Source organism: Momordica charantia (assembly GCF_013281855.1).
Source record: "Momordica charantia cultivar OHB3-1 chromosome 11 unlocalized genomic scaffold, Mcharantia_2.0 BLBB01000011.1, whole genome shotgun sequence".
Classification (NCBI taxonomy): Eukaryota; Viridiplantae; Streptophyta; class Magnoliopsida; order Cucurbitales; family Cucurbitaceae; genus Momordica; species Momordica charantia.
Genome location: NW_028275159.1, coordinates 6142410 through 6280092, shown reverse-complemented (window position 1 = coordinate 6280092; position 137683 = coordinate 6142410). Strand labels below are relative to the sequence as shown.

General features: G+C 33.2%; 18 protein-coding genes and 2 long non-coding RNA genes across 36 annotated transcripts; 10 read left to right on the top strand and 10 right to left on the bottom strand.

Moving 5' to 3' along the window:
- The first annotated feature begins 2012 nt into the window (after positions 1-2012).
- Positions 2013-7554, top strand: LOC148208049 (uncharacterized). Of its 3 annotated transcripts, XR_015788700.1 has the most exons (5): positions 2013-2261; positions 2342-2519; positions 5275-5453; positions 6546-6826; positions 7379-7554. It is a non-coding gene; the product is annotated as an uncharacterized LOC148208049 (long non-coding RNA). The 3 variants fall into 3 exon arrangements; XR_015788701.1 differs by lacking the exon at positions 2342-2519; XR_015788699.1 differs by having other exon boundaries at positions 2342-5453.
- Positions 7555-16195: 8641 nt separating this feature from the next.
- Positions 16196-20551, bottom strand: LOC111006578 (WD repeat-containing protein 26 homolog). Of its 3 annotated transcripts, none has more exons than XM_022278602.2 (5): positions 20203-20551; positions 18629-19460; positions 18091-18192; positions 17015-17644; positions 16196-16564 (listed from the first exon to the last, which is right to left on the bottom strand). In XM_022278602.2, the coding sequence occupies exons 2-5, from the start codon at positions 19427-19429 to the stop codon at positions 16346-16348; spliced, it is 1752 nt and encodes a 583-aa protein (XP_022134294.1). In that variant the 5' UTR covers positions 19430-19460; positions 20203-20551; the 3' UTR covers positions 16196-16345. The 3 variants fall into 3 exon arrangements, with proteins under 3 accessions (XP_022134294.1, XP_022134279.1, XP_022134287.1); XM_022278587.2 differs by having other exon boundaries at positions 20239-20551; XM_022278595.2 differs by having other exon boundaries at positions 18629-19456; positions 20239-20551.
- Positions 20552-21711: 1160 nt separating this feature from the next.
- LOC111007079 (WD repeat-containing protein 26 homolog) lies at positions 21712-25914 on the bottom strand. Its single transcript, XM_022279269.2, has 5 exons — positions 25543-25914; positions 24140-24967; positions 23604-23705; positions 22590-23219; positions 21712-22147 (listed from the first exon to the last, which is right to left on the bottom strand). The coding sequence occupies exons 2-5, from the start codon at positions 24938-24940 to the stop codon at positions 21914-21916; spliced, it is 1767 nt and encodes a 588-aa protein (XP_022134961.1). The 5' UTR covers positions 24941-24967; positions 25543-25914; the 3' UTR covers positions 21712-21913.
- Positions 25915-28363: 2449 nt separating this feature from the next.
- Positions 28364-28966, top strand: LOC111007298 (uncharacterized). Its single transcript, XM_022279614.1, has one exon. The coding sequence runs from the start codon at positions 28364-28366 to the stop codon at positions 28964-28966; it is 603 nt and encodes a 200-aa protein (XP_022135306.1).
- Positions 28967-30252: 1286 nt separating this feature from the next.
- Positions 30253-36650, top strand: LOC111011776 (uncharacterized). Of its 3 annotated transcripts, none has more exons than XM_088119958.1 (10): positions 30253-30560; positions 33007-33224; positions 33420-33508; positions 33592-33727; positions 34402-34476; positions 34600-34721; positions 34897-34972; positions 35088-35147; positions 35600-35775; positions 36014-36650. In XM_088119958.1, exons 2-9 carry the CDS (start codon positions 33111-33113, stop codon positions 35726-35728), a joined length of 801 nt encoding a protein of 266 aa, XP_087976084.1. In that variant the 5' UTR covers positions 30253-30560; positions 33007-33110; the 3' UTR covers positions 35729-35775; positions 36014-36650. The 3 variants fall into 3 exon arrangements, with proteins under 3 accessions (XP_087976084.1, XP_022141369.1, XP_022141361.1); XM_022285677.2 differs by lacking the exon at positions 36014-36650 and adding an exon at positions 30724-30781 and having other exon boundaries at positions 35600-36010; XM_022285669.2 differs by lacking the exon at positions 36014-36650 and having other exon boundaries at positions 30254-30560; positions 35600-36010.
- On the bottom strand, positions 36018-41449 carry LOC111011791 (uncharacterized). The gene is made up of 5 exons (XM_022285689.2): positions 40892-41449; positions 40635-40711; positions 39568-39695; positions 37973-38054; positions 36018-36596 (listed from the first exon to the last, which is right to left on the bottom strand). The coding sequence occupies exons 1-5, from the start codon at positions 41064-41066 to the stop codon at positions 36303-36305; spliced, it is 756 nt and encodes a 251-aa protein (XP_022141381.1). The 5' UTR covers positions 41067-41449; the 3' UTR covers positions 36018-36302.
- A 14853-nt stretch (positions 41450-56302) lies between these two features.
- On the top strand, positions 56303-61369 carry NAC042 (NAC domain containing protein 42). Its single transcript, XM_022279682.2, has 3 exons — positions 56303-56618; positions 57621-57970; positions 60820-61369. The coding sequence occupies exons 1-3, from the start codon at positions 56399-56401 to the stop codon at positions 61261-61263; spliced, it is 1014 nt and encodes a 337-aa protein (XP_022135374.1). The 5' UTR covers positions 56303-56398; the 3' UTR covers positions 61264-61369.
- Positions 61370-64792: 3423 nt separating this feature from the next.
- Positions 64793-69186, top strand: PDS1 (4-hydroxyphenylpyruvate dioxygenase). 3 transcript variants are annotated; one of them, XM_088119676.1, is made up of 3 exons: positions 64793-66014; positions 66790-67011; positions 68906-69186. In XM_088119676.1, the coding sequence occupies exons 1-2, from the start codon at positions 64831-64833 to the stop codon at positions 66974-66976; spliced, it is 1371 nt and encodes a 456-aa protein (XP_087975802.1). In that variant the 5' UTR covers positions 64793-64830; the 3' UTR covers positions 66977-67011; positions 68906-69186. The 3 variants fall into 3 exon arrangements, with proteins under 3 accessions (XP_087975802.1, XP_087975801.1, XP_022133142.2); XM_088119675.1 differs by lacking the exon at positions 68906-69186 and adding an exon at positions 67263-67482; XM_022277450.2 differs by lacking the exon at positions 68906-69186 and having other exon boundaries at positions 66790-67125.
- Positions 67793-75410, bottom strand: LOC111007377 (NOL1/NOP2/sun family protein). Its single transcript, XM_022279731.2, has 13 exons — positions 75255-75410; positions 75056-75177; positions 73845-74238; positions 73200-73347; positions 72558-72695; positions 72160-72222; positions 71828-71949; positions 71087-71288; positions 70339-70508; positions 70137-70237; positions 69407-69488; positions 68899-68960; positions 67793-68181 (listed from the first exon to the last, which is right to left on the bottom strand). Exons 1-13 carry the CDS (start codon positions 75327-75329, stop codon positions 68037-68039), a joined length of 1824 nt encoding a protein of 607 aa, XP_022135423.1. The 5' UTR covers positions 75330-75410; the 3' UTR covers positions 67793-68036.
- Positions 75411-83848: 8438 nt separating this feature from the next.
- LOC148208048 (aspartyl protease family protein 2-like) lies at positions 83849-85964 on the top strand. Its single transcript, XM_088119664.1, has one exon. The coding sequence runs from the start codon at positions 84122-84124 to the stop codon at positions 85796-85798; it is 1677 nt and encodes a 558-aa protein (XP_087975790.1). The 5' UTR covers positions 83849-84121; the 3' UTR covers positions 85799-85964.
- A 1770-nt stretch (positions 85965-87734) lies between these two features.
- LOC111007387 (large ribosomal subunit protein eL20) lies at positions 87735-90035 on the top strand. Its single transcript, XM_022279743.2, has 4 exons — positions 87735-87878; positions 88085-88200; positions 88779-88842; positions 89497-90035. The coding sequence occupies exons 1-4, from the start codon at positions 87864-87866 to the stop codon at positions 89836-89838; spliced, it is 537 nt and encodes a 178-aa protein (XP_022135435.2). The 5' UTR covers positions 87735-87863; the 3' UTR covers positions 89839-90035.
- A 481-nt stretch (positions 90036-90516) lies between these two features.
- LOC111012459 (ATP-dependent caseinolytic (Clp) protease/crotonase family protein) lies at positions 90517-95443 on the top strand. The gene is made up of 17 exons (XM_022286622.2): positions 90517-90883; positions 91014-91097; positions 91260-91307; positions 91483-91566; positions 91677-91745; positions 92561-92624; positions 92795-92868; positions 92961-93044; positions 93159-93243; positions 93517-93602; positions 93998-94119; positions 94219-94279; positions 94355-94453; positions 94632-94733; positions 94836-94877; positions 94983-95089; positions 95209-95443. The coding sequence occupies exons 1-17, from the start codon at positions 90827-90829 to the stop codon at positions 95258-95260; spliced, it is 1320 nt and encodes a 439-aa protein (XP_022142314.1). The 5' UTR covers positions 90517-90826; the 3' UTR covers positions 95261-95443.
- Positions 95444-95970: 527 nt separating this feature from the next.
- On the bottom strand, positions 95971-104825 carry VCL1 (vacuoleless1 (VCL1)). Of its 2 annotated transcripts, none has more exons than XM_022279342.2 (15): positions 103902-104825; positions 103208-103498; positions 102401-102540; positions 101802-101907; positions 101624-101716; positions 100751-100840; positions 100547-100660; positions 99886-99993; positions 99667-99740; positions 98654-98708; positions 97512-97693; positions 97285-97414; positions 97041-97143; positions 96530-96627; positions 95971-96312 (listed from the first exon to the last, which is right to left on the bottom strand). In XM_022279342.2, the coding sequence occupies exons 1-15, from the start codon at positions 104685-104687 to the stop codon at positions 96148-96150; spliced, it is 2535 nt and encodes an 844-aa protein (XP_022135034.1). In that variant the 5' UTR covers positions 104688-104825; the 3' UTR covers positions 95971-96147. The 2 variants fall into 2 exon arrangements, with proteins under 2 accessions (XP_022135034.1, XP_022135042.1); XM_022279350.2 differs by having other exon boundaries at positions 99667-99734.
- Positions 104826-109159: 4334 nt separating this feature from the next.
- On the bottom strand, positions 109160-110720 carry LOC148208047 (uncharacterized). The gene is made up of 2 exons (XR_015788929.1): positions 109931-110720; positions 109160-109845 (listed from the first exon to the last, which is right to left on the bottom strand). It is a non-coding gene; the product is annotated as an uncharacterized LOC148208047 (long non-coding RNA).
- On the top strand, positions 109604-112337 carry LOC111008331 (cytochrome b561 domain-containing protein At4g18260). The gene is made up of 5 exons (XM_022280999.2): positions 109604-109759; positions 109915-110076; positions 110718-110866; positions 111715-112028; positions 112122-112337. The coding sequence occupies exons 1-4, from the start codon at positions 109604-109606 to the stop codon at positions 112022-112024; spliced, it is 777 nt and encodes a 258-aa protein (XP_022136691.1). The 3' UTR covers positions 112025-112028; positions 112122-112337.
- On the bottom strand, positions 111153-114538 carry LOC111008346 (myosin-G heavy chain-like protein). 3 transcript variants are annotated; one of them, XM_022281045.2, is made up of 4 exons: positions 114184-114538; positions 113113-113187; positions 112872-112984; positions 111153-111489 (listed from the first exon to the last, which is right to left on the bottom strand). In XM_022281045.2, exons 1-4 carry the CDS (start codon positions 114374-114376, stop codon positions 111466-111468), a joined length of 405 nt encoding a protein of 134 aa, XP_022136737.1. In that variant the 5' UTR covers positions 114377-114538; the 3' UTR covers positions 111153-111465. The 3 variants fall into 3 exon arrangements, with proteins under 3 accessions (XP_022136737.1, XP_087976063.1, XP_022136702.1); XM_088119937.1 differs by lacking the exon at positions 111153-111489 and adding an exon at positions 112636-112768 and having other exon boundaries at positions 114184-114537; XM_022281010.2 differs by lacking the exon at positions 111153-111489 and having other exon boundaries at positions 112636-112984; positions 114184-114536.
- A 1916-nt stretch (positions 114539-116454) lies between these two features.
- Positions 116455-118660, top strand: LOC111005145 (alpha/beta-Hydrolases superfamily protein). The gene is made up of 2 exons (XM_022276553.2): positions 116455-116765; positions 117462-118660. Exons 1-2 carry the CDS (start codon positions 116626-116628, stop codon positions 118504-118506), a joined length of 1185 nt encoding a protein of 394 aa, XP_022132245.1. The 5' UTR covers positions 116455-116625; the 3' UTR covers positions 118507-118660.
- Positions 118661-119174: 514 nt separating this feature from the next.
- On the bottom strand, positions 119175-123755 carry LOC111005137 (2-oxoglutarate (2OG) and Fe(II)-dependent oxygenase superfamily protein). 2 transcript variants are annotated; one of them, XR_002600719.2, is made up of 5 exons: positions 123414-123755; positions 121752-122849; positions 120804-121175; positions 120151-120500; positions 119175-119709 (listed from the first exon to the last, which is right to left on the bottom strand). XR_002600719.2 is itself a non-coding variant. In XM_022276535.2 (4 exons), coding segments are annotated over exons 2-4 (1422 nt in total). In that variant the 5' UTR covers positions 122800-122849; positions 123414-123751; the 3' UTR covers positions 119175-119707. The 2 variants fall into 2 exon arrangements, 1 of the variants encoding a protein (XP_022132227.1); XM_022276535.2 differs by lacking the exon at positions 120151-120500 and having other exon boundaries at positions 123414-123751.
- A 796-nt stretch (positions 123756-124551) lies between these two features.
- LOC111007818 (arginine/serine-rich protein-like protein) lies at positions 124552-130746 on the bottom strand. Of its 4 annotated transcripts, none has more exons than XM_022280348.1 (13): positions 130521-130746; positions 130410-130451; positions 130077-130145; positions 129214-129302; positions 128360-128421; positions 128213-128293; positions 127951-128116; positions 127621-127852; positions 127445-127510; positions 126516-126632; positions 125747-125816; positions 125620-125651; positions 124552-124888 (listed from the first exon to the last, which is right to left on the bottom strand). In XM_022280348.1, exons 1-13 carry the CDS (start codon positions 130643-130645, stop codon positions 124825-124827), a joined length of 1215 nt encoding a protein of 404 aa, XP_022136040.1. In that variant the 5' UTR covers positions 130646-130746; the 3' UTR covers positions 124552-124824. The 4 variants fall into 4 exon arrangements, with proteins under 4 accessions (XP_022136040.1, XP_022136048.1, XP_022136021.1 ...); XM_022280356.1 differs by having other exon boundaries at positions 130527-130746; XM_022280329.2 differs by having other exon boundaries at positions 130410-130745.
- Positions 130747-131784: 1038 nt separating this feature from the next.
- Positions 131785-137387, bottom strand: LOC111007860 (Trypsin family protein). 2 transcript variants are annotated; one of them, XM_022280397.2, is made up of 6 exons: positions 137099-137387; positions 135599-136105; positions 135327-135470; positions 134074-134314; positions 133276-133776; positions 131785-132524 (listed from the first exon to the last, which is right to left on the bottom strand). In XM_022280397.2, the coding sequence occupies exons 2-6, from the start codon at positions 136091-136093 to the stop codon at positions 132100-132102; spliced, it is 1806 nt and encodes a 601-aa protein (XP_022136089.1). In that variant the 5' UTR covers positions 136094-136105; positions 137099-137387; the 3' UTR covers positions 131785-132099. The 2 variants fall into 2 exon arrangements, with proteins under 2 accessions (XP_022136089.1, XP_022136083.1); XM_022280391.2 differs by having other exon boundaries at positions 131785-132527; positions 137099-137383.
- Between the last annotated feature and the right edge of the window lie 296 nt (positions 137388-137683).

Below are 137683 nucleotides of genomic sequence, written 5' to 3'. Positions count from 1 at the left end.
TATTGTTTAATTTGTTATCCATATATGAATTAATTATTAAATTAATTCCAATAATCTCCCACTACTCAGGATTTCCTTTTATTTTGCCCTTTCTTTTTCAAACCATTAAAAGTGTCTTACTAGTTACTAAATACTAAATAGCCTTTGAAATAAAGAAATAATATTCAAAATTAAGAAAACAATGCTGCAACCTTTCCATAGGGAGAAAATCCTAGACAACTTTTTGGAGAGACATTGCTGCTTTCTCTTACTTCGACATAATTCAAAAAGTATATATAAAATATTTATGATTCGGGAGAAAAACTTTATTATAAAAAGTTCTCTATCCTACCCCTTTTATTGTTGGTCATTAAAGCAACGTAAGAATAGTGTGGACCTTATTGAATAAAATAATATATTACTTAATGATGTGTCAAAATGTGAATGGAAGGAGTAGGTACTACTGTAGTACTAGAAAGTTTCCCATGATATCAATTTTTGTCTAATTTATTTGCTAAAGTATTAGAATTGAAATATTATATATATATATATATATAAAGTTGGAAAGTAATTAAATTTTGCCCCATCTTATGAAAATTTATAGCTCGTCTATCTATCATTGCTCAATGCACACTAATCATGTAATATGTAAGCAAAGGTTAAGAGTTCAAGGGCTCCAATTTTCAATCCTTTGTTGAATTATAGTTAAAAATTCTATTGGAGTCTGATTTCAAGTTGATCAATTGTATGGAAGAATAAAATTTTGGGTAATTATACATTAAATTTTGAAATACAAAACCCCCAAAACTCTTAGTATAATCATTTGAACGATTACTACTAGAAAATTGGGTTTTCGTGACGCTCATGAATAGTAAAATACTGTTCAAAATAAAAATATGTGTCACGAAAGGTAAAAAATGCATTTTTGGACGAAAAAAACAGAGATTTCCAAATATTTGACCTTTCGTGATGTTTTTTAACCGTCACAAAACGGTGGTCAAAAAGTTGGTTTTTCATGACAATTAAAAAACGTCACGAAAGATTGATGCGCGTTTTTGGCGGGAAATGACGGAGTGTTCCGAATTTTTGACTTTTTGTGACGTTTTTCTAACCGTCACGAAATGATCGTCAAAAAGTTGGTTTTTCGTGACGTTTAAAAACTGTCACGAAAGGTTGAGGTGCGTTTTTGGTGGGAAATGACGGAGTGTTCCGAATTTTTTACTTTTCGTGACGTTTTTCTAACTGTCACGAAATGGTAGTCAAAAAGTTGGTTTTTCGTGACGTTTAAAAAATATAGTGAAAAATAGATTAAAAAAAATAATTAATTAACTTAAAATATTTGAAGCTAATTTGATGGAATATATTTTTTTAGGCATTGTTAGAATTTAAGTTAACAAAACTTAAAAACCTAAAATTTAGGTGGTAGAAATTCTCTAAATTTTGAATCCCATTAAAAATAAATATTATTTTTGTATTTCTATTTCATTTTAAAAGAAAACATATTTAGGAATGAGTCAATTTCCATTATTTTATATTATTTTTTCACCCTAAATGTAACGACTCGTGTTTGCGTTAGTTTGCTTTTAAGATTTAATTTGTGTTTTTGGATTTTCCCGTCGGATTTTCCCCTAAGCCGATAATTTAAATCTTTTGATTTTCTAAATTTAGGGTTCTATTTTTGGGTAAGTTAGGATTTAATTAGAATTTAAGTTTAATTTTATTGGACCAAGATAAATTAAGTTAGCGAATTTTAATCAAGATAATTTTACAAAGAGAATTTCATAGATTTTTTTTTCTTCCATCGAAAAAGATTTAATTAATGCTTATAATTTCAATACGAAGGATTGAAATTTGAAATTACAAATCTTGGAAAAATGAAAATACAAATTATTTTTTTCAAATTTAATTACAAAGTATAGAAAAAGAATAGAGAAAAAGAAGTAAATTAACTTAAAGATTTTGGTAAATACGTGGGGATGGTGCTTTAAAAATAATCCCCAAATTCATTTCTCTCTCTCATTCATTCCCACCCCCCAAATCGATTTTTCATAGCCATCGCCCAAGCACAGTCACTCCTCGCCGTTCGTCTGTTCGTAGCCCTACACTGTTGCCGCCATCCATCGTCCACCGTCCATGGCTGCTGCTTTTCGCCCTCCACCATTCTTCCTCATTCGCGCCCACCCTCCAAATCAACTTTCCTCTCCCTATTATCGTCATTCCTGGTTCGTTGTTCGCCATCCGCCGTCTGTGGCTGCCGCTCCTTGCCGTCAGTCGCTCGTGAAGTAAATATTTTCTTTAAACATTGTTCATCCTCCTTTCGTACTTGAAACCGGATTGGTTAATTTCTTATGCTTCTCTCTAGGGTTTGAGTGAGAAATAGGAAGGGGAAATTTTGTTGGATTTGAAATTACATATACGTGGGGTAGGGGATTCGGAGGAAGTCCAGTTGTTTCACTAGTTTGTAGACTCCGACTCTCTCCTTCTCTGGCTCACCGATGGACCCGGTTGCTCTGCTTTTTCTAAACTTGCGTTTGAAATTGGTAATTATTCATTTCATCATAAATATTTTATTTGATTGTTTGGTGCTTTGTCCCATTGCATTTAGTTTCTATTTAGTTTCATCAACAAATTTCTATCTCCATTTGACTCTTTCGTGCTTTGCCCCATTAATTGATTGACAATTTTGATTGCAATGATCTTTGTATTGCATGTATTTAAAGGTCTATATTTAAAAAAGAGTTATACAATGCTACCCAACTCTTCAGATTTTGACACAACTCTCGAGATTTTGATATAGGGGAGTTGAGACTCTAAAGAGGGAGAGACAAAAACTTTTTCTTTTTTTAAACACATTTGAAAATCTCCAAAATGGCAATTAGTAGGCAAGTTTTGTCCTTGAGAAGATTAGTTTTTAACTTCTTCATGGTATCTCATCCATTGTTAGACTAACTTTTATGGTTCAAAATAATCCTTTGTGTACCTGCTTCACAAAATGGAAACAAGTGCACAAAAAGGTAATTGATGTGGACTTTTGATTCATCATGTTAAAGTCTTTTACTTTGAAGATTTAATTGATGACTATAATTTAGTAATTATGAAACATATTTGCATTGGTTTGAGACCGTAAACTGTAATTTATTGGTGAGCCTATTAATTGTATGCATAGTGTAGGTGTGATAGTTAGTTTTTCACTGCTAACTTGGAATCTAGAGATACCCATATTTTTAACTATTATACAAATCTTCCTATTTAAACTCTTCCTATTTCTTCCAGCTTGCTTAATTAATTTTATTTTATTTTCTTTCCTAAATAAGAAGTTCGGTGGTTAATTAAAGACTTGAGAAGCTGTCGAGATGTGTCCCTATTTAAATTCATAGTTAATTTTGTGTGAGAAAATTCAAAAAAATTGTGCAGCTTTGGATAATAATGCAATGGTTCTTGAGAAGATCTCAAGCCTGGAAATTTTAACCAAGTTCACATGTGCTTCAATTTTTTAAGAACGTACGAATTCTTTTTATTAACATGGTTTTCATTAAACTGGATTAATCACTATTCCTAATTTTTTTTTAATGTTACAGAAAATAACTTGTGACTTGTTTGAGGTTTGTTTTTAAGTTATTTTGATCAATCTTGAGCTGAATCTTCTTCACTTCGTGGTGCATTCCGGCTTTCATTGTTGCTTGTATTTAAGGTACGTTGTGAACTAATTTGTATTGGTTGTTGATTTGATTAATTGTTGCTATAAATATGAAATATTCAATGAAACCTAACTTCTTTATGGTTGGTGCGTCGATAAGTGACTTATTAGTTTATTTGTTATATAAGTAAAGTTGTTACGTTAGTGTGTTGGATTTAATTAGTTGTTCTTTTGTTATGAGTATGATGCCTTTTTGGAATTGTAGAAAGTTTTGCCTTAAATTTCGTTTCGATATGATTGATTGATCTTAAAAACTATGCTTGTTTTTTAGTATGATTTTAGTTTGATTTTTATTATAATTATTGCTATATTTTCTTTTCGGGTTTTTCTAATTTGGCTACTATGAAACTTTTCCAAGTATAATAGAATTCATAAAGAAGAGACATGAAGCTTTTAGCTAGGTTTATTTTGAGAAATACTTATTTGTTTCTTGTTTTTATTTATCTTTTGCTTGCTTGTTTCGTGTAGCTGTTCAATAGTTCTTCAAATTATTTCCATACGTTTTTTAATGATTTCATGTGAAACGTGATTTTTGATCACCTTGTTCTATATGTTGGAAGAAGAGGTTTGTGTGTCTTCTTTGTTCTTCCTCATTTCTTTCCCTTTTTCATTCCCTCAGTTGTGGGAGTTAGGCTAAAAGGCATATGCATGTTTCTATTTTATATTGTAATTTTGAGTTAATGGTTTGAGAGTAATTTAAACATATCGGGATTTTTATGTGGGATTAAAACTTGAGAACTATATATATGTCACTCCGTAATGTATGTATATATATATCCATGCCATGTATTTCTTATTTTGGTTAACACTTAGCATAAAAATATGACAATTGTATCCATACCCTCTCTTTGCATTTTGCTCTTTCACTCATTTGTGATATGTCACGGATCCCTCTGGCTTCTTTTTACTTTTTTTTTCCAACTCTACTTTCCCTTTTCTTTTTCCATAACATTGCCTTTTCTTTTTCCATAACATTGCCTTTTAATGAAACACTTCTTCTGGTTTAAGAATTTTAGATGATGATGATTGTTTTATATAGTAATTGCTTCTCTATTGTGATTTCAGCATCATATTTGAACTAAAAAACTCTTGTATGCTCTAACTTATCTTAAATTAATTGTTGTCATAAATATATAGCATAAAATGATGTTGGCTAATGATCAGTGAGAATTGGAAAGTTTTATTACTTGAAATTTGTGTTGGTTTTGTGTTTGTTGAACTAATAATAATGGTTGACTCTTGTTCTGCTTGATTTGCAATGCCTCAGACTTTTGAATTAAGAAAATGCAGACACCCTTATTCAATTATAGATCGAAAAATGGTTGACGCCAACATTAAAGGTTTGGAGAGACACAGTTAGCTTAGTACAAGGAGCAAATATAAATTCTATTCAAGTAACATGGGAATATGGTAATTTGTAAATTTAGTGAAAGCTTTGTTCGTTTTCAGGGAAGCAAAGCTCATAAATTTGAAAGCAATGTGTTTTCTAGCACAAGATTTGAATTTAGTGAAAGCTTTGTTCATATTGGAGGCACCTACTTTGCGTTTTTTCCCTTTACTTTTCTATATAACTTAACTTGATGTCTGTTGTTTTGCAGCTTGGTGTCTTTCTGAACTAGAGAGTTTTGGACCTTAAAGTTTTCCAGCTTTGGACTCGTCGTCTAGTTGTATCGGCTAGTCTTCTTAGAATCTTTGGTCGTGAAGTTGTTGAGCTTCCTATAGTTGCCACTGGTAGAAAACATCAGGGCTGACCACCGTGCTTTTCGTCAATCTTTGGGTACTATCCCTTTCTATCTTTCCTTAATTAACCATATAGGGTTTGACATTTAGTTTATGTTGGTACATTTATGAAAGTATTTTGTTGTGTTGGGAGATATGGTAAAATTGTTTAATGATGTAGAAACTTGTTGGCTATCCTAAGTTTGTCAGTGGATTTGAGAATGAACTGTTGCATGGTTGTTGTGTGGAGAGTGTATCATGAGTTTGTAAGAACGATGTATATAACCTTGTTGGCTATGCTAAGTATGTTAGTGAGTTTTAGTTGGGATCTGCTTCTGCTAGAAACCGAAATCGTTCGATGTTGCGATTTCTTTGTTTGAGTTTAAAGCGTGCTATATTGACATTTTTTTACTTCTTTTCTTGATTAATGATGCGGTCTTGGTAATAAACGTTTGGAATTTAATATTTACAAGTTGTGTTTTTTATGCTACGCACGTCTTATTGATCTTCTGTCGTCAACATTTTAGTAGTGAAATGGATAAGTCATAGATGAAGAAAAATAGATTGTCCAAAGAGTATGAAGTGGGAGTTCAAACATTCATTGAATTTGGGTTGAGTCATGTCAATGGTTCTAATTCCATCCGATGTCCTTGTTTGAAGTGTGGGAATCTGATGGTGATGATATATATCAATACTTTTTGTTTAATTTATATAGACAGATGCATCTAAAACTGATACGAATTTATGCACTATTATAAAGGCTTTAAGTGAACGGAATAGAGAATTGCGGGGAATGCATGTGTACAACCACAGGTTGTCACGAAAGGGGTACGCGAATCTATCAGAAGAATTGGAGTGGGCCGAGTTTGTTGGGTCCTACCTTACTTTTTCATAAGATGTGTATTTACTTTTTTTGGCCGACCATGAACTCATGTTGCATATAATATTCTTTTTTGCTTGCACATTGTTGGATTTCATGGTTGATGTATTAGTAGCAACACTTTTGTCTCGCTTATTTTTTGGAATGCTGGCCACCTTATACTTTCATGACGAAGAGAAAAACTTTGGTGTGAGTTGTTAACTATATCACTGTTTATTCATTTGAAGGTGTAGTACTTAGAGTAATCTGAATATTTAAATTTTCTGGTAGGACTACTTCGTCAGACACACTACTTTGACGTATCTATTTTGTCAGACAATAAATTTTTGGTTGGCTTCGTAGCTCAACGCATATGCGGTACTGTATTATTTAAAACTTTGTTTGGATGTTATTGTTTATGTCAAGTTTTTTAGAAAGCTCATTTTCCTAAGTTGCTTATTATTGGTTTATATGACATGAGCAATCTTCGCACTAGAAATGCTTGTCGAACTGCGTTCGGGTGAGCTGAAGCATGTTGTGCCCGTTTCATTCAAAGTTCCATTATAACAAAAGTAAGCTATTTTAAGCTTTTCGTCATCATTCATACTATAGCATTTGAATATTAAATACTTATGAATCGAACTTGTTATATGCTGGGACTATAGCTATATTATTGAGTACGTTTACAAGAAATACTGAATATTGATTATAGACGAGGAATGTATGTTTACAATCTCTCTGCTATATTAGCTAGTTTGTGTTATATTGTTTAAGTTTATTTTGTGCTATGCTGCTGAAGGATATAGAATAAGTGTTCGGTTATTTTTGTTATTGTAACCTCTTCAGTTATGTTGGAACTTTGTTTGATCATTTTGTTGGTTATCATATCATATTGATACTTTCCTTACAGGATGATTGTACTGATATTTTGTGCTATATAATTTAAGGATGTAGAAAAAGTGTAGGCATGTCGTTTATTTGAATCGCGCTTCTTCTGTTTGGTCGTTATGTTGGTTGTTTTATTATATTATCGAATAAGTTGATAAGGAAGACTATGAATGTTGATGAGTAGGTTGGTTTTTGTTTAATCATTTATCTAACTTGGGTATTGTTTTTTTCATTAGGTCTTTCTTAACCCAAAGATGTCGACAATTAGAAATGCAACTAATTGGTGGCTGAGCATCGTTGTTGGGGTTGGTGTGTAAAGAACAAGTTTAATTCTGTAATTATGTAATTTGTGTTTGAGAATACTAATACATTCTAAATTAATATATTAGCTTCCTTGTTCATGTTTAATATATTTCAACTTTGTTATGGTAAATTAATATATTTGCGTGTTCGAACGACAATTTAACAATATGATATTTATACTCCTCGACATCTACAATCAAAATTAAATACGTATTCAGTGACCCTCTTTTTATCGTCACAAAATGAAATCATTAGTGACGTTTTTAAATCGTCACCAAAATATTTTTTAGGACGATTATCAAACGTCACGATATTCACTTTTCGTGACGTGTAAACACCGTCACGAAATACAATTTTCGTGACGGTGCTTCACGTGACCTCTCCTACCCTTTTTAAGGTCTTTCCGTGACATTCTATAATCGTCACGAAATCATTTTACATGACGATTTATGAACGTCGTGGAAGTCCATGTCTTTCGTGACGCTAATTAACCGTCACGTGTGCTAATTTTGGTGACGTTTTTTAAACGTCTCGTATACCTTTCGTGATGGACGTATACGTGACGCCAATAAAAACGTCACGAAAGATTTTTGTGACTCCAAAAAAACGTCACGGTAGACCGAATTTCTAGTAGTGGATATTAACACATGTCTCTAACTAAGAGGTCATGAATTCTCGATTCCCTATTTTCTATTGTTCTACTTACAAAAATCATTGGCAAAGATACATACAATATAGATTTAAATTTCTTTATATATTAGATAAAAAAAATTGCAAAACTTTTCTAATTACATTTCTAAACTTGGAATGGTGCATTTCTTTAGTATCTGTCGGTAAGCTAATTTCCACTGACATGATAATCTAGTCAACAAAATTTCGATCACATATATTTTGGAATAAGTTGAACAAATTACAAAGGAATGAAATTAACAAATGCAATTACAACATCCTCGGAAAAAATACAGTTACAACTTAACTAGATTTGAGATGGGATTATAACTAATTAAGATATAATTGTTAGTTTTGTGGAATTCATTAAACTACCTGCCAAATCACATTATTTCATCTAAATATTTTATCCAATAAAAGCGTCGTCACATTGGCATTCAATTAATACAAAATGCAAATATTTAATTAAATATGAGTTTCCTTTTTGTGTTTAATTGAAGAGTGTAAACTTGGACAGTTTTATCGAATTGGAAATACCCAATGTTAATATCATATCAATAGTCATGGAATTCCATCTTATAATCAATCGACAATGAGATGAGTAGTTTATAATGTCTATTATAAATCCTTCTAAAGTCCATTTTCTTTTCAACGTGAGATTCTTAACCAGATATGAAGAACAATTACTCTATCAAACAACTTTTTAGGGATCGTGTGTATTTTTTTTAACCAATACTCATTTAAGAAAAAGAGGAACGTCCACATTAAACAAAATTCATTCAAGTTTCATATATTTTTATGTTTATCGAGGGCCGATTTGTGATTAGATTATAACTTATTTTAATCTTTACTAAATAGGTAAAAAAAGAAATGAATCAACTCAATTTATTTTCGTCTAAGGTTAATATACACACACCTTTTATTATATACTTTGGGTTCTCACAAAAGCATACATACATATAGAAACTAAATCCTAGCTAGTTATTGAAAAGGACGTATTTAAATATTCATTTTATGGTCAATAAATTAACTAATCATTGACGTTTGATTTTTGGTGCTTTTTTAATCAGGAAATTATAAAATTGATTAATGCTTTCCTTAAAGCCATGCATGCAAACCCTTCTCTCATGGAAGAATACTACTCTTTTAAGTGACTCTCTTCATGAGTTTTTTTGGTTTAATCTTCATTTCCCAATGTTTCTTAACCAAATTTTTTAAAGAAAGAAAGGAAACAGTACTGTTTTTTTTTTTTAATCCTTGAATTTTCTTAAATTTTGGAATAGGATTCTGAAAACATTATTTAAAGTAGATTTCCCAATTAAAGAAAATCTTTAACTAGATATCTTTTTTTGTTGTAGACAGAAACTAAGTCTTAATTCTTACTTTGACAGAAAACTAATCCCTTTGAGATCAGAGAGAGTCAATAATATGGAAATTTTCAAATTACCACAAATTATGAAGAGAGAGAGGAGAGAATTCTTGAAAGTAAGAGATATAGAGAGATTCGATTGATTAGGAAATCTTTTATTCAGAATTATTCATTGAACTGAAATTAGTTCTAAATTATAACCAGTAAGAGATCGAGAAAAATTATGGAAGTTTCTACACACTATACTTCAAAGTAGTAGTAGTAAACAAAAGGGTATATTAAACCCTAAGAGAGAGAAAGGGTTACACAAAAGTAGCCTTTAAAACTACCAATTCCCTAACATCTCTTCTTAATACCTAACTTTGTAGTATTATATATATGTGTGTATTAGGGTTATGCCCTAAACCCAAACTCAAATAATGCAGCAGTTACGCCGCGGGCGCAACGTCGACTCCATCATCGTCATCGTCGTCATCGTCTCCTCCATTTTCCCAGTAAATCGAACAGCGGACCGCTCGTCCGTCGCTACCGGAGCAGAAGCCGCCGGGGGAGCCAGAAGCAGCCATTTTTAGGGCAACCACCATTTTGCAAGAGAAAGAAGGAGAGGACAAACAAAAATTGGAGATGACTGAGGAATTAAGAAGAGAGGGAGAGAAGGAGGTATTTATAGGGTTTTTTTTTTTTTTTTTAGATATGTTGAAGGGCAGATAGATTCTAATTGTGGGTGGTGGAGAAGTGTATCTTTTTTTTATTTAATTTTTTTTTTAATTTTGAAGAGAGAGAGAGATAGAGGAATTGGAATTGAGGTGAGTGGTGAGTATTCTTTCTGTCGAAGAAGACAGAGGATTGAGGAGTGCATATGGAGGGTGGCTGTATTACACAATTCTACACGTGGAATCGGCAGTCCATGCACACTCCTTGCCCCTACTGTCTCGTGTGCCTCTTTTTAGTTTTTACACCTTGGATACACACACACATATATATATATTTTGTTTTTCATATCAAAGAAAAATAAAATAAAATAAAAGTTGATACTCCGCGTTTCTACTTTGTTATCTCTGTGTCAATTTTTTTGTCTCTCTACTTTCAAATATCTCTCGTTTCGTTTTTGTATTTATACGGTGGTTAAATCTCTTACGAGTGTTATCTTTTATAGATAATGTAATTAGTGAAAGTTTGATCTCCAACCTGTATATTCGTTGAATTCAAAGAAAATTTATAAATGGAAAATTGTATTAATTTAGTTGAAAATTTTACTTAGATTTGTGGGTATTTTAGATATATATACGTTACATGTATGTAATGGTTAACCAAAGTGACATGGAATTACTAATTTCTAATGGTTAATTTCCATCTAAATTAACAACATTTTACTTGGGAGAATTTGTGGAGTAGCATTCAGTTTTTGTTAGATTTTTAAAACGTGGCCGTTTTGTGTATTGTATATTCAAATTCTTGATTGACTAATACATCTGAAGCTGTCAATTAAATGTCAATATATTGAAGGTCAATTAAGGATGGGGCCAACATGAAGGAGGGGCCAAATTGTCCCTCCCTTAATTTGCCGCAACCCAAAAAAATGTTTATAAATTAAATATTCGAGTTCTTTTAATTTTCTCTCAGATTTTAAAAAAATTAAAAACCATCTATATATATATATATATATATATTAGTGTGAAAAATTCGGTCTCATTCTTCAAAAAAATTTCTAGCTCCACCCCTGATTCAGATGAAGGATTTTAAATTTGACTAATTTTTAGGCAGTCTTCATAGTTTAATATGATATTCTTTTTCCATTCTAATTCTACATTTTAGTATAAGATCAAGTCTCCTTGTGCACAAGAAAATGCAATAAAACCCGACCTGGTCAAGGTCGAATTCGGAAGCTAACTGACTTTACGCGCTGCAGTGTGACCAGTACAAGAAGACAAACTCTCCGACGCTCAAGTCAGTAATTAGTAACTCAGACTCAATCGTAAGTTCGGGGAGGAATTCGATACCTGGTGTGGAAATGGTGCATTCTATTTATAGATTTTGGCCTTTGACAGACTTTCCGACCAGCGGTTATTTATGTCGGATGACAGGTCGGCCTTCGAGTGGGTTTTACCTTTGATAAAGGTAAAATGAAGAAGAAAATGGCTAAGTGATCTACCTCGACAGGTTCAAAATGGACCTGTTCCAAGATCGCCACCCACGTTGGGGATCGATTGTGATTTTCCTTCCCAAACAAAGTCAATCAGTCAATGACTTTATTCATTGACGACAAGAACATGACTTGGTATATATGATTAATATTTTAAAAAAATAAATTTGTAATAGTACATAGAAAGGGAAAATATATAGATGAAAAGTATAATTTAACAAATCTAAAAGTCAATCTTCTACTCATTTTGATCAATTAAATATATGTTCTCTCACTGACGTTTGTCGTTATTTACCATATGACAATCTTAATTAGTTCAAAATGTAGCACTGAAGTTGCTAAAAGTACAAAAATAGGTCAAAGAATGGAAGCACATCTTCCACCTTCTATGATCCATTCAACCTGCCTTAACTTCAAGATGAGAGATAGGCCTTTAGTAAGGGAATATCACACGGAAAGCTAGATTAGGTCTTATCGTCTCCGACTGATTTTACAGACCTTAGTTCCTTAAGGAGATTACTTTAACACAGCTTGAGGCTTAAGAAAAGATGGCCAACGTTGTAACATCTTAGCCAGAGAAGAATAAGAGAGGAGTTATATTCAAGGAAGTCATGGACTGGAATCAGAGATTAGATGGATGGACATCCAAAACGAAGACGAGAAAGAGGAAGCAAACAAGGTTAGCTTAAAGAATCTATCTCCTACTAAAAAAATTTGTAAATTAAAAGGAAAAAGAAAAGGTTGTTTTCACAAAACTATTTCTCTAACAAAAGTGATTTGGTCAGTGGATGTATTAGTTAAATGGTAATAGCATATTTTAGATGTAAGACTGAATATAGCTTAAGTGGTTCAGACATCTATCTCTCATCAAAACGTCATGGTTTGAACCTCCACCTTCACATGTTGTACTTAAAAAAAATATATTTTGGATGACATTCAAAAAAAGTTTTTTCTTTTAAAGAATTTTTTGTTAAGCAAGTTTGAAAATTTATTATTTTAGAGCGTGTTTAATAATAATATAGCTTCTTAAGTAGTTTTAGATAACTGAAAATATATTTTTAAAATATTTATAATGTTTGATAATACATAAAAATATTTCTTAAAAAGTCAATTAGCTAATTAAAAACTTTGAAGAAATACTTGAAGGACTTTAACTTATTATACTCTTTGTTTCCATTAGTTTCGAGCCAACTAAATTATTTAGGCGGCAAACGCAAGCCACAAATTATTAAACTCAAAAATAAAACTATTATTAGCTTATAACTAAAATTTTAATTAATACGTTTTTAAATGTAGATTATAAAAGTTAGTAAGCTCACAGGATATTTATTGTTAATTATCAAACAAGATTTTAGAAACTTATTAAAACTATATACATATATATAATTGAACCATATATATTAAAACTATATGTAGTATTATATATTCAAGCCTTTTCAAATATTTCCATGCATACATGTTATTTTCTTTTCACAAACATAAAATATCTTAAAAATATGCTTTCCCACCCAACTCTTTTCTCTGTCTTCTCTTTTTACTCTCTCTCTCTACCTTTGTCACACAAAAAAATATTCTTTCCTTTATTTTTATTTTTAATTATTTTTTGTGTGTGTGAGATATTAAATATTATTTTGGCAAGAATTATTTTTACTCAAAAGATTATACAATGTTAAAAATAATTATAAAAAACTTTGCTTAGCTTCTAACTATATATCAATTATCACATGTTCAAGATCAATAGTAAATAATAATAATCATCTGAGTCCCACTTCAATAAAGAAAGGTTCGAGTTTGAAGATGATCACTATTAAATTGGATTTTTTAATTGAATAAATGTCAATTGATTTTTAAAATTGGATAAAGTGAAGTGGATATATGTTTAACATTCAAAATGCCAACTCATACAAAATAATATTTTTATATATCATATTTCCATTCGATTTAGTCTTTATTTTTTTTTTAAGTCAATCCATTTAATCAATTGTTGAGTAGAGATACATAATTGAAATTTCTCTATGCATTAAGAACAATAAAACTAAGACTTTCTAATAACAAAATTGAATAATTAATTGTATAACCTTTAATAACCCAATGATGCATATATATTTAGTTCAATAACTTAAAATATTAATTTTCAATGCATTATTTACTCACCTTTTATCCATATTCCAATGTCCAAAACCAAATATTTAAAATTAAAAAAAAGGGGCCTAAAAACATTAATTTTTACCCAAAAAGAATTTGAGAAGCAAAATGATGAAAATTCCCAAGTGGCACCAATAAATTAAAGAGCCTAAAAAACCAGCTTATCTCCTCATCAAAACTTTGATTTCCCATTACCCTATTGCCCCACACCAATATCCAAATTCGATTTCAATCCCCATTTTCCACACTCAAAAAATAAATTAATCTGAGTAAAAGAAAGGGAAGGCCGACAATGGCTTCCCATCCACAGCATCTCTAGGTCCTCCTTCTCCTTTATACCACAAAATCTCGACCAGGAGGTCGGTCCAACTCGTCTATCGAGCGCAGCAAAATCAGGCTCTCGAAGACGACAACGAGAGCGGGGTTGAAGGCAGGAATCAGGATCACTCGCCGCCTGGTCCTCATCGTGCTTGTTGGTGCTCCTACTTTTGACTCCAAAGCGTCTCCCACCTATGCAATCTAAGGAGAAGTTGTTATTGCTTTTCACTCCAAACGGCTCTACTTGATAATGATCTTGTCATTTGGGTTTTCGTAAATTTTTATTTAATTTTTAAAACAAAAATGTTACGAGACAAGAGAGTTTAGTATTTACGATACGATATATTTGCAACAAAATAGGGAGGCCAAGTTCTAATATAAGAAAGACAACTTTGATTGAAACACCATGTGAGTGTTAGTGTACTCTCCCCATTCCCCAACTGACAAAAAATCCATCAAATCATCAATAACTATGGATCCGGTGGAGAATTTATTTCTCAGTATCTTAGTACATTTTTACCCATCTTTTTTTACTTGACAAAGTTGAGAAAATTTAGCAAGCCCATTTGAAAATTTTTTTATTTTTTATTTTCTATTTTAAAAAACTATGCTTGATTTCTATAATTATTTTTCTATGTTTTTCACCATTTTTATAAATATGTTTGAATTCTTAACCAAATTTCAAAAACAAAAATGTTTTTATAAACTACCTTTTTTTTTTAATTTGACTAGGATTTTAAAAATATTTTAATACTTGGCAGGTGGTTTTTTGCTTGGAAAACAAGCCCCACTTTGGCAAAACTTCTTCGTAGGTTCAGAAGACTCTTTGAAAGCTACTACACCGAACACTTGAGTTAAATTACAATTTTAGTCATGAATTTGAAAGCTACCCATTCATTCTCAAGGGTACTTCTGTACATTTACTTGCATATTTCAACTAGATTCAGACTAAGTTTGAAGCAATGAATTTAGTCATCTTCATTGTTTGTTGATTTCTCCATGATTTAACACATGAAATGAAATCACGCAAAAGCAGGTACAGGACCCTCCGATACCATATTTAAAAAATGTTCAATTATACCAAACAAGTCTACCGATTGTTTCAATAATACTCCTAAACTTTAAAAAGTGGCGTTTCAAAAAGTTTCAAAACTATCCTAGGTATTAGCTGCTCAAACGAAATACCACATTGGCTGTTAAAAATTAAAATCTTTAAGCAAACTTAATGCAACTACATCAAAAATCAAGATTTCTAATGTGAACGGTCGTTTTCTTCGAACTAATTCATTCATAGGGGGCGGCGTATTCTTTGAAGAAAAGAGACTTTAAGAAAGTAGTTCAGGTAGCTCAAATAGATGAGCTTTTAGAGAGCAACCGTAATTACAAGCTTAGCTAGCACCATACCCAACAAATGTACCACGAAAAGGGCCAAGCTAACAACGGCTTATAACACGTAGAAATGAGAGAAAATGTGGAAGATCCGGACGAAACTATATAAAATATTTCTGGATAATGCCCTAATCCCAACATATTTTTTTAGAAATATTTTACACTATTTTGTCCAAAATTTCCACTTAAGCTGCTAATGGCAAAGAGTAATTTTGAAACGTCAAAGATATTAATGCAACTTTATAAAGTTTAGGAGTGTTATTGAAATAATGGCAAAAGCTCAGGGATATTTTATATAATTTAATCTAAAAAAATCAAAAGCCAACAATTTGAAGAACAATAAAAAATATTCAAAATGCTTCAAAGAAATTCATTGTAGGGTAAGGAAAGATTCCTTTCAGATCCCAACCATTTAAGATAGAGAGACAGGAAAAAGGAATCTGGGAAATTTCAAGCTACCAACAGATGATATGTTTGATAATACCAAAGACAATCAAATTTCACACAAGAATATGAGGCGAATATCTTCAGAATCAGCATATTCCACAACTCACCGCAACAACAATAGATCATAGTTGCCAAAGCAAAGGATTTTCGGTCGGTATCGCATCTCGAACACCGACGCACGCATGAAGAAAAATAAACACTATTCTAGATGTCTAAACCCCCTCACATATGTGATGCATGAAGTAGACGGAAAAAAAGAACCAAGAGCCGTTGAAATAACTTATTCATTTTAGAAATAAACTTCATAATTCACATTTAACATGAATCTTAACTTAGAAGAGTGATTGTATGTATTTACAGGAGCAACAGTCAGAGAGGGAAGAAAAGAATAATAACCCGGGACAGCGGTAAGCCTTCTCTTTAAGTTCCACCGTTGCAATAATGGACGACGCCGTTGCTGTATGCATTCTTGCGTTTTACATTTAGTCCTTTTAAGCCCCATATTCTAATCGTACGGTCATCGCTAGCCGATGCGAGCATGTGCGGGTTTGTAGGGTTCCAGCTCACACAATTAACCGAACCAGAGTGACCAGGCAACGCTTCTATAAGCTCCCTGGATTCTCTGTGCCATATGTATACCTACAGATAGCAAGGAAGAACTATCAATTAGGGCTTACAAAAGGGTACACATACAGTTACGGAAAGAAGAAAATCAAGATCCTGAAGCAGATTAGTGTGCTCATTTTAACTAAGTCGCCAAATTGTCCACCGTTCAACTAGCATCGCTCCTTCGAACATTAATGCAGACTTCTCCCTTCTAAGCAGCTACCCAGATTTATGCATCTCAAAGATATTTCTTTTGCAACACACAATAAATCTTTTATCATTGACAGAGAATGTTGTCCATCACCAAAAAGCATCAAAGCTTCCCCAAGCCCAAAGGAGTTGGTGGCCGTGTCGGTATGCGACACTGACGTGCAGGCATGCCCATATCCAAATATAACATTGTAGATAACCAAAAAAAAAAAAATCTAGGCAAAAAGCAAAATAAGTTCTAAAGAAGTCAAAAGGACAAAAGGAGTTGCATACCTGTGAGTCCTCACTACCACTTGCAATAAAAGCTTCCTCGAGTCCTCCTAAACAGGACCGAATAACAAACCGAGTGCGCTTATGACCTTTATACTTAGATATGAGATCGGGTTCACCTACTAAACTCCATAGATGGATTTCTTGATTCACAAGATTAACCAGCAAGAATTTATTATCTTTGGACAGCCGAAAAGAAGTTATTACTTGATCCTCTTCAATCCATCTATCAATTTTTGCCTCCCTATCAAGAAGCACAATTGCAGTTTCTCTACATATAGTAATAATTTTCTTCCCATCACCCGTAATTTCTAAATCCGATATCTTCAAAATCCGTTGCCCTTTCCAAGAATCCAACTCCTTACCATCTAAATCCCACATACATATACTCTTGTCGTCAATACCAGCAAGTATAGACTTTCCATCAGGAAACCATCCACAAGAAACCAATCCAAATCCAGCCTTTTCATAAACATGGAGGCACTCACCGGAAGAAACATCCCACCGCTTAATAGCCTCCTCCACCCCACAGGTTAGCAGCTGACAATCGTCGGGACTCCATGAAACCAAGGAGACAGGTGTCTGGTGGCCAGATAGTCTATGCTTTAGAGACACCTTACCATTTGAGTTAACCTACAAAACACAACGAAGCGTACACAGAATAGATTAGACAAAGCAGAAAACAAGAGCGGTGTCCAAGATACGTTGGGTACATGGTGATGTTCGACCGTGTGGGTTATGAGCCTGACTACCATGTGGCCAAACCACCTTGTGATTAATATGGCAAAAGCAGGATTGAAGAGAAAGGAATGACAAATATGGAGATCTAAAAAGTTAGGTGTGCCATTGATCTTTAGTTTTGGAGAAGTTAAGTACTTTTTTATTCTAGCAGAAAAGAAATGCCTTTTACTCCCTCACCACTAATCTTTTTTTTTTTTTTTTTGGCAAAGCAAATGAGTCGGTGAATCACATATTCACCTGCCTCAACTTTTGTTCTATAAAGACTTGGACCATCAAACCACATAAACAATTACTACATTCCAAAGGAATTGATAAAGTATCTGTAATAATGATTATACCTCCCATATGATTGCAGATAGATCACTAGAAGATGAAGCTAAGTACTTCCCATTATGAGAAAATTGCAAATACCAAATTTCATCACTATGTGCTTGTAATACCTGTATGAAAAAGAAGGCAAAATTACTAGATTCAGCCAAAGAGGAGAAAAACTAAAATACATTTGTAATATTATGATAGAAAATAACTTGTCAAAGAATTGCATTTTTAATATCAAATTAAACAGGGAGCTTCTCAAGTTGCAACTCATTTCTCTTATTAAGTCAAAACTCGTAGCTTCCTTCATGAGATTGCAAGATGATATTGACAACCTCTTACCAAAAAGGAGTAAGGATGCTAACATGGACTGCTACAAAATTGTGATTCCTCAAACAGATTACAAAAGTAATAAGAAACTTACAAATGAAGGCCTTGAAAGCAACAATCTTACCAAGAAATAGAAACTTAAGAAATATTAAATTAAAGTTAAGTTAGTTAACAAGGGTACAAAAGCTCCCCTCGATGTTTTTGCTGGAAGTAGATACAAATATTTCTCACCTGCAAAGTTTGTGAAGGTATCTGACTTTTCCCGCAATCATGATCCGTATACAATGACATATCTTGATCTGAAGAGTTGTGGAAGACACAAGCATCTCGTTGCAACAAAAGAGCCTGTTCAACTAAATGTTCCAACCTATTTTCAGGTATCATAACTGTCGGTGGAAGAAGCTTCTGCAATTCATCGAGCAATTTTGTCCGAGATTTTGCTCTCAAATTCTCTCCGCAGGGTGAATCAATTATACCACTCAGTGAAGGAGACACGATGAAGGACGAAAGTTCGCGTATTCTATTATTGTTAATAGAAAGGGGAGCAATCTCCATCCTCAACGTCTTCAAAGCTTCCATGACCTTATCAATTTGCAAAAGCTCCAAATATTTCTGCTCTAGTATCAAAAATGAGGCAGATTTGATAATGCTTTCATTTGATAGACCAATTTTATGTAAGGTATAAATGCTTTCATCCCAATTTCCATCAAGAATGTGCTGCATAAATATATTTACAGTAGAAGAATGCAAAGGTATTCCAGACTCTTCCTCGAGACGAGCACTGCTCTTCTTGTAACCAAGAGAATACAGTGCATTAGCAATTATTCTCACAAATTCATCTCTTCTGATAACTCCTTTCGAACCAATAACTTCGTCATTATCTCCTTCAGATGGTAGGGGACGAGCCATCAAATCCCTGGAAGAATCCCCTAAATGCTCTGCAATGGATGAGCCATTGGAAAGACCTCTTAATTTTCTCGAGGATACTTTCATGCGTTTCAAGGCTGGTTCTTCATCCTCCACACCTCCCATGAAAGGTTTACCTCAGCCCATATATATCTATCTATTATAATTTCACAAATGTCAATCAATCTTAACTTCAAACAAACAAATTAACAAAAATGATTCTTAAAGAAAAATTGAAGTTCCCAACAGTACATAATGAAGGCAGCGATAAAAAGTAATCAGGTCAAAATCATAATAATAGATATCCCACTGTTTAATACAGCTTCATCAAGCCTTTCTTAATATTACTACAACTGAAATGCAATTACTGGAAACAAAGTTAACTTTCCTTGGAAAGTTACCATGTCCACAATCATATAATAAAATGATCCTCCATTGAAGAGTTCAACTTTCTTTCAATGAGAAAACTCCCGTCTCAGTAATTTTTTCCCCTTAATACCCTCAACTTCAAACTAGCATCAAAGATCTTATGCTACCAATCTTACATTTTTCCAAAGATCAATCAATCCGCTGCATTTCAAGAGGCAAGCAATCCATTTCTACTAACGAAAACCAAACACAAGAGACTTATTTGAAAACACTATCTTATGCCAACAGCAAACTCCAAGCATGCGGCAAAGTAACTAAAACTGCCCATACTTCGTCTTAAAAACAAACAATATTCGAAGTCCATGAAATGGATTTCGTGCATTTCCAAGTTGGCGGTGAAGCATCAATCAATCAATCAACCAACCAATCAATTAATCCCAACAAATCAAAGATCCAAACAACAAAGAGGAATTAGAACATCCTTCCAAACCAACCAAATAAAAAAAACAATGGGAAATTCTTGTACATACAAACAAGGAATTGCCGAAGGAGAGTGTGTAACTGACCGATGATCGAAGGCAAGATTCTCAAAGATGAAGCAACCCCAGAAAGAAAAAAACAGAAGTAAGAACAGTAAGAAGAGGAAGAGGAAGGGAAATTTGGGAGAGAGCAATAATGGAGGAAGATAAAGAAAGGGGAAAAGGAAGGAGTTGAGAAGATGAAGTGTGAAGGGTCTAAATTCATAAAAAAATTTATTGGAACCGATGATGTGTGGGATTTGGGTTTTGGAATGGGGAGGGCAGAAGAAAGGGTCGGTGGAGCTGAGCTCAATGGGTCTGCCTTCGGCTTTGGCTTTGGCTTTGGCTTTGGAAGAAACCGTATCGACTCAATAAAATGTAGAGCGAGACAGAGAGTTGAAACCGCAGAGAGAAACATGGCCGCCATGGGAGGCCTGCTTCTTTTCTTGGTTTGGGCCTTCCTTTGCCTAAATGGCCGAAACCAAAAGCCAGCGACTGTTCTTACTTCTTCCTTTGCTGTTTCTTTTCTCTCTCTCTTTACAATAATGCTGAATTTACGGGATGATATTTCAATATAATTTCTCATTTTTTTCAAAAGAATAGATTTTAGGTTAAAAACACATTTGGTAGTCCTTATCCTTTTGTTAAAGTAGTATGTACTAATTTAAATTGTAGTTTAAAGTTTGTAACAATTTAGTCTCTATCGTGAAATTAACGAGGGGTCATATGTGTTTTTAAAATTAAAAAATGGACACTTAATTTTGATAAGATTTTTTTACAAAATGCACTAAATTGTCACAAATTTTAAACTATAGAGACTAAATTATTACGTATTAGGACTAAATATATTTTTAACCTAAGTGGATGTGTAGAATTAACTTAACTACTTAGTTAGGACTAAGTTGACATAATTTCTATGGAAAGAAAGAAAAATAGTGAAGATATATTTGTGCAAGTATGTTTATAAAAAAAATGTTATAAAATGACTTAAATTAAGACGAATTAAAATTATTCTTTCATTTGAAAATTTTAAATTTATAGATAATAATTTCCATACACAATTTATTTTATTTTGGAGAAATATCATTTACCTTTTCAACCTTTGTGGAACTCCATTTTGTCTAAGTCGTTGAGCTGTTGCTTCTTTACCCTTTTTTTTTCTTTTTTCTTACAGGAAACAAAATAACAAAGTGAAATTATGGTAAGGAGGGGAACTCTCCTCATGTTAATGAAACGAAAAAACATCTCGAGCTGGCATTCTTCACGAACAGCTTCAGAAACTTCTTCCAGTCCTCCCTACTGCACTGTCGTTCGATTTGCAGATCTCTTAGAACAACTCCGTGACTAGAATGCAATGTCAAGTATTTCTCTTGCTAACATCCCTACCTCGTACTCATCTCTTTCCCTCGAGCTAATTAGGAATACAATGAACCCTCACTATAAAGTAAACATCGTTTCCCTTCAATAATGAACTACTACATGAAATTATGATACGTCAAGCAGGAAAAAAGAAAAAAGTAGTGAGTTGAATGGAGACTGAGTATTTTATTAATAGAGAATGACTTCACGATTCAACATTGGAACAACTTTGAATTGATAAACTTGGAAAGAAGTAACTGAAGAAGTATTTACACAAGAACAGAGCAACTGTAGAAAGAAAGAAAAGTTACAAATGGGTATGAGAGAAGAGAGAAGAGAGAGAGAGAAGAAGAATTATCTCTGTTCAAGTTCCCCCATTGCTATAATGGACGCCATTTCGGCTGCTGCGATCACTATTTCTGGACTTCACAACGTTAAGATTCAGCCCTCCTAATCCCCATATCCTAATCGTACGGTCGTCGCTGGCCGATGCCAACATGTGAGGATTGGCAGGATTCCAACTCACGCAGTTTACAGACCCTGAGTGCCCTTCCAATGCCTCTATTAGCTCCCCTGTCCCTTTATGCCATATATATACCTGCCACCCACACACCAACCCGTCAAAAACTTCCACATAAACACACTCATTCTCAGTATCAAGACGTCCCATCGGTGTCGTGTCACTTGGAAACTTACGAGAATCTCGTAGGAAGTGGCTTGCTTCATTCAACTTTGATTCAAAGATGAAGATGAAGCTGAGGCGAATTTTCTTTCTATGAGATTCTCGTGAGTTTTCGACTGACATGGCACCAATGTTCAGTAACATAACATCTAGATATGTTGTATGATTGTGTTGTATTTGTATATATACCAAAAGCTAGTGTGACGTGTCAGCTTTTCGTTACTATTCTAGAAGTATGCTTTAACAAAAAAAAAACGACAACCAAGCAACTTGAATGATACAAATCAAAACTTGGAGGTAGGAGAGTGGCGCCACAGTATATAGAATAGAAGTTAAAAGGACGAACTAAGAACTGTACCAGTGAGTCCTCACTACCACTAGCGATAAAAGCCTGGTCGAGCCCTCCAAAACAGGACCGAATAACGAACCGGGTGCGCTTATGACCTGTGTACGATGTTATAACCTCAGCCTCGCCTTCTAAATTCCACAGATGGATTTCTTGGTTCGAAAGGTTTACTAGCAAGAACTTATTATCCCTTGACAGCTGAAAAGAGGTTATTATCTGATCCTCTTCGATCAATTTATCGACGTTTAACTCCCTGTCGAGTAGTAATATCGCGCTGTCTCTACAGATACTAATAATCTTCTTCCCATCATTGGTTATTTCCAAATCAGAAATCTTGAGAGTTCTTTGTCCCTTCCAACCTTCCAACTCGTTCCCGTCTAATTCCCACATGCAGATACTCTTATCGTTAGCGCCAGCGAGTATATGCTTTCCATCAGGAAACCAGCCACAAGAAACTAGTCCATGACCAACTTTTTCATAAACATGGAGGCACTCGCCCGAAGCAACATCCCAACGCCTGACAGCTTCCTCCACCCCACAGGTGAGTAGCTGACTATCATCAGGACTCCATGAGACAAGAGAGATCGGTTGCTCATGACCGACCAGTTGATGCTTCAAAGAAACTCTTCCATTTGAGTCTACCTAAAAGGAAAAGGAGAAAATGCTTAGAACATGAAAGTCATCAGCAAAATAATGGAAGATAATTATAGTAAAATTGACTTTCAAATGCATAAATTAATAAAATTCCATGAAAATACATGTGAATATGGGTTGCCTAGCATCTTCCAAAATCCTAGATTGAAGCCCCTCATTGAAAATTTTATAGCTTAAAATCTTGATTGTCCCCCAAAGCTAACCCCGGTGGGCAAAGCCTCCTTGGGAGTTAGTTTTTTTCATCTTTTGAGTTCATACATTGAATCGAACCATCAACTTCAAACATGGTAATATGTGAAGTCAGTTAAGCTAGGGGTTAATTGCATGCTTGCCGTTCTTAATAAAAATTTCAAAAGTGATCATAATAGTTACCTCCCATATAATTGCAGACCGATCACTGGAAGATGAAGCTAAGTATCTCCCGTTATGAGAAAATTGTAGAAACCAAACTTCATCAGTGTGATCTTGTAACACCTGTTGAGATCAAGAAAACAAGGAACTCAGATGACAGCGGAAAGAAACGACCACAAGATGTTACGATAATTTAAAAAATACCCTCAAATTATGAACCTATATCACAATCTCTATCTACATTACTTCACGGTTGCACAACCATAATTGCAGAAGCAAAAATTGCTTTAGCTTAGACCAACAATCTTACAAGAAATCCCTACAATGAGTATACTGATGTTCTTCACATCGGGTAATAAAGGAGATTAGATAAAACTATATGTATCAAAGGAGCAAAGATAAATCAGAGACAAGGTAATAATATGTTAATATGTATCCAATTAAGAAAGAGTTTCGAATTATCAACTTTATACACAAGAACCATGATATAAAATCAATGTGGATACAACCTTACCTTAAAGTTTACCCAAAAAGTCTCGTAAGAAAACATTTCTTACCTGTAAAGTTTGTGAAGGAATCTGATTTCTCCCACAATCATGATCTGTATATAACGACATCTCCTTATTTATGGAGTTATGAAAAGTGCAAGAGTCTCGTTGTAACAAAAGGGCCCGTTCAACTAAATGTTCCAACCTTTTTTCTGGGATCATAAGAGATGGGGGAAGAATTTTCTGCAATTCCTCCAGCAATTGTGTCCTAGACTTAGCCCTCTGACTCTGTTGACAGGACAAATCAACTTGAGCCCTCATTGATGGAGAAACCAAGCAGGAGGAGAGCTCACGAATTCTGTGATCATTAATGTGGTATGGAGCAATCTCGGTCCTCAGTGTCTGCAGTGCTTCTGTGACTTTGTCCTTCTCCAAAAGCTCAAAGAATTTCTGTTCTAACACCAAAACAGAAGCTGATTTGACAATGCTTTCATCCGACAGACCAATTTTTCGCAAAGTTTCAATGCTTTCGTCCCATTTTCCATCATGAATTTGCTGCATAAGCACATTTACAGTCGGAGAATGTAGGGATATCCCAGACTCCTCTTCTAGATAAGCACTGCTCTTCTTATAACCGAGAGAATACAATGCCTTGGCTATTATTCTCACAAACTCTGCCTTTTTTATTACTCCTTTTGAACCAATAACATCACCATTGTCCCCTTCGGACGGTAGGGGGCGAGCCATCAAGTCTCTTGAAGAGCCCCCTGAAGGCTCAACTACAGATAAACCGTTCGAGAGTCCCTTCAATTTCCCCGGCGACACTTTTATACGTTTGGAGGCTGGTTCTTCATCCTCTAAACCTCCCATGAAATGTGCACCTCAGCCCATATATAACTACGATGAACGGATAAACAGATGGTTTCAAAAACAAAAAATACCCCCAATAAATCTCAAACTACTGCTACACAATGTAGTCAAAGTAACAATCAAAAACTACAAGATGTGCATTTGGCAGACAGATAGTCACAGTGGCAAATTCAAGACATCAAATTTTACCAAGAAAAAGCAAGAACATAACAAAGAAATTCAATCCAGACGTGTTCTCGACAAGAATTACAAGATAAAAAAAAAAAGTGAAACAAAGCAACGTATCTAAATCTAAACACATCCAAACTATCAAGCAATACCAATTAAGAATGGAACTTAAATAGTTGATACAAAATGCAATCCGCAGTGAATTACATGGATAATAATAAGATTAGAGGGGAAAGAAACGGCGTCGTATAACTGAAGCAAACATGATTCAGTGCAATCCCAATCCCGAACCCGATGAATCATGAACCAAACCAGCAGTAATCCCAATATTGCAATCAATCAAAAGATTAACAAAATCCCAACGCGAGGACATTAGCGGCAGGCAAACAAGAAAGGGAAAACGAAAAAAGGAAAGTAAAGAAATGGCGACATACCGATGGCGGAAGGCGAGATTCTGACGCAAGAAGCAACCCAGAAATTTGATTTCAAAAAATACAAAAACAAAATTGTGTTGTTGAAGAGGGGTGGGAGAGAATCGATTGGAGAATCGGACGGGGAATTTGGGTGGGGCGAAGGGTTTGGTATGGTGAAAGTAGTAGAGAGAAGAGATGGAAAGAAAGACGGAAAGGGAAAAGGGAAAACACAGTGGGTTTGGTTTTGGCTTTGGCTTTGGCTTTGCGTGGAGGAAACGAACTCGAGAAGAGGGGTTATTATATGCAGTGAGTGAGTGAGAAAGACGAATGCCAACACAGAGAGAATGTGAGAGACGGAGGAGGCGAGGAGTCGTGGGCGCCATGGAAGCGCACCTCGCCCTCGGGCCTCCATTGGGGCCTCCCAAATGGGCTGCTTCTTTCGTGATCCATTCTTCTTTACAATATTATTTCTTCAAGGTACCGGAAAACACAAAAAAATTACTAATTTCTAAGGTAGATGGTCATCGTGGTATAATTAAAAATATATTTAAAAAATAATTGCATTTGGTAATTGTTTCTTAATAAGAAAAATAAGGAAATTTGATTTTGCTGGAAATTGGTACCATATAACTTTTCTTTTCAAAATTTCTATACAGTTTTGGAAATGGGAACAAAAAAACAATAAAAAAGAAACGGAAATATTACAACAGGCTTAAATTTCTTGTGTCTCGTTTCTATTTCTAAGTTTCTTACCCACACATAAATAAAAGTATTATTTTATCATCTTTCTTTTTACTTATAAACCGTACTTAGTATCAAAAAAATATATATAGCATAAAAAATGTTGAATATTTTATTTAAAATTTTAAAGAACGGAAACAATAAACCATTATAAAACGTAATTTTGTTTTTTTCTTAGTGATGAAAGAGAAAACTAGAAACAACAAATGCAAAACATTACCAAGCGGACTTTTAATATTTTTATGCCTATTGTAGGTTTTTTTTAACCTCAAATTGCTTGTTTCCAGTTATCATGTTTTAACAAATTCTTTACGTAATGTGTTTTTTTGGATATGGTAAATGAGTTGAAGTTCGGTCAAATGTATTGATATTTTAATTGGGTAAACGTTTAATAAAAGGACAATGGGTTAATTTAATATGAACCTCAATACATTCAACCCAACATAATCCGTGTATTGTTGAGTAGTTAATAGATTTATACATTTGATCTAGGGCAAATGTTCGAATCACGATTCGAACATTAGTTGAAACAAAATCATAAAAACGGAAGCAGGGATGTTTCACAGATTTAGCCAAATCATAAAAACCAAATTAAAAATTTTGGAAACCACAGGAATGAAACAAAATCAAACAAATTAGGATGGTTATAATAGTAATTTAACTTAATTGTTTTTACATGCGGAGGATTTTGTGCCCATACATATTATTTTGTACCTTCTAACCATGTATATTATTGTTGCATGTTATTCACTCTAAGGGTTTAATTTCGTATGGTTTTATTTTTAAATTCTACTCGATAGATCTTGTATTAATAAAAATGTTGTCTTATATTAACTAAACTCAACTATTTAACTGTCCACCTGCGTCTTTAAAACTTATCTTACTATTTGAAAATTTCAACATAGTGTGATGGATAAAATACTTATTATCATTCCAAAGGTCAATAATAATTCGATTTCATCACGCAATTGTTGAATTCAAAAAACTAGAGAACGAGATTAGGCCACTCAACATGGTTGGTCCGACCTACTCATGCCTATACCATTCTTGGGACTTCTCACAATTTTACCTTTCCTTTTTTCTAATGCTTCTTTTGGCATATTATCTAATTTCACATGCCTATGTAATGTTGTTGATTTGTATTATTTTAGTACGCGAAGAATTTAACATCCGACATTGAATGAATGAATTATATACCTTTAATCTTTGAGTTATATGTTCATGTTGACAGCGATGTGTGATGTTTTTATATAATAATGGCGCTAGATTATCTAGGTTCGAATAATAAGAAGTCATAATATAACTTTACAAATATCGAGGGGAATTTTGAACATTTAGCATGTAAAGATCTTATAATACCATTTAATCATCCTAATCATCTTGAGTGGCTCATTAGGCCAAATAGACTAAAGTAAATTAAGAAAATTTAGAGAGAACGATCCGTTCAAATCTCATAGCTTATTTAATTTAACAAATAAGTATTTAATCATTTTTATAAATAAGTTTAAAATAATTTATATTTATATTAGTGAGATTTTGTTCCTATCTTTTGTCCACTTTTTTTTAACAAGTCCCAAGCTAAGATAAACATAGGATCAGAACTCAAACGGTAGCTATCAAGTACAATGATAATAGACCTCAGCTTTCAAAGCACGTAAGAGTACAGAAGGCGACCGACCCACCTCATTTGCATAAACTCTACCATCACGCTCCCTTCGTATGAAAGAAATAGCAATATGAAATTCAGTAAGAAGACCCCGCTCAAACAAAGACTGAAATATTGATTTAACCTTTGTATCAACGTTAAATCATGAATATATGAAAATTGACCACTACAAAGCACCAGAGCTCAAAACTGCGAATTTTTTTCTTTTGAGATATAATTTGAACCGCGAATTCACAATAGAAGAATCTGTTCCCACTCCACAAACAAATAAATAAATAAAATCAAGATTTTAAATATCTTTTAAAAAAATATCTTTGTCCATTTTTTTTCTTTTTTTATTTTTATTTTTTAATCCTCGAAATGCGTCGAGGATAAAATCGCCGTTGTCCACAAAACGAAAAAAAAAAGGTGAGATATGAAATCAAACGAGTAAAAATGGCAGAAATTGAAGAGAAAACGAAAATGATAATAGCGATGAAAGGACATCCAGGTACAGGGAAGAGCACCATAGCCCAATCCCTAGCCTCTCTCCTCAAAATCCCGCTAATCGACAAAGACGACGTCAAGGACTGCGCCGCCGCCATCTCCGCCGCCATCTCCGCCGCGCTCCTCAACGATCTCTCCTACGACGTCGTTTTCCGCCTCGCCTCCACGCAGCTCCGCCTCGGCCTCAGCGTCCTCCTCGACACGCCTCTCTCCCGCCGATCTCACCTCCACCGCCTCCTCGACTTGGCTTCCTCCGCCGGCGCCCGCCTCCTGATTGTCGAGTGCAGGCCGTCCGATCTGGCGGAGTGGAGGCGGCGCCTCGAGAGCCGCGGCGCCGCTGATCGGACGAACTGGCACAAGCCGTCCACGTGGCGAGAGATCGAGATGCTACTGGAGGGTTACGGCGGATGTACGGAATTCGACGTCGGAGATGTGCCGAGGCTGGTGGTGGACACGACGGCGCCGGTTAGTTTCGATGAGACCGTTTCCACTGTTATCGATTTTATTGCATCTAATAGTTGTTCTTTCAATGGTCCGTCGCCCGTTAATTAACGGAAAGATGAAGCAATAACCCCCTTTTCCCCTCTTTTTCTTCTTTAGTTAAATTATAATTAATAGTTATTTAGACTTTAGAAAATCCCATATAAGTTTGTAACTAATTGATCTTGTATTGTATTATAAAAAAGTTTTTAATCAGTTGGTTGAATAAGTCTCTGTTTTTTTTATACAATTAAAAAATATGTAGGTTGGGAATTAAAACCTAAAAATTAATATAAGCTACGTTACTTACTACATTAACTGAACTCTTATGATATCAAATTTTTAAACCTACTCCAAATTAGTTATGAATTTAATAACAATGGTATATTCTTAAAAAGAATCAAGTAACACAAATTTAAAAGTTAATAGACCTATTAATATAGGGTTGATCTAAGATTTTGGATATACCAACGCATTAATTGAGGTGATTCCCCAAGTTAAGGATCTAAAAATAGGACCTTACATCGGTGCGATGCTCGACCACGTACACTCCAAAATTTAAGTAAAATCTTAGTATGAGTTGGTGTCGAGCCAAACTTAGTTAGGTTGCTTAAAGATTACTTATATTCATAAATGGGCGTTGTCATGATATTGCAACGTTTCAAGATGTCGATCTCCAACTGGACTTACACTTCCTTCGTTGTGTTCGAACTGAGGCCCAGACACATGTTTCTTTGTCATGAGGGCCCGTGGCGTGTCATCATCTTACCATTAACATATACTTTATTTAAACCATGTGTAAAGATTAATTTCAACTCGAATTAACACCTAAAAGTGGTAAGATAATTGCTATAATTATTATAAAAAATAAAAGAAGAACAATCATTTAGTGTAAACCATATCTTAGAAAGTGTAAGTAAAAATAAAATAATAATCATGAATATGACTCAACAGTTAAGAAATTTTGCTCATTTTTTGAAGTCCAAAGTTCAATATCCCACCTCCACATTTGTTTTACTCACAATTAATATATTGTTATTTATTTATTTTTAATACAACAATTAGGTGATAGAGATTCAAAGTTATAACCAAGCAGAAAAATTATCAGGGACTAAACTTAAGTCGGTTAATACGTGGTTATTGAATCCACCTACTCTACCACTTTTAACTATTCATTAAAGATTATTTAATTGTTGATAAAAGCCATATTTACACTCTACTCACAATTATAGGGAAAAAAAAAAGAAAAAAGAGAAGGAAAGAAAACAACAACAATACTACAAAATTTTATTGAATTTTTTGGGTAATGAGGAATTTGATTGATTGGTGTTGGATATGTGGAAGTATTGCGTGGATGGAAAGAAGGTTTCTCTGGAATCTTCGAGCCGTGGTAGTTAACGCTAACGAGCGCAGCGTAGCGAAAAAAGTCAAGTTCTTATGCTTTGCTTTGGGCCCAATCCCACCCAAAGCCAAAGCCATAGCCATTGCCATAGCCATTGCCATAGCCAAAGCTTTCCCTCTCTAACAGAAATTTTTATATTGTATAGCCCTTCCCTCTCTCCTCCTCCTTCCGTCTTCCTCATTTTCATTCTCCGCGTCTCGCTCCAGTTGTTGCTGATTCCTGATTCTTCTCCGTCGCGTCGTTGCGTTTTCTGGCGATTTTCTGGTGAGTTTCTCCGTTCTGTGGATGATTTTTGCTTCTTGCTTTGCTTTCGTTGATATTCTGTTCGAACGCGCATTTTTCTGTTGTTTTTTTTTCTTTAACGTGTGTTGTTGATTGAGTCGTTTTGTGCCTAATCTGTGTTTCTTTTGTTTGTTTACTCTTTCAGTGTGATTGATTGCTCTTGTTGCTGCGTTTGAAATTCATATTGAACTGTCTTTGTCAAGGTTTGTGGTTGCTGATGATGTTATTGGATGATCTTCTTCGTGTTTCAATTTTCGCGATGAGTGTGAATGTGAATTCTGCCTATTTATTTCTTTAGTTTTAGTTTTAGTTTTAGTTTTTTTGTTTGTTTTTTTTTTTCAGTGTGGTTGATTGCTTTTGTTGCTGCATTAGAAATTAATATTGGACTTCCTTTGTGAAACTTGCTGGTTTCTGTTGATGTTCTTGGACGATCTTCTTTGTGTTCTGATCTTCGTGAATTCCGCATATTATTGCGACTGTGAAGCTAATTCACGGAGATTCTGTTTGTTAGCTCTTATCTTTCGGTTTCTTGGCTGAGGTTGTTAAGTATTTTCTGTCATGTAGAACTTTATCGGACTGATGATGTATGTGGATGATTTTTTATTCTTGTTCGTTTGGTTGATATTCTCTTCGAGCGAGCATTTCTCTGTTGTTATTTTAACTTTTTCATGTGTATTAAGTGAGTTCTTTTGTGCTTAATCCGTGGTTCTTTTGTTTTTATTTATTTGTTTGTTTTTTTTTTTTGTAGTGTGGTTGATTGCTTTTGTTGCTGGAATTGAAATTAATATTATACTGCCTTTGTGAAACTTTCTGGTTGCTGTTGGTGTTCTTGGACGATCTTCTTCGTGTTTTTATTTTTTTGATAAGTGTAACATACCATACGAATCTGAAGCTAATTCACAGTGCTTGTGTTCGAGGTTATTATCTTTTAGTTTCCTGGCTGAGGTTGTTATGCTTGCAAATGTTGGTTGAGGAGGTGCTTGGTATGATCAGCCAGTGATAGAGAGATTTTAGAAGCTTGGTTGTACTTGTACATTTAGGGCTTTTGAAGACAAAGATTCTGATAAGTTATTACTTATTAGCAGTATTAGCAGTAGTAGCAGTGTGCAATATTGTTTCGGTGCGTAACAATCAGCATGCAATATTGCCCTAACATGCAATATTTTATCTATATCTGGTTGGCGGATTGCTAAGCAATAGACCTCATAGTTTTAACTTTTATGTGTATGCCCAATTTTCTACCAGTAGAAGCTAAAATTAAAATCTTCACTTGTTATTTTGCTTCAATGTTGGCAAGAGCTGATGAGTTTTTGAATTATAAATTACTTATTCTTTCGATGAAACAATCCTGTAGCAGAGACTTGATAGGTGTACTGTTCTATTTAGACAATCATAGATATTAGGTTGCATTTTGATCTGAGATGGAATGCAAGAGAGTCAGTTAAAACTTCAGCTCTGATCCTGAAAGAACATCAACTTCATGTGAGAGTCTCAATTGCATTTTTCTGTGTGTTCTTCCTGGTTTTGGGGTTTTAAGCAGTCTCTACTCAAAGATATAAATGAGGAATATTCAAGCTTGGAATACTAATATTACTCTCTAGTGACTAAGGAATTTATCTTCTGTGCTCTTCTTTTTGCACACTGACGGACTGTATGATTAAGAAGAATATCAAATGCTGTACCCTAAGATATAACAGCCCTTTCTGAACTCTCCCTCTTAAATTAGTAGGAAACCAAAACTTTTAATTAGATAACCCAAGTAAAATGCAAGGTTTGCAAAAGGTTCGTCCAGTGGGCACTGGAAAAAAGGGATTTTACCTAGACGAGTTTTGGATGGTAGACGGAGACCATTCCATTGTCAACTAATAGAAAAGGGGAAATTAATATTTGTTAATCACAGAAGTGAAGCTTCACAAGGAAGCCTTAAATTTGATAAGCCTATAATTACTCACCAACCACAGTTCCTAAACTAGGATTCTTAGAGAACACTGCCACAACACGACCCTAGCCATCTGTTTGAAGGGAAACTTCCCGATACTTTCTGATTCACTGTGGTTTCTCCTAATGCTTTGGGTTGACCTCTATAGAATTGTGAAATGTGAATAATGCTCTTGTTATTTGAATTATCGCCATCAGCATTTTTTAGAAAAACAAAATCCATAAAAATTTCATCAATTTTTAGGTCTCTCTTTTCCAACTCCTTGTGAACTCCCTTTGCACTCTTCTGTAGGATAATACATAGAATAAAACTAAAAACGGGGAATAATGGAATAGCAGATGATGATAATACGATGTGTCATGCATTTCCACTTAGACCTTTGACTTGTCATAGTTCACTGATGGTTCTTAGCTGTTCTTAACTCTGCCCGTGATCTCTAGTATCCTCCATTATTTTGGTTATGCTGCTTACGTATTATTTTGTGGACAGGTGTAATGAGGTAGAGAAGAAGTTAAAGAATTTGGAGACATTGGGGCTATATTGTTTCTTTTGACTCTGTAGCATGCTGTAACCCAAGATTGAAACGAGAAATCATGTCGCTAAAGTCATACCAAAACCAGGCTGAGCAGCTACTTAAGTATCTTGTACTATCAGATCCTATTGTACCATACATTTCCATTCCTGCAGGCATACTTGCTAGCAAACTGGTACCATACCGTCATATATGCCTCTTTTATCTTATTCAATGTGGGTCACTTGCATGCGACTTTATCTTCACATTCAATCATCATGATGCTAAAAAGTTAATAATATGCTAAAAATTAGTTTCTCTTCTTTTTCCAAGCTTGCGTGTCTTTTTTTTTTTTTTTGCCACTCATTTGTAAACGTTCCTTGGTTTGCAGGTCCATGATCTGACTGATTCGATCAGTGCTGTTTACTTCAAGAGCTATTCTAACCTTTCTAGGATTCAGCGTGTTGAGTGGAACAACCGGTAACTAATCATTCCCTTGTTTGCCTTAGTTTATTTATTTTTCCTTGTAATAAAAATTTCATGTGTAATTTCTGTTTTTACAGGGCAATGTCAACTCTCCACGCCATTTTCATTACAGCAGCAGCACTGTACTTGGTTTTTTTGTCGGACCTCTATTCTGACCAACATTTTGGCCTTATTACCTTCCGTAGTTCAACAATATCTACATTTGCCCTGGGAGTAAGTACCATCTCTGTTCTGAGTAGGTATATCACTGTAGTGTGTGGGAAGCTTCGTAATATGTCGGAACTTGGAGATGTTAAGTAGTGCCTTGACTTTCTTAAGCTATGTAAAAGCCATGGTATGATAACAATAAAGATGGAAGATTAGAGTTTCATGGTCTGGCCCTTAAAAAATAAAAATATGTCGTGATCGGGTCCCAAGGATGAGGATGGATAGTATGTGTGTAATTTTGAGATTAGAGTTTTCCAGAACTTATTTGTGGTGGAGCAGATGATAGATTATTGGCTCTAGCCTATCAAGTCTTTGATCAAAATAATACGTAGTTTCTCATCAAGAGAAAAAAAAATGGTATTAAGCTTTATTTATGGAGTAAGTATTGCATGGAGCGTTGGGGAGGGAGACAGAGAGCTCTGTGTTCTAATGTGGCATGTTTATAAATAATAATTTTGATTGAAATAATATGTAAACTGATGAAAATCTATGTTGACTTTTTGAAAGTTGTATCCAGAGAAACATAGTTAAATGTTTTGAGTTAAAACTTAAGATGCTTTGAAACTCATTTCATGATCAGATAATGTAAATCTATTCGTGGTTTCGTTGCTTACGATAACCCCTTACACCTACTATTGTTTCCAGAATAGACAAAAATTTGATGATACTCTACTCTGCAGGTTTCTGTCGGTTACTTCATAACTGATCTTGTGATGATCTTTTGGTTTTATCCTGCACTAGGTGGAATGGAGTATGTAAGTGCATCCTCGCTTTAAATATTGTTGGTTACTGTTTATTCCTACATATGATCTGTGTTCTTTATGGGAAAAAAATTATGTTGGAAATTTGTTGCTTATGGAAATTGGAAAATTTTTCAGGTGATACATCATCTTCTTTCTCTCATAGCTGTGGCCTATGCTATGTTGACTGGTGAAGGGCAGCTTTATACCTACATGGTTCTCATCTCTGAGACGACCACCCCTGGGATCAATTTGAGATGGTAATATTCTATGAATGAATTATCAAGTGAAATAAGTTGATTTTGACTTCCAAAATTTGTTAATTTTTGCTTGTTGCTAGATATATATATAAACATTTTCAAGGAGATGAATATATTTGTATCGTGCAAACCATTTTCTCCAAAATTTCTAAAAGGATATTTTTCCTTCGCGTAGGTACCTTGACACAGCTGGAATGAAGAAGTCAAAAGCATACCTCATTAATGGGGTTGTAATATTCTTCGCTTGGCTGGTGAGTAAAAGAATATCATGTTTTAATGATCTATTTGTTTCCATGTATTATCTAATTGATTAGGGAACAATGTAATTCAACAATCAATCTGTGTGTATGTTTTTTTTTTTTGCAGGTAGCCAGAATTCTTCTGTTCGTGTACTTGTTTTACCATGTCTACTTGCACCTGGATCAGGTATTATCAAAGCTTACTCTGCTTAATTAACCTGATAACATTCGCATGCATGCATCATTGAAACACGTGTCACATACATATACTTATTTATATATGTTTAGAAATGAATTCAACATTTTCCAAATTTACCCTCAACGATTGATATACAAGGTATTGATTTTTGTGACATAAAGTGATTCAATATTCTCTCTCTTGTGATATAAAGTTATTGTCTTTTTGGAGAATAATTCTGTGATCATAGCTGCCATTAATCATTAGATCGGAGCCTACCGACAGTATTGGATGATCACTTTTAACATAAAATTCGTCAAAATACTGTGATTTGTGTATTATCTCCAGTTCCTTTTCCATTTTTGGAAAATGTTCTCTTGGAAATATAGTCTGCTTATGGATTTGACATTTCCTTCCCAAAATTAAAATTTTGGCTCCTGAATTTATGTTAATTAATACAGGTTCTCAAGATGCATGCTTTCGGGCAATTTTTAGTGTTCGTGGTTCCGTTGGTTTTATCGGTGATGAATTTGATGTGGTTCGCGAAAATTGTCAAAGGACTGAAAAAGACACTGGCAAAGAGGCAGTGAAAAAAACACAATCTTCCATTGGGCCAACCATTGTGATAAAGGAAAAGGTAGTTAGAAAAATATCTTTCTTGGCCGTGCTTCTGCCACCTTTTGTACATGTCGAAGTTGCAAATTGTACAATTTCATGTTAATAACATAGATAGCAATCTATAAGAAAAAAGAAAAAAAAAATAGCATAATCAAATATATAATGATTGTTTTTTAGTATAACAAATGTGGGGTGGAGACTTTCGGTTCCTTAACTGCTAAACTATGATTACATTCAATTGTTTGTTGTGGATATAGGGAAGAGTATTTGAAACCAATGCCAATGAAAGGGTGGGCGTGCCTCTGAGTAACTGCCTTGAAGCTCCATGTTTGAACATTTAGATGAATTTAATAAGGGAGTCTTCACAATTTTGGATCTTTGTGTGGGCGTGCCTCAATGGGAGATGACCCTCAATTCAATACCAGGTTTAAAAAAAACAAAAACAAAAAGAAAGTCTAATATCTATATCTAAACATTACAACAAATCATGCAATTGACAGGGAAAAGTGTAATAATATCTAAAGCTATAAATATATATAATGAGGTTCAAATGGTTAGGTCTAAATTGATATGATGGTGAGGAGGGGATTCTTTTAGGCGTACAAAATTGAGTTGGGAAGTAGAAGTAGAAGTAGAAGTAGTGGTAGTTGTAGAGTCGTTGGGATATTGAAGTGGCCATAATTCTCTTTCTAGAATCTGTCTCATAGGAGGAGGAGGAGGAGGAGATGGAGAAGGAGATGGCTTGAGGGATAACGAGAGTTCACAGTCACATGTTTGTTCACCAATGTCAGTGCATTCCTCATCTGACATTCTGCCTACCAAGCATGAATAATCTGAATCCTGCACAAAACAATTCACCAATTATTGTTTTTTTAATCTTAATCATTTTTTTTATTTCTCTATGTTCATTTCTTTTTTTTTTTTTTTTACTTTTTCAAACATATTTGAATCTTTTGATTTTAAAATCATAAAATAGAAAAAAATAGAAAAAGATCTCTTTTACTCGTAATAAAATCAAAATATAAAAATATATAGCTAGAGTTTTCTGGTCTTTTAACCATTTCCAGAATATTTAGTTTGGTCAAGACACGATGATTCAGCTCGTGCAGAAAACAGTTAAACAAATATTTGAAATACTATTATTTTACTAAATTAATATAAAGTTAAAAAAAACACTATTCACACTAATTGAATTGAGTTCCAAACGTCCCAGCACAAACAAAATTGGCTAATGGCCTCCTCTTACGTCCAACAAAAGATGACAACAAGACGGTGCATGGGAAACCAATGATATAACGAGAGAATATAATGTTTGATAAATAGATGAAAAAAATACGTCCTTGGTTGAAATATAGGGGATGAATGGCAAATATTTTACTTTTACTATATATAATTTAGATATCTATATGTTATAGTTTTTATATTGACTTTTTGATGTATTCTATTTTTAGTGGTACAAAAAAAATTCACCATATTAAAGATAAACCATCTCACTTCTAGCAGTGAAAATGGTCCATTTTTTCTTCATTTTGGAGGAGAAGGATGGAAATTAGCTTGTGGGATGGATCAAAATATACATGAAAGTTGACCATAATTGTACCCAAAATTTATATTAAAAACAATGCCGAGACACCCAAAGAAAGTAAGAAAAATTTGTTCTACTACTACTAAACTAATATAATCTATCTAATGATGCTCTCTATGTATAACCCAAAGCCTTTACATATCATCCTCATCCCACCCTTCTCCCTCTCACATCTCTCGTCTAAGAAATAAATGAAAATTATAAAGTGAACTCAAGAGTTTTTCGAAAATATCAGAAAATATTTCTAAGGTTTCTAGATGGGTTTGGAAAGAAAATTCTATGAGTCAAGCTTGTACATAGCTTGTCAACTTGTTAAGACATATTTTCACCTTGTCGATCAAAAGGTCGAAAGTTCAGATATCCATCCCAATAAAATTTAAAAAAAAATAAACAAAATTATATGGGTAATGTTAAATACAAAAACATTTAATCTTTCGATTTTTTTCCCTTATAGAAACACTCAACCTATATTTAATTTACACCAAATAGTATTTTAATGATCACTTTTAATTTCAGAACTTGAATGAAATCTTTATTCAAATTTTCTTCTATTTCAATTACTCAAAACTAGACACCATATTTTCTATAATTTAATATCATACTTGTAATAAATTTTGAAGCATTAATTTACCTGTTGAGAAATGATCCTATCTTCTACGTTGGATGGAGATTCATGACTTCTATTGAACTCTTCATCTTCTTTTCTCAATCTCCTGCAAAATATGGGATGGAAATTAGAAATTGAAGTGATAGTGTGATATAAACTTTTTTTCGTCTTAAATAATATCTTTTATGATTGTCAAAATCACTTCACTTTCCATTTGATCATGTTTGTCAAATTGAAAATTTGATTTTATTAAAATTTAAAATCACTTTAATTTAACTTTTAAGCTATCACTTAGATGGTGATTTTTGAAAAGCAATTATATTTAAATCACTTTTTCAAAATTACTAATTCTACCATCACTCTCATATACACCCTAATAATTATCTATGTTAAACCTTGTATTTCCTATTATCGTTTTTCTTTATTTGTATTTAATTTTAAGTTCATGTAAAATATTTTAAAAAATAGTTTTGTTTGAAGCTCAAATAAATATACTTGCATAGTTTTGTAATGTCATTAGGATGCATTTTTTTTTAAATTAATTTTCTAAATATTTCATAATCAACCTGCCATATATAAATCTCAATGTTTCCAACTGAAATATATAATAATTCTCCAATATTCTATCTACATAAAAATATAAATAGTTTAAATATTTTCAAACTTTCATACATGCGAATCAAGATGATTTAAATTCGATCTTAATTTCCGAATTAGCCTTGCCTATCTCACTCTAAGAGTCTAATCCTTGAACTATAGAATTTTATATTTTAACATTTTGGCCTTCAAATGTTAAATTTAAAATTCTAGATCTTTCCTAACAAACTATTTTAATCATATCAATTTCCATTAATTATTTAAGGAAAACTTAAAATTGCCCGGAATTTTAATACTTAACCTAACTTGGGGCTTGTTTGATTGTGATTTTGACATGGCCAAAATCATTTTTGTCATTGTTAAAATCACTCCTATTTCCATTGATCGGGCAAATTAGAAAATTGATTTTAAGGGAGCTTAAAATCACTTTTAATTGATTTTTAAGGTATCACTTGGATGATGATTTTGGAAAATCAATTATACTTAAATCTCTTTTTTCAAAATTAATAATTCTATCATCACTCTCAAACACGTCCTTGAAAATTTTATTTGTTGAGATCTTTACTCATTTAATAATTAAAAAAAACATGCTTTTCAAGATTGAGAAGATTAAAAAAGAATTAAAAAAAAAGATTTACATTATTTCTTTTAGATGCAAAGTTGCTTAACTCCAAATATGCTGACTATTTTTTGTGACACTAAAAGGAGAAAAACATGACATTGACCAATGACCATTACCTCAAATATGTCCCAAAAAATAATAATAATAATAAAAATCTACCTTTTGAGTCCATGCATTTACACTACATCTATTCTAAGTTTGAGTTTTTAAATTACAGGAAACTATTTTTTAATAAGAACCAGGATTCTACTCACTCAAACTTTTTAATTTTTTATCGAAGATATGTCTTAATCAGTTGAACTAATTCACTTAATTATTTAGTTGAATTGTTATTTCCAATGTGAATTTTATTAGAAATGATATAATGACAATATGGATGAAAAAAATTGATGAACCGTACCCGTTTGAAGAGAGGAGGACTCTGATGTCAGATGAGTGCGATGTTCCTTTTCTGGGCTGTTTCATGGCTTGTCTCGTTACTACATGCTTGCAACTGCTGCCACGCTCTAATTCCGTACTCCTATACATCTGCAAAAATAAATAAATAAATCATTGAAAAACACGCAAATTTTTTTTTTGTTAGAATACAATATATCTTGGGCTTCACTGTATAATGGCTACAAGAATATAAATGGAATAAAAAATGAGTAGCGTCGCCATGCAAGAACTCATAATTATTCTGCTTCTTTGTCTTTAATTTCATATTTAATTGAATTAAAGGTTACTTTTCTCTCCTGCGGTAAGGAATGTACCTAACCAAAAACTAAATTCTTTTTTAATTTGTAAAAAGCTTCTTTAATTAAACAATGTCCTAACTGGGAAGTTACTAGTATTCTATCATCTTTTCTGTTTGGCTTGATATGCATATTCACATTGAGAGGGAGAGAGAGTGTATATGCTGCCTTGATTCCAATATATGAATAAATTTCTTGCTAATTTTATTCATGGCTTGTCTTTTTATGGTTAAGAAAATTCTTTTAAAATTGTACCAAATTTAGTTTGTATAATTAGGAGGCGTTTGAAAATTCGAAAATTTTACCAAATTAGGAGGCGTTTGAAAATTCGAATTTTACGCAATAAAGATGTTTGGATTATATAGATCGAGCTATAAAAATGTGTTCATCTCTAGGTTTTTGATGTGGCTTTGTGGTAGGTTTATGAGATTAGCATACTCTAATTAACAAGTTCTACAAATTACAAACTCAAATTGTAAATTAGAAAAATCCGGCCGAAAACTTGCAGTGAAACAAGAGACTAGTTCGTTTATATATATTTGGAATCACCATCTGAGTTTTGAATCAAGTATGAACGGACCAAAACTGTACTGTATATAAAAAGTTTGAAGAACTTTGATTTTTGATTTTTGATTTTTGATTTTTGATTTTTGAATGTATGTAATATACAAAAATTGATCACTCAACTCAACTCAACGATAGCGACGAACATTTGCGTTTATTAAAAGTATACCTGTAAGTGGCTTTTTATGTGCGAAATCTTCAGTCCTTTCACTCCCATTATTTGCAGTATTCTTTTCGGCGTTGCTTCTGCAACAAGTCAGTTTTCAGAAGAAAGCAACAAAAAATTCCAGTACGGACAGATAACAAACACCGCTCTCTCTCGCTCTCTCTGAAACAGTTTCTGAGAAAAAATTCCAGTACGGACAGAAAAGAGAGCCAGAACGCCATAACAATAAACGAACAAGCAAAAACTTGGCGGAAACTTACGATTTCTTCCTCCAAGGATCTCGACGGTCTGGACGAAGTAGCGATGAAGCTCCGGCGTCCACCGCAGCCGCGGAAGTTCCGATTTATTGTACTGTCGAACTCCGATTCTCTCCGATGAAAAGGATTTCATATTCGATGACGACGAAGCAGAAGACGATCGAAAAACAATCGTCATACAAAAACGGACAAATTAATCAACACGAAGATGAGGAAGATCAAATCGTCATACTACAAAAACGGACAAATACGAAGAAGATGACAGGAAGAAGGAATTAATCGTCACAGAAAAAAGAGACGAAGATGAAGATGATGATCAGGAAGAGAATCGTGAGGAGATCGATGAAGACGAAATTGATTTGAATCTGGCTTCGATTTTGTGGAGAATTCAGAAAAGCGAAGCGCGCGGGAGGGAGGGCGGGCAGCAGCAATTATAGAAACGCAGAAGCCGAAGAAGACGATTCCTCTGATCTCTAAGGTCTAGTCTAACGCACTAGACTTTTTACACTAACAACACCAACACGTAGTTTTTGTGAACTTTCTTTTCACGTTTTTGCTCTTTTTTTTTTTTTTTTTGAAAAATTCCTTTACACTAACAACACCAATTATAGAAACCCAGATATGTTATTTTTAACATATATATATATATATATATATATATATATATATTTGTGTGTGTGTGTGTGGATATATAAAAGAATGTTAGTTTGTATAAAACAATGTTTTTTAAATGCCACATGGATTACTATTATATTATTGGGTGTGTATTTTCTAAATAAAAGTTATTTTTAAATAACATTAGGCACACCAAAATTTTCATGACCAGACCTTGTTTTTTAAATTAAAAAATAGTTGAAACGATACCTTTTATTATTGTATTTTCAACTTTTCTACTTCATCTATAAGTTCAAATTCTCATTCTCCACACATATGATGTGCTATTTTTAATTTTTTAAAATATGATAGATTTTAACCAGATGAATTATTTCAATTGAAATATATGTTAAAAATAACATATAGGGGGTAAAAAAAGAAGAAAAATACTTGAATATTATTTATTGGTCAACATTAATTTTCTGCTCACAGAAAATATAGAAACATAGTTATTTTTCTATTTTTCAAAAATTGAAAAACTGTCGAATTTGTATTGGTGGTAAGCATACAAATAGGTATTAAATCGATCTTATTTGGAAAAGTGAATAACAAAAGAGAGTCCCACGAACACTCAAACAAACAAACAGCTAAACCTAAACCTAAATATAAACCAAAATCAAAGAAGCAAATTAGAAGTCAAAGGTGTGAGGTAAAAGAAAGTGATAAAATTCTCTTTTTGTGCATCAATTTATTCATGTGTCAATTAAAGACGGTGCCTACTTTTGGACCCATCCCTCCGTTTTCAAACCCCAATAAATAAATAATAATAATAAAAACTACAATTTCATCCAAAAATTCTTTTTCTTAATTTCTTATATGATTGGGTCTTGGGTCGAGATCTGGTACGTCCATATCCACACAATTATGAGATCATTAATTATGTCAAATTCTTTTTTCCTCGCAAAAATATACGAAAAAAGATGGATCTCATGAACACAAAGAAAAACAAAAAGAAACACCATAAATCTCATAAACAAAATATAAATAGAAACTTATTTACCGAGATAAATTCCAAGCAGACTTTATCGATGGGTGGGAGCTAGAACGAGAGCATAAACATCACTTTGAACAAGCTAGAGTAAAATGATCAAGGTAATATTCTATATTTAGGTGAACGGCTTGTTATGGTATTCTAAGAATAACAAAGAACACAAGAGACGGGAGTAGAAAGACACACAAAAAAACATATATTATTTTGAGCCTCTATTGGATTGACAAGATCTTCTAACCATTTGTTTTTTTACGTGGGTCATAAGACCTTGGCAATCAATATTATTATTCTTTTTTTATATTTAAAAAGACAATAATATTAATTAGAAATTAATTCTCCAAAATTCATGTGTGTCATGCATGCAAGTGAGAATTGTCATGGAAAGTTGCAAAATTATTTTATTTGCCTTTTGAAATTGATGGGTTTGTGCATTGTTTTCTCTCTTGGGAAACTTCCTTTGAAAAACTTAAAAGAAACAATGCCTAGATATGTGAGAAGTTTGTTGTCAATTGGATGGACTCATTCAACATTTTGACAAACTTATTTTTTATTTTTTTTTATTTTTATTACTTTTTTTTTGTATCACAACATATATATATATATATATATATATATATATATATATATATAAATGAAAAGGATGTTTTTATTTCTTTTTGTTAAAAGGAATTCCTTCAACCAACCATGCCTTTTTTGCATCCCACTTTTTTTTTCCTTTTCTTTTTTAGATCAATCTCGAGTTGCCATATTTTTCATTTTTGTAAATACAATTACTTTGACCGACTTCTCATAGTAGAATGGTCATTGATGATATTGATTTCTTTTTGTATGAATTTAGATTAATTCAATCCTCGTCATAATATATGAGTATCTCCTACGTAATCAATGAAATTGTCAATTTATTCTCAAAAGAAAGAGAAGTTTAAAAAGTTAAAGCAAATCTAGTTCAACGGTAATTGACATATATGTCAAACCAAAAGGTTGTGAATTAGATCCACCACCCCACATATTGTACTAGAAAAGAAAAGAAAAGTTTAAAAAACGGAAAAATTTATAGGTACTAATTAAAATGAAAATAAATTACAAATTTTATTTTTTTAGAACATAATAGGTTATTAATATTTCTTTAGTTGAATTATGTTAATGGATTGTAAATTTATTATAATTTTTGGATAAGACAAATTTTAGTCGTAATAAGATAAAGTTAGGGGGGGGGGGGGGATCAATAAACAAATCATGAGGGTGCATTGAATTATTGTCACAAGCATAGAATTCTAAAATTAAATGACAAAATTGGTGATGGTGGAGGTGAGACTAATGAATTTTCATCTACATTTGAATAATTATTCTTTATTTTATCATTTTGGTCAAATATAATATTTAATGCTTTTTTTGTCATATATCTCAATTTCATACATTATTCATCCAAGCAATTAATGAATTTCTCTATTATGGTCCAATATTATTATTACTATTAATATAATATAACATACAAAGAAATTCAAACTCATATTTCTTTGCTAAATTTTCAAATGGGATCCTTGAAGGAGCATTTAATAGGGTTTTAAGAAGGACAATTATTAATTAACTTTGAAAAAAAAAGCTTTTAATGCTCGAACAAAATATTACGAATTCACTTTCATAACTTTTGGATGAGAGAAGCATGAAAAATAAAATAAGTTTCATTTGAACCTAACATATCTTATACTTTTGAAATATTATATTTCACTTTCAAATACATAGAAAATACGTATTTATACTTTTAAACAAACTATTTGTCATAACATTAAGTGTATCGTTATTAAATAAAATGAGAAAATAATTAAATTAAGATCACCAAATTATTAACACCATCAAGAATGTAAAAGAAATATTTTACTTGATAGTGAAAAATAATATTGGTGTTTTTTTTTTGTTTATTAAAAGTTTGAAGTACTAGAGCTATAAATAGGAAAGAATATGTGAACATGACGAAAAAACCATTATTAATATTGGGTAATATTTTAGGGGAAAAAATACAGGGGCCATTAAAATAGGGAGAGTGTTGGAAAATTAAGTCTATTAATGAAGTTTTGTTACTCCTTCGAAAAATAGGAATACTTGCGGAAATTCCAAAAAATAAACAATATTTTTTTTCTTAGGGCGCATTTGACATTGATTTTCAGGGCTTCCAAAGTGATTATGGAATGATTAATTTTTTTTCAAAATTGATTTTATAATAATTTGACAAAAATCACTATTTTGACCTTTTTCTCTATTATTTTATGTTCTTTTCGAAATAAAAAATTAAAGATAAATAAAATTAGAAAATGACCAAAATTTTAGAAATAAAAAAAATTGTTCCATCTTAAAGAAGCTAGCTCCTTAAGATTCTCCACTTTGGTATATCTTATCACAAAAAAGTGATTTTGAATAATTAATATTTGAGTTTAAAGAGAAATTTTGACACAAGTTAAAAAGGGAGAAAAGTTGAAAAGTTGAGAGTGAACAAAAATCTTAAAAAGAAAAATTTTAGAGGGGGAGAGACCATATAAACTGAAACTAAAAATTTAGAGAAATTACAAAAATTCTAGAGAAAAAAATTAGTGATGAGAATGAAGAAAAGTAAAGATAAATAAAGTTAGATAGTGACCAACATTTTAGAAATAAAAAAATAAAATTTCTAGATATGAAAATAAGGCGAAATAGAAAGATCAAATTAAAATTTAAAAGAATAAATATTTTAATAACTAATTTCTTATTAATTTTTTATAGAAAATCACTTGAGAACCGAGAATCACTTAAAATGATTTTGGATTATCCTAAAATCACCCGAAAATTATTGTCAAACATGTTATTTTAAAATCATAGTAACATTGACATTTGTGAAAGTGATTTTAGTCATGTTAAAATCATCTCAAACATATTCTAAATTCATTAAAAATTTGGAGTGTTCTAAAATACCAAACAATTATCTCAAATTTTTTCTCTCTTGTATCAAATTGAAAATTATTTCAAACTAACCTTCAAAATAGCAACATTAATTAATAATTAAAGTTTAGGTGTTTTTAAAATGGTAGTGATTTTGATATTAGTGAAAATGATTATAACCACGTGAAAATCCCTCTCAAACATGTTTTAAAAAACAGTCGTACCAAAAACCTAAAGCATTGGGCAATATTTAAAATATATATAATATTTTAAAACAAGGAAACAAAAAGAATAAAAAATAGAAATTGATAACCCTAAGTACCTAAAAATTCCAATTACCAGAAAAAGTTAAGGGGTCGCTTTTTTTGGTTGCGAAAAAACGGAAAAGTAGAAGAAAGAAAAACACACACGCATCACGCTGGCCTGTTGTTATATTCTTCAATAACTTGGAAAACCAAAACCAAAGCTTAAAAAACCACGTGCTTTTAATCTTTTAAAGTCGTCCGAAGGAGAAAGTCGTAATTATTGTCGACTTGATTTTAATGTGGGAGGAGAATCGAACCTTTTACTTTTAAAAAAATAATATTTATTTTATTTAGTGAACCATGTCTGGCCTTAGTTTGATTATTCTCGGTAGTATTTAAGAATAGTATAGAGTTCGTAAGTTTAGTATCATTTTACTTAAGTGCAGTTTTCCTTTTATCAATTTTAGTTTACTTATAAGTAAAAGAAAACATTCAGAGGTATTAGATAAATCGACATTTTATTACAAAACATCGAGAAAATATTAAAAAAATATTAACAAAATATCATTAATACAGACATAAATTAATATTAATAATTAAAAACTTATCTAAAAATGTTGAAATTTTATTTGTTACTCTAAATATTTGTTTAGGAATTTTTTATTTTTATAATTTTTTTAAAAATATCGATCGATATTTAAAACATTACTTATGATTCAGTAGATAACTTATCTGGTTGCAAATTTGATAATATTTCTCTCACTAAGAGGAAGCTAGAGATGCGTAAATTGTCTACGATAAATTTCTCATTCGCTATTAAAAGAGAAAAGGAGAGAGAATAATTGTAAATGTTTTGAAGTTTCTTAAACCCAAAAGGAAAAAGGGGGCTATGATTTTGTGGCCACACTTTAATGATTGAGAAATTGAGAATTGGAGAATGTTTTCAAATTTGGAAAGGCGACGTTTCCTTTTCCTTTAATTTCTTTTCCTTTTTTTTTTTAATAATTTTCTTCTAATTTCCGTAAATTCTACCGCCACATTTTAATCACCACGGGCGATGGTTTGGGAGGTTGTATTTGGACGCTGAGAAAGATTTCAAGCTTAGAAATTTTCTCAACGGAAATATTAAGGTCTTGATGTACGAAAATGGAAGAATTGACAGATTTATTATTTTAAAAAATTTATCTAATATTACGTTATTATTTCTTAGTTGTCAAATATTTAACATTAATATATACATTTACTAGTCAAGACTTAAAAGTATTTTTCTTTTCTCAATCTCCATCCTTAATTTTATTTTTTAAAACTAAATTATAAATTTAGTTCGATTACTAACATATAGTCTCATTTGTTACTCATTAATGCGCAAACATGTTTGTTTATTTAGATTACTATTTTAATATTTTTAGGAGTTATCTTTACTTCTACGAGAATTAAATTGAAACTTTTAAAATTAGGAAAACGAAATTAGCATAAGCCCAAATGGTAACCACTGCACAATTGAAAATTTTTAAAACCACCAAATTTGTTATTTAACAATTTTTTAAAAATATTTTCGTATATTTTGAATTTTAAACTCACAATCTCTTAACTAAAAACATGTGCTAATTATCATTGAGCTAAGCTCATATTAGTCAAAATGAAACAATTTACCTATTATATGTTTATCTTCTTTCATTATTACTTTTAAAAAATAGTACTTCATTAAATTAGGGTGAAATGTGGGCCACAAAAAGAGGTGTATCCAAATCAACTGAAGTGATATCCATGCGTGAAATTTCTTTAAAAAGAGATTCAATTTTAAAATGACAATTTTATCCAAATGATATATGTATAATATATATGTAATATATCTAACTACTGATATATGTATGTGATATACATCTGATATACTACTGATATATATTATCTATGCAATATGTATGTGATATATATCTAATATACCATTGATATGAGTGTCTGATATACTACTGATAGGAGTATTTGATATACTACTGATATAAATAAAAATTTGTGTTATATTTAAAAATTTAAAAAACAAGTGATACATCTTGAAATACATAAAAAAAAATTTGCTACACTGTAATTTCCCAAAGAATTATTTAAAGAAATTGAGAAGCCTAATAGAGAATCAACAGTAAACATATAATAAATGTCGTGAGTTTAAATTTTCACCTCTGCATGTTGTACTAAAAAAGGAAAAATCTCTAGATTTTTTTTATCAGTGTTGTATTTTTAATAAGTAGGAGAAAATTATAATGAAGAAAGAAAGAGATAAGACCTTCTTTTTTAGGGGGTAAGTATTATTATTTTTGTTTAAATATTATTTTGGTCCATATAATTTCAACTTTGGTTCATTTTGGTTTTTGTATTTTCAAAATGTCTATTTTCGTCGTTGTACTTTCAATCTTTATTCAATTTAGTTTACTTTTAAAACGTCTATTTTGATTTGTGTACTTTTAAAAAGTGACCATTTTAGTCCTTATTTGCTAAATTTTCAACTTTCAACACAAATTTTATATAAAATAAAATATACAAATTTATATCTATATTTCAATAAATTTAGTGAATGAAATGTCATGCTAAAATTATAATCGAAAGAAATAAGATAAAAATGAAAATGAATGACCAAAATAGTCACTTTTTAGAAATATAAGAACTTAAAACGAATCTTTCGAAGAACATGAGTTAAAATTAACCAAAGTTAAAAATATAAAAACTAAATTAAAGATTATATATACAGAGAAACACATCATTATTCTTATATGTTTTTGATTCACATGTGTTAGAAAGTTTTATATTCTAATTTGATTGAAATATAATTTAACTAGTTAAAATATTATAGATTTGGGCACTATTTTCTTTTTTAATACAACATGTGTGGTTAGGATCCAATTCACGACTTCTAAGTTGAAAACGTATACCAATTACGGTTGAATTATACTCACTTTAACGAATTAATGACACTTTATTGGAACTGCAATGGTTAAAAGAAAAATAATGGTTGAATTTGAGATTAAGTATTCGGTAAGAAATAAATATGATGAGAGAAAATGCTACAAAATTGAGAAGAAAAAGAAAAGAAATATGTATATAATATATATATACATACATGACGACATCTGACGGAAGAAAGAAAACAAAGTAATAATGAGGTTATAAATTTATTAGAATTCGACTATCGACATTTACATTTATTAAATTTCGTTGAATTAACGACACCTTTGAAAAAAAGATCCATAAAGAAAAAGAAAAAGAAAAATAAAGAGTTTGATTTTGATAAATGACTTTTGGTTGCAAATTCATGCATATGCGAATTCGGCGCCTACTCTTCCAGATTTCGAGCGTTACATTTAATCCATATATATTATATAGTTCTAATGTCCTAATATTTTTGTCATATTCAGAATTCCAATATTCTCTAGAAAAAACAAAGACAAATTACACGTTTAAAAAAAAAAAGAAAAAAGGAAAAGAGACCAATCATAATTAGCTTAACCAACTTAAAACTAATGTAAGTGACCATTTAAATTTATTTATGAAAATATATAGGGTTCTGAAAGTAAAATTTAAAAATTAAAGATCAATAGATGAAGTGAAAACTAAAGGGCTAGAAGCCTAGAAATGTAATTTTTTTCTTTAAATCAAGAGTGTGTTTAGTTTCAACTTCTTACAGTAATTTTGGAGAGCCAAAAAGTAGCTTTTTAAAAAGAAATTAGTGCGTTATTATTAAATTTGATTTATATTAATTTTTGAGCCATACTGAAATTTAGTACTTTATGGTAATTTAGTACTTATAAAATTAATTAGATATAGTGTAACCAAGATCTTACGATTTTGTAGTCTAAGTTATATGCCTAACTAGTTGAGCTAAGATAATTATATTACAAACAAGAAATTACTTCTAAAAAGTAATGTAAAGTTTTTTTTTTATTTCATGTCGGTATATTTTTATCGTGACTCAAATATAACTTAAGTAGTCAAAATATTTGTGCTTATCTTCTGAGGATAGAAAGGGAAGAATTATATTCCCCTATCTATAATATAATATTCTTCACAAAAAAATATTATGTTTTTATTGTAAGGGTTGTTTTCATCAAAATTTTCAACCTCAACTGCTCCCTCCAACATTTTTCAAACCTTCAACTTTGATTGAAATAAATAAGTTTGACCAAATGGGATTGAAAATGACTAAACTGCCACTGTTCATCAACTAATAATTGGGTTCCATTCATTGATAATACTGCACTTCAATTTCTAACCTCATTTTTCAAAATTTCATTTTCTTTTAGTTTTTATTTTTTATTTTTCCCTTCCATTTCTGGTGTTGTGGAAGCCCACTTCCCTTAAGCCTAAAGAAGGTCCATTTGTCATAAATGCAAAAGCCCCAAAAGAAAAGTAATTGATCGAGCCCATTTTCAGCCCATTATAAATGTCTTTTTATTATTATTATTATTTTTATTTTTTGTTTAATCACAATTTACCGAGTAGTTGATGATTTACCATTTTAACTTTAATAAATGAAAAAAAAAATAGAGTATCTAATAATAACTTGATGGTAAAAATTTTAGTTTGGGAGTGATTTATAAACAATTAATCAAAATTTGATGCATGTAAATCAACTTTTTATCCTGGTTAATGGTTGATTTAATAATATGGACCACACATATCATTATTTAATATATTTTTGTTATTTTATTTAAATTTAGAGAAGTCATATAATTAGGTAAGTTTTAATATAGAGGTACTTATAAATTGACCGTAGGCAAAATCTGTAGATATCATAAATTAAATTCTAATTTGACGAGGGGTCAAATTAAAAATAATAAAACCTTGTATTCGATCTCGAGTTATGATCCAAAAAAGTTGCTTTACTAATTTTCTCTCATTGCATTAGTGTCAGAACGAGGGAATTCTTTTTATTATTCTACATACTGTGATATATCTAGACTTAAAAGATCTAATCGGTTCATCAATCAACTTGCAATTATGAGGTACAATTCCACCTTTTTGAGTTTAATTCTCTTGTATTTGACATGAGAACCCATTTAAAAATATTAATTATACCAACAAAAATGAAATATAATATTATGTTCGTAATTATTTTAATAAAAATGATATAAATTAAAAATATTAATTCTCCCCACAAAAATGAAATATAATATTTTGTTCGTAATTATTTTCATAAAAATGATATAAATGTTTTCTAAAAAAATAAAGGCAACCCAACAAAATTCTAGGGGGAGGGGGACTATATGTTATTGGTCTTGGTGTGAACCCACGAGGATATATATATATATATATATATATATATATATATATATATATATAGTGTTTGAAACTTTGTGACTATTTTGAATAAATATTACGAATTTTGAACAATACTTTTTTTTTTTTTAATTTGTTGTTTATCAAAGTCTAAAAGGGATTCATCATGTAGGTAAGCAATCAATTAAATTTCAATCCATTTAAATTTTAGGTCATCATATCTCTCAATTCTTTAGTTTCCTATTTTGACTTATGTTTCATTGCTCTATCTCATCTTTGAATTTTTGCTCATTTTGTAGGATTAAAATTAATTTTTTTAGACTGGATTAAAATTAATGATTTAAAGTAGGGAGATTAAATATTTGATAAATTAAGTGCTATTTGCGCATCTATAGGGAGTGATGGTAGAAGAACTGATTATAAAAAAAAAAAAAAAAAGATTGAAGAATAATTGAAAATCTTCGGTCCAATTTTAAGTGATTTTATATTTTCCTAAAATCAATTTTTTAATTTATCAAACATGATCCATAGAAATATAAGTAATTTTGACAATGAAAAAAGTGAGCATGTCAAAATCACTCCAAACACACTCGAAATGAAACATAAATTGTATATGGACTAAACTGAGGATTTAATCAATAAATTATTTAAAATATTTTAATGATTCATTCATAAATCTATTGAAAAAATAAAGCTTATATATTTTTTCCATCATGGTTTTTGCTCATTTTCTAACCATCCATAGGTTTTTCTCCAAATCTCTTAATTTGATCTCTAACACGGAAACTTTTAAACAGAGTTGACTCTGATATTTTCAAATTGCTATTTCTAATTTCAAAAAGGAAAATGGCAATAGAATAAGAAAAAAGGATAATATTTTTTTTTCTTGAGAAAAAATGATAGTTTTGATATTCTATAATTAGTTCTACTAGTAATATCATGGGTAGAACAGATTTACGGTATATCCATCCTCTTAAAAAAATAATAAAAATAAAAAACAAAATAAAAAATTGAGTGCGTAATTATTTTATAAAATAGTTGCAAATATATATAATTACAAAATATCACATTTTTTAAAATTGTAAATATAACATTAAAAATAGCTGTTAATCATTAATTAATTTGGATAATGTAACAAATGTATTTTAATTTTATTTAACGTGATAATGGTTGATTTACATAACCGATAATTAATTATAACTAATAATCATAGTAATTGACCTTTTTTTTCAATATTTGTAATTATGAGAGAGACCTTAATTGGCATGGAAAATATGTTACATTCATACCGTACAAATAAGATGATTAACAAATTGTGAAATATAATTACAAAAGTCTAAGTTCAAATATTCTCTCCATTTTTACAACTTTTCTTTTCTTTCAAATCTCTTTCAAATCTCTTACGATTGAGCCATCAAAAAGAGTAAGCGTACTTCATTGATATAATATATCAATGAAGTTTTTCTTAGCCAATATTTACATGGTCTCGAGAATTATTCTTATTTGTATATGATGTCGGTTTATTCATATACTCCTCCCATATTTGAGTGTCACAATCAATAAGATTTCGAATGTCTGGGCATGGACCCGACAAATAAATATTTAAATTATAATTATTTTAGACTAAATTCAATTTTCTCATTTTCTTTTGTCGGCTATCAAGCAGAATTAGCAGCAGCAGCAGCCCACGCAAATGGGAGAAGTAACATTTTACAAAATAAAACACAAATAAATAATAATAATAATAATAATAATAATAATAAAGCATTTATTTCAAGGACTTCAATTGCAAAGTCGTTGGAATTAGTTAATTTGACTCTTTAATTTTTTTTCTCCTTCCTAAAATGTTAATTTCCATATGATTTTGAAATAACATTTATATTTATGAAAATGTTGTCTTCAATCTCTCTCTTTTTTTCTATTTGTTAAATCTTCATTTAAAGTTTTGCTAATACAATATATTTTAAAAATTTTCATTATTTCTGTTTTTTTGTTTTTTTTTTTAGTGTTTCTATGGTTGAATAGAAAGAGAGAGAAATGTGTCAAGAGAGTGTTTGGAAAAAGTGTGTAAAAAGAATATTGCAAGAGAAATGATATTATATAACATAACTAAAAGAAGTGTAACAGCAATGGCAAGAAAAGTAGATGGAAAAGTTAGTTTGGTTATTTTCTTGGACATTATTTCTTTTAAACTTATTATTATTATTGTAAATTATAAGTTCCTTTCGTAAACTAAGCATCAAATTGTACAATTAATATGATACAGCATTTTTATCATTTTCCTTTCGTTTCATAGTTTTCCTTAAATTTATTAAAAATCTCATATGTGACCACTATTCATTCACGGCCAAGAATGAGAAAAATGATTCAAAATATATATATATATATATATATATATATATATATATATATATATATTTAAAAAAAAATCAGACCTTGAATAAACATTCTTTTCTTTTTTTTTTTGGAGAAAAAAAACTTGAATAAACTATATTATATACAATGTCATGAGAAATTGTATATAAATAATGTGAATGGAGTTTAATTAATGTCAATCCTTGTGCCCTTCTCTCCTATTGAGAATTTCAATATACACACAGTATATAAGTAATTATATGTGGGCAAACTAATATCTGTAGTCTTTTCAAGCCTTTTACCGTACCATACCCACCTATTATTTTACAAAATTTAAGAAGAAAGAGAATAATTTCTAGAAGAGTGTATAAAATGTTCATTAATCTTTTTAGTAATTTGACTAAAAATTAGGGTGTTTAAACAATTTTTCATGTATATAATTATCATTCATAGAAATATAATGGGCTAGATCGAAGTAGAGCTAGACAAATCTGTTGGGATTATGGAGGATGTTGTTGTCTTATATTACAATATTGTTTTCCTATAAGAAATAAGATATTTAACTCTTAGGTTAAGGTTTCATTTGTACAGAATCCAAATAAAAGGGATTTGAGTGGTTGTGGGCAGTGTTGAAAAGGATTCTGTATCTAGTGGGTTTAGTGAGTGTTTTTCATTCTAAGTATAGTGTGTTATAATACTTAGAAGCAATTATTAGTGAATTACCCACATTTGAGTGGAAGACTGGACGTAGTCCTTAGGTGAACCAGTATAATTTGCTATGTCATTATTCCTGTGCTTTTACAGTTTTCTTCCTATTTTCATATATTTTGGTTGTGTTTGGATATTTCTGTGGAAGAGGAAATTATTCAGGGTCTTCAATTTCCCAACAAAATCTTCACTTTCACGTATCATTGAACTCAAAAAATAATATATAATAAATAATAATAATATTTAACCAAAATTAAGATATAACACCCTTGTCTTATAATTAAGTTGAAAAATGTTCTGAGACTATGTTTCATAGTATTAGGATATTGTTTTCGGGTCTATTATAGATAACTTTACACAAACAATTTAGACCTTAAATGCCATTTTGTAAACAATGATAAAAATTTTAAAATATTTTTAAAAGGTACGAACTAATAAGTTTATAAACTTAACTTTTAAAAACAGAAAAAATAAAATACAATATGATTATCAAATATAATAGGTCTAATTTATTCTAATTTTACAATATAATTAAATCAAATAGGTTATAAGAATAATGTCTCATAATAACATATGTCAACTAACATCAACTAATTAATTAGGGATCTTAACTCCAAACTTGACTAAGACAGGAAAAAAGAAACCAAAGATTCAAAATGAATATCAATATTTTATTATGTAGTAGTACAAATATTAATTAATTTGTATTATTTTTTATCTGAAAAATGTACTTTAGATGATTTATGCATGGAAAATGAATCAATAGGACAATTTTAAACTTGCTTAAATCTAAATTAGGGTGTGGAACGAAGAAGTGTTAGGTTCAAATCCTCCTTTAATTCATTATTCAAAGTCAACATATATTTAAATGCATTTTTCCAATATAATTTTTAAATTTTCTAATAAATGTGAAGAAAAACAATTATTCAACTATTCAATATAACTTCCATATATATTGAATATTTTGAAAGGTTTTTACAAAGAATAATTTTTTTTTTTTTTGGGACAAAGTTGCAAGTGGATGTAGAAAAATCTTAAATTAATTAAATGGTTTTTTTTTTTTTTAACATTCAATTCAAACAAGAAAGTGAGAGATGTTAAACTCTCTAACCTATTAAAAAGGGAACTGCATATAGCACAAATTTGATTGTATTTTCAAAGTGTCCCAAAACTTTAAAGGAAACAAAAAAACATGTAGCATAAATGTGACTTTTCTTGTGTTTTATATTATATTTGAGTTAGATATATGAATTATGTTATTTTTGTATAATTTCATACATTTTTATTTTAAAAAATATTTATTTATTTTATGCTACTAAAAAATACATATACCTTAAAAAATAGTTACTAAAACACTCTCAAGATTGTTTAAAAGTCCCTAACTTTAAAAAATGTCTAGTGTAAATCCTCCGGCGTTAAAAGAATATATTGAAATTTTAGGGAATATTGTAAGAAATAACAAAGCTTTTAACAAAAAGATTTCAAACTTTGTTAGCACTAAATACAATTAGCTGTTTGATTTGGAGGACCAAACGTAAATGTTTAATTATAATGATATCCTCCCAAAGCAAAGCACTAGATCTTTTAGTCTCCGAAAAAATGCGGTTGTTGCATTGCAACCATAAGTTCCACAGAAGAGATCCATTGACTTACCCCAAAAGATATCCCGTTGGCATTTGAGAGGCTTTGATAGAATCTCAATTATAAAAGTGTCTTCGAAAAAGTGGAATCCTTAACTTTTCGAGGAATCCGCCCTTTCGATTATTAGTCGGGGTTGTGCTAGACTGATTTTTCTCAATCTTTTCGACCCGTAGGAGCAAGTCAGAAAGATTGAGAAATAGAACCATCTGATTTGATACATCTAGGAAAAGAAGTTTGTATCTGGAAAATATATAGGAGGTCAAATCAGAGAGCTGATGTGCCAGTGAACGTCAGTGGTCTAAGGATTGGCCATTTTGATAACATTTTGTATAGCATATAGTCCATAAGGGAAGGGTAAATGCAAAAGGCTAAAGTACATGTGTTTCAAAATACATAGTAGTTAATATATCATTAACTTTCAAATAATTAAACCTTTTTTTTCCCTTGCTGATCCTTTTGAATTGAATCTTTTCACCATTTTGGCTCTTCTAAGTCAAATGTGTTGCCCACTCATGGAGACCTTTTTTATATATAATTTTTAATTTTTTTTTCTTTTAATCTTTTATATATATATATATATATATTTGGGAGGCTTTTGTTTTTTGGTATATCCGAACAAGTCTCATTAGGTGATAGCTTTAGACTTGACTCCTCTTTTTCATTTAATAAAGAGAAATTAAACTTCCCAACTTGAGGGTACAAAAGAGAGATTTTAGAGAGAAAATAGTGAGAGGTGCCATGGAGGTTACAACAACTAAGCTGGTGGATGTTGCTGCTTCTTCTGAGTGCTGTGAGGAGGAAGAAGAAGAAGAAGTAATGCTTCCCGGGTTCCGATTTCACCCGACCGATGAAGAGCTCGTCGGGTTTTATCTCCGCCAAAAGGTCGAGAAGAAACCGATCTCAATCGAAATCATCAAACAGATCGATATCTACAAATATGATCCATGGGATCTCCCAAGTAAGAAACTTTTCTCATAACTCTCTTGATCTCTCTCATATAGATCTGAAAAGGGTTTGAAAAGAAAAAATAAAGTGATCCATAATTGATATATTGAGAAAGGAAAAGGAAAATCAAATACAAAAAGTTGCACTTCTTTTTCTTTTATCTAGATGGGTATTTTTCTCAGCTGCCAAACAGTTTTTATTGGTTGCACCAGAAAAAAACTGAAGTTGAAATTAGGGTTTTGATGTCATTGAATAAAAGCCTCGATCTTTATCATTGAATTCAAGAATCAATTTAATTAAATTGATAGTTTTTTTAGTACAACACGTAGAATTAGGGACTGAAAAATTAACCCAAGATGCAATAACTACTATATTATCGGAGAAAAAAACAACTCTATTAAAGATTTCTGAGTATAATGACTACTTTGATCTTGAATACTATATAGGTTAAATTACCCATTAAATTCATTATAAGTTTAGGTTAATTTTTTTTTTTTGGAATCAAAGTTTAAGTTAATTATGCTATATTATTTAATGTTTTCAAATATTTTGACACTCACTCTTACTCGGAGTTGAAAAGAAAAATATTTTGGCGTGCTTATTACCCGTGAGCACTATTTTTGCTTACCATTATTAAAATTTTGAAAAGTAGGAGAGAAAAAGGCATAAAAAGACTTTTATTTTCAAAGAACTAAAAAGTTGTCAAAATTTTTTTATTGAAAGTAAGCATGAAGATAGGTGCTGACGGCAAGCATTTAAGTATTCTTCGATGAAACCCTACAAATGAATTATACTTGTTATGAAGAAAAAAGTAATCAACGATTCAAATAATCTCTTATTCTATCAGAAAAAACTTGCCACGAAAAGAGATTGAATACTTGTTCTGGTAATACTATGTTAAATAATCACTAAGCTCGATCACACATCGTTTAAGCTAATAAAGTAGGGTATATTAATCTCTTTAATCAACGTATTCTTAACGAGAAACGCGCGTGGTTTGTCGTTTTTGGTATAGGAGTGAGCAATGTGGGAGAGAAAGAGTGGTACTTCTTCAGCATAAGAGGGAGGAAATATAGAAACAGCACGAGGCCAAATAGAGTGACAGGGTCAGGGTTTTGGAAAGCAACAGGAATTGACAAACCAATCTTCTCCACACATATCATGAAATCATCACCAAATTACCAAGAGCGCCCTTCTTGTATTATTGGCCTCAAGAAATCTTTGGTTTACTATAGAGGAAGTGCTGGCAAAGCCACCAAAACTGATTGGATGATGCATGAGTTTAGGCTTCCCTTCAACACAAATAATAACTCTTCTCAACCTTCTCTTCATCATCATCATTCTTACATTCTTCCTCAAGATGCTGTAAGACCTTTTTACCCTTCTCTCTCATTCGTGTTTCGATCGTATGCAAATCTCTTACCGATATATGTTAGGCTGTTGTTATCGTGGAAGTTTTTGGTTAAATTATTGGCTTCGGTCTTTTAACTTTTAGAGTTGTGTGTCTGGTTGGTCCCTGAACTTCAAAAATTATCTAAAATATCCTTAAACATTCAATGTTTTTAAAAGTGTTTAAAAGGTCTATGAACTACTTTCAATCTTAGTAGGATTTCTAAAGCCTTGTTTGGTAATTGTTTCGTTTGTTATTTTATGTTTTTAAGAATGAAATGTTTAGAAACACTACTTACACCTATGTGTTCATTATTTTGTTTTTTAAATTTGGGTGAGAATTCAAATATATGCTTTCAAAAGAGGTGAAAAATATGCTAAATTAAGTGACAAATTGTACAAATACAACCATAATTTTTAAAAACACAAAATTAGAAGCGGAATTGTTATCAAAAATACCTAATTAAACTTTAAGTTTTGTATCTTCTGGATCGTTTGATTTATGAGACACTTTTTGGAAGTTCAAAACCTATTCGATAGTAAATTGAAAGTTCTAAGACTTTATTAAACGTTTTCTAAAATTTTTTTGAGATGTATTAGACCCGACATTAAAAGATTAGAAAAATACTTTTTAAATTGCAGGGACTTGCTAGACACAATTGTCAAAATTTAAGGATCAAACTTGTAATTTAACCAAAAATTCCGTACTCTTTTTACATATTGATCACTAAACACTCTTTTTAATTGATTTTTACGATTGCATGTGTTAGCTTGAAAACTAAATTTTCTTTAGGCTTGTCCATGTGCATTGTTTATTATTATTATTATTTATTATTATTATTATTATCACTATCACTATTATTATTATTATATTTTCAATCTTATATGATTTTCAAACACACACACAACTTGATAGAATAAAAATGATGCAGGCTTGAATGTAGACTATTGAAATAATTTAATATTTTAAAAATATGGACCATTATGATGAATGAAAATGATGTATGATTTGAAAAATGGATGCAATCGTTTTCTTATTCTTGGTAAAAGTACCTCAATTCTCAAAGTATAAATTAATTAATTAGTTTAATGTGATTATAAATATTGTTTGAAATTGATCAGTATAGTTTACACCTATTTAGTTCTAATATTTACAAAATAAAGTCTCTTTTATCCTTGTAGCATCAAACTATATAATAAGAATTATATCAAATTTTGATATTAATTTAGGACGCTACATCATTAAGATTTTGTGTAGATTAAAAAAATGAAGGGAAGGGCAGATTTTCTTGTAGTTGGAGTTCAAATTTGTCTTTGTTAAGGAATTTCCAAAGTACCACCATAGTTTAAATTAGGTTTTTATATTGAAAAACTTATACATCTTTAAAAGGACTAAAAAGATTTTTTTTATAATATTTCTCTTTAATTAATTAATTAATTAAATGTTTGCATGGGAGAAGAATTAAGTTTTTAGGATTCCTACTTTTCAAAACATGGTTTGATTTGGACTCATTTTCATCCTTTAAACTCTTATATTAATCATTATTGAAATTTTTACTTTCTTATTTTATCCTTGAAAAAAATAAGGTTAAAATACTAGTTTTATCCATGTATTTCAGCTTTGGTTCATTTTGGTCCCCGTACTTTGAAAGTGTTAATTTTGGTCTCTGTACTTTAAACTTTGGTTCAGTTTAATCCCTGTATTTTGAAAATGTTCATTTTAGTCTCTATACTTTTAAAAAGTGATCATTTTAGTCCCTCTTTATAAAAATTTAACACATATTTTACACATAACAACAACTCTTTAGTATAAAGTAGTGTTTACATTTGAATAAATATATTGATTTTAGTGTCGTGTTGAAATTGTGATATAAAAAAATGAGATTAAGAATAAAATCAAAGGACTAAAATGGTCACTTTTTAAAAGTATATAAAGAGACCAAAATGTACATTTTGAAAGTACGGGGACTAAAATGAACTAAAGTTTAAAGTACAGGGATCAAAACGAACATTTTCACAATACGGGGACCAAAATGAAGCAAGGCTAAACTATTATTTTAACCAAAAAATAATCATGCCAAGAAAGTTTCAATAGTGTGACCTTTTATCTTTAATACTTTGATTCAAAAACATTGAACACAAGGCTTTGACAAAAAGGAAAATTTATGCATCTTAGTTCACATTATACTTCTTTTAAGGATAGAAAATATATTTTTTGAAATCTTTTGAATATAATCATTTATATATTTATGCTGGATCTTATAAAACAAATTAGAGTCCCCCGTAAATAACGTTTTTGTTTATTGTTTTATGTTTTCTCTTTCTTAATAAATAATAACGAAGCTATCTTTTCGTAACTATTTTTTGTTTTTCTTTTTAAAAACATATTTGCTAACGATAAAATAATTTTTTTTAGTTATGTTTTGGAAAAAAAAATTGGAAACATTAACAAACAAAAAAAGCAAAAACCTTGATTTTTATGTTTCTAAAATTTCTACCTAATATTTAAAATGTTACTTAAAAATGAGAAACGAGAAATAAGAACAGTTAATCACATGCTAATATTTCTAAAAAAAAATTAGAAATGAAAATGTTAGTATCTAATCTCTCCCCTAAAAAAATTTATACTTTTGGCTCTCATGGTATAAATTATTACTCTCCTTTCTTCTCAACAATTTAGACTTAGTCTCGTAACAGTCTAATAAAATAACATCTTTCTCGTTAATTTGAACACAACTCAATTATCAGTTCAAGTTTCTACTCAGTGTTTTTTTCTGGTAATAATCTTATACATCCTCATGATCTAATTATGTTAAAATGTGCAGGAAGTTTGGACCCTATGTAGGATTTTCAGAAGAGTCCCATCTTTCAGAAAGTACACTCCATCAACAAATAACCCTAAGAACCAAAACAATATTATTATTAATAATCCAATACCAATTTCTGATCTCACACTCCAAAACCCTAATTACCATTCCAATACTATTTTCACCTCTAAATCAAACACCACCTCCCCCTTTTCAACTCCCCTGCATCATGAAACCAAGCCAAACCCTAATTCTCAACAGCTCAACATCTTCAACCCTAACTTACCCCTATCCCATGCTATTTTCTTGGAACCCTCTTCTTCGTACCCGTCGAGCTTTCGGAACGACGTCGATGGAAAAGAAGGAAGAGACGATATCTTCACGAACAGAGGTTGGGATGAGCTCCGGCCTGTCGTGCAGTTCGCCGTTGATCCTTCTTCCCAACTATATGATTGTATATAAATATTATACGTCTGGAAGTTTAATTTGAACTCTAGATCAGGAGAACTATCAAAGGCCTCTTTGATAATGTTTTTGTTTTGACTTTCGGTTTTTAAAAATCGTACACCATGGTTTGTTTACGAGTATTTTTCTTTCTTTTCTATTCTAATTTTTGAAGAGTTTTTTTTATACCTTTATCAAACTTTGAAAACTAAATTTGAAAAAAAAATGTTTTTCTGATGAAATTTTTTACTAAGATCAGTTTTTAAAATTAGAAAACTAAAAATGAAATCGTTATCAAAGCATGAATGGCTCTGAATTTTGTTAAGATTGACGTGTCACTAGTGGACACATTTTAGTTTATTTCCTTCTTATCTTACAATCATGCATTAATATCTTTGATTTAGGGTACTATGAATGTACTGTCAATTGACCCTATGTTGATTTTGAATCCTTTAATATATAGAAATATCGACATGTGGACAAAAATCAATACCCTGTGTAAATGTCAAACCATTAATATATAAAAATACTGATATGTCGACGAAAATTTATACCGTGTGTAAATTGTAGTTTGTTAAATGTTAAATAGCACTCTGGTCATCAAAGAGACTATATTTTATATGGATTTCAACGTTAACATTATCTCAAGTATTTATTAAATTACGTTGTGAACCTAAACATACTTCAACTGGTTAAAGCACTTAAACTGGTTAAAGCACTTAATCTCCGAATGAAAGGTCGAATTTCCATCCCCATATAATATTTTATTAAACAAAAGAAATATTTATTAAATCACGTCAAATTTTATTTAATATATATGTCATGTCATATTTTGTTAATTATTAATATTATTAATGATATAAAAGTTGGAGTTTATGTTCTAAAATTTCGTAATTTGTAAATTTTATTATAATTAGAGTTTATAATAAACAAACACTAGTATAATTAAAGTTAAAAAAGGACATAACTAAAAATGTTTAAAATTGAAGGACTAAGAAAGGAGGTAATTAATTCAAAATTAAGTTTACAATTTAACCCAATTTCATATTTTTCTAAAAAAACGTTGGGAATGATTTCTCCCGACGAGGATATGCCGACGATTTCCGACATTCTTTGGACTATTCCGACGTTTTTTGAAGTCGATAAAAGTCTTTTTTTTTTGTCGTAATGTTAGATGAGGCAACAATATTGGACATGAGAATCATTAATTTTAACACAATCGTACATTTTCCACCACCATTTAAAGCATTATAACGAGTAAAGGTATCAAAGCGAGCATACCTCAACAGTAATTGGTATATATCTCCAACCAAAAGGTTGTGAGTTTAATCTTCTCCCCAACCTGTTGTACTAAAAAAACAAGCAAAGGTATTTTTTTTTTTAAATGAAAAAAAAAGTTGACAATATGTTTCTGAGACCAAATCAAAAGCTCGTTCAAATTACGACTTTGAATCCCTTTAGTGGCATTACGATTGAAAATTAGTTACTTAAGTGTTATCTAAATACAAATACAATTACATTCTTGATAAATTAATTAAAGAAAATTAAATTATTTTTAATTAAAAAATTTACTAAATAATTAACTTTTCCTGTTAATTATTATTTGATGGGTTTAAAATGTCAATATCCAATAGCAACACAAGTTTATAAAATTTATTTTTTCCTATTACGTATACTAAAAATTTGTTTACGTGTGCTAAATGAGCACACTTTAAGGTTAAAATGTATATTCTCTCTCCAGAGATCAAATATTTACATCTCTGTCCTTACATTTTGTTGTAATTGAAAAAACAAAACCTCTGTAAGTAATATAATATTGCTTTTATAACCTTCCTCTTTCTTTTCTTTTTTTAATTTGATAAAAGCCAAACTTTCTTTTGAGAAATTTCCTCATATGGTGATAATGGTTGACTCCAAGTCAAGTCAACAACATGGACTTTGTAATTTTGATAAATAATTTAGTCTTTTGTGGAAAATAATATTGAGATCTTGTAATCAATTCCAAGTGAAGATAAAGAGTTAATGGGAAGATTCAACCTTTCACTATATCAACCTCATATTAATTTTTGTTTCTATTCTAATATTATTTATTAATACGAATCATTATTATAAATAATAAAGTTGATTCAATTTTTTGTGATGCACTTTTTAATTTATTCTTATGGTACTTCTTACTTTTTAGGGATTAATAGTTCTGAAACTCCTCTTAAATTATAAATATGGAATAAGCAACAATATGGTAGGAAAATAAAATATATCCACAAATTAGAAGAAGATTAAAACCATCTTAAAATACAAGAATATCATTCACAAAATAACTAAATTATATTGTTCTGTTTTATTATTATATATTTTTTTAATAAATCTTAAACATTTTTATAAATATATACTACGAAAATAATTCAACAGTTTCTATAGATTTTCTCGGCATATTCTTTGTTGGGATTTCTGAGTACATTTATTTGGTTGGCAAAAGAGAAATGTAATTCCTGAAATTGTGGTGTCTAAAAATAAAATAATCGTGTGGTACAAATAAAGGAGATTTAATACATTTGTGACAATTTATGTATACCTTTTTTCTTTAGTTTAATCAAAGGAATTTCAAACTCATTAGAAAAATAAATAATGTTTTGAACTCGCTTTAGGATATATTATTTTATTATTTTATTACTTTTTTTTTCTTTTTGGGGAATGGAATGAATTTATTAATAAAATTAAGATAAACACGTGGACCTACATGTTTCCAAAAGTCTAAAGTGGCAAGATACAACCAAATAAAAAATTGACAACCATTCAAAAAAAACTTTTGGAAAAAAAAAACCTTTTAAATAAAACTATTTTTTTCTACAAGGCACTTCAGAAAAAATGACTAATTTACAACGTGTTCGGTATAGTTTTTGAAGTGGACTATGTTTAGTGATAAATATAAAATATTTTTAAAAAATTATATTGCTTTAAACAAAAAATTAATTATATCAAAACGTTTAATCCATTCTAAAATTAAAAAAAAAAAATATATATATATATATATATATATAAGATGATCATCTAAAAAGGTCATAGTTTAAATTCTTTAGAGATGATTACTAAAAAAACAATGGTTTAAATTAAAAGCTGTATTAAACCCACTTTAAATAAAAAATTAATTTAATTTGTTAATATTATCTTGTTTGAAAAAGTTATAAATTAAAAAATATTTACTTCGAATTTAAAAATAAATAATTAAAAAAATATAGCTTGTAGATTTTTCTTTTCTTTGTTTTTTCCGTCCAATCCAAACGCCTGGTTTACGGAACATAGACTTCTCCGTCACGGCACTCCACCACGCGCCACGCGCTAGACAAGTTTCTCAGAGTCTTATCCTGCCGCTACTCGATAAACTCGCCACGTAACCAGGTCAATCGAATACCCGACCCGACCCGAAACAACTCGGCCAGATCGTCCCACGTGTCAATCTAACCAATACAGAAATATAACCCAATCATAACCCTCCACGTGGCAGAACCCCACGTCTTCGTTTTCGGTATTTATGATTACATCTTCCTGCGTCGTACTGGATTGATCCACCATTTTCGAAGCAGCGCCATGGGGAAGGAGGCTGAAAATGTCAGAGCTCCGGCGGAGGCGGCGGACGGCGGCTCCGAGACGGAGTTCAAGCTCAAAGGATTCAAGAATTTCGTTCGTACAAATCCGAAATCAGACCGGTTTAAGGTTAAGCGGTTCCATCACATTGAGTACTGGTGTACCGACGCTACGAACGCGGCTCGGAGATTCTCTTGGGGGCTCGGCATGCCCATTGTGGCCAGATCGGACCTCTCCACCGGAAATATGACTCACGGTTCGTACCTCCTCCGTTCCGGCCAGCTTTGCTTCCTCTTCACCGCACCTTATTCTCCCTCCATAGCCGCCGGCGAAAACCTCAGCCCGGCCTCTACTGCTTCAATCCCTAGTTTCGACCACTCCGCCTGCCGTGCCTTCTCCGGCACCCATGGATTAGGCGTTCGAGCGATTGCTCTTGAGGTTGAAGACGCCGAGATCGCCTTCAGAACCAGTGTCGCACACGGTGCGAAACCGTCGTCTCCTCCGATCGTTCTCGATGATCGCGCAGTTCTCTCGGAAGTTCACTTGTACGGCGACGTCGTTTTACGATACATTAGCTACAAAAGCCCGGTTTCCGGCGATGATGCCGAGGATAAACCTGGCTCGTGGTTCTTGCCGAGATTCGAGGCCATGGAGGAGATCGCTTCTTATCCGCTGGATTTCGGAATTCGAAGATTGGACCACGCCGTCGGAAACGTGCCGGAGTTGGGACCGGCAATATCTTACGTGAAGGGATTCACTGGATTCCACGAGTTTGCTGAGTTCACGGCGGAAGATGTGGGGACGAGCGAGAGCGGATTGAATTCGGTGGTTCTGGCGAACAATGAGGAAACGGTTTTGCTACCAATGAACGAACCGGTTTACGGAACAAAGCGAAAGAGCCAAATACAGACGTATTTGGAGCACAACGAAGGAGCAGGAGTGCAGCATTTGGCACTGGTGAGCGAGGACATCTTCAGAACCTTGAGGGAGATGAGGAAGCGAAGTGGCATCGGCGGATTCGAGTTCATGCCGTCGCCGCCGCCGACGTATTACAAGAATCTGAAGAACAGGGCGGGAGATGTGCTGACGGATGAACAGATTAAGGAGTGTGAAGAATTGGGGATTCTGGTGGATAGAGACGATCAAGGAACTCTGCTTCAGATCTTCACCAAGCCTGTGGGAGATAGGTGCGTAATTCAAAGCATTTCTTCTGCCCTCTTTAAATTCTGCTTCAAATTCTTACTGAATTTTTCACATAATATCTTCATAAACTTCGAATTGCTGTAGTCTCTGTATATAACATTATTAGCTTGCTTCCCTGTTTTTCCCATATCCATTGATCATCCCTTCTGTGGGTACAATCATTTGCTTATCATAGATATAATCGCAGAAAATGAGGAAAGGAAACGGGGGATTAAGAATCCACTGATTTTGCTCTTTTCCATGAGACCATTAACCAAGGATTTAAATGTAGGTGTTTCAAACCAAGCTTTCACGGAGAGAAATGAAAAAATATACAAGGCCCAACAGTTTCAATCTAAAAGAATAACACCTAACTCATAACTACTAAAAATCTTAGAAACCAACCCCACAGGAAGTATCAAATCAAATAAGCTCTTAAAGGATCTCTCCCCATAAAAATTCTATTGGTTATCTCAAGCCAAATTTCCCATAAAGTAGCGAGAAAACCTGCCTCCTACAAAAATCTTCAATACCAAAAGGGAAATGCAAATTGACGGGACTATAGAATTTGGTCAAGATCTTCCAAAACGCGTCTGAAAAGCACACACCACTGGAAGGTTTAAATATAGATGTTAATTGAAATATCAAGTCTTGGTTTTATGTTCGCCATTAATGATCATATCTATGTCAAACCCCTTTATGTTCGGCATTAATGATCCTTTCATGTCAATGTCAAACCGTTGAGCATAAACTTGACTAAACTGAAACATGGTTTTGCAGGCCTACCATATTTATTGAGATAATTCAGAGAGTGGGATGCATGATGAAAGATGAAGAGGGGAAAGAGTACCAGAAAGGAGGGTGTGGTGGGTTTGGGAAAGGAAACTTTTCGGAGCTCTTCAAATCCATTGAGGAATACGAGAAGACACTTGAAGCCAAACGAGTCTCAGAACCAGCCAGGGCTTGACAATCAATCCATTCACGTTCACTCAAACAAATAAGGTTAGTTTCTTTATACTTCTGTATTAGTTTTACTGTTTCTCATCTTAGCTAGTAATGGTGTGACTGAAACTGAAAGTAACTTCAATAAAATCAGCTATTTTTGTGTTGAATTCATCTGATAGCTCTTGAAATTTGGTTCGTTTCGGTAAGTAATAGGAACTTTTTTTCTTTTTTATACTCGTGATTGTTTCTTGTACGCGTCTTGACTAATCTCACATGACACTGTCTAACCCTAATGATTTGATTACCAGGGAAATTCGTAGGATATCAAATCCTAAGTCGGTGGCTACTATGATTTGAACTCGTTCTTTCTAAACTCTTTGCTATTTACATGGATCCTTATTACTAGGCTAACTCATGAGGAGTTTAATAGAATTTTGAAGAAATTGGGTCTACTTGGTGAGCACCCAATTTGTTACAAGAGACATAATCACTATCCTTTAAAGATCAAAATCAACCTTTTTAAGCCAATTCTCTGTCACAAGCTAGTGCATTGGATTCTTCAAAGGGTACTTTTAGTAACCAAGCAACAAAGCCAAAAATATATATATATATATATATATATATATAACATAGTAGAGACCGAGATATGTAACTTCATTATAAATTTTTAAAATTATATAAAAAATTATGATATATAATTTTGCCTTATGAAAATTTTTTGCACTACCATATTTAATGATGTCACCGGACAAACTTGGGTGTCTTGGCAGCCATAATCTAAAATAATAGAAGTGAATGTTCAAAGAGTCATCACATCCATGGCTCAAAGATCATGTGGTAATCAAATTGTGACTTGATTAGGGAAGTATCAAATTATAATATCGCAGACATATTGGCATTAGCGATATTGTTAATCAATAATAAAAGGTTGAATACATCATTGGATCATAATATTTCATAGCAATGTATGGTCAAGTACCGCAATAAAAATTAATAAATTGACGAGATATCGAGAACAATTGTATTCATCAACACTTCTACAACAGAATGTTAACAAACAAGAATTTCGATTCTGTTTTCGATCATGACGCATGTGCAATATGATCTTGCTGTACAGAATCTTTAGAGCCAACAGAAAACTTGGCGATGAAAAATCCAATTGTATCGAGAGGCGACGATGGATCAAACCTTTGAACAAGGTGTTCTTCACCGGGTCTTAACCATTCCCTGCAAAACCAAGCACATGACAAACATACAGTTGAATGTCACTTACATTCAGCTCTTGAAATCTATACACTATCCAACATTCACTTGCTCTCATTAAAGTTCCTCCCTTTCTACTCGTCTTTTTTCTCATGATCTCTTTGCACCTCTTTCCTTCGTAGAACTCCTTCCAATACATATATTTTTCCTTCTGTCTCACCTCGACTAATCACGGGCCAACTGCCTAACCCTACCACATTTAGTTGACAAGATAACTCGTAGGATATTAAATCCTAGATAGGTGGCTACTATGGTTTGAACCTATTCCCTCTAAGCCCTTTAGTCCTTTGCTATTTACATTGGCCATTCGTTAAGTTTTCATGTTCTGGTATATTTGTGACTAGTTACGTGCATTTTTGTGGCTGGACAACTATTTTTGTGGAAATGGTTATTTAGGTCATGTTGAACTCTTTTTAGTTAGTTTGAGTATTTTATCATTGAGTTTGGGAACTTCTTAATCTACTTGGTTTTGTTGGAAAGTTTCAAGTCTTTTCAATGGGGCTAGGCATTTCCATGGCTCAACTTTGAGTGTTTGATGGGTTGAATATTATATGATTGGAATTGGTTTGTGGGAAATTTAAATTTAGGATTCGATTCTCGAAAATGAAACTTTAAATTTAAATTAACTCAAAGTCAAGTATATGAATAACTAGAAAACTAACACCAAGTCAAAGCACTTACTCCACAGAATGATCGGCAAACTCAAAATGACCAACAAGGCCAGGCCCTCCAATCCTTGGATGCTGAAATACAACAAAGTTGCAAATATTAATGTGAACCAGAAAACTCGGATTGTTCAAAGTCAGTGTATACTGTATACTAAAAGAGCAAAGCTTCAAGATGTTATACCTATCTATTGCATTACCTTCCTCCCTTAAACGACCCCGTTTACATTATCATTGGCATAAAATGCTTTTTTGAAACAAATATAGATTCTACGTTTTTTATCAATTTTATATATTAAATTGAGACTTTGCTTTTTCAACCAAAAGACCTTAAGGCTGGCACCATTTACAAGGGTTCGAAATCGCAAACTCGGTCTCTTGGTGATGAAAAAGATTAAAAAAAAAACGGTGAGGAAACTGTAATCATGTACAATCTAACCTGTGGTGCCAAGGTTAAGAACTTATGGTGATGAAAAAGATTAAAAAAAAAACGGTGAGGAAACTGTAATCATGTACAATCTAACCTGTGGTGCCAAGGTTAAGAACTTATATGTATCCAACGCATATCGAACCAAAGCTTCATTCTCACCCGGGTTTATTGTACAGCTGACAATGTAAAAATATTACAAAAAGGTTCAGTTGAAATTAATGACCACAACGAAATTCAAAATAATATTAATTATTACAAGTAAAAAGAAATCAGGGCAACTATTTCTATACTTTGGAGACCAAACCAAGTCCTTTCAACGTATTTGCAAGACAATATTAGAATTAAGCTCAATGTATGACAATATATGAATTAAGCTTATCTCCAAAATAATTATCTTGGGATCCGAGCATCCAGCTCTAAGAGATATCAAGGCTTTTTAAGGCCTCATTTTTTAGTAACCATTTCGTTTTTAGTTTTCTATTTTTAAAATCTATGCTTCCTCAATTTTCGGGTTTGTTTTTCACCATTCTTAAACACATTTCATTATTCGGTCAAATTTAAAAACAAAAATAAGTTTTTAAATTTCAAAAACAAAATTTGGCTTAAATTTTGAACTGTTATTGGAAAGAAGTTAACAAAACAAAGAAATAAGGAAAACTATTTATAAGCTCCATTTTAAAAGACGAAAAAACAAAAAACGAAAAGGTTACCGAACAAAGTTCTTAAGTTATTAAAGAGAGAGAATTAAACATTAAGTTCCTGAGTTATTAAGTTCCAAGAGCAGACATTTTATCCAAATTATACCGACAAAGTTGCATACTCACGTTGAATATACAATGACTCCACCCGGGCGGACTAGTTGAACAGCTTGATCAAACATGCGTCTCTGATACTTTGCATGGTTTTTTAATGATGCAATTGTTTCCTGGCAAAAACAATACATTGACCTCAAGTTTTGGTTGGACTTGAACATTATAGAGATATGAACGTAAAAGATGCATTTGGAAAGAAATGAAGTGATTTTACCTCCCCGGCGAATAGTCGAGGTCTTAAACCGAGGGCTGAACAAGGAGCATCCAGAAGGACTCTGTCAAAGCTGTTGGGGGCAAAACCTTTCGAGTTTTCGACTCTACCACCCACGCATTTATTTCTTCCTGGACCATTCCGTGGCCTCCTACCATTCTTCTTTAGGTCAGCTTCATTAACAAAAGTTCACTCATTCACTTTTCCATGGTTGATAAAAGTTTATAAGAAACTGATCTAATTTGCAATCATATATATGCTGCAGTCAAATAAGTGAGACTGGAAAGAACAGAACTATGGTAATAAGTGTGATACTGCTCTTTCGTCCAAGCTTCAAGTTAAAGAGTTCTTCCTTCAAAAAAATAATAAAAGGTGACCAATACAAGTTCTTAAAAGGAATCCAAAAAGTAATAAAATTATACCCAAACAAAGAATAAACAATACAAATTTTCAAATTTAGATTATCAAGATTCAAGGAATTTTCATGAGCAATCATAATAGTCAAGAACTAACTAATTCGGATTTAGATAATTGAGCTTCAAGGACTTTTCAATTAAAAAATACCCATCATAACAAATGCACAGCATGTTTAAGAGGAATCATGGAAGTTTATTAACATTTGTGATACAGCCCCAAAGGATGGGGAATCAAAACCCCTATTCAATTCACATAACATGTCAGTATTACTTTTTTATAAAAATAAACTAATAAATAGTAGTTTCTTAAAGCCATAAGAGAAAAGATTACCTACCATTTTGCTTTATGGTCTCATCAACTCCCAACACTTCAGTAGTTGCGGACAGCTTTTCAACACCATTGTTAGTATCAATGCAAACCGAAGTGGTGCCTTTGCAGGAATCAGTTTTTCGATTGACAGATTTAAGAGCATCAAGCTTATAGGTAGTTATACAACTCAACCCCATCTCAGCAGCCAGTTTCTGAATATCCATCACCTGAACATAAATTTGAGAAAGGATTAACAAAGAAAGCAGACCAATGCGAAAGTATTTAAAAATATTCTTGGAAAAAGAAATAGCCTCCACGGTCTAAATCCAGGATATGAAAAACAATGCTTGAATTGTTCAACAGTGCATGGAGATGTGAAACGTAAAGGAACGAAAAAAGTTGAGGTCGGACTCCAATAACAACATAGATTACTACAGTAGTCATTCATGTTTCCAAATCCACCAAACTATTTAGTGAAAATTACATCTGCTTTTAAAAAAATACAACTTCTTTGACAAGTGAAAAAATTTACAAGTAATCACTCTTAATAATGCCAACAATATACTTCAGTACTTCTCTTAGTTTCTTAGCAATAGACTCTTAAAAGAGGACCCACTGTTGAAGATATATACTAATAAAATTTTCATACCAAGCACAATTAACAGCATGGAGTTCATAACAAGAATGCTTGGCACATATAGGAAGCAGCTATGATATTATGATGAATTGAAGTCCCCTTGGCCATATATCCAGCTCATAATTGTACCTTATTGTGAGACCTATCAGCAGCAATGACCTCGCCTTCATCCTTCATAAGAATTGCAATTGCAGTTGTTTTCCCCCCAGGTGCCGCACACATGTCTAATATACGTTCACCTTTTTGGGGATCTAAAGGTGTGAAATGGGATTGAGGAAATCAAAACATGCATCTTTATAAATAAAAAACAAAACAAGGATACATGTGAAAGAACGACAAACTAGGAAAATTTTATAATAATGGTTCAACAAAATTCATTATAGAATCCAAATCTGAAGAAACTTCATAGTGAAACGTAAACTTTGAAGTTGCTAAAACAAATATAGGGCTGTTGAAATTACCTAAAGCATGAGCAGTGACGATGCTTGGTAGGTTTTGAAGAAATATTTCTCCCTCAAGCACATCTGTCAAAGAGAAAATATTAATCTTAAAAGCAAATATGTTAATGTAAAACAATCACAATTACAGACAAAATGTTAAGATTAAGTTCCAATCCTATAGACAAATAATGATACAAACAGAACCATACAAACCGACCACCAAGTACTCTTTTGTATACTTAGGCTTAGGCTTAATATTTTTCCCTTTCCTTGGTACAACAAGATGTGGAGTGAGATTTCGAACTCACGACCTTTTAATTGGGGATATATGCCTTAATCAGTTGAGCTACGCTCAGGTTGCATTGGTGCTCGTATTGAAAAAAAAAGTACAATAAACTAAGGTACAAGGATAAATGTACCATGAAAGGATGGTAGTTTAAATACTCTATTATTCATGTCCACTGCAATTCCTTCTGTAACACGAAATATTCCAGCCCTTGACAATGCCGTTGTTCCTTGGCCAATATATAACCCACTCCTTTCAGAATGATAAGGATCTGCAATTAAAAAAACAATGAAAGTGTAACATTACTTATTATAACCTCTAAATATCAGAAAAATAGTCAAAATAATAATGCAGTTAAATTAGTCTTGTTTTCTAACCCAAAAAATAGAACTAAAAGTTAACTTCGGACCAGCTAGAGTAAAGCACGAGACAGTGGGGAAAATGATTGAACTACACATATTTTCTGGAGATAATAATTCTCCTAATGAAATGGAAAAGATATCTATTCTAAGCAGAGGACTACATCAAGTAAACAAAGCTACATAGGTCTTCCAAACAAATGAGAAATAACATATATAAGAACGAAAGTGATTACTAAAAACGGCCTCCCATCCTTTTAAACAAAATAGATTATCCCTAACTCTAACTGATATCCTCTATAGTTGCCCAAGACCAATAACAATTACCAAAAGAAAAAATTACAAGCTTAGCGCCTTAGAATGTTAGACTAAAGAAACTAAAGTTTAGTTAATCAAGTTATGAAGGCACTTCCTACCAGTCGGTAAGCCCTGCACAACAGTCCCTCGAGTAATACCAAGACTCCATCCACCATCTAGCCCAGGCTGCTCCACAGCAACTGAAACAGCAACTACGTCCCCTCTCTCAACATGAGCACTGCAAGCCATAACACCAGGAACATAGACCTACATGAAACTACGATCAGAAAAATGGCTACATGATAAACGAACAACCAAGATTAGTAGAAACAAAAAATAGGAAATTTAAATTATAATAAATAGATATATAATTTTTTGTAAAAGAATTCTCTTAAAAATGAATAAACCACCACTCAACCCAAAAGCTTAAGCTAATGAGTTGGGTAAATTTAATTCATTTATATGGACTCTAACACTCCTTACTTGTGGGCTTGAAAAATTACATCAAGACCCAACAAGTGGAAATCATAATAAATTGGGAGGAAACAACTGCGCAGGGATTCGACCACAGGACTTCTCGCTTTGATACCATCTTAAGGATGAATAAACCACCGCTCAACTCAAAAGCTTAAACTAATGGATTGGGTAAATTTAATTCATTTATATGAATTCTAACAAATTCCAATAAAAATGCCAATAGAATTTTTGTGTTGTTCTGCATAACAATCTCACAAAAAGAAAAAAAAAAGAAAAAAAAAAGCTACCTGAGCACCTCGAAGAACTGCTTCAGCACATTTTCGGCTCACAATCACTTCTTTTGGAGGTCTGCCATTTGCATAACCATAATCAATTGTGTGTGGTCCTGAACCCCTTACAAATACAACATAGTCTAACCCAGGTACCTGACACCTTGAGATGGATGGATGTTGATACTGTTTACCAATTGGGTTTTTCTCATCTTCAATCCTCACTGAGGCCCTCTGGCTGCCACTTTGCATAAGTTCAATACCATTGACATCAACATCACCACCATTCAATGTTGTATTTTCAAAATTTGAATATCCCGTTTCTTTGACAATAGTTGATAACTTCTCAATAATAGTATTGGTTGTGGACTTGAGTGTATTTACGCGTATACATGAATAGCCAGATGGATGCCTGGTCATTAGGATAAAATATTTTGAGTATATCATCTACGTAAAATATTAGTACCACCACAAACATAAGATCGTAACAAATACTTGTTAACAATATATCAATCTCGATGTCAGATGCTAATGCACCGCACACGATATATTATTTGCACCTTTAAATGGACAGTACTATTAGATAGCGAGCAACAACTAGTGTTGCAAATGGCTGTGTGAAGTTGCACAGAAAATCAGGAACAGTGTCCTCCAAAATTGAACTATCCCAATGTTTAACTAATGGTGAATATTTGCAGATATCGTTGACAGGTACTCTAAGCAACTTTTTTTCTTGCATCGCTGGTATATTAAATACCCATTACTAAAGTTTGTAACCAAACTATTTCATTGCAGCAGAATCTCCGGGTACGATAGGCACAATACGAATAATGACGTGCTTCAAATAACTGAAAGCGTAAGAATAAACATGATAATTTGTGTTATGACGGAACATAAAAGACATTTATAAAGAAGTTAAAATAAATACGCCGTGGACAAAAATGCAATAGTTTCACAAATTCAATAACAAAAACTCCTATATTTTCCTAAAAATATGACATATTGGCGCTTGCGTATAAGTAATCATGCACATTTAGAATCTCAACACCCGTGATTACACTAAGACTTTAATCAAGATCAACTGAGTAAACATTCAAAAACAGTACTGATGAAAATTAAATTCAGTCGGTCCTGTTTCTATTGGCGATTGGCGACCATACAGAGCATTATGGAGCTCATGTCTATGGAGAAGACAATAGTATAAAAGTGAAAAAGAAGAAGAATAGTACGTTAGAGCTCTAGAAATGAGGGCGAAATGCTCCGCTCCGTAAGCCTTCATGAAATACTCCTCCACCTGAGGATTCCATCTCAAAACAGGGTTGTAACTGTATCTTTCTGCCAGATCCTCCATCTGTTGCGCCATTTTCTTCCAAGTTAAGCCACAGTATGGAACATGAACGGATAGGAGATAGAGAGGGAGAGAGAAACCTGGGGTTTAGGGTTTTGGAGAGTGACGAAGGTTCTGCAAAAGGTTTTGAGAAGACGGTCCCTCACTTTCTTCATTCGAAGATAGACTCGGCGAGAACGCGAAGCTCAGCAGCAATGGCGGCAAACAGCGAGCGAGATTGGTATGCATGGGACCGATCGTTCGTCGCTTTGGGCTCAAGCCCAACCATCCTTAGTTTTGGGCCCAAGCCCAATTATTCGTCTCAACAGGCCCAAGCTCGATTTATCAAATTTAAGTGTCACGAATTTGACAAGTAAGGGTGTGTTTGGGAATGAGGGTATTTAAGTATAATTTATTTTCTATACCATGTTGATGAATAAACCACCACCCAACCTAAAATCTTAGGCTGGTTAGTTGGATAAATTTAATTATTATCTCAACATATTTATTTATAAAATAGTTATTTTTTAAGATTTTAAAACTAAAATAAATATTTTAAAGTGAACTAAATCCAAAATTTTAAAACCACTAAAAATTTATCAATAAATCATAAAATTCTTCCATGAAAAATCGAAGGTCTGTTTGGATTTCTATAGATGAGTTTTTTTTTTTTGTTTGTCTCATTTACGACACATGTGTTTTCTTTTTTATTTTTTTTTTGTACGTTTGAATTGCATGGTTGACTTTTTTGTAGGTGTTCTTATCGTTTATTGGCAAAAATTTTGTTATATTTGTATCTCAGTTTGTGTAATCTTTTTTTCTTTTTTTGAAGTATACTTAAATTTTGCTAAAATAAATTAGAAACCAAAATTGAACAAAGTATTAAAATAATATTTAAGTTAAAAGTCATTGGCTTTGGCCCTAAGAAGAAGAATAATAAAAAGAAATAGCATCTGACTCTTTTACGTAGAGACAAGTGTACTCATGACACCATTTTTGGCCACAATTGTACATCAAAGTTGGATGCCCATTTGGCAACTCAATTTGTGGAAGGGGTGGCTTTTGACTCTATTTAAAAATAAATAAATAAATAAATAACTTTGATTTCTTTCCCCTTTTTTTTCTTGTTGAATGTGGAAAATTTTGTTAAGAGTGGAGATGGAATTCATCATCATTGACTTTGCTTAGTTTTTTTTTTTTGGGCTAAATTAATCTAACCTTTTTATTGATCCATTTTAATACTCTTGTTGATTTATTGGATAAACCATCACCCTCATTTTAAAGTCAATAGTTAGGTCTATATTTGATTAATCGTGAGGAAAACGTAATTAGTTATTGTCTAAGTGATAATATAATTCTGGTAATATAATTTTTTATATATATAATTCAATATTATTAAATACATGTGGTAAATTTTTAATATATTTTTAAAAGTGGTAGAATGAGAAGATAATAACTCGTTGATTTTACCAGTAATTTATTATTATATTTAAATGAAATAAATATTTATGTTGAATAAACGGAAAATAACGAATATATTATTACGATTGTATACCCTACTTTGATACTTCAACTTTCATGTGTTATAAACTTCCAATAATTTCATTTTAGCTCTTATACCTTGCATAAAAAATGACTAATTAAATATATTTTTTTTCACGAGTCATTTAATAGAAAATATTATCTATGGAGTACATTTTCTTTTAGCTACACTTTCAATTTTTATATTCTACCTTATTCGAGGACTATTTGCATTCAGCCAGTTAATGATACACGCAAAAAATGATGCTTGACAAGTACCAGTCTGTGCTAATGTCTTTTCATATTTGTTTGACCTCCTTCAAATTTTTATCTATATTTCATTCCTGTGTAGATGTCAAGCTTTAGTTCGAACAACGCTTTCTTATCCACAAAACCAACTACAATATATACAAACTTGTGATAAAACAATATCACCCAACATTTTAGCTATTGTTTTCCTCTAAAAAAATAAACATTTTAGCTATTATTTTAAATTATACTTGATTATTATTTGAATAATTAGGTATAGTCTAAAATGAAAGTGGACTCAATAAGATTGGACAATCAAAATGGAATTAATTGACTAAATATTTGAGTGGAGGTGGTGACTTTTGAGGGAAATGGCTACCATTTTGAAGGAATGAAAACCATTAATAAAGTACACATTCTATGCACAATAAATAATAGCCTTAAAATATTATTAATATGAAGATGCATAACAAAAGAATTTTACCCATTAGTCAACAACAAAATTAAATTAATATCATAAAAACTAACAACTTATTCTTTTAATACAAACATTATAATATTATGTCATCATTAAATTAGACCAAAGACTCCTTTAGTTGACCCTACCTCAGTCATCCTCCACCAAAATGATGAAGAGAAATAAAATGTAAGAAATAGCAACCAAAATCGTGATTACTATTTAGTATTTTGAAAAAAAGTTATGATTTTAATTTTTATTTTAAATTTTTAACATAAATTTTATCTATGTATTATGGCTATGATTCAATAAATTTAATAAATAAAATATTGTTCTAGAATTGTGATAAGAAGAAATGGAGTAAATATTAAAAATGAAGGGACCGGATAAAAAGAGAGGGATCAAAATCAAAGCATATATTTCAAAAGTACATGAACAAAAATTGAAATGAACGTTGTGAAAATACAGGGATCAAAATGAACCAAAGTTAAAAGTAGAAAAACCAAAATAATATTTCTAACTTTTTTAATTATAAATTTAATGATTGAAATTGGGAGGGTGTGCCTAATAAAATTTTGAAACTTTAAAAAGCGTATAGATTAGTAAATTTTAAAAATTGTATTTAATAAGTTTCTAAACTCTACAAAATTGATAATAAATCTTTAAATTTTTACTTTTATATCTAATAAATCTTAGTTATTATTGTTGGGTTTGTAAGGAATGCAAACAAAGTCTCACGTTGGTTAGAGAAGTGAATAATTATGGGTATATAAGAAAGGACAATTATCTCTATTGGTATGAGGCATTTTTGGTGGAACCAAAAGCAAAGTTATGGACTATTATGAGATACATGGGGTACGAGCGGTATCATTCTCCAGTTATATGTATTAAATTTCTAATTTAGAAGCCACCTTCTAAAATTTAAATCTCTGTTAAATATTTTTAGACGTTTTCAACATTTAAACGAAAATGGTTCATGAGACTCACACAACTCTCAAAGTTGGACAAAACATGGAATTCAATTTTTTTCTTTTTTTCCTTTTCCAAACTCAGTTGTCAAAGTCAAAGAAGAGAAAACAAACCGGGTCTCACAGTTTTAACCTCCCAAACACGACACAGAATCCGCTGCACCCATTCCTACAGTATAACCCACCCTTCGCCCACTGAAACTCGTCCGATCCCAGTCCCAGCAACGTCCACACCAATCCAACGGTCCAGATCAACCGAGCCCGTATAGACGACGGTAGTTAAAAGTTTTCTGGTAGTTGGATTGTTGAGTGCGTGGCGCAAGGGCATGTTTGTCAAATGGCAGCCTCGAAATTCCAATACGTTTATTTTTTGGGTTCCTTTATTGGAAAACCGAGCGCGAGCGCACCTTGTGTTCATATACATGAACTTTTTTTGAAGAGTGCATGGGTTTTGTTTTGTACACTCCAAGAATTGTTAATGGCAGACAGCCAAGCCAATTTTTAGGGTTTTTTTGCACTTTCTTTGTGTTTTTATTGGAATTTGGATGTGTGTATTGATTTTGTAGAGGAAAAATATGGAGTCCATTTTTTGGAAGCAAACTTTTTCTTTTTTTTTTTTTGGATGTTTTTGATAAGATTGATTAGTGGGTTTTGTTTAGTTTTTATTGTGTGATATGAGGTTATCTTTTGTTTTTTATTTATGCATTTTCAATATTAAATGATGTTTTTTCCTGATATATTAAATTAAGTTGGTTTTTAACTTAATTGGATGTAAGAATAGTGATAAATATTTGAGAGTGTCTCCATTTGATTGTAGTATTGTTTTTTAATTAGTTTTTTTAGTTATGATTTAGTAATCAAACATAAATTTTTTGATATCATAAGAGTATTAATTTCCTCTATTTACACTATAATTTTTTTTAAGATATATATCATATGATGTTGATGTGGCTAATAGTAAATTAGAGTAGTATTCATATTTCTAAAAGTCTCACCTAATTAACCATCAAAGATTTGGTAAGTTTTGATTTGGTGGCTTGTACAAATAAAGGTTATTCTAATATAGAATTAATAGATTTTTGGATGTCCGAAATACCAACTTCATCTATTTTATTTAATATATATCATTTTTTAAAACAAATAGTTCAAGGAGGAAGGACATTCCATATTTAGCCAAATTCTAGACGAGAATACCCCTAAATAATATTAAGGTATTTCATGCGAGTCCAACAAGTCGGCCTTCGGCCTGACATGTCCAACAGTCAGTCGATACCCCAACCTATAAATAAGGTACTTCACGATATCGCATTCTAGCTCAATCTCTCTACTAAAGTCGAACTAAACTAACTTGTTAGCATCATAATATTTATTTCTTTATACAGATTCTTCCTTGCCAAGTAACCTTCCAATTACTCATTCTAGACATTCAAGTTCTCCCTATCAGCAGATTTTGATAAGCTCGATTTTGACCAACTTTTGTTACACAAACGAATGGAAAAATTAAGATTTCAACTTTCGATTTTTTAATTAAAGATATATATTTTAACGCATGATGTATTATTATTGTTCTTTTTATAAATCCTACGCAAGTGTGAAAAGTGTAAAAGAAAATCAATGTAATATCTATTTCAGAAAGAGGGCACATGAGATGTAAGAAAAACAGGTGAACAACCCATTTAATGCCATCTGTCCTCTGCACTGAAAGCAACAACAACAACAAAAATAGAAATAAAAAATGGGGAAATTATTCTCTGCTTTTAATAAATATTTACAATATTGTTATTATTGGTTTTAAATATAATTCGTTTATCCAAATTAAAAAACGCCTGCTCACTTGTCAGAGGGAATTTTTAAAATTAATTGACGAATTTATTTATTTGACTATGAAGGATTTCGTAATTAATTTTCCTTCGGTATATTACACGATTGCAATTGATTGTGGAATGGAATAACTATGATGTTTAAGTATTTGGTCATATGTATCTATACTTTTATTTAATAATATTTAAGTTATCAAAGAGTAAATGAAAAACTAAATTGGTATATAAAAATAAATAACTAAATTTAATTAGCCAATCAATATTATTCTCAACGCATAGTTAATTCAATTTTACTTAATTTATGAAGTTTAAATAAATTAATCGAAAGGTAGTGCTTAGAAAGACGATGGAAAGCACGCATGTGAATTCTTGAATAATGATTTGTGGATCCAACAAAATTTTTGTAATCGGAATATTTGAAGGACAAAACTTCCCTCTTGAAGATTGAGGAGGAAGCTTATCTTGATTTCATGCATGGTCCAATAGCATATAAACCAGTAAATTTTTTAATTTTGTATAATTCCTATGTGATCCACTTGTCTATATGTTACGGACCACATATGAATTCAGGACGAGCTTCCTCGTGAATCTTCAGATGGGAAGTTTTTTCCATATTTGAAAACGTTGTGTTAACTTGTTCGATTATAGAAAAATTTATGTATATTTTTTGAAAATTGATAATAGTAATAATAATAATAACCCAAAACTAATTTACTAGTTAAATTATTTCATATAAATTAGTTATTTGATAATGAAATCACTCAAATCTATTTTATTTGTTGATATTAATTAATTGTCTATTATTTGTTTTTATTGGTCTCTTTTTTTTTTCTTTTTTTGTTGACATAATTGTTTTGATTGGTTAAAGGCCCATCAGAAATAAAGTACCCAATTGATGGTCATCAATAAATATCAGTGAAGGAATTAGTAATTGTCAATGTAACTAAATATTTTGTGCAAAAAGAGGACAAAATAACTAATTACATCAAACTTTAATGTAGCATATTACATTAATGTCCACTAATTACATCAATCAATAATGTCATTAATCAATTAAATAAAAATTAAAACTAACCACACCTAATTACCTAGTTTTGAATAATCAAGATTAATTACTAAGTTTGAACTATACAAACTATAAGAGTATGAAACAAATATAGATAATTCTTAACCAATTTGAGGATAGAACTAGGTAGCTATTATAATTCAAAAAGTAAAAATCAATTGTCCACTTTGAAATTATTTGAAATTACATATAAAAAACACTTAAATTTTAAATATAAACAACAACATTGCACTATTTTTAGAACTAGACATTTTTTTTAACTATTTTAATACAAATACAATTTTTGAAGCAATCAACTGTGAATACACTATCCATGTACTTAGTGGCCACTTTTGTCTACTTAAATAAATATTGCACGGTTGTTTTTTCTCATATTTTTAGTAAGTACGAGTTTGTGTTTAAATTTTATACAATATAATAGGTTATATAAGTTTAGACGGTTGATTATTAAGTTGATAATTTATAGAAGATAGTATGCCGTATAAAATATTAATTAATGAGTTTAGTTTATGTAACACCAACGAATATTTTTTTAAATATTATTGTTTTTAAAATATGTATTTTGTCCAAACTACTTTAAAAAATATTATAGCTTTGAAAAACTATTTTGTAAAATAGGGTTGTTTTGACAGATTTATTACCAAGTTTACCATAGGTATGAAATTGCCGATGATTTCATGAAGAGAATAGTAAAATTAAAATTCTTGTAGTACAATTGTTATCTGCTCGTAAGATATTTCATGAAGAGACGTACCATGACATAGCATATCACGACTTCCCCAAATTATTTATCAATTTCAAACCTGTAATATTCTTGAAACTAATTTCATAAAATTTATATTTTCGTAATTTTTTATTTCAACGGTATTCTTTTAACTTACTAATATTTTCATGTTGAATTACAATTAGAAAGCCAAACATCGGTAAAAAAAAGGAAAAACAAAATTCATTTTGTAATAAAAATAAATCTGAGTCACACTGTGTACAGTACAAGTTGATTTTGTTTGACATGACTTTGGGGTTATTTAAGTAATTTCACGCATTTGAAAGGTGGTTTAGTAGGTAGAGAGATGGGGTCTAATCAAGGATGATTCATGGTATTGTAAGCACATAGTGGAGTTATATTTTAATAAGATCCCTTCTCAAATTACTTTAATGATATCTAAAATATTTATTATTAGTTTTTTCTTTCCATATTTTACTTTTTATAGCTTATATTTGGTTTCAATTTGATCCGTTTATTAAACTTTATAAATCATTTTTGAATTATATTTTATCCACCTCATTTTCCATAAATACACACATTTATATATCAATAACTTGTAATTGACATTCACAAATTTAGAGATTCGTACAAATTAAAAATTTTTAAATTATAGGTACTAAATTGAAATTGAAATTTAACCACAACTTTTTAAAATGATAAGTACCCAATTAAAATTTTTAATTATTACTATTTTTTAATACAACAAATCATGTGAGAGTGTATGTCTGGTATGGTTGATTAAATTATTTAAAATTATATATATTAAAATTGAAACTAATCTTGAATGAGTAGGATTAAATCAATAATTTAACCAAATAAAAATAAATTTAGAAGTTGAAACAGGTGTTGGAAATAATTTTAAGAAAATAAAAATATAAATGGTCGAATATTTTGAGAGGAAAATAAGAGAGAATTATAAAAATAGCACAAATATATATATATATATATATATATATATAACTTTTTTAAAACAGAATAAAAAGTAATGATATATTTTTTTAAAATAAACAAAATAGAACGGTCAAGATTGGGAGGGTTTTGTCGAAGTTGCAGACTAAAAAGGCAGCTTTTTGAGCTCGCACGGTATTATTTTAATGCCGTGTGGCTGAAGAACGAGGAAAGCGAGTCCACGAAGAACGAGTTGACCAGGTAATTTTTTTGGGACAAAATTATTATTATTTATCTATGTACTTAAATATTTAAAAATCTAAATTAAATAAATAGTACAACTAATAATCTCAATTAATTAGACTAATTCGAATATAACTACGTAGATAAAATAATTATTCATTTTTTAAGGTTAAAGTTCGATTGCTGCCCATATTTGTTGAGAACTAAAAAAATACTCTAAATAAAATTGGTTAATTTTTTCTTCAGTAGCTAGTTTTGGGCACTCTAATAGCTAGACTATTATTTATGTTGAAATCAATTATTTTTTGTCATGCCAAACATTTTTTTAAATTTAATTTGGTTTCAATGTTTTTAGTATGAACATTTTTTTACGTATTTGAATTTGTTAATAAGTTTGGATATTCTTGCCGCTCAGTTTGAACATTTACGTGACTCAATTTGAAATGTTTTACTAATGAAATTTTGTGCTATCTTTTATTTAGCTTTGAGAAAATATTAATTATTGCAATTTAATTTACTTAAAATGGAAAGATTGGATTAAAATTGACCAAGTGAGTAAATTTTCTAATGCCCTTAAATTTTTTGTCCTGTGAAAATTAGATAAAATGACTGGCAAAAGGCAACTTCTTTTTGTATTTTGCATGCTTGTCAATAAATAAAATAAAATTTATTGAATTTTTATTATATGAAAACGCGTTGAATAATAGCTCTTTGAATCCACCATATTCAAACTTTGTGAGATTTATTACAAATCCTCCTTCCCCTCTTCTCTTTCATTTCATCTCTCTCTCTCTCTTCCTCGATTTCGCGCTTCTCTTTTCCGGGATTTCGCTTCCTGCTCTTGACAAATTCTGTTTGGTTGTTCTTGTTCGTGTTCTTGATTTCTGTGAAATCTGTCTGAGTTTACTTCGATTTCAGTTTCTGGTTAATTTTTTCCCGTGAGCTCTGTGAATCTGTTGATTTTTCATCCCTCGTTTGAGGTGATGCGTAATGGATTTTCTCGGTAACCAAACAAGCAGTAGCAGAGGTTTTCAGAATCGCAAAGTGTTTCTTACATTGATTTTCCTTTTGCTTTTCTCCGGCGTTTTTAATACGATTGCAGAAGCGCATGTTCGTCAAGGAATCAACTCCAATCGCTCTGGTATTTTCGGAATCGAATTGCCGGAAAATCTCAGCTCCGGTATTGCATCTTCCTCCGCGAGCGCTCCGTGTAGTTTCGGTAATGAAGATGGACACGAAGAGGAAGAAAATTTAATGGCGGATTCGGTTAAGCAATCAGTGAAGCTCCACTTGAAAAAGCGGTCAACGAATCGAGCGACGGAACCGAAAGAATCAATCACCGAATCTGCAATTAGGGATTTGGCGAGAATCCAGACTCTTCATAGGAGAATCACTGAGAGGAAGAATCAAGACACGACTTCGAGATTGAAGAAGAGCAATGCCGAGCAGCGGAAACCGGCGGAGGCGGTTACTCCGGCAGCATCGCCGGAATCTTACTCCGATTACTTCTCCGGCCAGCTTGTGGCTACTCTCGAATCCGGCGTCAGTCTCGGCTCCGGAGAGTACTTCATCGATGTCTTCGTCGGTTCTCCGCCCAAACACTTCTCTCTGATTCTCGATACTGGAAGCGACCTAAACTGGATTCAATGCGTCCCTTGCCACGATTGTTTCGAGCAAAACGGGCCGTATTACGATCCGAAAGATTCAATTTCTTTCAGAAACGTTACCTGTAACGATCCTCGATGTCAATTGGTTTCGTCTCCAGATCCTCCGCAGCCGTGCAAATTCGAGACGCAATCGTGCCCTTATTTCTACTGGTACGGCGACAGTTCGAACACCACCGGCGATTTTGCGCTCGAGACGTTCACCGTCAATCTCACCTCGTCGGTGACGGGGACGTCGGAGTTCCGGCGGGTGGAGAATGTGATGTTCGGATGCGGCCACTGGAACAGAGGCCTCTTCCACGGCGCCGCCGGATTGTTAGGGCTCGGCCGTGGCCCTCTCTCGTTTTCATCGCAGCTTCAATCGCTCTACGGCCATTCCTTCTCCTACTGTCTCGTCGATCGAAACAGCGATACAAGCGTGAGCAGCAAGCTGATTTTCGGCGAAGATAGAGATCTATTAGCGCATCCAGAACTGAATTTCACATCGCTGATCGGAGGAAAGGAAAATCCAGTCGACACATTCTACTATCTGCAAATCAAATCGATCTTCGTCGGAGGAGAGGAGCTCAAAATCTCCGAGGAGAACTGGAACCTCTCCGCCGACGGCGGCGGCGGAACAATCATCGACTCCGGCACCACTCTCAGCTATTTCTCCGATCCGGCTTACCAGACAATCAAGGAAGCATTTCTGCGGAAAGTGAAAACCTACAAACTGGTGGAAGATTTTCCGATTCTGCATCCTTGTTACAACGTCTCCGGCGCCGAGAAACTGGAATTTCCAGAATTCGAAATCCACTTCGCCGACGGCGCCGTGTGGAAATTCCCGGTGGAGAATTACTTCATCAGAATCGAGCAATTGGATATCGCGTGCTTGGCGATGTTAGGGACTCCAAAATCGGCGCTGTCGATCATCGGAAATTACCAGCAGCAAAATTTTCACATACTGTACGATACGAAGAACTCGCGGCTGGGCTACGCGCCGACGAGATGTGCCGAAGTTTAACTTAGCAGGAAGACGACAGTTCTAAATTCTAATTTGTATTATTAATATTCTTATTTTTTTCTTTTTTTGAGTATTAATAATTTAATTTGTCTCCTCAAAGGAGAGGGAATATACAGACCTTGGCTGATTTTGTAGTAAAAAAACAACAGCATTATTCTTTTTTTTTTCTCTTTTAAGTTTGGTTTTTTTCTTTTCCTATTCTTAGTTGTTATAATTTATTTGTATAGCAACACAAATAAGTTTGGTTATTGAATTTTGTTTCTTGCTTTCTTAGTAGTTATATGGTCTATCTAGGAAGTATTACGCTTATAACTGTTATTAAAATAATATTTCATATAAATATTGGAGCGGACGAATATCTAAACCCATGATATTTTTTAAGACAAATAAACATAAAATATTAATTTTCTTAAAGGAAACATATTTGATTTTTTTTGTTTACTTCTTATTTTTACTGTAATAGAATAATATTTATGATTTAAAAAAAAAGAATAATATTTATGTGATTACCTATTTGGCATACTACATTAAAAATTGATACTTATGAGAGATTAATACGTAGAGGGAGAGAGAGAAAATATAATAAATTGCTGTCAATTTTTTTTCTCTAAATATTGTTCTACTATTTAAAAAAAAAAGTGCTGAAGGTTAAATTGTACTTTTAATTTCTAAATTTTAACATGCTTTGTTTATTTCACTTGTATGAAAGTTTTGCTTTTGGTATCTACAATTTTTGGTTAATTACAATAAGAGTCGAACTATACAACAAAATTATGTTTATATAATCTCTAGATTAAAAGTGTAATTTACTCAAAATTAATCTCCATATAAATGTATCCCCTTGTTTAATAGCTGGCTAGAGATTTGCAAAGTTGGTTAGTTGCTTCCCTAAAATTTGAGATATTCTCACACTCTATTGTTTAACCTCGGAAGTGACATCCAACAAATTCTTCCCTCTCAAGTCTTTCTAAGGTTGGAACTCTAATAGCTCGTCACTCAATTATGCAATTAGTAGTAAACTTAAACGACAGATAATTTTGTTGAATCATGCAAAGTGCTTCCAAACTAACAATGAATTAATCTAAATTGGTCTTTGTGTTCAATATAAATCTAAGAAAGAACAGAACAACGAACTAATTTCACTGACATTTTTTTAGTACAATACGTGGGAGTTTGAGATTCAAACTCATGACCTTTAAGTTGAACTATGCTTAAATTGACCTAATTTTATTAATATTTATTAAATGAGAATGCGTAGTTTTTATTTTAAATATACTTATACTAATTTTCTTATTTTAATATTGATCTTTAGGGAGCCCACATATGAATATCAGTGGACTATCTCAATTAACCTCTTAAAAAAACCTTCAATTTTACAGGCTTGCATTATACACACCATTTTAAAAAATTTGTTAGCCCAGATAAAAGTAAGAAGAAAAATTTCAAAATTATCCTTTATATTATGTCATGGTCAAAAATTACCCTTTACATATAAATATGAAGTTGTGTTTTTTTAGTACTAACACGTATGCATTAAGTAGTGTCGATTTTTATTAGATAGTCATTTAAGCCATATAGTATTTGTAAACACATTTGGTCTCTCATCATTTTATTGATATACATATGTAAGAAACCCCATTAAATCTTAACAACATTTTCTACTATATAAGCTAAATCGTTATAAAGTTTAAACTACAAAAACTTATTTGTTACATCCTTAAATTTAGGTAGTAAATCATTATCAATTTAAAAGTATAAGAAATAAATCGTTACAAAATGAAGGAACTAAATCTTTATTTCATAAAAAAAGAAGAAGAGATTTTTAACCTTAAAAAAAAAAAAGATATGCAACAATATGATAGATATTGAAACTTGAAAGTAAACCATTTCGAGTGATTACATATGGGTCGGGCCGGTCCATATACTTGTTCGGCCCAATTTCAAAGCAGCAGCTTAGGTTTTACATAATCGCTCACAAGCTCGTATCATTCATTTGGCTATCGTCTACCAGAAGGATCAAATCGAAGCACCGTTGCGGATCTCTCAAATCCTCCGACTCCAAGAAATGGTCACGTTCAGAGTAAGAATCTGCTCCCATGAACACCCAAATCTCCTCGAATCGGATTAGATTTTGCATTATTTTTGCAATATTTTTCTTTCTGCTAAGAATGCTTTTGCTTTATATGATTATCGTTTTTGTTCATTAGATTCACTTGAATTTTCTCCCTCTAAATCCCACTTTAACTTGCAACGCTTTGATCTGTTTTGAATTTTGTTCTCTCTCAGTTTCACCAGTACCAGGTCGTGGGGAGGGCGCTTCCTTCTGAAGCGGATGAGCATCCCAAGATCTACCGGATGAAGCTCTGGGCTACCAACGAGGTCCGTGCCAAATCCAAGTTCTGGTATGTTACTGTTCTGTTCGTCGACATTTCTTTAACGGGGTTCGAACAATTATGCTTATCTTGATCCTATACAATAGCCTTTGCAGTTACATAATAAGAGGTTTATTAGTGAATTCAGTATTGTCAATGTGATTCTTTCTACAAATTCAGGAGGCGGTTTGAATAATTATGATTATCTTGATCCTTTAGTCCTAGTTCTTATTGTTACATAGTAAGGATTTCTAGTGGATCTAGTGTTTTCAATGTGATACTTTCTGCAAATTTTGCAGGGGGTGATTATGCTTATCTTGATCCTATAGTGAATAGTCCTAATTCATTAGTTGGTATAGTTACACAGCTAGGTTTATCGGTGGATTTAATATTATCAATGTTATTCATTTTTAAAATTCATAGAATTGTACAACTCTGTTCATTTGATATTGTAATTTCAAATTTCAAAGTTGTTTATCCTGCAATGGATTGGAGTTTTGGTTCTTTTCCTTTTTCAAGTTTTTTTAAGCATTGCGTATGTTTTAGTTATACTGTTTGCTTTGGGGGAAGATGGATATTCTGATTTTCTGATCCTCACATTTGGATAGGTACTTTTTGAGAAAGTTGAAGAAAGTCAAGAAGAGCAATGGTCAAGTTCTTGCCATTAACGAGGTATTAGATCTGAAACACACTTCTATATTTTATTTGTTTATCCTGTGACCGTCACTAGGAAATTGAGCTAGTTTCAGCTTCTTGGAGTTCAGTTCAAATGCATTGGGTTTCTTTTGTTTATGAAGCCTTTCTGTTTTAGAGACGTTAAATCTGGTATATCATTCCTTAAGACGAAAAAAAACATGTCAGGTTTCTTCATTATCGAATGTCTACCAGTCTTGATGTATGCTTGCTATTTCTGTCATATGCTTGTGGCTTCTTAAGGAGCAAGTGATTGATTTCCTAGAAATTTTATGCTTATACGTATTTACGTATGTACATGCATAAATTTATACATAATAAATTTGTATAATTGAAGCAACTGCTGTTTCATTTTGAATGTTTACTCCTAAGTGAACTTTCAATGGTATTTTACTGTAATTGGCTTCTGAGTGATGATGAGTTTGGTGGTTAAAGATTCTAGTTGGCTGTTATTAGTTCTTATATAGGATTAGGATTGTACATGATTATTCATATAACGTTATGTAAGTTTCTGGTCTGCAAATAAGCCTTCCCTTTCCATCTTTTAGTTCCCTCCTCAAATGTCGTGTTGCGTCCATGTTCTAAGTTATAATACAACCAATAATCCTCTCGCCTTCGGTTCGCAAATTGTAGATTTTCGAGAAAAACCCAACCAAGGTCAAGAACTATGGTATTTGGCTGCGGTATCAGAGCCGAACTGGTTACCACAACATGTACAAGGAGTATCGGGATACGACATTGAACGGGGCTGTCGAGCAAATGTACATTGAGATGGCATCTCGCCATCGGGTGAGGTACCCGTGCATCCAAATCATCAAGACAGCAACTGTTCCTGCAAAACTGTGCAAGAGGGAGAGTACCAAGCAGTTCCATGACTCAAAGATCAAATTCCCGTTGGTGTTCAAGAAGGTGAGGCCACCCACCAGGAAGCTCAAGACAACTTACAAAGCATCTAGGCCCAACTTGTTCATGTAATTCTGCTCATCTTTGGCCTCTCTTCTATGGAAACATTTGATTATTGATTTTGGTAGATTATAGAAACTTCAACAAGTAGATGAGATTTCCGCGAAACAATTCATTTTTCTAGCATGATTATTCTGCTGCTAGAAGTAAAACTTTCACCTTTCAGAATCGAATAAAATAAAGCTGGTTTGTTTGTTTTCGCCTTTTCACATCTTTATATATTAATATCTTTTTCTTTAATTAATTTTAAAGCTTTTTCTTTTTTCCATTACGTATATATTTAGGCTAAATAAAGAGAAAAATTAATTTTTAACGGTTTATTAGTTTTATTTAATCTAATTACTATTTACCATGGAAATGTTGAAGTCAAGATCGATAAAATTATAATATGTAGAGAGGTATTAGTTTTATTTAATCTAATTATTATTTACCATGAAAATGTTGAAGTCAAGATCGATAAAATTATAATACGTAGAGAGGTGAGATGGTAAAAGATGATTAAAATTAATATTTCGATTGATATTTTTCACATTTTGTTTGATTTTTTTGTAATACAATAGAAAGCTCAATTTACCTCATTTACTGCCATGTTTACCACAACCCAACGATTTTAACTAACTTGAAAACTGAAAAGGAAATATAATAATTACTAATTACTATATAACATACATAAAATTTGGCGCGCGGATTCGGTTGAAGGCGAGGGATTTTCCCGATTCCTCAGTCCATTTCGTCTTTGAAATTTATTTGGGGAAATCGATTTTTATGTTTCCAATCCATTCTCGTTCAGTCAGGGATTTATTTTTCTTATTCGATTAAATTTCCTGGAAAATTTTACCCTCGCAATTTTGAATCGAACAAAGGGGAAAAGAAATCAAATCACTCGAACCAGAAATGAAGAACTGCAACACTATAATGACGGTTTCTCTTTCTCTCAGCGAAAAAGTGTACCGAATTACAGCACAGTGGGGACTGGAGAAGAAAACGAGCAAATAAAATTATGGGAGACCGTGGCCGGTGCCTTCGACGCTCGATTTTTTCTCTTCTATTTTATTCTGTGAGCTCTCTTTCGATTGTAGTTAATTTCTTCTGCATATAATTTATTTTCACGAACATGTTGATGATGCTGGGAAATTTTAGGGTTAGATGATCTGAATTTCATTGACCTTCGATTTTGTTCGTTTCAGAAAAAAACAAAAGATGAGTTGGTATTGGTTAAATGGGCAACAGTTGGTGTGCAGCCACCTGAATCTGACTTAAATTGTGCAGTGGTAGGTGGAATTTTACAAGCTGGTGGTAGGTGGGAGCGGAGATGGCTGACCACCGACCTCCACTTGTTGGTCTATTTTTATGCAAATTTCCTGAAATCTCACTTGTTTTCTGTGCTACCATTTTGATTTCTCATTTTGCGCTCTTCGATCGAATCGATCCAGAATTTCGACTTCGGAATGGCGCAGCAAGTTGTTAACCCTGATGGAGAGGTACTTTCTTGTCTGCATCTACCGCTTTTTGGGATACAACCATTTGTTTTATTATGAATTTCTGACCATTTTTCTTGCTTGCTTACGGTTGCAAAATGTTTCCCTCTGTCATAAGTTTTGTGGGAGTTTCTCACTCTTTTGATCACTAAATGTTTGTTCGAAATCAAACATTCAGGTTGTTCTGGGAGAAGAAATTGAGCATGTAAGGCTGGTCACGTTGAACAGGCCTAGACAATTGAATGTCATCTCATCCAAAGTGGTATGTAAATTTAACTCCACTTAATTGGACTGTTGATGATTGGTCTCCAGTTCTTGAAATTTAGTGATGAACTAGGACTTTCCTCTCTGTCTGTTTGTGTGTGCATGTAGGTTTCTTTGCTGGCTGGATACTTAGAAAAATGGGAAAAAGACGATGAAGCAAAACTTATAGTCATTAAGGTCAGTTCCATCATGTATGCTCAAGAAAATATTGATTTGTTGCAGATGGTCTTAGGGGGCTTATCCAAACTGAGGATATGATAGGAATGGATGGCAACGGGGTGGGGCGGGTCTGGCCACGTTGGGGATTTTCTCCCATCCCCGTCCCCAAAATTTTTGGGGTAGGGACGGGGACAGATCGGGGATTCACCGATCGGAACCCGTTCCCCGTTATAAATATGTATATATTTTTTTCTTTTAATTTTTAATTGTTTAAATTTATTTTTTCTTATCACTAGTATAATAAGGGAAGAAAAAGTAGATAATTTTTTCTTTTAAGGTACAGTACACCACCTCTGGTGGTGCATCAATTATAGGAAATTTTTTTGTAATTACAACCTTTTCATGGTCATGAACAATTGGAAAGAGTTTGTCTAGTTCTTTGGGTGGGGTTCTCTCTACCCCGCCCTTAGGTTGTTCCCCTTTGGTTTTTGTTGGAATGGAGAAAGTTTCTTATCTAAATAAATAAAACAAAAGTAGATAAATAGGCAATTGGACTTGAGCCTTTTATTTTTAAATAATAAAAAGTATTTATAAAAATTAATATATATTAATATTATTATATATAAAAATTATTAAAATACTAAAGGGGGCAGGGATGGGGACCTCGATTAGGATCCCCGGTTTGACCCCGTCCCCGATCAAACCGGAGATTCCCTGATCCGATCGGGACAGGTACCTGCGGGGATTGGGTCCCGCAGATTTTTTTGCCATCTCTCGATAACCCAAATAAATAACCATCTTAATTTTTTGGAACGGTGTTTCTTTTGAAATAGGGATCTGGTCGAGCCTTTTCTGCTGGTGGGGACTTGAAGATGTTCTATGATGGCAGGAATACAAGTAGGTTCTAGTTTTCTTTCAATACAGAGGAAAATAGTAAAATCTAACACTTAATCCATTATCCCAACCATGAAGATATGTCACATTCTGCAGTCTAAATCCCACTCTTTAACAGAATGAGAGCTATGAATTTGGTACTTAAATTTCAATCTTCACCATGTTTTTGACAGAGGATTCGTGCCTTGAAGTTGTGTACCGAATGTATTGGCTCTGCTATCACATTCATACCTACAAGAAAATCCACGTAATGAATTTTCTGACCCCATTAGAGAAAAAGTGTTGAGCAAAATTTTGGTTAAGTTAAATATTTGGTTCTTGTGCTCGTCTTAATCGCAGGTTGCACTTGTACATGGAATTTCAATGGGAGGAGGTGCATCGTTCATGGTGCCGATGAAATTTTCAGTTGTCACAGAGAAAGCTGTGGGTTTTTTTTTCCCTGTCGACTGTCTCCTTATATGTTCCTTGATTTATACGTTTGGTTTCAACTTCCATAGTAATTCCCAAGTGATCACTTTCATGAATTCCTTGATATAGGTTTTTGCCACTCCAGAAGCAAGTATTGGGTTTCACACCGATTGTGGTTTCTCATATATACTTTCTCATCTGCCTGGATATTTAGGTAACTTCGCAGTCAGTAATATAATAAAAATTTGTAGAGTTGAGATTATGGACCTTACTCTCATCCATTTATTCTACAAAATTTTCTATTGATGTTCATAATTTCTTTCTGGAAAATTCATCAACATCATACATAACTTCTCTTGATTTTAACTTTTTCCTTAGTATATGCAGATCTCCATGTTATCTTGCGAGGAGAAAAAAAAATCAGTGAAAGTGGGGGTACAACATAATAAGAAATCGACTGATTAAATAACCATGTGGTTATATGCAGGAGAGTACTTGGCCTTAACAGGATCCAGGTTGAACGGCAAGGAATTGGTTGCAGCTGGACTTGCAACACATTTTGTCCCTTATGAGGTTAGTTAACCCTTTTCTACTTCTCTAGCTACACCTGTAATCAGTAATGAAAAACATAATTTATGATCAAAGTGTTGTTCTTCATTGGTTTTTTTATTTCACATATTTAGTTAGTTATCCATATTTAAAGACTCATCCACTTTATGGTATATTTCAAGAATAACTTCAAGCTTTCGGCATCTTGGTGCTCAAATCATATAATTTTTTTTTTTTTTTTTTTGTAATTATAGTCTCATAATGACTGTAAATGATTGGAAGGTCTTTCTTGTTTAGTTCTTTTTGGCAGTGGTGGGTGAACCCCCAGCCTCTAGGCTGTTTCTTATTAAAAAAGAATGGTCAGTTATCTATTCTAAATGCACTATGTGAAAGATGGATCCTTCATCTATGTGTTGCAGCAATTGGGTGAACTAGAGAAGCGTTTGATTAGCTTAAACTCCTATGACGAGAACTCAATCAGATCTGCAATTGAAGAATTTTCTTCAGAAGTTGAGCTGGATGGAGACAGTGTCTTGAAAAGGTTATTAGTGGAATAAAGAAAGAAACAGTTTCCTTTTCATATAGAATATCTCATGCTATGGATAATGAGTCTGACAACTTAATTTTGGGAATCTTCCAGGCAATCTGTAATCGACAAGTGCTTTTCGAAGGAAACTGTAGCAGAGATTATAAACTCCTTTGTAAGTCTCTCTCTCTCTATCTCTCTCTCTAAGCAGCTGGGCCTCTATAATATTATGAACAAATTTGCTTTTCAGGAAGCTGAAGCAAGTGTAGAAGGAAATGGCTGGATAATTCCCGTTCTGAAGGGACTGAAGAGATCATCCCCTACTGGACTGAAAATAACTCTAAAATCGGTACCACATCCAATTTCATAACTAACAAATGCAAATACTTCTCTTATTTGGGCACAAGATTACTATTCTCAATTACTGGTCTCAACTGGGGAAACTTTTAAAATCTTCAACTTCTCATTCTATTTCTTTTTCCCCCACTCCATGTACCTGTTTCTAATTCTTGTGTCTCCATTTCCAGATACGCAAAGGTCGAACCCAAACGCTGCAAGAATGTTTGAAGAAGGAATTCAGGCTGACAATGAATATTCTACGCACCATCATCTCCGGTGATGTTTATGAGGTAATTATTGATCATTAATAGCTAAGCAAACCTAAAACAATATGTATCAATCAACATAATGGATGTGGCCATCTCTGAACTAACCATTTTCCTCGTCCATAGGGTATTAGAGCTCTCACCATTGACAAAGACAATGCTCCCAAGGTTCTCTATCTTTGTTTTCGCATTCGCGTGTGTGTTCTTGTGTGTCTTTATAAGAAGGAATAGTTTCCTTTTCTTTTTATCTAAAAATTATATAACTGGATGCAGTGGGATCCACCAACTCTTGAGAAGGTCGAGGACGACAAGGTAAATGAAGTATTTCAGCCATTCAGGGAAGATTTAGAACTCCAAGTACCGAAAAACGACGAACACAGGTAGGTAACCATTTCGAGATTCCCGTTCCTAACAACCAACTTCAATCAGCCCAAATTGATTGAAAAATATCAAGAATATTTGAAACTAGAAGACCCCCCAGTAATATACTTCTGTGCAGGTGGAGTGGTAAATATGAAGATTCAATGTATTCAACTGTGAAGGTGGAGTGAGGGATACAATGCAAGCTTTGCCAGCTGCCTCATTTGACTGATTCAATCAAATTACAGTTATCTCATATTTTACTTAATACTGCAAAATTATTGCTTTAATAATGTAGAACACTGTGTAACATGAAAAGCAGTGATAATTAAGGAAATCTGCAGAAGGGAAAGAACTTGTAAAAGTTGAACCTACGACTTCTTGAGATTCTGATTTTCCTGCTTCCTTTCCATCAAAATCAACATTAAAAACCAAGAATCTCCCCAATTCTGAAAGGCTTCCAGGCTCTACCTGTGTCTTGGTATATATATTTTTTAAAATAATAATGTTCTTTATTTTAGGCCTCGTTTGGTTACCATTTTTGTTTTACCTTTTTAAAAGAGAAAGGTGTATGATAACTAGTTTCTGTTTCTCCTTTTTCAAAAAATTTTTAAACAGAAAAAGTAAATAGTTTTACATAAAACTAATTTTTAAAAAAGTTTTATTTTTAACATTTATTATACATTTTGTAAGCCAAGATGATAAAACAATGTTCTTATTTGAAAAAATTGAATACGGAATTAAGAAACTTAATTTTATTGTTTTAGAAATTCTGAAATTCTTGAAGAAACGAGAAAGAACAGCTACCAAACACGTATATTTCTAAAAACTGGAAACAAGAGACGAAGACGTAGCTTAACAAGGTTTTCTGTAAAGAAGAAGGTTTAGTGGGAAAAGAGAATGAACGAATAGAAAGGTAAAAATGAGTGAGGCATTTCAACATAATATACCCACATACACCAATCACAGATAAATATTAGTACATTACACACGTAAAACACCAGCAGAAGCTCAGTAGGGAATTTAAATAAGATTATAGAGGAAATAAAATGAGGCCTCAAGAGACAAGACACTATCACTATGAAACCCCTGGGAAGGACAGCCTATCTCGAAGAGTATCAAAAATTGATGAAGCTGCTGTATTTTGTGCAAATGTTAATTTTAATCGACCTAGTAATTCTCCATCCTTTGCTTGTGAAGCTGCATCCGCTGCTTCCTTCGCCATGCCGATTCGAGCATAAGACTGAAGCAGAATAAATAAATATCAGGATTCAAATGAAGCATTATTTCAACTTTTGACTTCACTACACTTGATCAAATAGGATAAATCTGATTTTCAAGTACTACAACTCCGAAATTTTAATCTCTGTCAACATTGGAAATCCCCTTTCCTAACAGCATGAACTTACTTCAATTAAGACTACCAGCCATAGGGAAAAAATAAATGGAGTTACACTAACCTCTGCTCTTTCTCGTGGATCTGCAAGCTTGGGAATATATTTCAGTGCTTCAGCCTTCTCATCTGCTTCAATGCAAGCCTCCACAAACGGCTTGTAACCTGTTAAAAGGGAAATGGGACGATAGTTCTATCACCCTTATTGAAATATTGAATACAAATTATGGAAATTATTATTATTATTATTTTGAAGAAAAGTTACAAATGTTATGGAAATTATGAAATCACTATTCTAGTTATCGACATCAATGGCAAAGCACGCATGAAATCATGTACTTTAAGTAGATAGACTCTAACGAGCATGATTGGTTATGGTTTTAGTTTGTGTCAACTGACAGAGGACATTTCTCTTGCTCCTTGCACATGGAGGCAGCTTGTGCCATTAAGATAGAAGATGTTTAACCATCTCAGAAATGGTTCGCATCTCGTTTTCAATATCTAGGCAAATAATGAGGATGTATATATGCATCGTGTTAATGGGAAAAAGTATTTTACACTAATAATTGGAAGTTTACCAATTGCTGGTCTTTTCTCCTTTGAGAACGTCTCCAATGCAACCCAATCTCTTGTCGTAGCCAAAGCAAAAACTTTAAGCCAATACCATCTTTTCTCAGATACCTGAGGCGTAACATGAAAACCACAGTTGGAAGTTATCAGACAAATAGGAAGGTAAGCAAAAGAATTAACCAGACTCCTAAGCAAGCTGAGAACCTCCTGTTTACTACAACTTGAAGGAACCGAAAAGAGAAGTTTACACACCTTGAATTCTGTTTTAACTTTTAGAGCAGCACGATGATTTCCCAACACAATACATGTCCGAATTGTATCATTAATACTGGAATCAACAAAGATCGCCTGCTTTGTACTCACCTCCAACTCGTGTTGCATTCTGCGGATGTGATCAGAGAATCATTTAGTAGTCCTTTTGCCTTTTTTTTATTTAAAAAAAAAACCACTTTAGGAAAAAAAACCAAATCTACACTAACTTCAGCAATTTTGCATGCTCTTCAGCAGCTTTTGACTCAAAAACGTGTTCCTTGGTCTCTGCAAAAAGGCTGTGGGCCTTATCGATAAGTTTTATGCGTGGACCATGGAGTGGAGATCCTTTGCTTGCCATTGGATTTTTCCCTAGCTCCCATGACTCTTTCCACAGAAGAAAAGCTACCTCCTGTAAAATAAATAAATTGTATCCTGAAAACAGGTGTCATAAAAATACACAGGAAGACGAAATCATTAGCACATGATGGACTAGGAGTGTCGTTTGCAGAAATATTAATACTAATAAAAAAATTGTGGCTTATCTTCAACTGTCTTATCTGACCAAAGACGCGTCTTGTGTGGTTTAAAGAAAGAAGATATGTCCTAACCAGAATGAGGATAGGAGAATTTGGGTTCTTAAAAAACTCGGGGTTTTCTACCAAGTCCCTTTTTTTGTTCATCTGACAGCTCAGGGCTAAGGATAAAATTCTAAGCAAACCCATGATCAGCTATATGAAACCACAATTATTCGAAGAAGATTAAGGTTAACAATTTGGTCCCTAGTCTCGGAGTCCTGGGGGTATCAACATGGCCGATAAGATCCAAAAAGGGCATTCTGGTGCACTTTTTTTCTTCTTCATTTTTTTCTTCTCTGAACCAATGGGTTTTACCATAAAACCTCCCAACTAGCAGTAAGGAATAATAGGCTGTTATTTTTTCCTCCCCTGACAGAAATTAAAAGAGATGGTCACGAAAAGAAGAGGAAGAGGAAACCTCAAAGCCCAAAAAGCTCTCCTACTCTTAGAATGGGTACACCATATAGAAACCTTGACCTTAAGGCACTAGGTAGTTGACTTTTGGGGGAGGGGGTTATTTAGTTGCAGCGTGGCAACCACACATAGGAAGATTGTAACCTTCGCATAGCTAGTTCTGAAAGTCACAGCCATCCCTTCGTGGACTGTCCTTTTTTGTTGGGTTTTTTTTAGGGTAGGGAGAAGAACTCTTTAAATTGATTCACTGAGAATATACAATCACACAACATACCGACAGTTTCTATAATCCATATAAAAAAGTAACAAACTCGTGAGATGTGTTTCAACATATAAATTGAATGAAAAGAGATGCATCCAAATATTGAACATAGACGTACATGAAGTTGTCCAGTTGATAGGAAAAAGTCCTTCAGAAATTCATGCTTGTAGCACCTGAAGGAGATAACATAATCAGTCAAGCAAATAGAAAGGACATGTCTAAGTACAAATGCATTTTAAAACAAGAGACGAGCTCAAGAACCAAATAAGAGACGAGAACATGCGTTTATGTCCCATTAAGGCATACAATCACATCAACAAGGCAACAACCAACTAAATAAACATTGCAAGTTCGGTAGTTCTAGAGTTGCTATTAGTAGTGGTTATAATCAGCATCTGCATTCATTCTATTTTTCAATATTCAAATCTACAACTTACGAGCACTATGAGCAGTCTGGAAATATTATAATCAGTTTATTTTCCTTCTCATAGCTGACAAATTTGTGATGAAACCCAAAAGAATTACAATAGATGGAAATTAAAAGGTCCAACACATCAGTATGAGCATATGAGAAAGAAAAATGATATCTAAGTTTCAGTCTATGTAAGCTTATAATTCGCTAACAATTGGTAAGAGCAGTATGTCTCATCTGTTAATACAAGAAAAATGTTGGGGGTTTTTCCCCTTCTCCTCCTCTCTTTTTCTGAAGAGAGAAAAATGATGTAGGTTATCTTTTTTGGTCTAAGCATAGGTACACTCCTTAGAATTCAAGGACACAGATATCCGGACCAAATTCACTTACACTGTTTTGTTTTATTTTTTTTAATACAATACACTGATACAGTAGAATACAAATTCTTATTACTGTTAGTCTGTTATGTTAGACCACAGATTTTCAAACTCTGTCTACTTTTTATTTTATTTTTTTAATGTCAAAATGAAACTATAGACATATATGGTGGAGGACGAGAAGCCCTCAAGCTAAAAGAAAGAGAAACTCGCTAAAATATATCAAATAGAGGCAAAATTAATCTGAAAGCAATACTTCATTGAAGAATCTGCCAAGAAGAAAATGACTACATTTTTGGCATCAAATTTAATACTGGAGCAATAGACATGTTGCATGCATACCGGGCATAAGTAATAAATAAGTCCCGTGCCTGAACTCTTGCTTGTATCATTCCAAAGAATTCCAACGGCTGCCTCTGCATCAAAGCCAATTATGCATGCCATTAAAAAGTTGTAAATATCATTCAGGGCTTATTGTTAAAACTTAATGCATGTCTTAGACTCATTAATCTCAGACATGATAAGAAATTGTGTACATATTAGATTTTATTGAAGAATTACCTTTTGCCAGATATGGAAGAGAACAAGATAAACAAGATCAGTATCGCCACTTTCAGTTGCTTTGATTAATGCTGTATCTTCTTCTCCTATGCTTAACAAAAGAGGTACCTAAATGGATAAAAAGATAAAAAAGGAAACAAGTTTACATGATAAATATTTTCATAATACGAACTGCAATCTACATTCTACAGTTCCATAATATTACAGAAGTGTAATATACATTCAAAGGGTATGACAGCATCAACGACAATGGAAACCAGTCATGTCCATTTTTAAAATTCTCAACCTGATCAAGCAGTCTTGAGATTTGAAAATGAAAGTTTCCATTGGTGGGACTGTGGGAGGATTTTTTAAGAGAAAAAGAGACGAAATGTACACATGTGATTGGGAGCAGCTGAGTGTGTAGTTCAATGGTATGTTGGTTTTTCGTAACCAAATCCTTTTATTTATTACCTTTGCTCAAAAATCCAATTATAGGAAGAAAAAGAAGCAAATTGGAGGGCTTTTTGCAATCTCCTTCGCCCATTTTCGTTTAAGGTTGGACGGCTAATCCTTCCTGCTACTACTGTATATTCATAAATCTTCTCTTCTAATATATGTTTCTTATGCCAAAAAATAACAGAAACCAAGAAGACCAAATAAGAAGCTGGGAAATAAAGACCTGTTTGGAGGAACGGGGTTCATGATCAACAAGCATAGCAGCTAATTTCCTGCGACCAGTCTTGTCTGCATGGCCAGCAACTGCAGCATATGATATGCCTTTGCACAACTTCAGCTGAATTTTACAAGAGGTAATTTCAGACGCCATTGCATGATAAAAAAGTACAGAATCTCAATAAATATATATATTTGAAAAATATAAAACCTTATCCAGTAGAATTTCAAGAAGGGTGGCATCAGGAATATTTAATGAAGCTGTTATCTTTGAACATGCCCAGTGCATTATCACCACCTCCTGTGTAAAATGAATACAAGATATACTGATCTTACTGACAGCTCAAGAAAAAATGGATAGGAATATACTATCTAAGCACTTTTTGTTGATGAGTGAAAGGTTACAATACAAAGATGTTCAAGATACAAAATCTCATAGAGAGTCAAAAGAAAATTACATAAAAATTCCAAACTTTGCAATCTAAAGACATCAACATTGCAGAAACGCCCCAATTTCAACAAATATCGTTTAAAGAGTAAATATTAAAGATTGAAGAAAGAGAGAACGACTAATAGTATTTAAATTTAACTAAATCTACATGCTCATTTGACAAATATCAGTTGGGCAACCTATATAAAAGTAAAAATCAGAAAGAACCTTCTTTTCCATAAGAGAAGGGCAAAACAGGGAGTTAACTTCCCATTTAACGCTCAAATTCAAACTCAATTCTTTAGACCGAGGATTTTTCTTTTTAAACATTTGAGAAATTGAATTCTGATTCCTCATTGCCTCGTTGATAGAAGTTCTCAGATTATTAAAGGAAAACTATTCTGACTATCCTATTGTTTATTCAATTTGTTTTCAATTAATTATTATTATTATTATAAAAAACGATGAACCTATTTATTTTAGCATGAGTTTGGCAATCTAAAATGAATAGCATAAGTTCTATACAAACTACAAAGAATAAATTTAAACCAGGAATCCCTTAATATTTTCACAGCAATAGGGACACAGCAAAACATAAGTGACACAAAAAATCCTTATATGGTTTGATCCACGAATTATAGGGTTATATTTTACCTGACTCATTCCAAGGTACTCAGAAACCCGTAATGCAAGCAAGTGTTGGTGCTCATTGATCAAACGAGCAATCAGAACAGATGGTGTAAGAAGCTGAAAAGAACAAGTTTATTTAGTATATATGAAGATTCATTATAGTTCAAGAAATTAGAAGCTCTTATCAGCAATCATAGAGGACCTTATACTGCTGTATACTGAGAGGGATGCCAATGTCTGGGCTGCGAACAGCATTTAAAACTCGCAATAATCTGCACATCTCTTGTATTCGTTCACGATTAAAATTGCTGCCAAAGCCAACTGGATATCATTATGGAGAGCAAAATCAGAGATAACATTCAACAATCTTCATATTTTTTTAAAAGAAACAAATTTTATTAAATGGTGAAATATGTGAATTGTTAATGATAAGGCATCCTCCCAAAACCTAGCCAAAAGGATGTATAAATCAAAGAGGAACAGAATAATTACAAAGGCTTAGAAAAAGCACATCTAACCACATGGCATAAAGTCAACAGGTTAAATAGGCTAAGCTTGAACTTGTTTGGACGGATCATCATACTTGATCCTTAAAATATGTACCACTTAATTGAGTTGTTACCAAAATAATAAGTAAAAAAGGTGAGCACCTGCCTAGTTAAATTTGAAAGAAAATAATTAAGAGTACACCTGAGAATTTTTTCCTTGTTTTTGCCAAAAAAAAAAAAAAAAGAAAAAACAAACACAAGAACAAGCAACATCGTCATAGTATAATTAAAATGTAACACTATAGTAACTGACCTGCAAAAGGCTTGGCCATAGCTGGCAGCTCTTAGCAGGGTCTGCTGCCTAGAAACATCAAATTCATGGCCAGCAGCATCTACGCATGCTTCAACAGCCTCATGTAATGATGAACGTATCAATCTTAAGTTTTCATCTGCCTGGAAAAAATTATATTGCCTATTAACTAAAGTGCATAGTAAACAAATCATAGAAAATATTTCATTTATTTTGTAGGTACCATCACAATTATTAAGAAGATGACTTTACAAACACACACAGCTATAAGCAAGTAGATCCAAAATTAATTTTTTTTTAGAAAAAAAAATCATTATAAACCATGAAGAATATGTTGATTTATTTATTATTATTTCTTTCTTGATATCCGTGAGTGTTCAGGCCAGCTTGTGCGCACCTTAACTAATTTCACGGGACAACCGCCTGACCCTACAACATTTGGTGCCAGAAAACACATAGGAATTACTAATTCCTAAGGTAGGAGTGACCCTTTATGAACCGGAGGCATATGTTTATTAAAAATCACAACCCTTTATGATTATTTTGTAGTTCTTTCGGTTGGGATTCCCTCTACTCTAGCCCTTAGGCTGTTTTTGTAACTCCGCTTTCAAATATACCCGTCCTTCATTTCTTATAAAGAACAGAAAAGACATATAGAAAACTTTATATAGTTTAGACCGAATGTTAGATAGCCACTGAGTTTTTACTCCAAGTAGCTATCCTCAATATATATAACCTCCACCTTCTAAGAATTAGCAAACATAGCTTGATTAGTGCTACATGTTTTCACAAGGGGAACAATAACATTACCTTTGCACTACGTCTGTCAAAATGATCCAGCGCATCATAAAGAAGAGCTGCAGGAGAGGTACTTCCGATTCTAAAAATTGTTACCGTGGAGTCGGGTACCCTTTGAAGAAATTCCATATTATTGTTAGATAATATCCTCACCCCATCACACTCGGGGATAAGAATTACAGGTTCATCATAGAAGTAACGAACGGGATCTCCAACTGGACCCATCATCAAAAGCATATCATCCCAATAAAGAAGGACGCTGTCCATTCCACACCAAGCTAACTGCTCTGGAGGAAGAGCTGACTATACCCAGAAAACAACAAGACAGGCATATGATTAAAAACATGATCCAACTCCAATTTATTCGAGAAAACAATGACGAATCGATGACAATAGTAAAGGGAGGAAAAGTTCAGAAATATGCCAAACGAATGGACTCTTGTAAACTGAATAAGCTAATTGTCCTTGTCCACCATGCTTTTCATAGAAAGGTGGAAAAAGAGGATGAATCGTTGGATCATCTTGATATCAAATAAAAGATATACTAAAGGAAAAATCTAAATCAGAACTTCGAATCATTTCGTTGAAGTGAACAGTTGATATTATGCATAAGTACGAACAACAAAAATAGAATAGGACTGGTATCATGTATTATTTTAGTCCACATTTTAAGAACAATTTCAAGTTGAAAAAACACGTTGCTGACCTCACACTCACGATCCAGAATGGTTTTCTGCAAGTCTGAAGTCAAAACTAAAAGCCTTCCGTCGTGAGTGAACGCCGCCAACCATTTTCCATCTAAAGAAACCGCCATCTTCTGCAGCGGCCCATCAAGCACGCCCTCGCCCAGGCGCTGCACTCCATCCTCCTCAACAGCTATCACACACGCCTCCCCAACTCCGAGCAAGACCTCCACATTCCCAGACATGGTGTATTGTGGCTCAATTACCGCCATACAGTGCGGCAAATCCTCAATTCCCGGGTCCGAAAGCTTACACGGATTCGGATTCTTGAAATCCGAGATGCAAAAAATTTGGTTGGCCTCGGTTATGCACACGACTCCATTTCCCCAAAATACACATTCCACTGCATTCTGCTCAAAACACTCCTTACCCATCGAGAAGTTTGGCTCCAGAAGTTCGGCATGGATGTTGTAGCGGTAAACGGTGCCATCCTGCACGACACAGACAAGAGTTTGATCGTCGGTCCACGACATGCCAATCAACCGCCCTCCAGGGTTCCTCCAAACGGTTTCTGCCAGCTGAATTCCGGCACAGTTGAAGATTCGCAGCTTCCGGAGGGCGGATTCTGCGTAGAGCTGAACGATCTTCGAGTCGTCGCGAATAATGGCGATCGGACCGCCGAATGGAGCGCAGGCGACCTTGTTCCTGCCAAGGTCAATGTGTCTCCATCTCATCGGGTAGAGCTCCGGCTTTCGGTAGTACCGATTGTGGAGGAGCTGCCACTCCGCAGCAACCGATACGTTGGCCATGGATCACAGCCTCCGAATTTTGCAAGAATTCAATCTTTCGAAACGAATTGGATGAACGAAGAGAAGAAGATTCAGAGGTTGAGATTCATGAATTGGTTCAATAACATTAGAATTTGTCGTTTAATCATTTCGATGAATGGGGTGGAAGGAGCAAGAAAAGCAAAGGAAAGTGAAGCTCCCCCGGTCCATTGTGACCTCCGGTCGGGTTGAACCGTTGAATGTTGCGGCGGTTCAAACTCCAAAAAGTATGGAACGAGATTGATGGATAATAATGAGATCAGGCACTCAATGGGCCCAAAAAGAAGCCCATTTACGGCCTCATCGGTTTAAAACATTGGGCCGGCATTAGAAACGGCCCAAAAAGCAATTGAAAAGTAGGCCAATTTCAGAAACATGTAAATGGGCCACTTTTAAAGCCTATAATTTGATTTAATGGGCCCATTTCAGAAATTAGCAAAATTTGTGTTTAGTTGCTCCCTTTCATAATTATAAATATTAAGGACTTCATCTTGTTTTTGTCTTCTCTTTTCAATAAAAAAAAATAGTATTGCAGGGTTCTAATACCTATAGATTTATTGAAATAGGTTAGAGACAAAACCACAAAACTTGTTATTGTTAGTTTTTTAGACAATTTTGAGAATATTTCTAAAAGAAAATTAGAACAATAAAAACATACCTATTTTTCAAATACTTTGGTTTCTTAAATAAAATTAAAAATGAGAAACAAAAAATAAAAACGTTACCAAATTGATCCTTAAAACGTTACTCAACGACTTTCAACAATCAACATAAACAATATCATAAAGTCCCCATATATGTCTTGGGGAATCTTTTTTGCAAGGCATTAACTTTATTATTATCTTTTTTTTTTTTTTTTGGTGATAGGATGCAAGTCATTAACTTAATCATAAGAACTTAGGTAAAATATCAATGTGATAGTAATTAGAATCATTAATTTGTACCAACTTTTCTTTTAACCTCATAATGAAGCAACACAATAATAACTTCCTTTCTCTTTTTTTAAACTTTAAGTTCATGTTCAAAAGACACATGATAAAATATGAGTGGAAAAAGAAATTAATTGGTCAGCCTTAAAGGTGGCCAAAATTCAACCTCTCTATTCTTATGTCATGATCTCTCTTCCTCAAAATGTATTGTAATATCCTCCCTTTCTCTCTCTAACCCGGGCACGGATAGAGCGAAAAAGGAAGGAGCAAGGGCAACCGTCCTCCTCTTGGTTCGTCTTAGATTAAAAAAAATTAATATTTTAAAGTTTCCCCCTATATTCACCTTCCCAAACATCTTAAATAAAAAATTATATACATATATATAAAGTTAGAACATAAAAATTTGTCATTCTGTAAGAAAATTTGTAGCTCCATCTAATTTACTAATATGTATTTTTTGAATCACATCTCTCTGGAGTCTCGAACATATATTCTTACACCATTTTTCTCTCAAGAAAAAGAAAAACAAAAGAGAGAAGAAAAAGAAAGTAAGAACAACTCAAAAGGTAGTCTTTATGGGCAAGGTTGATGATTGTGTGTCATATTGGATGTTTGTTACCATCTTTTTTCATTTGTTTTGACACTTGGGAGAATTTACAGTCGAATGAGAGCCATTCATAAAAGCTTGAAATTAAACCCATTTGTTTGTTAAAATCACATCTCAACTGATCACATGGTTATTATGGGACCCCTATTTTAAAATTTTGGCCCCAACATGCACTATATATAATAATAATCTCAATACATGTCTTGCTCTTTGTTTAGGCGCTTCCGATTTTTTATAAGATATATTTGAGATTTATTTTTTTAAAATGAATTGTTAATATTGTGTCTCATCTATGAAGTTTGTAGTCTTTTTTTTATTTGCCAAGTTTCGTTTGCGTTAGCAATTCTCTTATTGGTATTCATGTCGTCTTATTAACAGATCTATTGACAGATCTCTTTGTTCTCTATTTATGTCTCGATCTCATCGTGCGATGATATATATATATATATTTTTTTTTGCAAAAATGATAGATAAAAATAATCTCAATTTGTGAGGTTGACAGAAAGAGAGACCAATGATGATTTGCAGGGCATTATATTCAATCAAGTATTTGTGTTTTCTTTTTAGAGAGAGAGAGGGCTGGTGGTTAGTTAGAGGTTGCTAATCTCTCTCTCTCTCATGAAAAAAATCCACTTGATTAAACTTCAAACTCAAATTTTCCCAATCACCCATATGAGAATTGCTTAAATTATTTAATCTTCCATTAATTATGATGTACTTCTATTCACTCTTATTTAATAATCATTTCTATAAAGTTTTTTTTTTAATAATTTCTTTATTTGTAACACATCTTTTAGAAACATTTTAAGAGCCAAAAAAAAATCTTTTTTTTTTTGTGAAATTTGGCTTAAGACTTAAAGTATAGAAACTAAGTAGGTATAATTTTAAAAATTTAATTCCTTAAAAAATTTTAAAATTTAAGAAACAAACTTATAGTTGAGCTAAAAACTAATTATTTCATGAAACAACAAAATAGCATATAAATACTTTTATTTAATAATATTAGGACAAACCCTGCATATTTATTAGCTAATAAATAAACTTTTTATGAAAACATCATTATAAAAAGTGGACAAAGTCCTCCCTCTCTCTCTTAGCCCACATAAAGAAACTAATGGCATGTTTGTTAAGCAAATTGCCTTGTATATTTGTTTAGCAAATTTGTTTTTAAAAACAGTTTTTCAATCAGAATTCTATAATCAAAATAGTAGAAATGTTGGAAAAAATATTTTTATGTTCCAGTGTTTTCAGATTTTTTAATTTGAAACTTTAAAATGTAGAATTATATTAAAAAATATTAAAAAAATGGATAGATATATTATTCATATTATAAACTTATTTCTTTTGTTAAATTTTAAAAACATAAAACATAAAACATTATAAATTATATCATTATGTAGAATAATATGTTAATAAATAAATTAATATTATTTTAGATTAAACTAAATATTAATTGGTAACTAGTATACGAATATATTACTTGACTTTTTAAATTAAGATTCTATTTTCAAATACGCTACCAAACACATATTCGAAAACACTGAAATGTATTTTACTATTCGGATATAATTAAGAAGAATCTCTCTCTCAACAAACTTATCCTAAGATCCTTTCTCTCTCTAGTTTTCTTCTTGAGTACATGCTTTATTGAATGATTTTCAAACAAGTTAGAAAAGCCTGTATTGGCTATTACAATTCACTGGTTCAAAAGCAATAATTAACAATATCTTGTCAAAAAGAATAAACCAACAGTAAAAAGAGAATTTGGATACATCCAACTTTTTCTTACCCACCTCACCTTTTTAGATCTTCATGCTTCTTTTTTTGGTCTGTGAGTTGAAAAATTATACATTAATCAAATCTGTTGACAATTTCGCAAAAGTAACATGAACTTTCACTGATTTATCGCTACTAAACATCTCGCTTTCACCATCAACTAAAACTAAATTTGCGGTAGTGTAGGCAACTTTATCCGTCTATAGTTCAAGTAGGTAAAAAATTTTCATAGGAAAACCTATACTTTTGTAGAATCTCGTCCTAAATGCTCACTATCCCGAGTGAGCAAAGCATTGAGACGTTAGCTAGAAGCAAAAGATAATAATAATGAATGGTCCATTTATTGAGACGGGTGAACGATATAGATTCAACCCGTGCATGACCTTCATTCATTTGGCTACATAAACTCTTACTCGATACAAATTCAAGTCTCAATCCATGATAAGATGATTAAGAGATAATTCTTAACCCTACAAGCAATTTATGGACAAAATAATAGAAGAATCACTCAAAAAAATGGTGACCAAAAAGATGATGTAAGATTGGAAGAGATTCCCATAGACAAAATAAGAGCAAATTTAGTTGAGTGGTAATAGAACACACCACTCTCGTGAATGCTCAGTTAAATGGAAACAAACAAAATTTGTTGAATGTGTGTGTTTGTGGGGCGTCTATGGCGTATGTACATAGAGAAGACAATGGTGGACAACAAAAGATAATGTTCTGAGCAGAATCCACTAACAACCCACTTTCCATGTTCTGCTTCAAATTTTCTCTCTTGGTGAAAGCTGCAACATTTTGCTGTGAAATTCCACCACATTCTTCATTTCACACTCCATAAAATGATATAAAATTTCACAGTGAACGCCACATGGTTGAAAAACTTTGTCCATACCGACCATCCATTCCCTCCCACCTTGAAGTTTTCATAACTAAAAAATGTTTTCGAAATGGCACCAACTTCTAAACATTCTTTTTCTTTTATCTTTTTTGCATTTTCGACTAACCTTGAAAGACTACATTGACTCTGCTACATTTAGTTTCTAAGAAAACTCGTAAGATATTAAATCCTAAGTAGATGACCACCATGGTTTGAATCATTCTTTAGAAACTCCTTACTTTTTTACTTGCCTCATGTACCATTAAGCCAACTCAGAGTGGTTTGTAGAGTGGTGAGAATAAAACAATATATGACACCCACTTTGAGTTTCTTAAAAGTCAAAGAAAATCATTGAGGATAAAACTTCCATCCTTTGATTATCTTGTAAAAATTGAACTTTTATCTATTTGGGGTAGAAACTGTTCAAGTGGGTGTCTACAGTAATCTCAAGGGGGGGGTGTTGAGAGAAAAGAGAGAGAGAGATCTTGGAGTGGTTGTATTTCTTGAGAAAATCAAGTACCTCACTCTTTTGGTATTATTGATCACTACCTTTAGTGGTCCTCCTCCTCTAACATTGTCCTGCTTTTTCTTTTTTCCTCATTGCTACAAAAGCTTTCAAAATCCCTTATGAAATCCAGAGCAACCAAATAGCAGCAGCTAAGGGTGGCTTCTGCATTTGCCTGTTTTATCACAAGCAAATTAAACAATGTCATTTTTGCAGAAGAGAGCGTTTTCTTTCTCCATCCCTAAAAGTTCAATTCTTCTTCTCTTTCTTCTTCTCACTTTTCAACCAGTCAGTTCATCAAAAGAGCCCATGAAGAATGTAGGCTTCAATACAACCAAGAAAGACCACAGCCAGAAGGTTTCTTCTTCTTCTTCTTTCATTTCACATTTTACATGTTTTCGTGTTTGAAACGAATATCGTTGCAGAAAACAGAATTTCTCCCACTGGAAAAGAAAAGAGAGAGTGGTTAAGAATGTATAGCATAAACTGATTATTGGTTATAATGGTAACAGATGAGTTCCAGCCTACTGTTTGATATCACACTCCATGGGTTTCTCCTATGGGCTTCAATGGGGTTCCTGATGCCTGTTGGAATACTAGTTATCAGAATGTCTAACAGAGAGCAATGTGGAAGAAGGCTGAAAATTCTTCTTTACATTCATACAATTCTACAGGCAAGTTCATCACAATCTTCTCCAGCAATACTCTCAAATACTATAATGACTACTTTTTTCGGTTTTTGTTTTCATAAAGAAGAATCCTTTTTAACTAAACAAGCAATTAAGTGTATAGAGTTTCAGGAAAGCACCATTAAGGCATTGAACTTTTTCTTTTTGTTAAGAAAGCAAACAATCAACTTTTTTCTTAACTTTATGAACCTAATGATGGTTCAAGAGAAACCACAAGGAAAGGCTCCTGATTCTGAATATCTTATACAGCCCCCAAGTTTGTTAACACAAAAGTTAATCAAACAGATTATTATGAATACTTGTGCTGAAAGAAAAGACACTCATATCATCATATTCTAACTAATTTGAAACTCATAGCCAAATATCCACATTGTTGAAATCTGGCAGGTTTATGGATTATAGTATTGGAGTTAGGTGAGATTTAACTCTACAAAGTCAAGAAGATATAAAATTTATGTAGGCAGTTGAGGGATTTTGATCATCCTCTAACCACATAGATGGGGTCCACTTTAATGAATCTCGGTCCAATAAACAATAGCAATGCACCGATCAAGATGATAGTATTTTTCCATTCTATAATAAGTTGATTTAGCCATTACATTATCTTGACTTTTTTATGTTCACAGATACTCTCTGTATTACTAGTCACAGCAGGAGGAGTCATGTCTATCAAAAAATTCAACAATGCTTTCAATAATAACCACCAAAGGATAGGGATTGGCCTATATGGGATGATCTGGTTACAGGCATTGATTGGAATTGTAAGGCCAAAGAGGTAAATTTTCATACTTCTTCATATATGCAACGATAGGTTATTAGAAAAAGTTATCTAGGTTGTTTTCAGAATAGCTTCTTGTACTATTTTTGGAACTGTTTTTAAGATTATGATTGAGAAGCTTATAAATCTTTGTGTTATCATGTACGAGAGCCTAGAATTTTGGAAGGAAGAAGAATATTGGTTGTTGTAAAAATAGGTCATCTAAGAACAAATTTAGGACCACCATGGGTCGACCGAGTAGTCATTGAGACCAATAAAAAGAGTAAAGACATTAGAGAGAATATGTTTGAACTATGTGGCCACCTACCTAGGAATTAATAACTTTTTAACTTTTTTTGGCAATCAAACATAATAAGGTCAAGTAGTTGTCTTGTCAGATCAATCGAGGTAGGCATAAAATGACCCCCAATACTCACGAATATTGAAAAAATAACTTAAGGAAAAACAATTTTTTTTAGATAATGTCACAAAAAAATTACAAAGAGGAAGATAAACAGTCTTTCATTAAGGCTTCAGACACTTTTCAATTGCAATCTTCAAGCCATATCTGAAGCCTCTTTGTCTCTATCGCGAGTTTAGCCATCTGGTGTGCAGCCTCATTTCCTCCATGCTTTGTAAAGCTGAAGGATAAAGACAGAAAAAACAAATTTTTGAAAGTAGTTATTCAACCTTTTTTTACTGAATTTTTTGTTCTAAAAAAACACCTAAATACAGCCTCCAACCAGCCCCTTAAGAAACACCTCTACATAATTCAACTGCTGTGGATTTAGTTCAGGAGAGAGGATACAGTCTGTTCAGTTTTGATTTCCAAATTCTGAATCCACATTATTCTCTCCTTTATGCAGGGGCTCTAATAGAAGAAGCCTATGGTTTTTCATACACTGGGTGCTTGGCACTGCAGTATCTCTCTTAGGAATCTTCAATGTATACTCAGGATTATTTGCTTACCATGAGAAGACATCACGAAGTATAGGAATTTGGACAACAATTTTCACTGTTGAAATTTCTTTGATTTCCTTCTTTTACCTATTCCAAGACAAATTGGAGTATATAAAAAAGCAAGGAGTTATTTTGGGCAATGATTTGGTAACTCCTACTGATCAAGTGCTCTCTCCAAATGACAAGCAAAAGGAGCTGCCCACCGATCCTTGCTGAAGGAGTAAATAGGGCTATAAAAAATTTGTTTTTTCACTAACATGAGTTTGTTGTCATTCTTCATACTTATTTCTCTCTTCTTATTGGATTTGTATAGGAAAGGAATGTGTGGTGTTCTGAAGAAAATGAAATTGGAGTTTGCAGGAGGAGATACTTTCTGATAATATAATGTTGTTTGGCTGACTTTTTGAAGAAGAAAGATGTAATACTGTGATCTAATAGTCAGTGTAAAATACAGTCTATCATAATGTTCAAATTTGCTCAGGTAATGGGAAAAAAAAATAAAAATACAATGGTACTAACATTGTGTGGATATGGAAGTCTCATTTTCAAGCTTTTGTTTCTCATAAATAAAATTTCAAGGTCAATATGAGCATAACTGACCAAAATATTATTTATGTCCTTAGAAGGTCGGAGGTTTCAATCCCCTACCCTTGTTAAACTCAAAAAAAAAAATTAAAAAACATATTAGAACCACTGGCATAATTATAATTTTTCAAGAAATATTGAATGAGAAATTGAAAATTAGAAACAGACAAGAAACAATATTACCTAACACATCCAAAAGAACTCAGATGACATAAAAAAGATGTAAAAATGGGCGATGAATCTTCAATATCAAGAGACTATAGCTTCTATATATGATGTTTGTATAAACTGTATATCATGGAAAAAGTTGCACATAACCAGTTAGTACAGCAATTCCCAATATTACAAGAGGTGGCAGAATTACAAATGCTCCAACTGTGGCAAAGAAAACTGAATCATTCCTCTGAGAAACTTCATTCAAGTATGATTGTCTTTTGATATTCCTCTTCTGAGAAATTGTCAAAAACTTTGCACTAACCTTCTTCAAGTTCTTACCCAATGGAATGGTAAAATCGTCGTCTCTGTCTCTGAATAATTGTGCAAGCTGCTCACGAATTGTAATTCTCTGGTAACTGCCGTCACTCTCATAACCTGAAATCATGAAGTATCAGTACGTTCAAGTGAAATTACCTCTTTCAACGAAAGAGGGCTGTTGTTGTCTTTCTATTCCATCTTCATTTGGTTTGCTCTCTTGGAGGAGGGAGAATCAGCTCACTTACCATCAATTAATTGGCTACCAGAAGTGAGTTGCTCCAAGAGATCAAGTTGTGAGCGTGCAGAGGAAGATGATGATCCTTTACAGTTGGAAAAAAATAATGGTAATATTTTAGTACAACAAAAAAAAAAATCTTTAAAACAAGTAGGTTAAATTACACATTTAGTCCATGTGCTTTTTAGCTTCATTTCAATTTGATTTCTAGATTTCTAAAATTTTAACATATTGTCTGTTTCTTTGATTAAAGTTTACCATACATCTAAAGAGTAACAGATTTCCAATATAGCAAGTTTGTCTATAGAAATTGAAAATGGACTTTATGATACGATATTGATAGGATTGCTATTAGAAGGGGAGGGTCCAAGTACCTTGAATTACTAATTACTTGGGAGATGTTGTAGTTATTCTATCTTTTATATTTCAATACACAACTAGTGTTGTCGGGGTTCTATCAAATATATGTTTTAATTATGTGAGAGACGTGATTTCAGTTGGGTTTTAAGATATTATTTTGATTGAGAAGTATAAAATGGCTAGGACTATATTTAATTTTGTTTTCGAGCGCAAAGGACATTGTCATTGAATTTTTTAGATTCATTTTCAAGTGCAACCACAAATAACTAGTTCCATTGGGGTTTATGTTATTCCTCGCTAACTACAAACATTTGATAAGCTTGTTAAAGCACAATAACTAATTTGAAATTATGTTAAAAGCTCAGAAACTAAAAATATATTTCACAGAAAAAAAAAGAACAAAAAGATTATCTTTACTTCATTATATTTATATAGATAGGCCACTTGGATTGGAATTGGAACCCCTCCCATAGCAAAATGGGCCGCATAATATCTATTCCATTAAAAAGAATTTTAAATCTAAATCGTTCAGGCTAGTAACAGGATTCTTCCATTGGAGGGGACTTAAAGTATAGGATCACAGAGCCAATAACCAATCCAGCTCTCAATTTTGAATAAATAACTAATCAACGAGGAAAAAAGAAAAAACAGTAGGATGATGACTGAGATAATCGCAAACAGATACGCAGTAAAGAAGGAAAATCAGTGAATTAATGCATACCAGAAGAAGACGAAGTGAGAGGGAGTTCCTCTTCTTTAACTCTACCCTCGGCTCCCTCTGAAACAGCGAATTTTCTCGAAGAATATGAACGGAGAGAATGAATCTTTGAAAGGGGCGTTTTTTTCTGCAGCAGATTTGAAGAAGAAGAGTGTGGATTTGGGTAATGAAACGCAATAACGAAGTTCGCGGCCATGATTTTATTCCTTTGAGAGGAAAAATCTATGGCTGCTGGTTTCCATTTCAGGGACTTGAGCTGTAAATTGGGGGCTGGAATTTTTCAGTTTTTTTCAGGTGGCCTTTGGAATTTCAATTTCCATCATGCAATTATAGCCACTACAATTTTCTGTATTTCGATCGAAAATAGCTTCACCACCACAAGAACTCTTTGGAGCTTCGATCAGGTGCGGGGCGGTGTTCTGTTATAACTCAAGGAAGTGTGTTGACTTCTGATAATGATTTTTATTGTCGATTTATATGAATGAAATTTGATAACCGAGAGAACCAAGAATATTGGATTTGAGAGCAATCGAGAAGTGAAAAGTATAGAATAATAAAATAGCTCTGACACTCAAGTCAATAGAATTCGATATAGGTTTTCAAGACGAGCGATCAGAATTATGTACCTAAATACGAAGTGTATTGATAGATTTTGATATGTGAGACTCACTCGTCACTAAACACGACTACGAGATTCTAAATGTGACATATGCAATGGTGGGTGAGCAATTGAAAGCAGTTCCATTTTATATGTTGGCTCGACCTTTGCTAAGGTAGAGATCTAAGTGATGTTCCGAAGTATATTTCATTGGCTTTGAGATATGAGGTGTAATACCGATCTCAATAACCTCTATTCTCCTGTCACGTGTAATGTCAGTTTATGCTACCCAATAATTAACGTATGAGTTATTCGTGGTTGAGCTATGACAGATATTAAAATATTGTTAGAGCTAGAAAATGCCAAAAATTAATTCTAATAATAAAATAAGGAGGTCCTAGATAATAAAATATTAATCGATCAGTCCATAGTTAATATTTTCATAATTGAATGTGAAGAACCATTCCAAACTTAGCTCAAGAGAATATACATACTATCATGTCAATAGACCACGGTTTGATCCTCATCCTAGGATCGTTGAATTAAAATAATAATAATAATAATAATAATAGTCAACGTCAACATAACTCAAAAGCGTATCAAGATGCACCAAGATAAGTTCATGCATCGTGATACTTTTTTAGAGTTGAAATTCAACTCCGCATCTATATATTTATTGTACTAAAAAATTGATAAATTATTATTTTCATTATGTCGTAAAAATATGAATAAAATCTTTAAAATGTTATGTAATATAATCAACAAAAAAGTATCACCTTAAACTCAATCCGACCCTTCAAGAGCCATGTGCTGAAGATAATGGGAATAAGATAACTTAATTAAATGTGCTGAAGACAATCAAAGAATCCCAATAAATTATTTATTTTTTAAAAGCCTGCAAAGAAATTGATGCTTGAAACGACGTATCCGTACTCTTGAAAAAAAAATCTAAAGATAATTACTAAATACTATACAAATAGTTCATTTATATCTAAACTTTTGAAGTTCTATTTACTCTTAAAAATTAATATACAATACTAACTTGAATATAGTTCAACTAATTAAAGTATATATTTTCAAGCAAGATGTCGTGGGCTTGAAATGAGAAGTCTAGTCATCCATTAACTCCTCTCGTAGATCGGTGTGTCCAACTGGGTGGACTTAATGATATGTAGGGAGGATCTATGAAAAGCTACTGCGGTCGATTGTAAACTATGCCAACAAAAAGAAACTGTCTTTAGAAATAAAAAATTCAAATAATTATTTCTAAACCATGAACTTATTTTCTATTTATAAAAAGACAAAAAAAAAACTAAAATCGAGGAAGAAATTCAAATAAATCCACTAATAATAGTTAAATTGCTAGTTTTCTTCTCTTCATAATTTTTTTCACTCCTCTGAATTTTGAATTTTCGCTAATTCACTAGTATTATGTCATAAAACAAGAGATTAAATTAAAAATTTTAAACAACATAGACTTAAAGAAAAAGACTAAAACAGCCTTTACAATATTCACCACTGCCCAAAAAAGATTAAAAGAAATCATGAGGGATATTTTGGTCATTTCATTTGACGGAAAGAGAGGAAGGGAAATGCCGAAATGGAAATATGACCGTTGGAAGATCTACGAAAAGCAGGCGTTTCGGCATTATTATTGTATTCCATAATTCCATTTGAAAAAAAAAAAAGGAAAAAAGAATTTAAGAACTCCACATAGAATCAGATTCAAAGTCTTCGTCCAGCGAAACCCAAAACTTTCCGCATAATACTCTCTCTCTCTCACCCACTGTTTCACTCTCCAAAGGGAAACGGGAAGAAGGAGGGAGGGCGGCGGCGGCGGCGGGTTAATGGCGAAGTGCGATCCGGCGGAGGTGGGACCGGAGGCGGCGGCGGTGGCGGTGGAGGAGGCTCATCCCTACGCATTTCATGTATCTGGACCTCGCAATGTTATTTCTCCTAATTGGCGAGACCTCATTAATTCCAGTTGGTAACTTCACTCTACTTTTCAATCCACGCTCTCCTCCATTTCTTTTCGTTCCAGATTTCCTCTGATTCTGGTTTCTTCTTCATTTCTGAACTTGTCATTCATCAATTAGCTTAAAATGATCAACCACGTCTGGTAGAACTTGCGTTCATATTCATCCAGTGAGCAGGCAATGTACCTAAAATAGTAATTTTCTAGGTTAAAATACCACTTCTGTCCAGATAATTTAGATTTTTTCTGTTTCAGTGCACTTTCCTTCTAGAAATTTGGAGAACAAATTCACTCGTTGCATTGAGGTTATTCTTTTCTTGTGCTGAGTGAAATTGACCTCAAACTAGGGCACTATTTTTAAGATTTATTGGGAGCATCAGGATATATTTGAACATTTAAAAGTACAGGGAGGACCAAAATGGTAGTTTAACCATATTTCTATGTGAAACGCTTGTGGGTTTCTCGAGATCGTTAAGATCTCAAATATTGATACTAGATGAATTACGAGACTAGCTTCTGTTTAGGAATTATGTAACATAATTTACTTCGATTTATTGAAACTTAGTAATGAAACTAAATTTCAATGCATAAAAAGGCAAAAAGAACAGAATACTGAAAATCTTGACAGAGAGTGACACTGAACTTTGTTTAGATATCACTATAATATTATGCATCTCCAACATGATGAGGAATTTGCAATATCTACAGGAAGGATGGGAATTACAAAAGGACTGTAGTTGCGTGTTTCATACAAGCAGTTTACTTGCTAGAACTAGACAGGCAAGAGAACAGAAGAAAAGAAAATGCTCTAGCTCCCAAATGGTGGATCCCCTTCAAATACAAGCTAGTTCAAACCTTGATTGATGAAAGAGATGGGTCCATATTTGGTGCAATACTAGAGTGGGATAGGTCTGCAGCCATGGCTGACTTAGTACTCATCAGACCCAGTGGTGCACCAAGGGCAGTTTTGGTATTAAGAGGGACATTACTCAAAAGCCCAACGATCCGACGGGACATTGAAGACGACCTCCGGTTTTTCGCTTGGGAAAGCCTGAAGGGATCCGTCAGGTTTAAAGTAGCTTTGGAGGCATTGAAATCAGTTGCAGAAAGTTATGGAAGCAACAATGTTTGTATTGCTGGTCATTCCTTAGGTGCTGGGTTTGCTCTGCAGGTGGGAAAAGCCTTAGCCAAAGAAGGAATCTATGTCGAAACCCACTTGTTCAATCCTCCTTCTGTTTCAGTAGCCATGAGCTTGAGGAACATAGGGGAAAAAGCAGAATTTGCTTGGAAGAGACTCAAATCAATGCTTCCTTCAGGCAGCGAGACAACAGAAGCCAGCAATATTGAAGGTGAAAAACCACCTGGGGCAGCTGGTTTAAAGAGTTGGGTATCAAATCTAAACAGGAAGAATCCTGGGGTAGGAATTGGGAAGTGGGTACCTCATTTATATGTAAATAATAGCGACTATATCTGCTGTTCATATACTGAATCTGATCAAGTAGAGAAGAAAAGCAGTGAAGGGAAAGAAAATGTTTGTCCCACAAATGGGCAAGCAGCACCTGCAGCAAAGTTGTTTGTAATGTCAAAGGGAAAGCAGAAGTTTCTTGAGGCTCATGGATTGGAACAATGGTGGTCTGATGATTTGCAGCTTCAGATGGCTCTACATGACAGCAAGCTTATAAGTAGGCAGCTCAAGTCCTTATACACCCTTTCACCAGCACAACCACCAACACAGGGAAATCCCAAAAGGTGAAGTTTGGTGGTTGGCTGGATTTTTTTTGCTAAATAACTCATTTTCGGTCTCGGGATATGGCGGTATAGGTCTTCTGATGTCATGTCTCATGTCTGTTGCTTCATTCAGATTGTGTTTAACATAAATATATGAGCTCTTCTCTTAGTCTTTTCAATCCTTTTCTACCCTGTTTGGTTGAGCAAAATCACCTATATAGCTTATTAATTTGACAGTAAGAACAAAGTAAATACAGATGCATCATAATCAATAACTTCTAAATCCTTCTCAAGAAGAGTTCTCTTTTCGTAAATTTTATATCAACGAAACTACCAATATTTAATGAAAAATGCAAAGGTGTTTCAAATGAACGAGTCATAGAAATGAGCAGTAGTCTTACCTCCATCCCCTTGTTTTTTTTTTCCTGTTCTCTTCCAAACATATACTAAAGTGCCAATTTCTTAATGTATGGAACCAAAAATGATTAGGAAATGATAGTAAAGAGACGAATAAAAAATTTCACAATTACGTTTCGAAACCCAAAGTAGAAAAGAGGAGGTAACTCAAATTTTACTGCTCGAGAAAGGGCACAAGGGAGATCCCCTGCTTGGGATGTATTAAAGGGATCCCATGTCTCAAATGGCAAAAATATCATAAAAGATGAAAAACGAAAGAGATTTATCATGGCGAGCTTGAGTTCGATATCTGCACAATCCACCAGTAAAAATGGGGAAATATCAAGAATATAACAAGAACAGGGAATATTTCTTCAGCAACCTCAAGTTTGTATATTTCTGCTTTTTATCATATTTCCCAAATTTTACAGATCATATTGACTAAAGCAGCAGCTACACTAGTCTAGGAACATGAAGGTATGAGTGACTTTCATCAGAAAATTCTCAACTATATCTCCAAATGAAATAGTTTTTTCCACTCCATTATCATGACCGGTTAGCTTAACTTAACAAACCCCTTTCTCTTCAAGATCTATCCTCCAGGCTCCAACAAATATAAGAAGATGAAACCAGCTTACCCACAAAAGAACACATATGTAGAGTCTTTGCTGGAGATGGAAATGGGCATGCTATGTAGAAGTTGGGCATGGAAACGATAATCAGGGCACAGGTATGATGAGCTGATCAATAGTCATGAATGGAACTGGTTTGGAGTTGCAAGCTACGAGGCCTCGAGAATCAATCGCAAGCTGTACAGAACATGGACTGGTTCCTGCAGAGACAGGCAAAGGAAAAACAATTAGCCATCAAAATCCAGAAGGAATAAAGCTAAAACAAATATTTTAAGGAAAAAAAAGGCAGAATCAGATGGAACAAAAAGAAAAGGGAATTATGTATTAGGTGCAGGGCTGAAAAGTTGGGAAGTTGATGCTTGTGCAATGACAGAAACTAAACAAAGACGGTGCCCGACCTACATGAAATGGTAGGTTTTTATGAAAATGTAAAATTTAAGGCCTAGGCCACCTAAACTTTCAAGCTCCCTACAGCACCAATATTCTATCCACGAGATAAAACTTACAAAAACGTAAAAACTTTGAATAAGTACAAGTTAAACTTGAAATTCATTTTTACTAGGATGAAAAGCCATGATATGCAGAAGATTAATGTGCAGTAAAATAGTTCTAAAGAAGAGCTTCCAAGGCATGTGACACACATGCATGGAGTTCAAAAGATCCAGCACAATGATCTTCAAGCTTCAAGGAATTATATGCTCTTGGCCCCCAATCACTTGAGTACCAAAGTAATCTCTGTCAATGATTCCCACTGCCATCAAACATGGACACGACTTCGAATCATATATCAAATTTTCTATACTCGTGAATGCATGCCTAAGGCACAGCAATGCAGCATTATATAGCTTTAATATCTCTTCTGTTGACCACTAAAATTGATCTTCCTGAATGCTTCATAAAATTTTCTTGGACAAATTTTGGCAGCCAATTCAAAACGCTGAGCAGTTTCAGTCGATGGACGAAAATTAACAAATAAAGTTTGAACACGATTCTGCAGACAAAAGTGGGGGAAGGGGAAAAGTTTTAATGAATAATTGGAAGAATTTACACGCTTATAATTGTGATTTCTCTCTCCTAACCTACCTTCACTCTATACGAAAAATAACGATTGTTTTTTTCCCCTATTTCCAAAGGCAATAATACTATAACAAAAATATATACCTCAAGGATTGTCTTAACTGAAACAAAATCAGTCAGCTATATTCATACTGATTGCAAAAAAATCCTGCTTTCAAGTAACGAACAAGAACCAATCGATGATATGCATATACGAATGTGTCAGTGTTCAACTTACAGTTGGTTGATTGTTGACCCACTTGTCCAGGTTCAGTAAGACTTAATTCGATGTCATGACTAGCTGTCCAACCGGGCTCGTAAGCTTCAAGAAAACCAATTTTTGCCTTATTAGGTAGATCGTGAGGATGAACGAACGGCACTCCAGGAGGCCATCCAATCTCGATTCTTGTACTAGCACATGGGCTATCTAACGTGTGAATGTGACTCTCACATTCCTTCAGGTTGCAGAACCTCAATTTGATACCCTTCTTATCCGCAATGTCCTGTACTCTCTCCTTCAGAACCCTTTGTGCCTCAAGCCGTAATCTCTTAGAAGGGGGTAGAGGTTTAGTAGTTGAATTGTTCTTTCTCCTCCTCATTTTTATGGATCCTGTACCAGCATTTCATCGATCCAATAGCCTGTTAATTAAAAGCTTCTCGCTAAGGGGGCTACTTGCACTAAGAAATTACTGTAGAAGCAACACTACCAAACAAGAGAATAAACGCAAAATTAACAATTAAAAATTCTTGCGTGCAAGCATTCAAACTATCAAGCATAATAAACATTAAAAGAATGCAAATATTCACCTTTGATACTAACAATTAGGTAAATAAATTGCTTCCAGTCCATAGTTAAACAACAAATATACATTAAACATGAATCATCTTAAAAGATGGCTCATTGTCACATCTAAACAAATCATTAAGGATAAGGGAAGGATAAATTTCAATTCTCAAAAACTAATTAAATAAGTATGGTGCGTACTGTGGAAAATAAACACAACTAGTCTATCATCAACCGATTCAGTCCTATCCAAAAAAAAATAAAGAATCATCAATCAGTCGAGAAACTAAGTTTTATGCATGAAAATAAATATATATATTTCATACATAATCCCTCAATAGGTGATATTTATCAGCCATGAAATTATTTTTAAAAGGAATAAGAAGAGAAAATTTGGCCTACCATCTTGGGACGTAGAGAAACTGAAATTCTGAAAATTCGGACGGTTAAAGAGTTGATCGGTCGAGGGTGACCTCTGCATGAAGTCATCCACTGGTACTGGAAGCTGGAACTGAACATCAACCCCATGGCCAGCTGCCCTCATTTCAGAACAACTGAGGCTAGTCATTGACTTAGGCATAAGTTTGAATGACGAAGAACACCGTCCGTACATACTACCTTGAATATTATTTACGTCTGTTCTGAGCAAAGCAGGATTCACATACCCTGCCGTTGCTTGATAAAGTGCAAGTCCAGGGTACACTATGGCATCTTGAGGACCAAGATCTCCATCCACAAGAATCCATCTACCATTGAAATCTTTTATTAGTAAACCTGCCTTATCCGACTTGACCAGAGTAATAAGGCTCTTATCAATTTGATGCTCGTGGTCAGCGGGATACATAGACAACTGGCTATCCTCTTGAGCAGTTAATTTATGGTGATGCTCTCCATGAAATGAGGGCCTCCCATGACAGCACACAGACAATACAGAAGATGATATCTCCCTACTTCTTAGGGGAACATTATCGAGTATCTCGGTGAAAGGAGAGCTGCGCAAGTTTAGATAGAAGCTGATTGCATCCAAAATAATTCGAGATGCCTTTCCATAGAGTGCAAATATGTCTGGCAAACCAGCTGGTGGTAACTCTATTGAATTGCTGGGCTCAACTGGAGTAAGTCCAGGCCTATAATCATACATTTCTTGCCACATCTGAGAATCTACATAGTAACCAGAAGTTCTGCACCACTCCCGTGAATCATTGTTTTGCATCAATTCAGCAGATGGACAAGCAGCTCTTTGGTGGAAGTAGAGGCGAGCAGAATCCAAACCAGACCTTAAAAGAGCCCCATCACATGCAGGGAATTGAATTATGGCAGCAGAATATTGAGCTAGTGACTGTGAGAGTGTTGAGACCGACAGTTTGAATGACTCAGAAGGAACGCCTTCAGATGGTGCTATATCAGTAAGCTTCACACGACCCAATGATGGCAGGCCATTGCCTGCCATGAAATGGAATGGTTTCAATGGCCGAACAACTCAATTCAAGCAACTCTGCACTGCTCACTCCATATAAAGAACAAGTGAAAAAGCGTCATCAGAAACAGAAAAACAATGAATGAGAGTGGGATTTAATGTCTCTCTTAAACCTTGGAAGTCGAAAGTCAACTAATAATAACATCAAAAGAATCATCAATATTTTCCGCTCACACGGTTTCACACATTCCCAGCTCAAAAGATTTAAAGAATCATCAATATTCCAGAGTTCCACACATTCCCAGCTCAAAAGATTTAAAGAACCATCAATATTTTCAGCTCACATAGTTTCACACATTCCCAGCTCAAAAGATTTAAAGAATCATGAATATTTTCAGCTCACACAGTTTCACACATTCCCAGCTCAAAAGATTCGTACCCAGGCTTTCACGTACCATCCACAATTGCAGAATTAACATAGCCCAGAATACAATACACACAGGCAGAAGATAACCGGTTGCAAAATGTAAAACTGAACCAGAACCCGTCTATTAGTGCAACATCTGAAGGTTGGGTTCGAATCAAAATCAAAGCCCTAAATCCATGGCCAAATATACCCCAAGAAAATGCGTAAGTTGCAAACGAACCTGAATAAGGCGAGTGTCCCCTACTCGCCGGAGCATGGCGTAAGGTTGCGAAAGCGTCGGAGCAGTGGCCGTTTGCCTTGGCTTGTGTTCTTAACTGCGACTGCTGGAGCGTAGATCAAAATCGACGTGAAAAAGTTGAAAAAATGACAGATTGGAGAGGGAAGAGAAGGAGATTTGTGACAAAAAGAGGATCCAAATTCGAGTTCGCGGAGAATAGCGACCTCAGAGAGTCAATTTGACCAAGAAGTTTGCGCCGTTTTCTGCCCCTTCCATTTGGTGCGTTAGCGAAGCGTTACTGTCCGAAATGGCGTTTTCTGTAAATCACGGGGGAAATCCGCATTGTGTATTTTTTCTTTTTTCCCCTTTTTTCAAGAAAACCTCGATTCCTATTATCAGAAAATTATCCTTTTTTTATGCCTTTATCAGGAAATTATCCGCTCATGATTGATATATTTTACATTTTTAATGAATTAGTAGCTTATGTCGTACACGTTAGGGGGGGAAAAGTAGAAATTAATACTCTTTTTTTTACAGAAATTAATCCCTTTAGCTGAATTTCAAGATTTTTAAAATTTGTAAGAAGCTCTTTTTTCGAATCAAAATTTGTAAGTATCCATAGATTAATTGATGAGTAGTATTTCCTCCAATTTTTCCAAATGCATTTTTAGTAGAATTTAATGCCTCTGTAAAACATGTTTTTAAATTATATGAGAATATTTCAAAGAAATTTAGATAATAGACATTTTCAACCAAAAAGTCAAAAATTCAAATTTCTACCCTACATATAAACTATAAAAAAGTAATTCTTATCCACTTTTACATAAGTTTTAGATCACTTTTAATAATCCAAAATTATACAAAAATACTCTTAATTGATATAAAAGCAGTTTTACTGCTAACTAAAAATTTAACAAAACGCTACCAATTTTCACTCCATTGATATTTCCATCCACATTTTTTTAAATTTGAGAGCTTGAGATTTGAATCTACTTCCACATTTTTGTGACGTTCAAAGCTAATACTAAAATTTAAGCACAACAGATCTCCCCCAGTAACATGCATGGAGACATACTTGAAAAAAGAAAAAAAAAAAATTTAACAAAGACAATGAAAAAAAAAAATTACAGCAAACCTAAAATTTCCAAATCCAAAAACATAATTTGATTGATAAAAGTGTATTTACTAGAGATAGAACAGAGTATATCCTAATGATAATTCAACAGTAACAGAAAACTACTAACAGACCTAACTAAATGGCATTTAACCAAAATATTGTTGCTACAAGAAGGCTCTTTCTTCACAGCGTAAAAAAAACCGTCGCATCTTTTCGAATCACATACACAGATAGTAACATTAGGGAAATGAGAGAGCGAGCGAGCGAGCGAAAGATGTGTATTATGTAGGAGGATTATTATGGCTTGCGGGGTGGGGAACTACTGCTACTGCTCCTGCTGCTGCTTCTCCCTCTCAATGGCCTACACAGCAAAATAATCCCGTCAAAAAAAGGTAAAATAAACAAAGATCTTTTTTACGAGAGACCGAATTTTTCAGTGATAAAAATGAAAAAAATAACACATGTATGAGAACATACAAAAAGATCAACCCTACAACAGAAGGCGCTCCAAAGGGGGGGGATCTAATTCAAATGGATAACTCCTAACTAATAATCACAAAATAACTTTGGAACCGACCCCACTATGACGTATTAAGTCTAATGAGCTGTGGAACATGCTCCCTAGCTCTCTTCTCCGCCCTTAGAGATTCTATTACTTCTCTTAATTAAAATCTCGCACAGAATAGTAAAGAAGAAAGAAGAAAGTCGGCCACAAAAATCTTCCCTTCTCTTGAAAAGAAGGAAACAAAAGCACCCTCTTACAACATCAATCCTATTGCAAAAAATGTGATCTAGATCATCCAAAGCAAACACCATTGCAACCCCAAAGCACCTTTGAATACCATTCAAGGTGTCGACTTTCCGCAGTTTACGATCATGAATACGAACAAAGATCAAAACAAGTGCCCTAGTTGATTTGTTTATCTAGAGCTCGGTATAGAATATATCAAAATATAATGGCTTTTCGCAGTTTATGGGTTTGAGAAAATATTCTCACACAGGCCCATCCATGCACTAGGCTAATTCCTAACATTCAGACAAAAACATTGACACGTCGACTGATATTTAATCCAATGAACGGGATGGGATTACCTTCTTGGACTACGAGATACCCTCCTGGCTACCTGTAATAATATAAAATAAAAAATTGTTAAGCCACATAAGATGGCAGGGCAACCAAGCAATATACATAGAAATGGAAGAAACAACTCCAACAAACCTTGCGTGGACTGGGTGATGCAGAGTAGGATGATGATCTCCCACGTCTAGCAGCAGCTGCTGGCCGACCTCTATCGAAAAAATTGCCATATGAAAATTATAAGATAAATAAATGGAATATAGAAGGCATAAACACCGACTAAGTAGCAAGTGTGAAGTGTATAGTGTTATATGGTTTAGGGAATAAGCAATCATAGAATGGGTAAAGTGCGGATCATATGATAAGTGGGTATGCCATCTAAACTACAGATACATTTTTTAAGCACCCCTTTTAGATAAAGCTAATTTCTACAACAGATTTCCCATTACTAATATGTAATCACGTATATGCATTTCTTTTGAATTTGGAGATATTTCAGTCATGAGATCATAATATCCTACACAATTTTCAAGTCCTTAAAAGGAAACCGAGCTCACTTAGAGCTCATTTTATTTGCATTATTTACAACATGTCAAATGGTAAAATCCAGCACTTGCTACCAATCTAGCTTGAATAAGAAGGAACGGGAGAATCTTTTAAGAAATTAACATAATTTTAGCACACTCGTTCCATAGTTTTCATTTGGAACCGTTCAGGAAAGGTTCTTTGTAATCAATCTCTTTTTTGATCAATGCCAATTGGAGGGACTTTAGCAACCTCCTTTGTCATTTGATTTATGCTCCACACACATTCAGAGTGAGAACAATCAAGAATATGAAATAAATGTTCTTTTGAAGGTAATTGTTCAAGACAGACAAAAAAAAAAAAATCATTAGGCATCCACTGATACCTTCGTGGTGAAAATGATCGGGAACGTGAACGAGCAGGTCTTCTAATTGGTGAACGGCTCCGTCTACGAACTACTGGAGACCTTCTCGGAGGACTACGAACTCGTCTTGGAGGTGTACTGAGAAAGAAACAAAATTTAATAACAAGAGATTGTAACAATCATTTACCAAAGTATAAGTATAGCTGAAACCATTTTTCAGGCTACAACATATTCAAGTACAAACCATGTCCAACCATAGCGAACAAGAAATTTAAAGCTCTCACTGCCATGCTTAAATGTGTTTATTACTCAAACATGAGCAAGTAATCATGCACTCAGTCACCATTCTACTATGACTTAAGATTCAACTATAGAAACACCTTTGTACTCTACAAGCAAAATAACCATCGTCTACACAAATCATCATACTTCATTCTGTATCTGCACAAGCATAGCTTTGAATTTGCTTCACCAAAAAAGCCAAAGTTACCTGTGACTAGGCATAAGAGAACGACCTATGGCCAACAAGAACAACACAACAAAACCAAACCTGATGGTACTTTTAGTCTTCTTCTAAATACCTGGCATAACCTTATATCTTCTAAAAATTAAAAAAAAAATACACTCTTAAACTAATCATTCATGATTCATCGCCTAGGGTTCGATATGATAATACTTATTAAAGGAGTTTATTTTTTCAAATTCAAAAAATGAAGTTTACATACGTTCTCTCTGCATTATTCACTACTCTCCAGACAGATATTCAATCGTGTAGGTGCGGATACATCAAGATTCTACTTATATGTGCAGCATCAAGACATTAATAATCAACATTGTCACTATAGTATATATTAGAGAAGTTGAGAGAGAAACCATAAACATCTACGTGAATTATTCAAAATGCAAGAGTAAAGCATAAGATCTTTTGAAACGGTTAAGATGCATAATACCGGCGCCTAGGAGGAGGTGGGGAACGTCTTCGAACGGGACTGCCACGAATTCTTCTTGGAGAAGGCCTAATCAACCAAAGTTCAGCAATATTGATGCTACTCAAACCACCATGTAAAGAAAAAAAAGGTATTTTGTGTGTGTGGGTTGTGTTGGGGGCAGGGGATGATTGGCCAACCTTGGAGGAGATCTATGTCGCCTTGGCAAAGGGGATGGAGAACGGCCTCTAATCGGCGATGCAGGCCTCCTTCTAGGTGGAGAATCACGACGGAAAGGAGATTCGACACGGCGGCGTGGAGGAGACTCTGGACGGCGGCGTGGAGAATCGGGTTGTCTTCTAGGGGGAGACCCACCACGTCGAGCTACAGGTGAGCGCCTTCTAGGTGAAGGAGGTTTTCGACGAGGTGAAGCTGATGTATCAAATCAGAAATAAATTACTAATATAATATACTCCCATAAAAAAAATAGTATAATAAGCAAAAGCATTTGGACTTATTAAGAGTTATACGTTCTCTCTGTCTTTTCATGTCATCCTTCTCAGCATTAGCACCAACATTTTCAGGCTTGGGACCATCTCTCTTTGGAGCAATCGCCACAGTCCTTGGAGGAGTCGGCATCTTCTGTCTTTGAGGTAATGTAAATCTCACTCTAATAACATTTCCATCAATTTGAGCCTACATTAGCCAATCAGCACAATCAACTCCCATGGATACGACATTATCAATAGATGCATTTCAAATTCTCGTGTGGAATTTATTAGAAAAACCTACACCATCCATATACACTTGGGCTTTTTCAGCATCAGGTCTCGTTTTGAATTCAACATATCCATAACCTTTAGGAAGATTGACCTATAAGCATTTTAAACAGATGCATTAATGTATTGTTGAAGAAAAAGATCTTTAAATATAACGCACATGGTGCAAACTCACTGTACGATCCATTGCCAGCTCAACATTGACTACTTCGCCAAAGTTACCTAGAGGGCATAAAATTGAAATTCATAAGAGCTGGAAAAAAACAAATGTAACAGATTACCTACTCACTTCTCTAATCATCAGGATTAACCATAAAGAGATTTTTGGAGGAAAATTCACCTTCGAGGATGACCCATCTGATTAAATGTGACTAATAAATTAACTAATTATATGCTATAAAATTTATGAAAATAACCAATCTAAAATTTAAAAATAGTTGAGAGAAAAGGAAGGAATGTGCAAGCAGTGACTTAACCAAACAGAGGTGATGAAGAGCAATCAATATAGCAAATAAATCATTTTTAAGGACAAAACAACATAGTAAAGTATATTTCTTTTGGATAGGAAACAATTTCATTGATGATATGAAATTTACAAAATAATTAATACCTATCCAATGAAACAACATAGTCAAGTATCATTACTAACAAACAGGTATACCAAGTCTTTCTTGTAAGACAAAAATACTAAGTGCATGAAGTCAAAGAGTTATATCTTTCAAAGGATGTGTTGAAGGCTTGAAGCTTGAAATCTAACTTGCACTTTTTTTTGGGTTAAGCTCATCAATGTGTGGGATCGGGGATTCGATCCTTTGACCTTTTAGCCAAGATTATAATGCCCTAACCAGTTGAGCTATGCTCAAGTTGGCAAATAAAACTTGTACTTTTGTCTTACTTTTTGGTTTTAATTAATGTATTCTTCTTGTAACATAAATAAAATGATATGGAAACAAAAGTTCATTTATCCATCAGGATAATTGTTTAGAAACTAAGAGAGCGAGTGAAAAACCATACAGAATATTTCTCTTAAATGACCCTCATGGACATTCCTGCTAAGTGCATCAATGTGAAGAACAAGGGACTCGCGTACAGGAGAAGGTTTCCTGAAATCAATAAACACAGTTTGGAAAGAAAAGATATAAATATATGATATACGCACAATGGAAATATCACAAAAAAAGCAATTGATGTAAAATAATAAATAAAAGGCATATAACTTTAAAATAATCAATTAAGAGAAAGTTTGAAGTGAGTATAGATTACTGAAGATAAAATTTACAGTTGCAAGATAATAGATGCCAATAAAACATTATTTATCACATTTGACCTCAGCACGAGTCAAAATTATTAAAAGTTGAAAACAATGCACCACTCCCACCACAATTCTGAATAAGTACTGAATTAAAATAATTACAGTAACTTTTCTTTTTCTTTTTTTTTTGTTTCCATAGATAATTAATGAATTTAAATCAAAACATTTTTTAACAGCTTTAATAGCAATGGAGAACAAGCTTCCTTAAAATGAAATCACAAATAACATATTGAATGATTCAAGAAATTGTAAAATAGAATCAACTATTTCGACCATGTGTCCAAACAAAGCATCACACTTGCAGACAGAAATTTGATGGTTTGGTTATACTGGAATTTGCCCCCTAACCATACATATCTAACAACTAAGTGAACAAACACAGAAAAACAATCATTCAAGAGGTTCAGAATTTCTTAGCAGAATGCGGATATCAAAAACTCAACCTAGGGGAAAAAAAAAATCATTTCTGATAAAATGCGTGCCATAAACAAATCAGGAAGATGTTAGTTAATGAGATGACCAAAAAAAATAGGTTAGACTTGACAGTAGTTAAACATGATATTACCTGGGTGGGGGAGAACTTCGTTTAGCTGGTGGAGGTGAAGCACGAGTCCGCCGAGCTGTTTCAGTAGGACTGGAAAACAAAATCGACAACAGACAAATGAAGATGCGATTTCGATGCATAATGACCACATAAAAACAATCAAACATATGAGTGTCTGCTTCTCGATAAAGTTATGGTTCCAAAACATGGTTTCGAAGAAATACAGGAAAATCCAATTGACGGCGAATGAAAGCTCATGCATAATCCACTGGCCTCCCAAGCATACAATGTCTAACTCCGAGAACCAAATGTAAGACTCAAGAAGGAGAATCGCAAGCTGAAATGAAGACGAACCTCTTTCTCTGAGGAGGCGGGCTCCGGCTCCGAGAACTGCCACTGCGAGAGAGAGAAGAAGACGATGAATTTGACCTGGAACGAGAGCGAGAGCGTGAGACAGATACAGACCGAGACCTGGAGCGCGAGCGCGAACTGGAGCGGGAATCGGAGCCGGAAAATGAGCGGGAACGTGAGGACGACCCCGATGCGGATCCTGACGGCGGCGAGCGACGGCCTCTGCTCGGTTTCGCCATGGCCGGCTACAGCTGCAGAGTGAGAATCGAAACCCTAGCTAAAACCCGTCTCGTTTTGGGATAGGGAGAGGCGACACAGAAAAATGGTCGAGACGTTCGCCAAAATTAGTGATCTCTGAGAGAGAGACACACGACGATGTGGGGCCCACCCGAAGCCGTGATGGGTCCAAACCCAACCCTTTTTTTTCTTTTACTATTTTTATATTAAAATACTATTTTAGTTCTCTACCAAAAAAAAAAACTTTTATAATCTTCCACTTTAGTTCGCTTAGTGTTGTGTATCCACCCTCGTTTTGATCTCTGTATTTAAAAAAAAAAAAGTAAAAATTCAACGTATATTTTGTACTTATCGGACATTCTTAGATATAAAATAATGGTTATATTCACAATAAATATATTAAGTATAGTATCGTGTTGAAATTGTGATAGGAAAATAAAATTAAGGGGCCAAAATAGTGATTTTTATAAATATAAAAAAACTAAAACGAACATTTTGAAAATACATAGATTAAAATGAACCAAGTTGAAAGTATATGGACTAAAATTAACATCTTAAAATCACACATACTAAAATAGTTAAAAGTAAGATCACCAAAATAGTATTTTAACTTAGTTTTTAAGAGGCGAATTTTTTAGTTTATATTTTATTTTTGTGAACCTCTAGTTTCTTTTTTTCTGTCTCATTTTTAGGCGGTATTTTTTAATCTTTAAACTTAAAAATAAGAAAATAAAAAAATAAATCTATAGATTCGCAAAATATGTAGGTTGAGCAGTGAATCAAATAAATATCGTATACGACTTTATTTTTTTATATTAAATATCAAGTTTAATGTTTTTAAACTCACTCTTTAAAAATAATAATAAAAAAACAAGGGAGAAATGTTTATTAAACGAGAACTTTTAGTAAATTAAAATTTAAACCATGGTTTAACTAAAAATAAAATAAAAAGTTATTCAACCAAATCGTTTTATTTGTTTTTCGTCTTACAAACAGTAATCACTAGGTTTCACCAACAACATTACATATCATGGAACAATTATGATTATTGACATTATAAAAATTTGTATTATAAGTGTAACTAAAAGAAAAGAATATTGCCAAACTGGTTCTGATCAAAAAACTTCTCAAACTTGGAATCTTGTAAAATAGACCACAGATATTATAGCTCTTACCACTGAAGCAAATTTCAAGACAATACAAAGCTAAGAGGAAAACCAGAATCATGAACTCAGCAGAACAGAGGTTGCTTCCCACTTCAAGCTTAATGGGGAATACATAGACCTCAAAATACAGTTGCTTTCAGTTTGAGCACCAGTTAAATACTTTCTTTCTAGAGTTAATGTTTGAATTTACATCGAAACATGTCGAGACAGAGATGCGAAAAATCTAAACGTACAGCATAATTGTGCAGAAGAATGTGCATTTTTCAATCGACTAACTCAACGGGACGATTTTATTTCAGTTCTTCCATGGAAACAGAAGCATCCGAGCGTCTTCTCTTTGCTTCATGGTCGCCCAGTTGCAAGGAAACGCAAATGTCTTCGCAGTCGCTCCGAAGCGAAGAGAGGTTCTGGGAAACTGCGCGGTCCAGTGAACTGTTTTGATGCGAGGGAGAGCAACTGAAAAGGCTTGGAATGAACTGATGTTCGACACTGGGAGCCATGCTCGTCCCGGCTTCGAGATGAAACTCGGTCTCCAGGAGTGGCCGCTCCTCGGCTGAAGAAGGTTCCACTTCTGTAGGCATATGCTGGATTTGGAAGCCCAATGGCTCAAACTTCTCTTCACTTTTCTCCTTTGGCAATGTTGTATCGGGAGGAGAGGAGTCTCCGACAATGGACCCGATGACGGTTGCCGAGACAGTTCTCTGTTCTTGCACTGCTGCTGCATACAGCAATAAATAAACAGAACAAAATTAAATGAAAAAGTAAATTCTCATAGTTATTAAGGACAAGTACATTATTTATTGTCACACCCACACATATCCTCATTTTGCAGTGTTTTCAGTTTGTTTTTCAAAAAATGCAACACCCTTTCTATCCTATTATTTCTTCTCACTTCACAGAAACCCCTCAAAATGGCTGGCATTATTTATCCATGATTCGCGGTTGAGCTTCATCAAACGTATGGTGTGCGGAGTTAGTTTGAATGAGATTATGAGAGAAACTTTCGTTGAATTTGAGGGGAGGTTTAGTAATCTTTTGTTCGATGAGAGAATTGTTAAAGTGTGAGAGCAGCCAATAGACGACACAATGTCATCTTAAAGGAACAAAGAGTGTTTATTGAGATATGAAAGATTTATAAAACGGTATCATCTACCAACTAAATAAGGGAGGAAATGACACTACAGGGGTTTAAGTATAATACTAATATCATATTAAATCACCACTAAACCTAAAAGCTTAAGCTAATCAATTAATTAAATTAATTATTTATTCATGTTTTAACAATAGAAAAAGGAAAAACTCGAGAAAATAAAGCTCTTCATAGGGTACCTAAAAATATTTATGTGCTCCCTCAAAAGAGGGAAACATACAGGAGAAGCAAATTAGAACTACAAACTCTACAATTGATGAATGCAATTTGGAAGACAGAGAGATAATGGATAGGAAATTTCTTTTAAAGCTCTAACCTTTAAGCCCTTCATCACTTGTGATTAGATCAAGTTCGAGCAGATTGAGAAGGCGCCCGAGATCAACCCCACTTGTCCAATTCTCGGGAGGCTGGCCGACTTTTAACTTAAGGCGACCTCGGTTTGCAGTTCCACCCCATATGATCCCAATCGGTTGCAAACTCTCCCTATTCTCACCCTTTAAAATGATGAGGCTTCCGCTATCTCCTTCGAGATCGAAAGTCTGTTGATTCTCGCCAACCACGAGAAAATCAGTCAAGAAGCATATTCCTTTCTCATCATTGTACTCAAGAGCATACGCCAAAACAGTTCCTGTGGTCAAGCCAGAACTTCTCCCAACTTTCACCACCCGCTTCCCTATGAGGGTACTGATAGGCGACTGCAAGTCAATAAACTTCACGTCGCCAACCTCTCCCACCCCTTTTACAGATGTAGTGACGGTCGACATCTCAAAATCATCGGCAAAAGGAATAAATGCCCCATCAGCCCTGACGAACGTCTCTGCAATAAAACAGAATTAGAATAAATGCACAAGCATGAACCCAATTCAGCACAAAGGTAGGCCACAAAAGCAAGTTAACTTAGATATTAGATCACCTAATATAAAATAAATGAAATCGGAATATAAATACTCGGGATTTTGAGCTCAGTTCATTGTCACATCACATGAGCTTGTAATTTGTCTGATGGGCTCAATTATCTAAGCAAAGTATTAACAGGCGGAGTAAATTGTGCAAAAGAACATTGTCACTAGATAATGAAATACTTTTCTTTTGGAAGAAATTTGAAAGTCATCACCTGGGTTTATTCCAGCAAAAATTCCATACCAAAGCTCATCAGTGATGAATGAAGTAGCTCTCTCCACAGCACCAAGATACACCCCTGGCCCGAGCGTTGGTGGAAGAGGATGAAACATCTTCTGATTTGGATAATCTAAATCAACTGCGACATGACGGTTTGTGAGAAAACCAACTTGTCGACTGCCTGTTTGACTCCTTACGATAGCACCCAAGGTTCCATAAGTCTCCTGGCTGGCAACCTGATGAGGTGGATTAGGTTTGATTTTTTCCTAAAAAATCGATTCTACCAAAAAGGAAGTGAATATGAGCAATGCACAAGTCTCTATCGTGACCAACTTTTCAACTTATGAAATCGCCATTGGTACCAGACCGTTTAGGAACTCCTCAGTACAGGGATTGCTAAGATCAGTGACCATGTTATCAGTAAGAGGTTCAATACTCTCAAAAGTTGCAATCGGTTCAAACACAGTTGTTAGGCATGTTAAGAGGCACACATTAGGTTTAGGATATATGCCTCGAGTTCGAGTATATAAAAGGACTTCTTCCTATAAAAGGACTTCTTCACATCAGGTTAATCCTAGGGTTTAGGATTAATGGGCTGATTTCTACTCAGCAAGCCACACCACTAAATGGGAAATCATGGGCCAAGATTACTTGTATGCCCATTAAATAGCTCAAATATATTTGCTCTTTAATTTGTTACCCACATATGAATTAATTATTAAATTAATTCCAACACTTGTTTCTTAAACCCGGTAACAGATCAAGTATGGCACCTTGAAAATCAAAGTTGCTTTCTAGAGAGGGGGGTAGGATTCATGTCAAAACCAAGATGATTTGGAGGAACCCGGCATTTCAACACATATCTGTACCTAAATTGTATATTGCATTAAGTGCACATAACCGCTCGTTCTCTCAAATCTTCCTCTTGTTTTCTTAAGCTGTTTAGATGTTTTTTTTATCCTCTCCATGGTAGTTAGGCACTTTTCGTTCCATATACTGGAAGAGATAGTTCTTGGGAGGAGATGTGGAGTGTGGCACTTTTTCTCAATACTTCTCTTTTGGCTGTCAATTCTAATTTATTTTGTTACCAAAAGTTGAGGGTCATTTTTTCGTAACAGTCTTATCAGGCATTCCTCTTGCTTCGGCCACACCTGGTTTTTTTTTCATTTTTTTCGCTCTCTCCTTATATTTCGTTCCTTCATGAGAGTTGGATTTCTATTTAAAAATAAAATAAAAACATAAATATACCTGGGAACCAGAGCCAATGCACAGATCACTGCCACGTAGATCATCGACAATTTCCGTATACAACTGTTCTTTAGGAGCAGGGTTGGGTGCACCAAAATATGAGAATTCTACAACATCCACATCACACCACACACCACCTGGACCCTGAAGAAAAGAAAAATAATCTAGCCTAATTAAAGAATAAAGATCAAACTGAAATTTAAAATACTACTACTTTACAACCACAAGGTAGAAAAGGGATCTGAATGTGAAGTAAAAGGACTTCATCGGACCTCCAGGGCAGTGGGCAGGCATTGGATAGGACTAAGCCATTGCTTGTGCACTTTCCTGGAAACAAAAACAAGAATGGCAGGAATGTCAGTCAGCACGCCCTTTCGTATACGGAACCCAATGGCCGTGCCAAGACTGTAACAACGCAGGATCTTGCTATGGAAGGCTCTTATTGTCATGAGCTCAAGTAACGTGGTTGCTCGCTGCCCTTTTGGTAACGGATGAAGGATATCTGGTAGTACCCCTTTCTGAAGGTTGGCAAAATAGTTCGCCCTCTCCTCAGCAGCGACGCTTAACCGAATGGGGGTGGGCCATGAAAAGTATGCAGCATTGCTCTCGCAATGCTGCCCAGCGGATGCAAACGGCTGAAGCGTAGGTGGGCTGAATGAAGGTAAATTAGAGTGACTGCAGCAATTTCTTTCAAGATCAAGAGCTGATTCCTCGGATGGAGTAGAACCCGAGCAGTTGATCCTGCCATTGTGTCTAGTCTGCTCCATTTTATGGTTAACCTAATGATACAAAAAGCCAAAGGAAAAAAAAGGAACCAAATTCTGAAATGAATCAACCAGTCGATGGAAATGGAATGAGCAAGGAAAAAAGGCGGCAAAATTAAGCGGGTAAAACTAATCAATGAAAATGGATGTCATGCCACAAGAGGGGCACTCAAATCTGCTCATATATGGATCAAAAGATAGACAAAACAATCAGTTCTAAGTTCGATACATGTCAAATCTACCTTGTCTAATAGAGTAGACAGGTACGTACGATTAGACTACTACTAGAACAAAAGCTTATGCCCGTAGTTTATAGTATATTAAGTCATTTTATATAATTTTCCTTACTCTGCAAGTAGGAACTCAGATATGAATTGGAATCATGATTCATGAAGTCCAATATGTGAACTATTAATATCAATCGAGAAGAAAATGACACTACTAGGATTCAAACTCAAGACTTTCGATACCCAAAAACTTAAGTTGCTTGAGCTAATAGACTAAGGTATATTCGATCATTTATATGCATTCAAACCAAACTATGGATAAGCAGGAACAAAACATTGACTTGGGGGAAACTAAGCCATGATGTTCAGTTTCAACATTCAGAGATGAAAACAAAAAAATGATAATAATAACAAGCTGTAGTGATTAGTAGTAGCAGAAGACTAATTACCAACGATTAATATATCACAGAAAACAACAACATAACTGAGAAATTAAAACAGAAGCATAACAGCCAGTGATTAAGCCATAGAGAACATAAAAAGACAAGAGGAACAACTAACCAGTGAACTCTATGATTAGGCCCAAACAGAACAGAAAACATGAGAGACCAACAAGGGAAAAAACAAAAAACAGAACACAGAACACAGAACACAACAGAATCAGATATCACAAACCCAATAATCAGAGCATCAGAAACGATCAAACCCAGAAACCAACAAAAAGGAAAATCAACCAAAAGGGTGAAGACGATCGAGGAGGAAGAAGAAGAGTGGAACTCACAGTAAGTAATGGGGAACTCAGTGGAGATGATTCAGAGAGCTCAAATTAGAGTGGAATCGTTTGGAGGGAAAGAAAAATGGCTAACCCATGGAAGAATTCGGCAAAATTGAAGTCTGGGTTTTGGTCAGAGAGTGGAGAATACAGAGAAGAGAAGAGTGAAGCTCAGGTGGGTGCAGAGGAAAGACGAAGAAAAAGGTGTGGAAGTAATAATAAAGATGGAAAAGTCGAAGGTTTGAAGAGAAGAGAAAACAATACATGAAAAAAGGTAAAGTTAAGGGAGGGAGTGAGTGGGGGCATTTTTAAATTCGCTAAGCAAACAAAGATTAAGCTATGGTGGGGAGACGTGGCCTCGGTGGTCGCCTTCTTAGTTCTTGCTAGTTGCTTCCACAAAATTATATATTTTTTGTGTTCAAATGACAATGGGCTCTTTGGTTTGATTTCAGCTTTTGAGAGTAGTCAGTCCGAACATAGTTTGGTGCTGATTTGGTAATCTTGAGTATAACAAATATGGAGTCGGATAAGATGGCTTTAACTACTGAACTATGTTCATGTTGGTAGTTTGATAATATTAATATTCTTATTTCT

What these genes read in the sequence shown, in the direction of transcription:
- LOC111005137 (XM_022276535.2), bottom strand. Translation starts at nt 122,799, where the DNA reads ATGGCAGGCAATGGCCTGCCATCATTGGGTCGTGTGAAGCTTACTGAT. An exon ending in TTTCTCTACGTCCCAAGATG is followed by an intron (nt 121,176 to 121,751) that starts GTAGGCCAAATT and finishes ATGCTGGTACAG; the next exon opens with GATCCATAAAAATGAGGAGG.
- LOC111007387 (XM_022279743.2), top strand. An exon ending in CGTGCCAAATCCAAGTTCTG is followed by an intron (nt 88,201 to 88,778) that starts GTATGTTACTGT and finishes ACATTTGGATAG; the next exon opens with GTACTTTTTGAGAAAGTTGA. An exon ending in AAGTTCTTGCCATTAACGAG is followed by an intron (nt 88,843 to 89,496) that starts GTATTAGATCTG and finishes CGCAAATTGTAG; the next exon opens with ATTTTCGAGAAAAACCCAAC.
- LOC111007377 (XM_022279731.2), bottom strand. Translation starts at nt 75,329, where the DNA reads ATGAAGAAAGTGAGGGACCGTCTTCTCAAAACCTTTTGCAGAACCTTC. An exon ending in CTCGACTATTCGCCGGGGAG is followed by an intron (nt 70,238 to 70,338) that starts GTAAAATCACTT and finishes TGTTTTTGCCAG; the next exon opens with GAAACAATTGCATCATTAAA. An exon ending in GGAGTCATTGTATATTCAAC is followed by an intron (nt 69,489 to 70,136) that starts GTGAGTATGCAA and finishes TTACATTGTCAG; the next exon opens with CTGTACAATAAACCCGGGTG.
- LOC111007860 (XM_022280391.2), bottom strand. Translation starts at nt 136,093, where the DNA reads ATGGAGCAGACTAGACACAATGGCAGGATCAACTGCTCGGGTTCTACT. An exon ending in GCATTGGCTCTGGTTCCCAG is followed by an intron (nt 134,315 to 135,326) that starts GTATATTTATGT and finishes CCACCTCATCAG; the next exon opens with GTTGCCAGCCAGGAGACTTA. An exon ending in AAGTGATGAAGGGCTTAAAG is followed by an intron (nt 132,528 to 133,275) that starts GTTAGAGCTTTA and finishes TGCTGTATGCAG; the next exon opens with CAGCAGTGCAAGAACAGAGA.
- LOC111008331 (XM_022280999.2), top strand. Translation starts at nt 109,604, where the DNA reads ATGTCATTTTTGCAGAAGAGAGCGTTTTCTTTCTCCATCCCTAAAAGT. An exon ending in AGAAAGACCACAGCCAGAAG is followed by an intron (nt 109,760 to 109,914) that starts GTTTCTTCTTCT and finishes TAATGGTAACAG; the next exon opens with ATGAGTTCCAGCCTACTGTT. An exon ending in ACATTCATACAATTCTACAG is followed by an intron (nt 110,077 to 110,717) that starts GCAAGTTCATCA and finishes TTATGTTCACAG; the next exon opens with ATACTCTCTGTATTACTAGT.
- LOC111011791 (XM_022285689.2), bottom strand. Translation starts at nt 41,066, where the DNA reads ATGACGATTGTTTTTCGATCGTCTTCTGCTTCGTCGTCATCGAATATG. An exon ending in ACATAAAAAGCCACTTACAG is followed by an intron (nt 39,696 to 40,634) that starts GTATACTTTTAA and finishes TTATTTTTGCAG; the next exon opens with ATGTATAGGAGTACGGAATT. An exon ending in GTCCTCCTCTCTTCAAACGG is followed by an intron (nt 38,055 to 39,567) that starts GTACGGTTCATC and finishes CATATTTTGCAG; the next exon opens with GAGATTGAGAAAAGAAGATG.
- PDS1 (XM_088119676.1), top strand. Translation starts at nt 64,831, where the DNA reads ATGGGGAAGGAGGCTGAAAATGTCAGAGCTCCGGCGGAGGCGGCGGAC. An exon ending in ACCAAGCCTGTGGGAGATAG is followed by an intron (nt 66,015 to 66,789) that starts GTGCGTAATTCA and finishes ATGGTTTTGCAG; the next exon opens with GCCTACCATATTTATTGAGA.
- LOC111008346 (XM_022281010.2), bottom strand. Translation starts at nt 114,376, where the DNA reads ATGGCCGCGAACTTCGTTATTGCGTTTCATTACCCAAATCCACACTCT. An exon ending in TCTCACTTCGTCTTCTTCTG is followed by an intron (nt 113,188 to 114,183) that starts GTATGCATTAAT and finishes CCAACTGTAAAG; the next exon opens with GATCATCATCTTCCTCTGCA. An exon ending in TGGTAGCCAATTAATTGATG is followed by an intron (nt 112,985 to 113,112) that starts GTAAGTGAGCTG and finishes TCATGATTTCAG; the next exon opens with GTTATGAGAGTGACGGCAGT.
- LOC111007079 (XM_022279269.2), bottom strand. Translation starts at nt 24,940, where the DNA reads ATGGGAGGTTTAGAGGATGAAGAACCAGCCTCCAAACGTATAAAAGTG. An exon ending in GGTCTGCAATTATATGGGAG is followed by an intron (nt 23,220 to 23,603) that starts GTAACTATTATG and finishes TTTTCCTTTTAG; the next exon opens with GTAGACTCAAATGGAAGAGT. An exon ending in GTGGTAGTGAGGACTCACTG is followed by an intron (nt 22,148 to 22,589) that starts GTACAGTTCTTA and finishes TGTGGGTGGCAG; the next exon opens with GTATATATATGGCATAAAGG.
- LOC111011776 (XM_088119958.1), top strand. Translation starts at nt 33,111, where the DNA reads ATGTCGCTAAAGTCATACCAAAACCAGGCTGAGCAGCTACTTAAGTAT. An exon ending in CACTAGGTGGAATGGAGTAT is followed by an intron (nt 34,477 to 34,599) that starts GTAAGTGCATCC and finishes AAAATTTTTCAG; the next exon opens with GTGATACATCATCTTCTTTC. An exon ending in CCTGGGATCAATTTGAGATG is followed by an intron (nt 34,722 to 34,896) that starts GTAATATTCTAT and finishes TCCTTCGCGTAG; the next exon opens with GTACCTTGACACAGCTGGAA.
- LOC111007818 (XM_022280329.2), bottom strand. Translation starts at nt 130,645, where the DNA reads ATGGCGAAACCGAGCAGAGGCCGTCGCTCGCCGCCGTCAGGATCCGCA. An exon ending in GTACAGTGAGTTTGCACCAT is followed by an intron (nt 128,294 to 128,359) that starts GTGCGTTATATT and finishes AAATGCTTATAG; the next exon opens with GTCAATCTTCCTAAAGGTTA. An exon ending in CCACCTCCTCCTAGGCGCCG is followed by an intron (nt 126,633 to 127,444) that starts GTATTATGCATC and finishes TTTCTTTCTCAG; the next exon opens with TACACCTCCAAGACGAGTTC.
- LOC111005145 (XM_022276553.2), top strand. Translation starts at nt 116,626, where the DNA reads ATGGCGAAGTGCGATCCGGCGGAGGTGGGACCGGAGGCGGCGGCGGTG. An exon ending in GACCTCATTAATTCCAGTTG is followed by an intron (nt 116,766 to 117,461) that starts GTAACTTCACTC and finishes CAATATCTACAG; the next exon opens with GAAGGATGGGAATTACAAAA.
- LOC111006578 (XM_022278602.2), bottom strand. Translation starts at nt 19,429, where the DNA reads ATGGGAGGTGTGGAGGATGAAGAACCAGCCTTGAAACGCATGAAAGTA. An exon ending in TACCTTCACAAACTTTGCAG is followed by an intron (nt 18,193 to 18,628) that starts GTGAGAAATATT and finishes TTTTTCATACAG; the next exon opens with GTATTACAAGCACATAGTGA. An exon ending in TATCTGCAATCATATGGGAG is followed by an intron (nt 17,645 to 18,090) that starts GTATAATCATTA and finishes TGTGTTTTGTAG; the next exon opens with GTTAACTCAAATGGTAAGGT.
- LOC148208048 (XM_088119664.1), top strand. Translation starts at nt 84,122, where the DNA reads ATGGATTTTCTCGGTAACCAAACAAGCAGTAGCAGAGGTTTTCAGAAT.
- LOC111007298 (XM_022279614.1), top strand. Translation starts at nt 28,364, where the DNA reads ATGGCAGAAATTGAAGAGAAAACGAAAATGATAATAGCGATGAAAGGA.
- NAC042 (XM_022279682.2), top strand. Translation starts at nt 56,399, where the DNA reads ATGGAGGTTACAACAACTAAGCTGGTGGATGTTGCTGCTTCTTCTGAG. An exon ending in TGATCCATGGGATCTCCCAA is followed by an intron (nt 56,619 to 57,620) that starts GTAAGAAACTTT and finishes TTTTTGGTATAG; the next exon opens with GAGTGAGCAATGTGGGAGAG. An exon ending in ACATTCTTCCTCAAGATGCT is followed by an intron (nt 57,971 to 60,819) that starts GTAAGACCTTTT and finishes TAAAATGTGCAG; the next exon opens with GAAGTTTGGACCCTATGTAG.
- VCL1 (XM_022279342.2), bottom strand. Translation starts at nt 104,687, where the DNA reads ATGGCCAACGTATCGGTTGCTGCGGAGTGGCAGCTCCTCCACAATCGG. An exon ending in GAGCATGCAAAATTGCTGAA is followed by an intron (nt 97,415 to 97,511) that starts GTTAGTGTAGAT and finishes TCACATCCGCAG; the next exon opens with AATGCAACACGAGTTGGAGG. An exon ending in AAGTTAAAACAGAATTCAAG is followed by an intron (nt 97,144 to 97,284) that starts GTGTGTAAACTT and finishes GTTACGCCTCAG; the next exon opens with GTATCTGAGAAAAGATGGTA.
- LOC111012459 (XM_022286622.2), top strand. Translation starts at nt 90,827, where the DNA reads ATGGGAGACCGTGGCCGGTGCCTTCGACGCTCGATTTTTTCTCTTCTA. An exon ending in TTTCTCTTCTATTTTATTCT is followed by an intron (nt 90,884 to 91,013) that starts GTGAGCTCTCTT and finishes TGTTCGTTTCAG; the next exon opens with AAAAAAACAAAAGATGAGTT. An exon ending in CCGAAAAACGACGAACACAG is followed by an intron (nt 95,090 to 95,208) that starts GTAGGTAACCAT and finishes ACTTCTGTGCAG; the next exon opens with GTGGAGTGGTAAATATGAAG.